Raw genomic sequence first — 141742 nt, 5'->3', positions numbered from 1 at the left:
GCGTCGATATGTAGCGGCGTTGGCTCGTTCCGATATCGGTCCAGCATGTTTTCGCGGTATATGTGCACGTGAAATGGCTCTGCACTTAGTGCATGTATGTCACCCATGGGGTCCGAGAGGAGACGTCCGCGCTTCTAGAGGCGCGCATAGTTATGAGAACGTCATGGAACGCATCAGCGCTGAAGCGTCCCACCTCTTTGGATTCTGCAGCAGCGCGGCATAGGACCTCAAGGCTTGGAGCTCCGGTGAAGTCTCCCTCTTTTAGATTTTCTTCATTTGCGTCATGCAAGAGGTCTCGTCGCACGTTGTAGGCGTCGATATTGATGGTGGCCCTGGCCGCCTCTTTCCGTGCGGTGCCGGTTAGTGTCCTTTGGGCCGGCAGGCCCCCGTGCTGTGATGATTCACGACGGAATATTTCCACTTTTAGAGCTGCCTGGTCGTCAGGGCTCCGCATGATGAACTTCAGCTGAACATCGCAGTTTTGGCGTTTGCAACTCGCGTAGGCTCGCCAATGGCAACCACTCCTCTTTGATGCTGGATGGGGGGGGGGGGGGATGTCGCTGTTGAGTGATTAAACACCCAGGTACAGTGTGACTTCCGTTCATTACAGAGTTTCCTAGCTATCTCCTCCGTCCAACCACGCCGCAGATTGCTACCTGATGGCTCCAACATCTCTCGCCATTCGTCGACTGGCATCTGGAGCATGCCTAGAATTTCCCAAGAAACTGGACTCGTGCGGTCCTCTCCAGTGGAAGCCTGGCTTGTGCACCCAGATATCGTCGACGGGGTCGCGGGGCCGGTCACATCAACGGGCTCACAGGAGCCGGGTTCACGTGCCCAGCTGTCGACGGGGTTGCGGGGTCGGTCGCGTCAGGAGGCGGGCTCATAGGAGCCAGGTTCGTGCGCCCAACTGTTGTCACCGGTAGTGGGCACGGGCTGTTGTTGTTCTAGTCTAGTTTCTTCTTGCATGCGGATGCACTACCGACGACTATTAGGTCTCGGGCCTCTTGTACTTCGCTCGCGAATGCAGGGTCGTTTACATGCTTTCGCATGATTCGGCGACGTAGAAGTTTTAGGCGCTTCTGTCGTTTGCCACCCCTCGACGACAGGATGTCTTGCAAAGCGTCCATCCAGACGGTAACGGTTGACGGCGCAGCCTCAAAACGCCTCAAGACAAAACAGTACGTCTGAAACAAACAGACTCTCTTGTAGTTACATTCCACGCCACTTGTTGCAGATATTTTCCGATGATGATGAAACCGGAACGTAAATAGGTGGGTAATGCTTCTTGACAGTACCCATATTTTCGATGCTCTATCTGATGGAGTTGTTAGTATATGATAGTGATAGCTTGACTTGTTGTTCGGCAGACCGCTAGCCCACAGTTGAACAGCAGCAAGACGTTGACGGAACGTCCATGGAATAGCTCGTCGACACCGGCCTAAATGGCAGTGCCGATGGTCGTTCATCGTGATCATCGCCGTGGGCTAGTGGTGTTACATTGGTGTTAACTTAAGTAAAACTTGACGGTCTGGTTACTATTTTTTACATTCTACCGGGCATCTTACAAAATTGAGTATGCCGGTGTAGCGCCAGATGGCTGCACTCATCGTGAGGCTGAGACATTCAGATTAGGTCCCAGTATGGCAAGTATGTCACCCAAAGTACCTTTGTATTTTAGCAGCTCCTCACGCTCCACAGCAGCTCCTCACGGTGCCTCTACCCTCCCTGCTCTCCGCACGGTGACTGCCGACCGTCGGGGGCCGCGAGCCGGGGTCGGACCGCGAACCCTGCCGACCGCCGGGGGCCACGAGCCGTGGCCGCCCCGCGAACCCGACACCCACCACCGCGGCGGCGGCGCGCCCTCGCCACACCCCCGCCCCAGCAGAGGCGCAGGACACAAAGCACAACTGTGCCACAAACACCCCCCCTGATCCTAATGATCAACAAGTACACAATCGCACGGTCTTCGCTCTCGTTCGCTCCGACGCGGCAACACTCGCTCGTCACCGTCGCTTGTCACACCATCACCACCATCAGCAGCCGTACCGGCACTGTCATCAGCATTAGTAGCATCTGAAAAGTGATCAGCATCAGCAACCTCTCCGGCTACAGGCACCCTCACAAACAATCATTGTCATCCGCGCCTCCGTCACCGGCTTCGCCTGTCTCGACAGCACTATCGCCCCTACGACGCAAAATTCGTACGTGCCACGGTACGCCGTCAATTTCCACCACTTGGTCCAAAATAATTCCTGACACCACTCCTGACTGTGACGTCTCCGAACACCGCATCCCCCGACGACGAACCCAGACAGTATCCCCAACAGCATAACGAGCGGTGTCACATGATTCTCGCGGCTCGACAATCACCGGCTGAACAGCAACGGCCCGCATGCGATCCCGCACAGGGTGCACATAGACAGCGGCCGCCGGCGCACTGGCCGCAGTCTCACCGTCACGCGGCGTCACATTCGACAGGTGCACCGCCTCGGCGACAGAGCACTGCTTTCTGGCGGCAGTGACCTTGACAGCGCGATGATTTCGCTCAACAATGCCATTGCCGCCGGGCTCATGTACGGCTCGGAACCGCATGCGAATACTCCATCGTGCCGCGAATGCCTGAAACTGCCTGCTGCGAAAGACGGTGTCATTGTCGCACAACAATTCCACAGGGGCACCTCTCTCCAGGAAAATCTGTTCCAGCAGGTCAACAGCACAGCTAGCATCTGGACGGCGAGGCAGCCGCCATTAACTGAACCGAGATGGTCCACAGTCCACTACTGAGAGGTAGTACTGCCCCCGAAAGTGAGTCACGTCGATCGCCAGCTGTGACCACACATCCTGCACGTCCAGTGATCCGGGTGACCAAGTCACCGGCGCTGAGTCAATAGAGCGACAGGTGTCGCAGCGATTCACCACACTCCTCACCTGTGACCGCGTCACTGTCGACGAAACGTCGCGCCGAGCGTAAAACTGCGTCCGTCGGATCCCTGAATGACCGGCACGAGCGTGGATGTCAGCGAACGCCATCTCAAGGTCGGCGCGGCCGTCTGTCGTCTGTCCGGTGGAACCGTCAGTGGGTCCTATGCCGACTCCGTGACCATCGGTAGTCACCCGATCTGCTACGACCGCACAGCCTCCGACCGGCGTCACACGCTCAAAGGTCGAATCGTCACGCAACCAGTCTCTCGGCACACCGCTCAGCACGTCGGCACGATTCTCGGCACTACGCACCAGCGAGACAGATAGAGTTATGCCCAGCTCACTTACAAGCTGCTGAATGACACAGACCCGGCGCTGAATCAGCATCTCTCCATGAGCTTTGGTGCGTAGACGGCTCGGCCACTCAGGGCGTCATCTATCCAGCGGTGTACAGTGGCTGAGTTCGTTCGGAGATCGACGACATGCATGTGCCACGCAATGGCCAGATTAATTCCGCGCACTGCCGCGTCTAGTTCTGCCATGTTGATGTGCGTGCAGTCGTCCTTCCGCAGCCAGCACCCGTCCTCAATGACATCACCCTCGGGCGTGGTCAGCACAACTCCTGCTACCACTGAGCTGGCATCTGTCCAAACCACGGCACGGCCACCTCGCACGCTCCAGGTGCCGCATGCCGGGTCATCCTGGGTCAGCCGGGTCGCGACATGGCTGAGTTGTTCTCGCAGTGCCTCATCATCTGTTCTGTCGTCCCAGTCACGCGTGACGGCGTTCGCACGACGCTTCAGCCACGCTGTGGCGGGGCGGAGCCAGCCGCAGACCGGCAGGTGTGCTACCAAGCGGCCACACCAGGAACATACTGCACGGCGCGTCAGTACTGCCGGCGGCGGGCCGACCGGGTTGTCGCGCTTCCACAGCATTCTCCCCTGCTCCCGTGAGACATGCAGGCCCAGCAGGCGAGCCCCAGCCGCTGCTCGCTCAGGCGGCTTACTCTGCAGCCCGTAATTTGCCAGGTGGGCCACGACGTCATCAGCGCTCATGATGTCTTCGTTCACCAGGATGCCGTCCACGTAGGCCAGAGCGGCCCGCTCCACGTCTGGGTTTTGTTCAAGAACTGTCCGGACCACTGCCCTCATCACCAGAGGGGCCACGTTCAGCCCAAAGCCAAGCCGTGTCAGACAGTATCGATGCCCGTGAATCCGCACAGTTTGGAAGGCCCACAGATGCTGGTCGATATGCACCTGCAGGTATGCATTGTGCAGATCCACAACCGCGATATTCTCTCCGCGCCGACGCCACCTCCTTAGCTGGTCGGCACACACGTCTGCCTCTGCTGTGTGCGCGGTTACATGACTATTCAGCTCGCGATAGTCCAATACTGGTCTCACTTTGTTCTTGTTTTTATGTGGACTACCATTAACGGTATCAATCCTTTCAGTGGTCCGTGTTGTTCCTCATCATATGGAACCAGCCATCCATTTTCGATCCATCGCGACAGCTCTTCGTTGAAGTCACGGCGGGCGTTCTCTGGCACGTCATACTGCGGCACTTGGTTTGTCAAACATTCAGGTCCTACAGAGTTACTCCATTTCCACTGCATACTTCATGTTCTTGTCTGCGGGTCGAAGTCGTCCGCGTAGTCCGGTGCATCTACTAACAGACGAGATGACTGATGTGGAGTGGCTGCTCCGCAGGGAACAAGAATCGCTTTTGAGCTAGGGTGGGAGTGAAAAATTTTCTCGCAAAAAACCGTGCGGGAGTGAAAAAAATTCACAAAAGATGGAGCTTATGAGCTCGTGACTGATGCTTCAGCAAACAGACATCTATTTCAAGTTGGCATGGACGTAATATCAGGAACCTGACAAAATTTTCGCTTTTTTAACATCTTAGGCCATAAAAGTGAAACAGAATACATTAACACGTGCTCGGGTGGCGGGTGGGGGTGCAAATTGACCCCCCCCCCCCGAGGGCTTTTCCCGAATGGTTGCTGAACGGCGCGGGGAAGTTGCGCCAAATTTTGCATAACTGTAGAAAATTGCATAGCAGATCGTTTGAACTACAAGTTTAAGATGTACCTTGTAAGGTCGCTGGCCTATGACAGGTCAAAGTCAGCACATGGTTTCAGCGAAGGCAACTTCTAGGGAATTGTTCAATCTGATACAACAACGGAGTGTTTGACGAAGACATTCATCTCTGAGATGCTTTCTTAGGCACCACAAATATTGAATGAGCAAATTACATTGACCTAAGGTCAGGTATGATGGTCATACCCAGGTAAAAACCAACCTGATTTATTACTCTAGGGCTTGCTGTATGGAATAGTTGTTGGTGCTAATTCCGAATTTATTGACAGCAGGAACCGCATTATACATCTTGAATTGACTTCTTAGAGGTCAGAACGGGCCATTGACCTGAGATGACCCGGGTCGAACGTTTTGTTTCAGGAACATGCTGCCTGGCGCAATCTTTGCCATGGGCTTGGGCTTATTCAAATGCAAAACGCAGAGCAGTCTTGCATCATTTTGCTCACCATGACCTTCAAAGGGTCACACAAGGTCAATTACCTGAAATGGGCTTGTGAACTTTTGCTTAGGGACAGTTGCCTAGGTTCGGGGGGCGCTTTGGAGACCAACCTTAAATTTGACCTTGTTTGACCTTATTCGACCTGGAGTTCATGACCTAGGAAGCCGGAACCTTAACCTAAGTGAGTTCACGTATAGGTCAAGACACCCTGTCAAATTGGTGTATCTAGCCTCCTTAGTTCCCGAGATCTCAGAGGGGGGGGGGTCAAATTGACCCCCCCCCCCCACCCGAGCGAAGGGTATCTAGCCGGCCAACCGGGCGCATGTTAAAACATAGTAATTTCATGACAGTATTATGAGCATAACAAATTATTAACACCAATAATTTGATGTTGCACTTTTCAATTCCCTTCACAGCACTTTTTAAAACAACAAAGCAAAGGAATTCAATAACAAAATAACAACAGAAAATGCAACAAGCATGAAATACACAAACAAGAAAACCTTAGACTCCTACACATCAGCCCATCACCAAGCCAAACACAATAGGCATACTTATGGCTTCTGTTAAGATGGGGTCAGGGAAAACAAAACTTTTGTCACTGGTTTTTTGCAAACTACCAATGATTATTCCATATAAGTAGCCCTATCCCTACCTAAAGAGGCCTTACATACCTCATCCTGTATAACCTGCCTTGCATCACAGCAAGCAGTTGTGAGTTACTGATTCTTGCACAATTCCTACTGCTCCTTGCCATTGCACTTGACCAACTTAACCTAACTTAGAGTAGCCCATATGATGAACATCATCCTCAACTCACCTATCTGTTGACAGCCAGCACTTGTGCTAAAAACATGATATTTAAAGCTAGTTTTTGGCTGCTTTCAACTTGCATTTTTATTCAGTGCATTGTGTATGCTTGTTAACATCAGACGAAGTTGACAACACACAAATCAAGACTTTAAATCACTTTAAATAACTTATTTTGATTGTCATGATTAACCTATGTCAAGGGCAATAATGGGTATGCTCGACCAAACAATCTATCTTCCTCCAAAAATAACAATAACTTCTAGATGACCATGCCAGTATCGCTGCTTGCCTTTTCAGCTGCAGCAAATACATAATTTGGGTCTTGTTTATTCATATTTTGATGGCAAAGTTTGAGAAGTTGGCCTCACATTTTAAATGGGGTGGTCTGACTATTTTTCATATATCAATATTTAACTCATGTTATAATTGCTATGCAGCTTTGAGTATCCCTGTGTCCAAAAATGTAGTTGCATATATACAGTAGTCATTTGCCGGCCAGCAAACCATGACAACTATAGAAAATGTCTGGTTTAAAGCAGCCATGAGGGACCAGGTTAAGAAATTTAGGGCAAATAACCAAGGAATATGGAACAAACAAGCTGGTGGCATCGGTAATTTGTCTTAGTGCAAAACCACATGCATTAAACAGAAAATGGCTAACTCTGGTTACCTTGCTCATGTCTACTGTCCTTGCTACCTACCGTACCTTTGCTTGCATCATGTGTTGAAAGCAGGTAAGGTAAGCGATGATTTGGTCCACAGGAGACACACAGTGAGACACTGGCTTCTTCCTGCTCCCTCCAAAACAAAAATTCCAGTACCTGTACATGGCCTGCTGACAAACAGAGTCATCTGACTCACCCCCCCCCCCCCAAATATAAATTTCAGTCATGCTTCACCGAACTTCAGGAATTTTAAAATGCGAAATAAGTAAGAGGTGTGCACGATAACACCTCCAGAGGGCAGAATTTCGCCATCAAACACTTCTGTATTAGCTGCGTCAGGTCTGTCCCAGGGCTCCGTATGGCAGCCTGCCTTGCTCTTAATAGCCTTGCCAGGTAGCCTGGTGAGTCAGACACTCGAATGCTTGGATTTGTCATTATTGAGCACCGCCATGAACCAAGAAAACGGTTCACCGAAGGATTAAGAGGGCAAAAATGGCGGTAAATATAAGTTTCATGCTTCAAGTTGTCTCCTTTATTCCCTGTGAATGTTCACGCTTGGGTGCATATCAAAATGTTTGGGCTTGCTGGCGAATTAATCAATTGATGTATGAAATATGTACAAGTTTTGCAATTGGAGCATCTTGCAGAGAGATTGGTCAAAATTTCAAGCGGAAGATGGCACCTTTAAAGACAATCGAAAAGGAAGGAAGAGTAAAGGGGTGTCACACTGGTATGACTACCGAAGCTAAATAAATATAAAGACTGGCACTTTTCTCGCAAAATTTTGTAGTCAGCTGATTTGACTTACAATCGGTTAATGTAAGTGCCCAATGAATGATATTCATCTTGTAAGTGTGAATTTGAGAAGAACATTTTCTTGAACTTCTCACTCATGCATTTCGGGAGTGATGCAATTTAGTGGTCAAGTTTCCTTGGGAAAAAAATAAATACGTGGAGTAAAATTCTCTACGAAGCCTTGCTGGTGTTTGCGCCAGGCTTGATTTCGTGGTGCTGATGGTGAGCACCAAAAAAATAGGGGATGCGTGAAAACCTTGCATATGGCGCACAGCTGCAGATTGTGATGCATTTTGCAAACAAACTAAACTTAATTACGTGCAAGCGGCTGGGTCGCTGGGGTTCTTGGCGTGGAGGTACCTGGCGCTCTTGCTCTGTGCATACATAGACATGATTCAGATGTAGGTGAGGCAGGAACATAGCCATAGGTGTCCAGGTTCTGCGGAGCCTCGTTTATGCTTTGTGGTTTTAATTGAGCTCGGTTTGGGAGGACGTCTGAGAAACCTCAGAAAGGGAAATAGGGGTTTGGCATGTGTGATTGACAACGTCAGGCAAGAGTGAAAAATTCACATAAAATACTGCGGAAGAGGAGTGAAAAATTCCTCCTCATAGGGTGTTGCTTTACACCCAAAGCCGGGCAATTCTAGGACACTGCTGCTGCGTGCAGCGATGGTGGCGGTTGACGGCGATCTGACACCGTCGGCCGACTGTCTGGCCATCGGCATACCAGTGTCCATTCGAGTCAGAGACGAGCAGCGCTGACCTCCGTCCTCAGCACCCACCGGCCGGCTCGGCTGACACGACGGCGGCTGCGCTCGCATCACGCGCCGCTGCCTCTACCGGAGACGCCGACCCAGCCGGCATTGCATCGACCCCCGAACTGCACTGCATTCGACGTACTGACGGACACGCCCCGAAGCACCCTCACGCCGTTCATTCCCAGAATGAACCCGAAGTTCAGCGGCCCTACTGACAGCTTACAAGCACCTCTATTCGGGCCCGCACCCGACACTGTACTCACAGTCACTTGTCCGGTATCCCTCGCACGTGTATCTGTCCTCCATCCAGGGTCACCATATTAACCGGCTGCCTTCTCCAGCGGCGCCGAGCAGAGACGTGAGCAATGGACACAGAGCAGTCCTATCCACCAGCGCCTGACACCAGGTGCCGTCCATTGTCAGCCGCGCGGTGGGTAGAGTGCCGTCTACTGCAGAAGCCGGAGAGGAGGCTGGCGCTGAAGCCGCCCTCCCCAGCGTCGTTTCCCGGACAGCACGCGGCCACGTGACCTATCCGGTCACACCGGAAGCAGCGTCCTCCTCCTCCCCGGCGTCCATCAGCACCGCGTCGTCCACGCCCACGGCCTCGACCCAGACCGCTGAGACAGTCTCTGGCCAGGTGGTTGGCCTGTCCACAGGTGAAACAGGTGAAGCTTGTTACTGTCGGTTGCCCCCGCTGAACTGCCGCTGCCGCGACCTCTGCTGCGCCGTTCTCCCTGGAGGACGGCCCGCGCCCTCTCCACCAGGTTCGGCAACGACAGGCACTCAGGCGAGCACCGGCGCGCAACGTGCGCCTGGTAGTGTCGGGCAGCCTAGCAACAAAGGCACAACTCATACCCTCGTCGCTGAGGCCCGCCGAACACCGACGCTAACTGCTGCAGGTCGGCCAGATAGACGTCGACCGTCTCACCTGCCCTTGGCCGGCGTGCGTGAACAGCTCGTAGGCCACGAACTTGTCCGACGCCGAATGCCGTCCTCAGGGCGTCCTTGACCTTCTTCGCGTCCTGCCGGTCCTCAGTTGGCAGCTGCCTGTACACGGCTGAGGCGCCGCCCGTCAGCCGCAGGGCAATCACTGACGCCTCGCACGCTGGAGGCTTTTGCAGTCCACAAATCAGCTCCACTTTTTCAAGCCAGTCCACCACATCTGCATCACTCGCACCGCTGAACTCTGGTGTCAGTCTCACATGAACTCCGGTTGCCATTTCGCGCCGAAATAGCTTGTAAGGAGACGCCAAGTTTGTCACCCAAAGCTTCTCTGTATTTTAGCAGCTCCTCACGTTCCACAGCAGCTCCTCACCATGCCTATCCCCTCCCTGCTCTCCGCACGGCGACTGTCGACCGCCGGGGGCCGCGAGCCGGGGGCCGGCCCGCGAACCCCGCCGACAGCCGGGGGCCACGAGCCGGGGCCGCTCCGCGAACCCGACACCTACCACCGCGGCGGCGGCCCGCCCCGCCGCACCCCCGCCCCAGCGGGGGGCGCAGGACACAAAGCACAACTGCGCCACAAGCACAGCACAAGGAATGTCGCCTTTGGTACAGTAATGGTCTCGAAGACGATGCTTCGCCGATTATGTAAACTTAAGGAAACGGTAGATCTGTAGGCTTTAGAGGAACAAAAGGTATTCAAGGCAGGTTTCGAAATGTGTATATCCACAACACACTCCTGCTCAGGCAGTAAATCATATCTGTTGTGAGGTAAGTGGCTGTCCTGTCATGTGCATATGCCAAAAGTTATGGTGTTTGCCAACAGGTGGTGCCTGCCTCCGGTGACTACGTCGTTTGCCAAGAGCCTGTATCATACGAAGAATGAATAGATTGATTGAAAACTCTTCAAATATGAAAAAGACATATTATCCACCACGTGACACCAACCTTCATGAAAGACATACTGTCCTTGACATGGCCTCCGAAGGTTGCAAAAGTACATGGAAGCATTTTCTCAGCTTCCTCAGCTGTAACACAGCAGCCCATGCCTGATGGTGTTCTCTCAGCTTCCTCAGCTGTAACATGGTGGCTGATACTGGATGGCTGCTGGATCAATGTCATCCTGTACAACAGGCTGACATCAATAATTTGTAGAGAGCAACAGCTCAATATCATCCCCTAAAACAGGGTCACATTAACAGCCTCGTAGTGTGAAATGACTCAACACCATCCTGTAAAATTGCCTCACATTGATGTCTTGAACTGAGCGATGACTTGACATCATCCTGTTACACAGACTCGCATAAACATCTCGTAGTGACCAATGTTGAAACATGCAGCTACAAACCAATATCAGAAATGTTGTGCTTCTTGAAAACATTGAAATGACCATTCTACTCATCACTTGGCAGATCACTTAACTACTCCATTGAGCAGTCACATAAGTGGTTGGCTTAGTATTTAGTACATACACTTATTTGACATGACCCCTATGATGACATGCCACCAATGGCAAAAGGCTTGCGGGTCAACAGAAATGAAATTCAACCTGTCAGTAGGCAATACACAAAATAAACATATTTTTTCAGTTTTAAATGATGCAGGATACATTTTAAACTTTGTCATTGTTATACTCTTGTAACTAAAAATGTGAATATTTAGTAACTTTACCACTGTAAAAAGTGTGATAGTACAAAGTGTAGTTATGTAACATTTTGGAAGTGTATAGCCAGAAATAACATCCACAAAATCATACTTGCTTGATATACTGACTTGATACTTGCTGCAATTGGTGCCAACAGCACCCTAAACTCTGAACTCTCAGGTTTATGGCACACAAGCACTGAAGCTCAAGCAGTAACATCACTGCTACACTGTGGACATTCAACATGTCCCACATTTCTAGCAGTAACAATTAATCCATTTCTGTGCACTTTCACAGCTGATAACTTCTGCATACCAAAGAATACATCATTCACTGATGATTCCCTCATAAGCTGTAATTATTTAGAAAATGTGCATAAGCCTTGCATACAGTCAAGACCTGGTAAATATCTGGCATGGGCTGCAAAATGGTTGCTTGTAGGCAGTATCCTCGAATTGCCGACTTTGGGTGTAAAGCAGCACCCTATGAGGACGATTTTTTCGCTCCTTTTCCCCATATTTTATGTGAATTTTTCACCCCTGCCTGACGTTGTCTAATCACACATGCCAAACCCCTATTTCCCTTTCTGAGGTTTTCAGATGTCATCCAAAGCCGAGCTCACTTGAAACCACCAAGCATAAACGAGGCTCCGCAGAACCTGGACACCTATGGCTATGTCCTGCCTCACCTACATCTGAATCATGTCTATGTACGCACAGAGCAGGAGCGCCAGGTACCTCCACGCCCAAGAACCCCAGCAACCCCAGCCGCTTGCACGCAGTTACGTTTGGTTTGTTTACAAAGTGCATCACAATCTGCAGCTGTGCGCCATATGCAAGGTTTTCACGCATCCCCTACTTTTTTGGTCTCACCGCCACGCCACGAGAAGCAGAGCCTGGTGCAAACCCCAGCAAGGCCTCGTAGAGAATTTTACTCCACGTATGTATTTTTTCCCAAGGAAACTTGAGCGCTAAATTACATCACTTCTGAAATGCATGAGTGAAAAGTTCAAGAAATGTCTTCTAATTTATACTTGCAAGATGAATATCACCATTTGAGCACTTACATTAACCGATTGTAAGTCAAATCAGCTGATTACAAAATTTTGCGAGAAAAGTGCCAGTCTTTATATTTATTTAGCTTCGGTATCATACCAGTGTGATACCACTTTATTTTTCCTTCCTTTTCGATTGTCTTTAGAGGTATCATCTGCTGCTTAAAATGTTGACCAATTTCCCTGCAAGATGCTTCAACTGTTAACTTGTACGTATTTCATACCTAACTTGGATTAATTCGCCAGCAGCCCAAACATGTTTGATATGCACCCAAGCGTGAACAATGCACAGGGAATGAAAGATACAATTTTAGGTACGGAGCTTACTTTTACCGCTATCTTTGCTCTCTTAAACCTTCGGTGAACCGTTTTCTTGGTTCATGGCGGTGCTCAATAATGGTAAATCCGAGCCTTTCGAGTGTCCAACTTACCAGGCTACCTGGCAAGGCTGTTCCAATGCTGCCATATAGAGCCTTGGGACAGACCGGACACAGCTAATACAGAAGCGTTTGATGGCAAAATTCTGCCCTCTGGAGATGTTTATCATGCACACCTCTTTCTTGTTTCGCATTTTAGTCTCGAAGGTCGGTGGGCATGATTTATTTTTATATTTGGGGGGGGGGGGGTGAGTCGGATGACTGTCTGCCAGCAGACGATGCAAAAGGCACTGAATTTTTGTTTTCGGGGGAGCAAGAAGAAGCTAGTAAGTCTCTGGTGGATCAAGTAATTGCTTACCTTACCTGCTTTCAACACATGATTGGTAGCCAGAGTTAGTCATTTTCTGTTTTAATACATCGAGTTTTGTCATAAGACAAATTTTGATGCCACAAGGCATGCGATGGGCTTATTTTGTTCCTTGTTCTTGATTATTTGCCCCTAATTTGTTAAAGTGGTCCCTCATGGATGTTTTAACCAGATGTTTTTATAGTTGTCATGGTTTGCTGACTGGCAAATGACTGCACTGTATATATGCCCTATATTTTTAACACAGAGATACTCTAAGCTGCATAGCAAGCATAAGATGAGTTAAATATTAGTATGTAACAAATTGTCAGACCATCCCATTTGAAATGTGAAGCCAATATCTCAAACTTTGTCATGTAATATGAAAAAAAACAAGTCTAAATGGATACCTTTGTTGCAGCTGAAAAGGCAAGCAGCAATACTGACATGGTCGTCTAAAGTTATGTTACTTTTGGAGAAGAGAGATTGTTTTGTGGAGCATACCTATTAGTGCCCTTGACATAGGTTAACCATGGCAATCAAAATAAGTTGTTCGAAGTGATTTAAAGTGTTTTGATTTGTGTATCGCCAACTTTGTCTGATGTCAACAAGCATACACAAATGAACTGAAGAAAAATACAAGTTGAACCCAGCCAAAAACTAGCTTAAGGTATCATGTTTTTATCACAAGTGCTGCTGTCAGCAGATAGGTGAGTTAAGATGATGTTCATCACATGGGCTACTCTAAGTTAGGTTAAGTCGGTCCAGTGCATGGCAAGTGGCAATAGGAATTGTGCAAGAATCAGTAACTCACAACTGCTGCTGTGATGCAAGCAGGTTATACAGGATTAGATGATGTAAGGCCTCTTAAGGTTAGGCACAGGCTACTTTCATGAAAATAAGCATTGGTATTTTGCAAGAAACAGTGACAAAATGTTCGTTTTCCCTGACCCCATCTTAATAGAAGCCAGAAGTATGTATATTGTCTTTGACTTGTTGATGGGCTGATGTGTAGGAGTCCAAGGTTTTTTTGTTTGAGTGCTTTTTGCTTGTTGAATTTTCTGTTGTTATTTTGCTATTGAGTTCCTTTACTTTGTTTTGTTTTAAAAGTGCTGTGGAAGGGAATTGGAAAGTGCAGCATCAAATTATTGGAGTTAATAATTTGTTATGCTCATAATACTGTCATGAAATTATTATGTTTTAACACGAGCCCGGTTGGCCGGCTAGATACCCTTCGCTCGGGTGGGGAAGAGGGTCAATTTGACCTCCCCCTCTGAGATCTCGGGAACTAAGAAAGCTAGGGACACCAAATTGACAGGGTGTCATGGCCTATACGTGAACTCACTTAGGTTAAGGTTTCAGCTTCCTAGGTCATGACCTCTAGGTCAAATAAGGTCAAACAAGGTCAAATTCCAGTTTGGTTTCCAAAGCGCCCCAGAACCCAGGCAACTGTCCCGCTAGACAGTTTACGCTAGGCAGTATGTTCCTAAAACAAGAAGTTCGACCCGGGTCATCTTAGGTCAATGGCCTATTCTGACCTCTAAGAAGTCAACTGAAGATGCATAATGCGGTTCCTGCTGTCAATAAATTCGAAATGAGCACCAAAAACTATCCCATACAATAAGCTCTAGAGCAATAAATCAGTTGGTTCTGATCTTGGTCTGACCTTTATACCGTACCTTAGGTCAACGTAATTTTCTCATTCAATATTTGTGGTGCCTAAGAAAGCATCTCAGAGTTGTATCTTCATCTTCGTCAAAACACTCCGTTGTTGTATCATATTGAACGATTCCCTAGAAATTGCCTTTGCTGAAACCATGGGCTGACTTTGACCTGTCATAGGTCAACGACCTCACAAGGAAAATCTAAAATTTCATGTCAAACGATCTGCTGTGCAATTTTCTACAGCCATGCAAAATTTGGCGCGGCTACGCCGCGCCGTTCAGAGACCATTCGGAAAAGCCCTCGAGGGGGGTCAATTTGCCCCCCCCCCCCACCCGAGCGGGTGTTGATGTATTCTGTTTCACTTTAATGGCCTACGATGTTAAAAACGAAAACTTTTTGTCAGGTTCCTGATTTTACGTTCATGCCAACTTGAAATAGATGTCTTTGTTTGCTGAAGCATCAGTCACGAGCTCATAAGCTCCATCTTCTGCGAATTGATTTTTTCACTCCCGCACGGTCTTTTTGCGATGGAATATTTCACTCCCACCCTAGTTCAAAAGCGATCCTAGCTCCCTGCTTGTACGTTTAACAACACATCAGAAAAGTCCATTTTTGGTAAATTTGCAAGCATTCAGGAAATTAATGCATACCTTTCACTCCAATTCACCCACTTAAGCTCGAACACAAGCATCCATACCAATGTTGGTTTTCGCTCGCATGAACACATCTGGAAAAAACCTAAAGCATTCAAAATGAGCAACGAAAAAAATCCGCATAATGTGAATAAAACCGAAGCTGCGCTGCGCAACTTATGAGAAGAAAAGCAAAGTAATCCTAACGCCTACGCCACAGCCCAAGCCAATGCCCCATAAAACAATTCAATGACATGTTCGAGAAACATTTGAAAGTATCAACTAACCGCGCCTCATTCGCAAAAGGCACCCTAAAAGACAGCTACAATAACTTTACAAGGCATTTTCGCTGTTCTACAGAAGTTAACCTTCCCTTCCCAAGTAAAAGATAAACGCAAACAAAATATCTACCGCCAAAATCCCGTCCCCTGAAAAAGCAGCCTCTCTACCTCAAACTTCTTGGGTGATATGGAGTTGCCTGTCCTTTGAGCCTGCATTTGACCCTGAAGGGTAACCTTGAGAGGTCAGGACTTTTTGACGGACACTAGTTCTTTCTATGGTGAATGTTCTGATGTCTGTCAGTTAAAAATCGGCCGGTAAGTTTTGGGTGATATTGAGTTCCCCGTCCTTTGAGCCCGCGTTTGACCTTGAAGGGTGGCCCTGAAAGGTCAGGACTATTGGACGGACGCTAGTTCTTTCTGTGTTGAATATTGTGGCATTTGCAAGTTGAAAATCGGCCGCAAATTTTTGGGTGATATCGAGTTCCTTGTCCCTTGACCCAGCTTTTGACCTGGAAGGTCACATGATATTGCAAAATAAGGGTCATTTTTGGTGTTTTCATGCTACAATTGACCTTGAAACCGTTTTTCAGGTAAATCGGAATCCGGCGCTGTAAAAATCGTTGAATAGATCGCTAACTTCACGGACATCTGGCGGGGGAGGGGGGAGGAAGCACAGGGGACATATCCTCCCTGGGTGACTTTCGGGACTATCGGCACAAAATATTAAGGGCCCGATTGAAGGGACCGAAGGGCTGGCCAGAGGACGACCCCGGGCAAAGGCTTCGCTCTCAAAGGTCAGCTGAAGGGACTCGTCGCTCCTGAGGGAGGGGGGGGGGATGACAAAAACGTCTATGTAGGTCCAAGATCACCAATGTTGAACAGTCGGCTCTGAGTCGGCTTGGGCCCTGGGGTTCCATTTATGAAGCAGGAACAAGGCCACTGTCCGCCAATGTTACTGCACTCCTCCTGCGTGGATCGATGCCCTTGAAATAAGGTGGCTCCCTATATCAAGGCACATAGTGATTTATAGCAGACCCTGTGTAAGCAAGGGGCTCCTAGTCGACCAAAGGCACGCTTTGCTGAAAAAGAACAAGACGCGAATCTGAATGTCAGAGAGCCACTCGCGTTGGTCGAGATACTCGTTGCCGGACATGCAATGGAAATAGGAACAAATTCAATGAAATGGTCCACGATAAGACAATAGAAGTATTTGGCCAGTCACGGTCTCTATGACCGAAAAAGAGCTCTGCAGGGCCCTTGAATTTCATTAACTTTGGCGATTGTTGCTTTGCTTATGTCCGTGCCCCTGCCCTTGATCTCTCCCTTGCCCTTGTCAATACCTTTCCACCCGTAATCGGTGGTTTTAGCCCTGCTGTTCGGTCGGTTTACTATACCAGATTTTAGCTGGCACCAATGGCGATGACTCAGCTTTCTAGTGATAATCTGGCCGATTCGGCTTGCTTCTTCAGTTGGTGATCAGGGTGTGTATTTTGGTGACAGAAGTGGCCATCCTGGTCGTCCAATTAATTTTGTCCCATTTTCACGCCTTCCGGAATGAAAACGCACGCTGTTGGCGAAGTGCATTCAACCACGTCAACGCCCTCCCCCCCCCCCCCCCCCCCGGAGAATGAAACAAGTAATCGAACTTTCTTCTTATTAGTAGTATTAGTATTAGTAGTAGGCATAAGATGCAAGGTTTGTTAAACAGGTGAGCTATTATAAAAAAATAATGAAGCCTGAGCTTTCCGAGACTGGTCTCACCTCTGTCGATGAGTTGTTCCTTAACAAACCTTGTCGGTGTATTTTGCATATAGATTCCGACATTGTTTACCGCTCAGCTCCCAAGTCATTTGGAGAAGATGCGCTCCTCCCCTGCGATTCTCTATCAACGCCATTTATACGCGTTGATATGTGTTCCTTTGGTATTGATTCAATGTGTTATGCTTTATGTCAGCAAAATGGTACTACCTCTTTCCTGACAGGGAAGGCAGTGGTTAAGGACAGTGCTTATCGCTCTTACAAAAAAGTAATGACGCCGTTGTATAGCCACCGGTTAAAATATGCCACGCCCGATTTTCATCGTGTCTACACTGAAAAGCCTCGTGCGAGCACAACTCCGCGATACGAGCTCGTGTCAAATCGTAATGAATAAAAAAAATAGATCTGCTGCATGCGTGTTTTGCAGAGTTGCCCGGACGGCCTCGCCACAATCGTCTCCAGGGCGTTTGGCGATGCTAGAAGGAAGCGTGCTGACACGCCCACGAGCATCCGGACGACTCTGTCTGGACTGCGTACGAAAACTCCGCTGTCAGTTTCAATGGATCTGTATTGCGCGGTGCCATCCCTCCAGATGCACTCAGCAGTTTTTGCAACGCCGATATACAATAGATTGACCGACCTGAAAATCTCATGAATGAAGCGGAAGACGAAACCGTTCTGAAACATGTCATATAAGGGGACACAAAACCATTCGTAACCTAGACCTTGGGGTAGGAGGCCTGGGTGGCGATACCGCACTGGTTACTCTTGTTGCGTGTCATCTTGATGTAGCCCTCCTCGCCCCAGGAGCCGCCCCAGGAGTTCTTCACCAGCCAGTAGTCGTCGCCGCCCTCGCTGCCGTAGCCGACGGCGAGCACACCATGGTCAAGACGCGAGCTGGAGCAGCGCCTCTCGTTGTAGACACCGCCGCTGTACAGCTGGAACGAAATATGCGAGGCGTCGATGGCCACCGAGATGGGGCCGACGTTGCTGACGGCGTCCTCCAGGCTTGACTCGGAGCCCGAGGGTACGTCCACGTACGACGAGAGCGACGCGACGAACTTGCTCTTGTCCGCCTCGCAGTGGCCGTTCCTGGCTTTGTACGGGTACGACGACTCGGACTCGATGCCGCCCTTGGCCTTGATATAATCGAAGGCCGAGTCCATGAGGCCGCCGTTGCAGCCCAGGTTGCCGTAGTTACCCGAGCAGTCGACCAGCTGCTGCTCGCTGAACGAGGCCAGTTGGTTACCGGCCAACTTCCATGCGCCCTCCAGTGAGCCGGTGGCGGAGAAGGCCCAGCACGAGCCGCACTGGCCCTGGTCCTTGACGGGTGTGACGGCGCCCTGGTCGCGCCAGTCGACGGTGGCGGCCGTCGCCTTGCCAGTCAGCTGGTGAGTGGCGTGCGGACGGCTAGTCTGCGCCACGTAGCCCTTGTACATGGAACTGAACTCCTCGGAGGTCAGGTCGGCGAACTTGTTGAGTGCCACGGTGAAGGTGTGTTTGCCCTCGGCGTATTCGGCCATGTGCTTGTCGACGAACGCCTTGTTGTCGGCATACACCTTCATGCGGTGAAACTCCTCGATGATGTTGGAGTAGGTCTTGCTGTGGGTGGACTTGAAAGCCTCCCACTCGGCGCGCTCCACGAATGCGGAGGCGGCCCCCACCAGCGCGACGATCAGGAGGAGCTTCATGGCTGCTGCGGTCTCGGAGGAGGAGGCAGGTGCCCCAGTAACGGAGCGCTCCCTTTTTATACGGAAGCCTTATCAAGCTCAGGAGAGGAGGAGCACCCGAACTTCTCGTATGGTGGGAGAGCAGACCTGCTTGCAGTCCGGCAGATGTTCTCAAAGGCTTGAATACCCACGCACTGAGCGAAGTCTATGTAGTGCAGTGACAATCGATTCAGCAAAGCAAACACAGGCCGGGTATAAGTGCAGGTGGTGACCCATGCCTTTGTTTCTGACCGATAGCGTGGCCAACAGGGATGCGTGACTTGACAGCTGTACTCGACTCAAACGCAGGGGTCAGCTGGTCAGTCAGACGGTCCTCGTAAACGGTCCAGGGCCGCACAACAAAGAAGGGAAGCCTCTGCCATCTCTGAAGTGCAAGGATGCACAGAAATCATGGACGACTCCATAGAGACAGCCAGAGGCTCCACAAGTGGTCAATCATCATTGCCAGAAATGCCCAGCACTTCTGAGATGTTCGGTAACAACCACCAATACATTAACGTGTCAAGGCCGTGTCCAATATGAGTTGAAGTAAAGAAAAACCGAAGCAGCGAATTAACTCGATTGTCTGTCGGAACTATCGAGTGTGTGCGGTCATGTGTCGGCTAGTGGCCTCGAGCCGGCCTGGGGCTTTGTTTGAGGAGGTCCGAAAAGGGATCGAAGCGCCCCTCGGCACCAAAGATCAAGGGCCCGATTGAATGGCCTCTTGTCCTCTTGATTGGAGGTCACTGGCACGAAGGGCTGGTCGTAGGTCACATCAAGGATGCCCTCCTACCCGTAAGGCCGTGACCTCAAATGTCAGTCAGAGGGTCCCTTGCATCGATTGAGGACCCCTGAGACATCGCCGGACTCAATTTCGGCCAGAGACCACCAACAGCGAACAGCCGGATACGTGCCGGTCTGAGCCCTGGGGTCCATTTCCCAGCCACGAGCAAGGTCGGGTCCGCGATTTGCATTAGTCAGGTTCACTGAAACCATGATGATGCCGTTCAGGGGTCTACAGTGCCTAACAGGGGATCCTGTGTCGGCAAGTGTCCCGACCCGCCAGGAGCCGTATTTGCGGGAGTCCGAAGAGGACCCATAAAGAGGCCTCTTGCCTTTCGGGAACAGGGAGCCCCGTAAGTAGAACACTAGGGGGGAGGGGGGCACTGCTTTTCCCGATCAGGGAACGAAGGGAATTGCTGTTCTAACTCTTCAACCGGGGTACTTGCCGGATACTTTTCTGGGGACACGGCGGCCGGGGCACCTTAGTCGATCAAGAGGGCCACAGAGAGATGCATCATGCATCGGTCCCCTCCCTGACGCGAAAGGCCCTTAGACCGGTGCAGTTGGTCTCGGATCAACGCACAGGGCCTCCTTGACGCCAAAGGATTGCTTATCGACACAGGTGTTCTAATAATTGGCAGATAGTCGTAGTTCGGCTTATCGGACCTCTGACCGAAATAGGGTGGAGGTCAGGGGGCACGTTCGTTACTGGGCCTGTGCATGACACGAAACTCCTTCACTGTCTCCTTATGAACCCTTTCATTGTCATTTTTCTCATCGTCTTTCATTATCAGCGGACCCGGTCAACTTAACAGGCTCTCTGACATTCGGGGTTACGTTCCTGTTCCTATTCAGAAAACGGAACCATGGCCGACTCGGGGCCCTTGCCGACATAGGTTTCCCTGTTAGGCGTGCTGTGGCCCCCTGACCAACGCATCAGTCCCTCATTGCCTCAGGGACCCCGAACAATGCAAATGATCCTCTGACTGGCAATCGCAGGCTTCGGGATGGTGTCGGCTTTGGAAATGAGCTCTAGGCCACCTCGGAGCAGGCTGTTTGAAAGTTGTGGTCGCAGATCGACTGGAGGGCATTCATCGCCCACAGGGGCCCCCAATCGACACAAGGGGCTCTCTGATGGACATCTGCGGGCCGGGGTACCTGTCCGGGATTGGACACGGGCCGGGTGTCTCTGTCCAACTCTTCGGGCCTGCTAGTCGGACCATTGATCGTCGGTCCCGTGGAGCCCTAACGGCCCGTCTGGACCAAAGCGGAGACATATGTGCATCTTTGCCCCCCCCCCCCCTCCCTTCTACCTGTTCTCCGCCTTCAGCTTATAACGGGCTTGTCTCAGGTCTGAAAAGAGCCCATTCCCAGATAAGAAACGCCGATGCAAGTTTAGGCCCAGGGAATGGCCCATCTCCGATCAGGAAAGGCCAATGGAAGGCTCAGAAAGGATCCGTGTTCGGTTAGGAACGGGCCATGGTAGGTTCAGCAAAAGCCCTCTGATGTCTGGAGAGGGCCATAGTAGACTCAAAATGTCCCTCATTCTTCAAGTGGCCGTCCACTTCAGGTTGAGAAAATAAGCACCTCATGTGCCGAACAGGCACCTCTCATCTTTTAGGCCCGGAATGGGCCCACGTCTGGTTGAATTCAGAAATGGGCCACGTTAGGTCTGTAAAGTGTCATTTTATCAGCTGTCAAAGGAGAGCAGGCTGCGAATCGGAAAGCCTACCCTGAAGTAATCTGTGGGCTGCAGGGCCTGGCTCGGGTCGGCATGACTTTCCGGGACATTCTGACAACGATGGTAACTTGAAGAGGCTCCTCCAAGAACGCAGTGTCACTGGTCCCGAGATGAGCTCGCGGCTTAATCGCAAGACAGGTTCTTTGACTCACGAGATTCAGAATGAACTTCTGGGCGTCATGGCGGAGATGATAACCGCGAGAATTACTCCAAAGCGGGGAGACGATAACCGCGAGAATTACTCCGAAGCAGGGAGGTGATAACCGCGATAATTACTCCAAAGCGGGGAGATAATAACCGTGAGAATTACTCCAAAGCGGGGAGATAATAACCGCGAGAACTGCTCCGAAACGGGGAGGTGATAACCGCGAGAATTACTCCGAAACGGGGAGGTGATAACCGCGAGAATTACTCCGAAACGGGAGGTGATAACCGCGAGAATTACTCCGAAACGGGAGGTGATAACCGCGAGAATTACTCCGAAACGGGGAGGTGATAACCGCGAGAATTACTCCGAAACGGGGAGGTGATAACCGCGAGAATTACTCCGAAACGGGGAGGTGATAACCGCGAGAAGTTACTCCGAAACGGGGAGGTGATAACCGCGAGAGTTAGCTCCAAAACGGGGAGAGTGATAACCGCGAGAATTACTCCGAAACGGGGGGGGTGATAACCGCGAGAATTATTCCGAAACGGGGGGGTGATAACCGCGAGAATTATTCCGAAACGGGGAGGTGATAACCGCGAGAATTACTCCAAAAGCGGCGCCTGTCTTTTCACTGAACGCGAACGGCACCATCGACGTATCAGCTGCCGAGCAGCTGCCCGTGTGCTTCAGGTATGCAGATGACTCGATGAAGCCACATGAAGTCTTCATCGGGTTGTGTGAGTGTCCCGACGCTGGCCGCGCGTCTTTGTGTGGTGTTGTGGAGGTCTGGCAGAGTGTCTGGAGTGCAGGCAAGGCTTTTCCAGAAGCAGCCCAAGTCCATCTTCGTGCACTGTGCCAGCCATGCTCTAGACCTAACGCTTATTGAGGAAGCAAAAGAAGTGCCGCTGGTGGCCGAAACAATGAACCTGGCGGGGAGCGTATCGGCATGCCGGAACACTGCACTGCAAAGAGGAAGAACATGTTCAAGAAGCACATTTGGAGCCAGGATGACGCAAATGGCGTTGTCGGTGGAGCCAGAGCGCACTGTCCACAGAAACTTCCGGCTTCGTGCCCTTCGTGGTGAACTGTGAGTTGTGAAGCATTCCGGTGCTTCTACAACTTTGATGCGAAGGTTGAGACACTCGATGACCTGTTTAAAGACAGATGAATGCACCCAAATGCACGAAACCAGATGAGAGGGATCCTAGCTTAGCTGCGGCGGTTTAACATCGTATCTGCACTGTCCATGTGCGTCCAGCTTTTCTCACCATGTGAGCTCTTCGCCACGAAGCTGCAGAGGCCTTCCATGACTGTTGGGGAAGTGCTCCTCGGTGCGCAGGCACTGATCAAGATCATGCAATGCATGTGAGAGGAGAAAACCTTCACAGACCTCTTCAATACAGTCATGGAAGTAAAGGCTCATGTCAACCCTCTAGCAGCCCCGAGACTGACCAGGCCTCCGAAACGTCTGGAGCAGTACACAGATGCTGTGGGTGACACAGAGCTTGACGGCCGGATCTCCCTCCGTCGCCAATGCTACGAGGCGGTGAACCTGATCACCGTCAAGCTGTATGGTCGCTTCGACCAGGCTGGGCTCCTCTGGAGCTGCTGGCTGCGGAGCGGAGGCCTGTCGCACCCGGTGTCGACCCAAAGCTGTTCTCGGCGCAACTGAAAGTACTTCGCAGTGCCGGTCTCATGACGCCAGACATAAAGACTGGCCGATCTGCGTCTGGTGCTCAAGTCAAAGGAAACGTCGTCAGAGGGATGCCGAGTGAAGTGGTGCGCCTGTGTCGCCTCATGATGACCGTACCTGTGTCGGCAGCCTCAGCATGGCGTTCCTTCTCCGCCCTGAGGCTGGTGAAAACGTGCCTCCGTGCCACGAGGTGCCAAAAGCGGCTGTCGCACCTGATGATGCTCCATGTCCATCAGGCACGCACCTTTAGGCACAGCCTGATAAGATTTTGCGTGAGTTCGTCCTCAGGCACACCGATAAGCCAATCTCGGCGTTTGGGCGGCAGAAGTGTGACGTCACGGACGTCCCGGCGTGACGCGGTCTCTTCGGGGTTTCCCGTGTCCGACTGGGAAAGTTTAAGTTTCAAAGTGTCCTGGCGAGGTCCGTGAAATGTTTCTGAATGTGAGTTGTAAACACCAGATAGCAATGACGTCAACTGATGTAGCCATAGCGCTATGCGACAACTGACAAGAACCGACAGGCGCTCTTGACGTAGGTGAACGTGTTTTAATCGTACCTTCCAAGCTCTGACGGTTGGTTCACGCTAGCAGGCTACCACATCGGATGTTTTGTTTTTTGTTTTCTACTCGATCCTTATGAGATGTTTTGAGATAGCAATGCCGTTAATGCAGCCGTGGGGATGTTAGGTCTAAACGCATTCAAGGTCTGCCATAGTAAGCTCAGAGGACCTCGGCAAATGTTTTACCCACTAACGGCATTGGCGACTCAGCGCCCCAGGGGAAAGATGACTCATTTGGATCCGGTGGCGCTAGGTTAGGTTCTCGGGAAAAAAGTTTTTGCTTTCTTATTAGTCTTCTGGCTGGGGACCAGAGAGCCAACCTGGCATGGGGCAGCTGTCTCGTAGCTTCGCACGACATAACGTCCTTCCGATTTGCCTCGCGTGAGTAAATGACCCCGAGCGAACTTATACGTTAAACCGGAATTACACTATTGAGCTGCCGGTTCCGGATACAGGCGGCAAGCTATTGTTCACATATGGTTGGTCTGAGGACAAAACCAATGCAAACCTTTCGGGTTAATTTTTTTATATATGAATATAATATACAGAATGCGGCTGAAATGGGTTGATTCCCTAGGTCAGCGCCTGCGCTAGGCAGTACCTTGCTGTGTGAACCTTGGCCGGCCGACCATCCGACTGCAAAATTCCAGCTCATCGTCAGAGCTTTGTGGTAGAAGTGTAACGTGTCGTAATGTTCGGCTTGGTCCACCCTGCTGACCTTGGGCGGTCAATGGCCCCAGCCGCAGCCTTCCCAGGGGCCAACACCGAACCGGCTCGAGCTTTTAATCTAACCACCCTGGTGCAGCTGAGTTGAGGCAGACATTGTAGCTCATAGAGATAGCCAGTCGCTGATTCTACGACTGAATATATAGCCTCACTGAAATGTGGGGGCCCGTTGGTTTGGGGCCCCTTTGTCAAGTATTTGCCCCCCACTCCCATCTACGATTCGGATACGCCGCCCCTGCCTGCACCACTTCGCGGTGCTGCAACGGCCAATGCGTTCTTATTTTCAATCTAAAAATCGCACGGGTGAAATATGCGCATTGACTACCTAGAACATGACTCAGCCGTGTTCATATAAATTGTCGACCCGTTTCGGTCTTCATTCTATATTCACGGGATCCCTATAATCTCTGCAGAACCCAAACAAAAATTATCGCGAACCTTTTGAGTTCCAGGGGCTTAGAAAGAATCCAATGAATTATTGTAAAGTGAAGAGCGCCGGCGAGTTATTTCATGCAATCGCTCAACGCAAGATGTCTTGTGTACCGCACTTAAAAATTCAGGCAAGATTTATTTAACGTGGCCTTCTGGTTTCTGCTCCTGTTAAAGAAGGAAAAAAGGAATACAATTCAAAGAAAAATATTCCCTCATTAGCAAATGGGCCATATCCAGCGATTTTCCTTGGGAGGAGACTTTTACTATAAGGGATCCCTTTTCACGCCTGTGCCCCTCTCTGCTAAGACTCTGGTTGCGCGCCTGCCTACGCCTATGCTACTCACGAACTTTGCACACGCCCCTACTTTCGTCGAACCAACTTAATCCGTTACGAGCATTAGTGAATGTTTAGTTGGTTACGAACAAGTGTGCGTGTTCTTAATGCATGCGAACTTTACTTTGGCATCTGTGTCTGACGAGCTTTTGCCAATACAAAGATTTTCCATACGTACTTAATACCGTACAACATTTGCTTACGAACTTTCGCGTAGGTTTTGCGTAGGTACTTCTGCCATACGAGCTTTTTACCTCACGTACCTTTGCTTAAGGGCAATTTCGTTCATACCTTATCCATAGAAAGGGGAGAATGGGATGAGTTGCATCATGTCCAAGCAGTATCAGGGCGATTTATTCCAAATCTATACGACGCATGACAGTTTAAAGTCCCTTAACTGACGCGCAGCAGCTCGTTCGACCTGCCAGTGTACCCCTGGTCGCGTACGTGCACGCGTCTGAGTGTGAGCGCCAGAAATCTGTCTTTTGCACATTGTTGAAAACTGGAGCGATCGGTGTTAATGTGCGTTGAAAGGCCTGCGGCACAACTAGACAAATCTGAATGCTATGCTGAGTGGTGGAGAATTGCACGAGTCGTACATTTTGAAAAGCATTTGGCATCTGCTAGCCAAGGAAAGGTGGTGCAAATTTTCTCCCAAGTTGTCGGGTAGCACATATTGTATCAGCTGCCCATGGGGCATGCTATATCGCTGATGCAATGTAGCAGCAATATGTTATTGAATGACTTACTGCCTATCATTGACTGACATGATTGCCAAGCCGCATTGGCACCTAGACAACAAGTCGACATGCACATTGGCTATGTAGATGCATGACTTCTACATGAGCAGCCGAAACCGAGGTGGCAGTAAAAACGACACAAGTTTATCGTATCGAAATCACGAGAACTTTGAAACAGCACAGACGAGAGCATTTGGTCTACACATCAAACGCATTCATCTTGCTTACGATGCAACGTACTCTATGAAAAACACATTAGCACAGCTTCCCCACTATGTGACATATTTTACCCCGGGGTGGGGTAAGTTATGTCATTTGAGAGGTGTTCATTTACAAGTCATTTACCAAAAGAAAACAAACTAAGACGTGCTATCGAAAACGTTACCGCTGCATATGAAGCTGAAGATCATGGCTGTCTGCAGTTATATCTTAGTCCCAGTCCACGATAAGTCGACAAGTGCTCTACACTCTCATCCCTCAGATTTTGATGAAATTGCGTCATTTAAGGCTGTGATCAGCGCTGAAGTCGCTAAACGCATTTCAGATTTCTAGTTGCACCGTTCGGAGTCTAAGCCTTTGGCAATTTCGCGCCGCGTGGATGCAGAGCCACTTTCTATGACAACTTTGTCCACTTGCTTAAAAAATGGGTTGGCAAACCTGGACGTTAAGATAATAAAACATTTCTCTGGATATTTGTATGACCCTTTTGAAATGATTATTGCACAATGAATAGTAATCAGGGCATTATAGATTCTTGCAAGGCACGAAGAACAGTTTTTTTCCCATGTGATGTTGATCTTTTTCTCATTTGCTTATGAAGGAGCGTGGTTTGGGTCTCCGAGAATTCAAGATGGGAAAGGTGGTAATCTTCTTGGGCAGACATAGTCAATGCACTGAGGAATCATGCGTAGGGCACGGAGACTGGGCGCGTGGCGCACCGCCGCAGCCGGCTGCCCCCCCCCCCCCCCCCCCCCCTTCTCATGTGTCCTGTCTTGGCCGGGGTAATTGGAGCAGGGAACGTGGGTGCGCGCTATGAGGACCGCGTCGCATCTTGTTCATGTGTGGCGACTCAGAGGTCAGACCAAGGCCCATTCACAGGTCTTTGGGCTTGTGACTGTTGTTCGGCTAGAGCGCGCGGTCCTACCGACAGTGTCTTGCGACAATGAAACGCCCAAACAACCCCGGTCGTACCGGTCCATTTCGGAAGCACGAAACGAGAGCAACGAGAGCACGGCGAGGCTTTAAGAGAGTATGCTACCTTTTTGTACTTTCTCTCATTGTTGGATCTGACACGTCCAGGGGCGCAGCCAGAGCCTTGCAAGGGTGGGTACAGGGTTGACAACGGACTCCCCGACAGTAAGAGAGCCCCCACCCCCACCCCCACCCCCAAATCGCTGGATATGACCATTTCGGTTCTGAAGACATATTCCTAGATATCATATATATATATATATATATATATATATATATATATATATAAGTGTATATATTTGCTACGCGCTTCTACGTTCTATAACTGAAATATGAGCTAGACGCTACCTCGATACCAAGTCTGCCGACGTTAATAGTAAATCAGCTAAGAAAACCATGCGTTCAACGACTGCATGAGAAAATCACCGGCACACCCCACTTTACAATGGTCCAGTGGACTCTTTTAGAACCGAAAGAACTCAGAAAATTTGTCAGAACTTTTATCTGGGTTGCATAGAGATGGCAAGGATTTCGCGAAGGTAGATTGAAGATCAAAATGGGTCAACACTTTGTATCAACATGACCAAACCATGTTTGTCTGGATATGTTCAACACTCAACCAGAATGTGTCAGTGGTAACAGTTATGTAACGCAGTTTTGAGCATGCGCGCTCACATAGCTTAGTAACAAAAACTCGATGTCGGGCGTTGCAGTCTCCTTAAGTCGCGCAAGGTCGGCCCGTAGCTAATACGAGGTTGTGGTCAGCGGGTGGACGAAAGTGGTGACGCATCTGAAAGAAGCACTTTTTAACGCTTTTGGACACCAAATCATGCTACTAGAAATATTACGGGCGCATATTTCATCTGTGTGGTTTTTAGTTTGATGACAATAACGCTTTGGTCTTTGTAGAGCCGCGAAGTGGTGCTGGAATATGGCAGTGGAACTAGAAGAGTAAAGGTAAAGTCTCTATTTTGCGTGCTGCTGTAACTGTTAATCTGCCCAGGAACAACCTCAAAGTTGTAAAAATCGCCCTGTGTAATCTTTGAATTGTTTGAATAAATTTTGAAAGACACTTCTAAACATTATTATACGATGGTCATTGTTGTGCGCTCGGCGCCCGCCCCCCGGCCTTACTCGCAGTGGCCAACGACGTTCGTTTTCGCCGAAACTGCCACCCAAGCCACCGCCGTCCATGCTCCCCGAGATTATCGGTGCAAGAAATCATCTTACTGGCATTTGAGATCACGGTCCTGTGGGCGGGGAATCTTATCGTGACTTACAGCCAGCTCTTCGAAGTCTTCAGCTATCCCATCGAGCCCTTGACCTTTGGTCCCGAGAGACCATTTGGTCCGTCTTCGGGCCCCCTCAAACACCGCTCCGACTCGGGGCCACTTGCCGGCACAGGACCCCTGTGAGGCGCTGTGGCCTCTGACCGGCACAGGAGCCCCTCACTGTGTCAGGGACCCCAAACATTGCAAAGCGCGGACCCCGGCCTCGTTTCTGCTTGGGAAATGGGTTTTAAAGGCGCAAACGAACATGAGCAAGACTGTTGGGTGTTCGCGGCCTCTGGCCGACTTAGAAACCCGCATTGTCTCAGGGGTTCATCAAACTGTGCAAGAGGACTTCTGACTGATATTTCAGGCCACGACCCTGGCTATGATTTTTTGTGTGACTTACAGCCAGTCCTTTGGGCTCTTGTGCTCTCCAACTGGGCCTTTGAGCGTCAGTTCCGGTGGTCCGCCCGGGCCCATCTTCGAGCCTCATCGAACACCTCCCTTGATCGGCTCGGGGTCCCTTGCGAGCACAGGGCCCTGCGTTATGCGCTGTGGGCCCCTAACAGATGCAAGGTCCCGACCAGTGCAAATCACTGGCCCCGGCTTTACAGCTGATTGGGAAGTGGGTTCTCAGGCAGATACTAACACGAAGCCAACTATGTGGTACGGTGATACCCTACCAACAGATAGGCCCATATTGACTCAGGGATCACCGATTGGCGCAAAGGGTCCTATGTCCGTTATTTGAGGGTGCGTCTTCGCAGGTCGGGGCCCCTGAATAAGACTCCGATCAGGTCTTTATGCTCTTAGACCCTCCAATCGGGCCCTTGATCGTCGGTCCCGGTGGGCCCCCAGGCTTTTCGGGCCTCCTTGAACATTGCCTCTGGCAGACTCGAGGCCCCTTGATAACACAGTGTCCCTACTAGATGCTGTGAGCCCCCGAGCAATGTAAATCGCTGGCTTCGGCTTTGTCCCTTTCTGGAAATGTGCCCTTAGGTCCATGCCGCCACAGAGCCGACTGTGCGTTGCTGGTGGCGTCTGACCGAAAAAAGGTCCTTACCGACCCGGAGGGCCCTGATCAGCGTGTAGGGCCCTCTGGCTGGCACTGGAGTGCCGGCCCTGCGGGCCGAGACCCCTGAATTAGACCTCCGTCTGACCTTTTGGGCCCTTCGCACCCTCAAATAGGCCTTTTAATCGTGGGCGACCGAAGGGTCCTTCGGGCCTCTCTGAACCAAGGGGGATGTACGTGACCCCTGTGCCCCTAACCTTGCCTGCGCTACTGGGTACGTCTGATTTGATCGGTAATGCCGGCCTTTTCTCAAAATCCTGAACAGTTTAGAATTTTGTTTTGAAGTAGCTGCTCCTGGCGGACAAATGTCATATGAAAAAATCACATTTGACACCCTGCTCACCACTATGAAAATAATCTTTTATTTGCCCTGATTTTCCAACGGATATGATGTGTAATGTTTGCGGCACAAAATTGGCATAATGCTTGCGTGAAAGACATTACAAAAGCGTGAAACACCGTTAGGGGAAAAATGAATGTAATAATGAGTTTTTTTATCTGGCAAGCACTGCGTCCTGATGAGTAGCAGCGGCGCTCGCGCGGTTTGCGTGTGGTGCTATCACCAGAACGTGCAGCTGGTGGTTGGATCTCTTGGTCTGTGAGATGTCCCTTAAAAGGAAATACTGAGTCACGTCGTGTGCAGTGTGCATAGGGAATACTGCACGATGCAGGAGTGTGAGAAATGTCTGCGCTTAGGATGGTGTGCGACCGTTTTTAATTGGCGCAATAAATGCGCAAACAGAGAACAGTTTGGATTCGGCCAATGAAATCAGATTAAGCCAGTGGTGAGCACCAAGTTTACGGCCCAGCAGCAACGTAAATGTTTCGATGGCCTTTAATTAAAACGACTGCCCGAGGACGGAAACTGTTGATTGAAGGATGATATTAGACTTTTCAGATAACTTTTGTTATTGAGAAGTCTAAGATGACCAAAACTTTAATTTAAAGAAAGCTTTCTTCATCTAAGACCGAGCTCAGCAGTTTCATTGCGATGCACCATAATTCACGCTGCATTCATTCCTTCGTGGTAATGTAACCAGAACCTGGGCAGGTAACGCATGAAAGTTATTACGTGCCGTCAGACGCGATGAAGCACGATACTATTGCAACCCATGCATTTCTACAGTAAGGTGCCTTTTACAGGAAGCGAAAAGCCTCATGTCAAATATGGACAGGGTGTGTTATTTTTCAGAGCGATCAGCTGCACAGTACAGCAGGTTCAAGCATCTGAACACTTATTTTATGGGGAGGACTTGGGCGTGGAGTGCAAGGGGCATCGCGATTGTCATATCCCGTGGGCAGAACTCTTACGGCGGGATTGGGGACCTTGGAAAGAACTCTTAGCGGATGGAGACCTTGGAAAGAAACTCTACGGCGGGATGGGGGACCTTGGAAAGAACTCTTACGGCGGGATTGGGGACCTTGGAAAGAACTCTTACGGCGGGATTGGGGACTTCGCGGCTAGTGCCAGCCTGTCGCGCCTCCATTCCGAGCATGTTCTCTCTACTGAGAAGCTGCGCCAGTTACCGCGAGGCAAGGCTAATTTGCGGGCGGTGCGTTTCTTCGTACCAAATGGGAAGTCCTGCGAGAGGGGAATGAGCGTACCATCAGCTTGGCCACGCCCAAGACCGTCAAAGGAACTCACAGATTCACAGAGTAACCCCAGTGAGTGCTCAGACTGTCATTGTCTGTGAGTTAGATTCAGGCGTTGGGAGGGAAGTAGCAGTCGCTTGATTTCAATAGTTTTGATCAGTTAGAGTAAGTTAGACTGGGTCAATGGCGCACTGAGTCGACTTCCACGTGTATTCGAACCATCGTGTTCTTAAGCTTAGTGCTTTCTCACAATGCGCTCATTTTCCGCCGCCTGTGCGGTGAGACGCGTGAGAGATACTTCACCGGCAGCCGACGGCGGATAGCGCGAGTGAAGCGGAGTCCCTCTTAGGTACATTGCTCCAACGTTTCCGTGCTGATTACTACCTCTTGTGTGAGGGCTTATGGGTTCAAACTACGCTTTTCACGTGCAAATGAGAAAAGGCTGAAAATCGCGCAGGAAAATAGTTCTGCATGCTTTGCAAAGGCTCATGATACCAGAGCAAGTATCTGTTGTGCAATGATGATTCTGACCACGACACACACGTAGTTTAGAAGGTTTCGTTCATAGTTTTGATGTACAGGTTTCTGTGGTTTTCTCTCACCGTAGTGAACAAATCGCTGTCGGACGTAGCTCCTCGAACACACAATAGGAAAATGCCGGAAGTTGAGACCCCGAAACCGCTCATTTGGGTTAAAAAAAGTGTTACGGACTGCTTAAACGCCGCTGACAACCCCTGTAATCCATTTTTATCCAAATCTGAGAGATGAGAGCGCAAAATTAACGTTTCGACCTGTCGATCCTTTGTGGAATGTCCCTCCTATCCTCGATAGTTTTAGCAGGAGGGGCTCAGAGTAAAAACTGATACTTCTCTCCCTCCTTCCACTTGCGCACTTTTTCAACACACACGTTTGAAGAAAATCGTAAAACCATAACCACAGCTTGCATCCATGCCTCAAAACTGTTGGTGAAACAGGCTCCAAATGCAGATGCCCCTGCCACCTAGGGTAAAGCAAATGTTCTACAGCTGTTAATTCTGTACAGAGATGTCCCTAAAATCGATATGGAGCTGCCATCTACCGGAAAAGTGTTAATGGTCTGGCCAGCGGGGCCGAGCACGGGCCAGCACGGCCAGCATCACAGGTCACGTGACTAGAGGCGGCAGTGGCGGTGGAGACGTGGGTAGGACGCTGGAGACGTGGAGATTGTTTCGGTTCGAGTGTGGGCCGTCGGCGCGCGTGCGTGGCAGTCGTGGAGCGGCGGTGCGAGGGCGCAGGGGCCGGGAGCTGCCGGAAGGCGTGCTGGTGACGCCACTGTACTGGGAGCGCGTTTCGTCTGGGCCCGGGGCTGGTGAACAGTTCAGTGTGTCAACGAAACAAGCTGAAGTGCTTGTTCAAATTTTCACGGCATTCAAGCACTGAGTAGTTCTAGGCATCGAGTATGGGCTGTAAGTATCTGTGCGTCGTGAATTCGTGATATTCAGCCTGCGTTTGGAATGAAGTTTTGTTTGGTGTTTAGTGGCAGAAGGTATCCACCTGAACATCATAATTATTTGAACACCTAAACCTGACAGAAATGGTAGCAAATATGCCCCCACTGTGGTGCCTACACCTCAGCATTCCTAGCTGATGGAAGGGTTTTGCTTGATAGTTATGCTTGAAGTACCAAGTTTTGGGTTGATTGAAAGAAATAAATATTCCAGTCATCCACCCAAGTCAAGTTTGACATGAGTAAATGCATTTTGATGAGCAGGGATAATGTGGTTCAACTGACTATTTAGACATCTAATTGAGCTTGATGGGATCAAAGGCAAGCATGCTGTGATAGCTGTAAAGTGTGCTTCATGGATTTTATGGAATGTATGACTGGACAGCTGCACTTGGGTAAAACAGCCTTACCTGTGTGATGTTTAAAACCATAGTCATAAAAGCTATCCTGGGTATTTTTTGTGGGTTCCACCACTCAAGCACCTTCACATCATATCCATTTAAGGTACAATATCTACTTGCCTAATTCATATAAAATACAGGTTGGTAACTTTCTGATGATCATTCAGGCATTACCTATACTCATTCTGTGTCATGCTGCACATATGAGAATGAACTAATGTGCATGTTTACCTTTTATGTGGCTTGAATACAACTATATGATGTTTACTTATGGTATGTTTCAGTCAAATTTCTGGATGTCATTAAGCCATTTTGTGGCATACTGCCTGAAATTGCCAAACCAGAGAGGAAGATTCAGTTTCGAGAAAAGGTGCTTTGGACAGCAGTTACACTCTTCATCTTCTTAGTATGCTGCCAGGTATGTGTCTCCACTGTTTCTCTCATTGACATCAGAAAGCTTACTTTCAGCACTTTTCATAGTCATCATTTTGCTGTTGTGTTTGGTGTGAATCATGTGCTGTGGATATATGTTGCATTATTCCATTTTAACATAGACCTTTTTAGCACAGATCCTTACTAATTGCATGAATGATTTGCATGGAGCATGAAACAGGAGTGCATTTTTATTAATGTTGTTCACATGATGCATTGGTTTTGCTAGAAGTATGTAAGTTTTAAAAAGGTCTTGAAGTGATGCTTTCTAAAGCCTTCAGGTGATCCAGATATCTTCCTTTGGGAAACTGTGTGGGCTGACTTAATAAGACAAGTGACATAAAAGGTGACTGCCAGGTAATAAGGTGTGGCATAGGACATGACATGGAGACCTGGTAGAACATGACATATGGGATGGCCCATGAGGTTAAAGGACAGCATGATTGAGATAACTTAGTTGCTGATATGGGTGACACGCAGGTGACCTTTAAGCTGGAAGACATGTCATGTGGGGAAACCTGGGAGCTGACATGTCATGATGATGGGATAAAGCTTCAGCTGATGGAACATGTCATATAAGGTGACTTGGTAACCAAACAGGCATTGCATATCATGTGGTTGTGCAGGTGTCGGCTGATATGGATATGGTATATGGGCCGGGGCACGCTCTTACAGGATATGACACATGGGTTGAACCTGTGAGGTGGCCTGTCGGACAATGCATGCCACCACCTGCCACAGATCCCTCTGTTCGGCATCATGTCGTCGGACTCTGCCGACCCGTTCTACTGGATCCGCGTGATCCTGGCCAGTAACCGCGGCACGCTCATGGAGCTGGGCATCTCGCCCATCGTCACGTCCGGCCTCATCATGCAGCTGCTGGCCGGCGCCAAGATCATCGAGGTCGGCGACTCGCCCAAGGACCGCGCTCTATTCAACGGCGCCCAGAAACGTGCGTGGTGGCTCTGCTGTTGGCCCTCTCAGTGAGATAACATTGGGGTGTAGTGCTTATGTGATATTTTTCGTTGTTAGCAAATGATGATACCGATTCAAAGATGGTGGTGGTTCGTAACTTTTTCATGCCTACCTCTAATCAGTGCGCCAGAGGGCTGCTCCTCACGAACCACTCCTCAGACCATACCCCAGAAGGCTGTGTGCTGTAGCCCAGTCTTCAGGTGGTACCCCAGATGGTTATACCTTGTAGACTGCTGGTCAGACTGTACCCCAGACAGTCACAGGTCTTAGCTCTGCCTCCAAGTAGTACCACAAACGGCGATGCCTGGCAGCCCGGTCCACAGGCGTATCACGAGTGGGCGGTGTCCATGCCCTCCCGGCCGCGGTGTGACCTGTGCTCCGTCTCCGCCGCCCGGCAGTGTTCGGCATGGTGATCACGGTCGGCCAGGCGATCGTGTACGTGCTGACGGGCATGTACGGCGACCCGTACGACATCGGCGCCGGCGTCTGCCTGCTCATCATCCTGCAGCTGTTCGTGGCCGGCCTCATCGTGCTCCTGCTGGACGAGCTGCTGCAGAAGGGCTACGGCCTCGGCTCGGGCATCACGCTCTTCATCGCCACCAACATCTGCGAGACGATCGTCTGGAAGTCTCTAAGCCCGGCCACCGTTAACACGGGTGCGTGCGGTGCCGGCGGCGGCGGCGAGCTGGGCGGCCTCTCTCGCTGGAGGGGGGAGGGGAAGTGGGCGGGCGGCGCGAGCATCGGCCGCCGCGTCACGGGTGCTTCGGAAGCGAGGGAGAAGCCGGTATACCGTGCCGGCCGCGATGGTGTGCGTTGGGGCAGCCGGTCGGTGAGCTGCCGCCTCCGGCGCTGTACGTTGCGGGGCGGCGTGGGTTCACAGGGGCCATGACAGGAGGCCGGGCGGGATGGCCTGCTGGGAGCCGTCGGAGGATAGCCAGCTTTGCGGGCAACTGGACTGTATGGGCAGGATGGCGGTGGAGGCTTCCAGGTGTTATGTAGCCAGCCATCGGCGCTCGATGCCCGATATGGTCGAGGTACGCCCTGACAGCATAGCGTCTGTATCATGTGCCTTTCCTTCCGTGAGCAAGACACGCTGTGTCGAGTCCGCGAGCTTCGCCATCGGCCATGTCTTCCCTCTTGTGGTGACGCTGCGGCCCAGTCACCTGACTTGACCCGACATGGTGCACGTACGCAGGTCGTGGCACGGAGTTCGAGGGCGCCGTGATCGCGTTGTTCCACCTGCTGGCCACGCGCCAGGACAAGGTGCGCGCACTTCGCGAGGCTTTCTACCGCCAGAACCTGCCCAACCTCATGAACCTCATGTCCACGCTGCTCATCTTCGCCGTCGTCATCTACTTCCAGGTACGACGCGCAGCGCAATGCGGTAGTGGTTGTCGCCAAAACCGCAGATAACGAGATGTACACTATTGTTAACTCGATTATTTAAAGGTTTTTTTTCGCCGTGTATCTGTAACGCGGCTGGTGAATTGCGTTTACGCATCAAGCTTCTTTGGCAGAAGTCGCTTCATGTGGTTCAACATGACTGTGTGCCTGGCTGGCGGGTGACTGACAGGTGTTCGTCGTTATGGAGTGACGGCATGCGCCGTGGTGCCGCCGGGTGCCCGTGTAGCCCCCGTGGCCTGCTCGGCGCCCTGTCTGACCGCGTGGCCGTCGGTGCCGCAGGGCTTCCGTGTGGACCTGCCCATCAAGTCGGCCCGCTACCGCGGCCAGTACAGCAGCTACCCCATCAAGCTGTTCTACACGTCCAACATCCCCATCATTCTGCAGTCGGCGCTCGTCTCCAACCTCTACATCATCTCCCAGGTGCGTTCGGCGGTGGTGGCCGGCGTCCTGACGGAGCGGATCCCAGCGCTGAATATGCATGTGCCCGGTAGTGCGCTGCTGGAGAGCTCCCTTCCAACCCCCACATAAACATACATGCACGCGGCGCGAGTGCGCGCTTTTGATACCACCGGGACAGCTGGAGCGCGCGCTCGTGTACTGTCGGATCCCCGCCGTCCTGTTTCCTCTCGGGGATGGGTGGCCATTGCGGGCGGTACGGCGCTGTTTGCCATACATTGCCCATACCGTTCACTGCAGAAGGCAGGGAGGCCCGATCAGCTGCCGCCGGCTTCTCTTTCCCCCTTGTGGCCGTACTGGCGTCGTCGCCTGTCGTGGACGTTGCGTATGGGTCAGGTGTCCCAATCACTCAGTGGGCGTTGCCTCGCGCACAACCCAGCTTTGAGCGCCCAACGTCTGGTGGAAATTAGAGCTGCGTATGGTGACGAAACATTTTGCGTTGTGTTTTGCTTGATTGACGTTTGGTAGCGTGGCCCGGTTGCCTCTTTCACAAGCAAAGAAAACTGTTGCTGCAAGAAACTGTTCCATAACATTGTGTATCAGGGTCGAACCGCGCAGTCCCGCAAGATGAATGTGTGCGTGTGTAGGGGGAGGGGGCAGTGGGAACGATGTAGCCTACCCCAGAATACGTCAACAAACAAGCTTCTCCCCGAATTTTTTACAATTCTCAAAGTTGGTCGGGGGTAGTGAGGCTTAAGTGCAAGTTAGGAGCTCGAGCCCCTCCAGAGGACTAGGAAACTGCACGCCTGTACGGAGTCCTTCGTAACTCATTTTCACTCGAGGTGATTCCATGCGATGCGAGCTGGGTTTTGCTATAAATGTTGTGACCGCCGGCCATCGTCGAGATATTTTCGAGTTAATCGGATGACTGCCCTGATGACGATGCTTTTTCGTGCGCTTCATCCCCACGTTACTGCAGACGGATCTCAATTATTAACGATTTTCAGCAGTGGCGACACACATGTACAGCATTACCACGAACACACAATTACCATATTTATTAATGAAACGGACCGCCTGTGTACAGGACCGTACAGTAGATGAGATTGAGCGCGAACAGACGTCGTGTCTCCTGTGGACAGACTGTCGAAGCATATTATAGAGTCGTTTAGTAGAACATCTCGAAATACAAACCTGTCGTGGATCACATGCCGACCAATCTGAGAGGTCGCTTGTCAGGAGAAGCAGCTGCCAGAGTTTTGGTTCGCGCTGTGTATTACGATGCCTTCAGACAATTGCCTACTTGGTAATGCCCTCAGCGAATGGAACGAGTCAGTGTGGTAGCAGCGCTGCGTAAAAACCTGCTTTGAATTGTTTCGTTGGATGTAGCTTGTGAGACCTTGAATCTGTTTCAAACTGTCCACCGCGAGCTGCTCCCATGCTGAAGTGACGCAGTGCGGTGGCTGGTAGACAGTCGACTTGGAATCTGGTTGACTACCATCGTCCACCGACTTACCGCGCCACGTTACTTCAGTAGCGCAGCTGTCGGCGGTGAGCGTTTTGAAACCAGCCACAATCCCACAACAACAGCACCGTTGTGTGCGGATGTGCACTGGTATCAGAGACCACACCTGGCGGCCCCGTCCCTGTGCGGGCGGCCTTGCGCACACCATCCCTGAGTCGGCGCTCCGTTCCCAGATGATGGCCGTCAAGTTCCACGGCAACTTCTTCGTGAACCTGCTGGGCGTGTGGGGCGACGTGGGCGGCGGCGGCCCGGCGCGCGCTTACCCGATCGGCGGCCTCTGCTACTACTTCTCGCCGCCCGAGTCGCTCGGCCACATCGCCGAGGACCCCGTGCATGCCGTGCTGTACGTCATCTTCATGCTCGGCTCGTGCGCCTTCTTCAGCAAGACGTGGATCGACGTGTCCGGCTCGTCGGCCAAGGACGTGGCCAAGCAGCTGCGCGAGCAGCAGATGGTGATGCGCGGTCACCGCGAGAAGTCGATGATCCACGAGCTGAACCGTTACATCCCGACGGCGGCGGCGTTCGGCGGCCTCTGCATCGGCGCCCTCTCCGTCATCGCCGACTTCATGGGCGCCATCGGCTTCCGGCACGGGCATCCTGCTGGCCGTCACCATCATCTATCAGTATTTCGAGATCTTCGTCAAGGAGCAGAGCGAGATGGGCGGTATGAGTACGCTGCTGTTCTGAGAGCGCCCACATCAGAAGGGTGGACACATAGCTGTCGTTTGGTGTCACATCTTCCTGCGGGGAGGGGGGGGGGGGTAGGTACAATGTTTTTGTGAGCGGTACGTATCCTCAGGGTGGGAATTCTCAACTGTTTTGAGCTGCGCGTGCTGTCGAGGGAGGGGGACGCTGTGCCCTTCCAAGCGGTCCGGGCTCTGGGTGGGAACACCCAGCCGTTCTGAACGGCTCTTGGAACACACTGTCGTGCTGAGCGGTTCTTGGAACACACTGCCGTGCTGAGCGGCTCGTATTATCAGGATGGCGACAGCCGACTGCTCTGGACCGCTCAGAACGGCACGTGTTTCCTGCCCGGGAAACTCAACTGGACGTACTTCAGGCCGGGGCACGTGATGCTGTTTGGCTTATGTTGTCTGTGTCACACCGTCGATATTTTATGTCCGAAACGTATGACCTCGATGGTTCCGCGCGAGTGTGAGCGGTGAGGTGTATGCTGCCGTCCGTACCACAGGCCGGCCCGGCTGGTTGGGACGCATCGTGATCGTTTCTCTACGGAGACTAGTCAATACGTCACCATGCGTTTTGTACGCAGGCGACATTTGCGTACGCGACATTGATTCTAGAAATACAAAGAGCTGGACGTTTGTGTCGCGTTCCGTCGCTTGTAACGCAAGCGTTATGTCATCGAACACCAATCGTACTCTTCATGCCTATATTGGCCCGCTATTGTCGAAATCAAAAGGAATGCAAAACCCTTAATATGGATTTGCAATGGTGGGTGTCTCTACTGGAAACAGATAATGGAGCGTATGGCAGATCATGCTTTAGATCCTCGCTCGTGCCTTCGGCGAGTAAAGCCAAGAATCGCTTCGCTAGCAGACTGCGGAGGCATGTACCGAGACTACAGTTATGCGCATGAGGACATGAGGCTGGGGAGGGAAGAAGTTTCCTCTGGAAACATCGATAACCTTACACTTCGACGCGCTAGTGGATGACATAGTTTGAAGATGGGAAAAAAGTAAACAAGAAACAGTCACGTTTGATCGCTTATTACGTGGTCAGCAGCTGTTGCCGTGCCCGATCTTGGTATACGCCATATTTTTCATGTTGTAGCTTAGCATTAAAAGCGAAGCAAACATGGAGGGTAAATTATCTTGAAATATCGACTGCGTTATGTGGGGAACGTCTCTACGGATGTTGACACGGTAATGTATGTATGTAATGTAGGTAATGTCAAATGTCCTTACCTAAAAAAAAAGTTTTCATGAATGCGCATCTGCACACGCAGTAATACGCAATTGCACCACACTTCAGCCAGGTGCTAAAACACAAAGTTGCATGCTTTTTCAATTAGGTGAATTTCTTTAACAATGAATTACTTTGGTCAATCACACGTGTCATGTATTTCGAATAATGGGCATGCCAAACATCAATGCACCTCGGTATGCTATTCGTAGCAAGATACCACCGCCATCGCAGCGTTTTAGTTGGCTTTGGCGTCAAATTCAAATTGCTGCGCCGAACTTCGCCGAGATAATCGCCCAATATTTTCAGACGGGTGGTGGATCTTGGCGCTCGGGTATTCGTTGAGCTCGCATCTAATTTGTGTTCTTATCTTGCTGGTTTCTGTGCTCCAGCTCTGATGGAGACCCTTTGAAAAAGACAACCGGGTTCTTGGGTGAACAATTCCAGGTGAGGTATTACCCACAGATGTGACTACCAGATCGCGAGAGTAGATGCACGTTACTGAGAATGCAAAAACTTGTTATACTGAACAGGGAGATGTCCTGTGTGGCGGCGATATCCGAGGAAGATCTTTATTGCATGCACGCCATAAATCAGATAGCCTGAGCTTGGTGCATGGTTACCATCATTTAAGCAGTTAAAGGCCTCAATGTACCAACACATTGTGATAATGATAAATGTCTGGCAACCATATTCCTAGAACCTGGTTACAAGTGAATTATTTTAAATTCGATGTAATTTGGTCTGGCCCAAGTTCAGTGCATGCATGCTCCAGGTTCAGCACACTGGCACAACAATGGTGTAGACAGTCTTCATGTCCAGATGGCGTAGCTACATCATAATTTTTTCAGTTTGTTGAAGCAGAGTGTCAGTTTGAAGAGAATGTTAGATAGTATTGGCTTTACCAGAATGAAGCATTGATTAATTATGCTAATACCTTAATCTGCTGTTGCCTGATGATATTGTGGACATAAGTTGTGATGCATGCAGGTTTGAGTGAGTGCACAATTCTTCTTTTATGCTGTTTCATTGGAGCCTGCTTGGCTGTTTAAGTATGCATAATGGGGATGTTTGTAGGTCACACTTTCATCTCTGAATATGCTCCAATATGTATATTCCAAGTGTTTGTGAGAGGGTACAAAGCTTGCATTTTAATAAAACACAAGGTGTGCCTTCCTAAAAAGCAACACGTCTTGAGATGCCCGTTGGTGTCTTTGGATGCACAGCAAGAAAGAAAGCTACAACAAATTAAGTTTGATCTTTCATTCCCACTGTCAAAATGATTTCAGCTCAGGTAATTTGTGTGCAGATTTTAAAAAAATGTGTGTGCAAATTGTGTGTGCCAAAGGTTTTGATTGATAACTTTAAGAGCAGAGCACAAAGGCCTTAAGGCCTTTAACAAAGGCCTTAAGAGCCTTAGCACAAAGGCCCTTGATGCCCCAATAAATATCTTAAAGTTTCTTAAAGCTCAGTAGGAACATGTTTCAAGTGGTTTGCACACATTTTATTTCAGCTGTCAGTTTACCCTAAAGTCTTAGCAAACAACTCCACTTGAACTGGTAGCTGGTGTTGCAGGTGCAGCACAGAAGGGCCAGAGCAATCCATTGATGACTGCCTGCTGTAATGGAGTGTCATCCCCACCTCCTCAGTGCCATTAACCTCGTCCTGACCCACTGGCGGCAGCGCGATCATGGCGGAGGACACGATCGTGGCGCGTGCGGCGCGGCTGGAGCAGCTGGTCAGTCAGCGGCGGCCGGCGGCGGCGGCGCGTGCCGGCAAGACGTCCGGCAGCGGCTGCCTGCGCCAGCTGCAGGCGCTGGCCGGTCGTGACGCCCTGCTGGACGCGCTCGTAGCTCTCTATGAGGAGTGCAACAAGGACGGCCTGAAGCAGAACCCCCTGGTGGCCGGCTTTGTCAGCAAGTGTGAGTGCGGCTCGGCATGGAGCGGTCGGAACGGGCTGATGACTTTGTCTCTGGAGCTTTTGTCGCACATTGCGGTGCGTTGAAATTATCTTCTGCTTGGCCTCTATAATTGTTCTGCTCTTGTGTTACTTGTTGGTTGTGGATCACTGCGTTGTCTTCATCGTGCTGGTCATAGATCACTGTGTGCGCTCTGTAATGTGTGGTCGTCGGAGACGGCAGTGACGGGTCGTGTCACGCCCCTGTCTACCACACCGCGGCCGCTGACCGACCGTGCCGCGCCCGTGGCCCGCTCGCTCGTGACGGGCGGCGCCACCCGGCCGCGCCGACCCTGACCGGCCGCGCCCCGGCCGCCAGTCCGCGGCACCGTGACCGAGCTGCGGCGTCTGCGCGTCGGCCCGGCCGACTTCGAGGTGCGCAAGACGATCGGCCGCGGCCACTTCGGCCAGGTGCACGTGGTGCGCGAGCGCCGCTCGGGTGACGTGTTCGCCATGAAGACGCTCCGCAAGCAGGACACGCTGGCGCAGACCGGGGTGAGGCGCGCGCTGCCGTTGGCTGGTGGGGGCATGGGCGAGGGTACGGCTGGGTGGACGCAAGCAGGACACGCTGGCGCAGACCGGGGTGAGGCACGCGCTGCCGTTGGCTGGTGGTGGCATGGGCGGGTGATGACTGGGTGGAGTCCTGGAGGAGGGAAGGTGCTGGCGTGCTGGATGAGGGCGTTCGGAATGATACGAGGTTCGTGGTGCGTGTTGGAGCGGAATCAAGCCATGTTTTGTTTGTTAAGGTCAGTGTATGTGGTGTGCGCTGTTCCGGTCGTGCCTGTGGTGTGAGTTTTCGGTGACCGGTTGAGTCCGTTTCCAGGTGATGTTTTATGAAGAGGAACGGGATATCATGACTGAGGCCGTGTCGCCGTGGATCACGGCTCTTCACTACGCATTCCAGGTAAGAAATATTACCTGAGGCGCCCCGCTTGCTGCACCATGTACACACTGTTAAGTTTGTTTTCACATGCTCGCGATATTAATTTATTTGCACACTGATTAGGTTGTAGTTTGAGCCATGCTCTTTCCTCATTCGTTTCTGCGCTTGTTGCGTGTTGATTTCGCTAACCAAATATGTTGCATGTGTGCCACCTAGAGAAGACGCGTGTCTGATGTAGCTCTTCGGGTGTGAACCGCCAGCAATGACCAGCCGCCATCAAAGCCCGTACTCGGTAAGTCTGGCTGTCCGTGCCGCGTCCAGAGGCTGAGGCTGGCGACGCACCACCACCACGCCTGCCCACTGTCCGTGCTCAGGACTCGCAGCTGCTGTACCTGGTGATGGACTTCCACCCGGGCGGCGACCTGATGACGCTGCTGGACCGCTTCGACGGCGTGCTGGAGGAAGAGACGGCGCGCTTCTACCTGGCCGAGATTGCGCTGGCGCTGCACGATCTGCACGCCATGGGATACGTGCACAGGTTAGGCGCGTGTGCGGGAGTCGGGAAGGGGAGGGGGGCTACGCAGACAGGTCGATGCAGAGGGCCATTTTGGTCCAGTCAGTTGCCAAGTCATTGTGTCGAATGCGTATGTGTAGGAGGTCCACAAGATGCATCATTGCGTGGATAGTGATGATGTGATATTTGTCGACCATATGTAAGTTTTCTGTGCTTCTTTTTCCCTCGGCTCGCAATTTACTGGCTTTGAGATTAACCAGTTCATGTTAAAGTGTGGACGCGAACGGACGTGAATTCTGCCTGCTTCTGGCCGCCGCGTAGCTATGTTGTTGGCTGCCGTGGCTCCCGCCCGTCGGTGCGGTCCGCCGGCCGCGGCCCCTCTGACGCCGCCGGCCGCCGCCCCGCTCCCAGAGATGTCAAGCCGGAGAACGTGCTGCTGGACCGGTGCGGCCACGTGAAGCTGGCCGACTTCGGCTCGGCGGCGCGGCTCGGCGCCGGCGGGCTGGTGTCGGCCGCCATGCCGGTCGGCACGCCCGACTACCTGGCGCCCGAGGTGCTGCGCGCCGTCAACACGGCCGGCGCGCGCCAGCCGGCCAGCCCAGCCTACGGCGTCAGTCAGGGCAGGGGCTGGCGGACGGGGGCGGGCTGGTGTCGCACTGCGGTGTGCGGTTTGTTCCCGGGCGGTGTGGTGGCCGAGTGGAGAAGATCTTTGGTGATCCCCGTCATGTGATGACTGGTGAATGAGGATGATCTTGAGGTTGAGAGACGTGAGCTTGGTCCCCGCCGCAGGAAACTTTCGCTGGCCTTGTTTCTGTCAAGGCGTGGCAACGACACTGACCTCAGTAATTTCAATATGCGTAGTGAGTCACTTAACTATGAGCGCTTTGTCGGTATCTCCAGGTTTGCATTGTAGGACTGAATCTGTTGCGTTCTATTTCATGCACGCTGAACCACTGTTCAATTTTGACCGATGCGTTCGGCTGCGATGCCAAGTTATGACTGTGACAGTGACGTGTGTTAGACGGTAACAGAACAAGCGATGTCATCTTTAGATTTGCTTCCGTTGACGACAGCGGGTGTCCCCCTCCGGCATACCCTCATCGACGTGTAACCTTTACGCGTGCAGAAGGACTGCGACTACTGGTCCCTCGGGGTGGTCGCCTTCGAGATGCTCACTGGAAGAACACCGTTCAGTGATGACAAGCTGGGCTCGACCTACAACAACATCCAGCAGCACAAGGTAGGTGAAAGCGTTCTTGCATCTTGATGGACTCCAGGAGACCGTGCGCACAATGCCTCTCGTGGCCTGAGTAGGTTCGTTAGTAAGGTTGTGAAGTAAGGTTACTTCGCACGGCCCGCCCGACGCTGACTCGTGTTCAGTAGCCTGAGTAGGTTCGTCAGTAAGGTTGTGAAGTAGGGTTGTTTCGCACGGCCCGCCCGACGCTGACTCGTGTTCAGTAGCCTGAGTAGGTTCGTCAATAAGGTTGTGAAGTAGAGTTATTTTGCACGGTCCGCCCGACGCTGACTCGTGTTCAGTAGCGATGCTGCGAGCCGTCCGGTGGGTGATGAGCGGACGGCGCCGCGCGAGCCCTGCCGATCGTGCCCCGTACCTGCCGTCGGGGCGGCGCCGGACGTGGCGCTCACACCGCCACCCTCCGGCGACAGAAGCACCTGGTGCGGCCCAGCGAGCCGGCGCTGAGCGACGCCGCCTGGAGCCTGATCGCCGGCCTGCTGACCGACAACAACCGGCGCCTGGCGCACGCCGACGTGCTGCAGCATGCCTTCTTCACCAGCGTCGACTGGAACAACATCGCCAACAGTGAGGAGCGCGCGCGGTCCGACAGCTGTGGGCCGCTGGTTCCACGGCCCTGTGGCCGAACGGCGGCCACCACGCGGCAGCCCGTGCTGTTTACTGTGCTTGTTGTTCCAACGCGATGGGTCGGCGGACTTGTGAGGAGGCCCGTGTGAGCCATGACTTCGAATCAACCGTTTGGGTGTTGGGACAGTGATTGCGTTGCACGCATTGCTCTCCGAATAGCTGGCGCACTGGGCTGATAGCCGCATGCGGAGCTCTAGTGCGGCCGCGTCTGACCGTCTCGTCGTCACTCGTGGCTGACCTGTCACGCTAAGTCTGACCCCCGTCCCGCCGCAGCGGTGCCGCCGTTCATCCCGACCGTGAACGGCGTGGACGACACGTCCAACTTCGACGAGGTGTCGCCCGAGCCGCCGTCGCCCAGCCTGGACTCGCTGCTCTCGCAGCAGAAGTTCTCCGGCCGCGAGCTGCCCTTCATCGGCTTCACGTTCACCAAGCCGCTCGGCGAGACGCGTCCACTCAAGGACCGGTCAGTGGTGATGCGGGCCCGCTGCTGGGGAGTGCGGCGGGGTGGGGCGAGGGGGTGGTCCGGTTACGGAGGTGCCAAGGGTGACTGGTCTGGGCTGCTCAGCTGGTAGTGGGTTGCCCGCTGGGTGGACGAACTCGTAGCAAAGTCGGGTATTCGGACGAAGCCGTTGGCGAGTACTGGCGTGCATTCACTTGACACGTTCAGTGGCAGTCTGTCCTTTTATGTTCTCTCTCTTCTTATCCTGCATCCTCGCGACGTCCCGCTTGTCCGGGGCAGGCTGCACGCGCCAGCCATGAGTGAGTCGAAGCGCCACCCTGCGGCTCCCCGTCCGAGCGTCGAGTCACACACCCCGCAAAGGGGTCTCTGTGGGGACAAAACCTCGGTGGATGGGCCGTATCCATTCTCCTTCGTCCCATGGCCCTGAAATGGCCGTGACTGGCGGAAAGGGCTCTAATCCAGACAGCAAACCAACCAACAGTGTTGGACCCGCGGCCCAGGTTTGCTCGCTCCCGCCGGACCTATCGTAAAAATGTACGGCGACCGCAATTGTCGATGGGTCGCCCTGTCGCGCGTCCCTGCACGTTTCCACTTGTGCGGCGGGGTCGCTCGCTGCCGCCTGGCACCATATGATAGCCGCGGCCGACGCTGTCCGCAGGCAGCGCAGCAGCTCGCTGCTGCCGGCGGCCGACGCAGAGCCATCTAGCGAGCTGGAACGGAAGGTGTGCGCCCAGCGACGCCAGCTGCACACGCTGCGCGAGCGGCTGGACGAGTACGAGCGCGGCGAGGGTCGGCAGCCAGCTCAAGCAGGTACCGACGCTCGTTCCCGGCCAGCTGGAGGGTGCCACCCCCGGGGGATGATGGGAGGTGTTGTGCTCGGCACCGCTTTGCGAGCTGGCAGCGCCGAATAAATCGGCTGGAAGAAGGGGAGGAGTGCTTGTGCTTTATGATTTATGTTGCAGTCCCGCGAGACCGGTGGATGTGCTAGTGAAGACATTGTGCACAGGGAATGCGTCATGTAAAGTGCCGTATATATATATATATATATATATATATATATATATATATATATATATATATATATATATAGCGGGGTATTTGGATCGGATGTTATCTCGACCGGCGCGTGCACTACTATTCTCCTTCCTCCCCAGCTGAGCGCGAAGGTGGATGAGAAGAGCGAGCGTCTACAGAAGATTGAGGAGGAGCGGAACCGGCTGGAGGCGGCTCTGGCCCGGGCCGAGGACAAGTCCGCTGTGAGTCTGCATATTCTCCCCCATGTGCAGCACCGGGCTGTGTCGGAACCCGCGGCGCCTCGAGTGTGGGCCCAGCACTCGTGTTCAGCTGGTGGTCGTCCCCTCGCACATGATGACAAACACTGCGCAAATCTGAGCGTGCGGGTGGAGCGGTCGGCCGCGGCCGGACCCTCCCCGCTCGCGCTGATCTGACCCAGGTCCTGAGCCCCTGCGTGTGGCGCCGCCGCCGCCGCCGCCGCTGCGCCGCCGCGCCTGACTCCCCTCCCGCCGCTAGGGCTACGTTCGCCTGCTGGAGGTAGAGAAGAAGGACCGCATGTCGACCGAGAAGCGCGCGCTCGAGCTGCTGCAGGACATCAAGCGCAAGTGGAAGCGCGACGAGGAGGAGCGGCTCAAGGTCATCCAGGACGAGGTCAAGGTGAGCTGACGGGATCAGCCGGCCGCCACACGGGTTATGTGGAGTTCGTGGAGCAGCGTGGGTTTTGCCATTGTCTGCGCGGCAGCGTGTGTGTGTGTGTGTGTGCGCGCGCGTGTGTGCGTGCGTGCGTCGGTGCTCCACGACGCACCCAGGTGCTGTGGCGATATAGCGTCGCATGTCTCACCCTGGCAGTATGGGCGGGCACCGCTGAGAATCGGACGCCGCACCTCTGGTTTCCCAGACGCGCTGCGTAACCACTGCACCATCGGTATCCTTGCATGGATGTGACGTTGCATGTGCCTGGCAGTAATATGAATGACGTCACCAAGCTGTCTGAGGCCCGAGCTTTACTATGACTGTCGTGGAACGGGAGAGCGTTCGTTGAACCGCCATCTGTCCGCAGCGGTACCAGGCCGAGTGCAAGTCGATGGAGGAGAAGTACCACTTCTCGCTGGAGAACCTGCAGCGCTGCCAGAGCCAGCTGAATGCCGCCGAGGAGGCCAGGAAGACGGCCGAGGAGGCCGCCAAACAGAACCAGCACAAGGTCAAGGAGGTACGTCTTGTCGTGGGCGACCGGAGCGCCGCCTCGTTCGGATCGGAGGGCACGACTAAGTCACTGGGATAATAGGCGGCCGAAATGAAAATTGAAGCGCCAACGTGTTGGGATGCCAGTTAGACCGCTCCATTTTGCCTGTCAATCCGCATTTTTTTGTGCGTGCTGGTTCTGCTGAAGTGCGACCAGTGTGAGTGCTGCTTCCACGGAAGTTGCAGTATTTTGAGTGTTTGGAAGGCGTCACACCGCGCCGCGCGACCTTCCCAACACGGTTGTATGGTGACTAAGACCAAAAGACCAACCAAGACTTCGAGCCAAGAAGTCTGACTGAATGACTGAGCTGGTGAGCGACTCTGGACTGTTGGGTGAGCGCGTGTGCCGCTCAGATAGTGGGTATGTCTCCGGGCAAATGGCACGAGACTGGATTGCTGGGCGTGCGTGTGTGCCCCTCGGATAATGGGTGTTTCTCCGGGTAAATGGCACGAGACTTGACTGCTGGGCGTGCGCGTATGCCCCTCAGATAATGGGTGTGTCCCCGGGTAAATGGCACGAGACTGGATTGCTGGGCGTGCGTGTATGCCCCTCGGATAATGGGTGTGTCTCCGGGTAAATGGCACGAGACGCGCGAGCAAGGGCTCCCGTTGTGGACCGTTTCGGTGACCGGCTGGGCCCGTTCGCTAGGTACTGGACAGCAGCCGAGTGGACTCGGCCGGACTGCAGCAGCGGCTGGAGCAGACGACGGCCGCCTCGCAGCAGCAGCTGCTCCAGCTGCAGCAGCAGCTCGCCGCCGGCCAGCGCGACCGCGACCAGCTGCAGGCGCAGCTGCAGCAGGCGGCGCGCGACCAGCGACGGCTCGAGCGACAGGTGAGGAGGGGGTCAGTCGGACGCCCCGGGGCGTGACTGAGCTGCCCACGGCTCCACGTGGTGTCTGGCTCTAGCGGCGTTCGGGCCCAAGTTGTCTAAAGGCGTCATATGCGTTACGTGCTGTCCGACCGTCTTTCCCTGGCGCTAACACCGTGCTTCGCTCTCTTCCGGGAAATGGCATGTGTTTACCTTTGACATATTCATGCCAAGCGCATTCCTGGCGTGTCTACGAAGGTTGTGTATCTGTCCAGCACGCTCAGGTTTTCCGTACGCCAACGCGCTCACGTGACCGTGTTGGAGTGTCCCCGCCCGTCGTGACGCCGCCTGACCGTCGGCAGCTGGAACAGACGACGGCCGACGCGGCGCAGCTGGCAGAGCTGCGCGCCGAGCGGGACCGGCTGCGTGCCGAGGCCGAGCGGCTGGCGCGCGCGCGCGGCGACGCCGAGGCGCGCGCCGATCGGTGCCAGCAAGGCGGCTCGGCGGCCGCCGCCCAGCTGGAGCGCCAGCTGGCCGAGCAGCGCCGCCAGACGGCCGAGCTCGCCGAGCAACTGCAGGTGGGCAGCCGGTACCGGGCACCGGGTGCGGGACTGTCCAGCGGTGGCCAAGCATGAACTGGGGATGGGTTTAAACGCTGGGTGCACGGCGTTCTGGGGTTTGTTCGATACTGAATCTGTTTTGTTCTCTTGCGCGATGGCCGTAGGACGTCGTTCAGCCTTATCGGTGGGCGGTGTTGATAGAGTTGTTTGTGTCTCTAGCTGTACTGCCGCGTCCGCAGCAGTGTGACAGCCACGGCGACGTGGTGTCTGTGGCTGTTTCTGCTGCTGACGTTGCCAACTTAGGAACTGCTGTCATCATCCGCCGTCGCCTGCCTTGAGTCCCACCGCCGTGTCCCTCTCTCAGGTCTCATGTTGTGCCTCTCCCTTTGTATCACGCCGCCTGTGCTTCCGCCACCGTGTCGCGCCATACCCGCCGCCGCCGACACTCCGCTCCGCCGCCGACACCCCGCTCTGCCGACAGTCGGCGCGCGCCCGCCGGGAGCAGTCGGCTGCTGCGCTGTCGGCGCGCGAGGCCGAGCTGGCCGGTCTGCGGGACGCGCACCTGGCCGAGGCGGCCGAGCTGCGGGCCCAGCTGGAGGCGGCGCACCAGGAGCGCGACGCCATGCTGCAGGACCTGCGCATCACCCAGGACAAGGAGGGTACGGCACGCACGCACGCGCGCGCGGCGCGGCGCTTCGCGGCCCCGCTTGTGCGCTCCGGACGGCTGGCGATGGCCGGTTACATGGCGGCGTCGGGTAGCTGGGCCACTGGTTGTGTTCGGAAGGCTGGCGATGACCGGCTACCCTGCGGTATTGAGTGGCTGGGCCGCTGGTCGTGTTTAGAGACTTGCGGCTGTAGTTCGGGAGGTGGATTTCAAAGGGCAGTTCAGCTACAGGGGCCGTCCATCCACCGCCCGGGGAGGTCGGGGCACGCCCCGTATTTGCCGTACTGCGGACGTCTGGGGGTGGTGCCGTGCGGGGCGTCTGACCCGGGCGTGGTTACAGAGGATCACCAGCAGCGCATCTGTGAGCTGGAGACCACCCTCCTGGGCCTGGAGGAGTCGCTCAACAAGCTGGAGCACTGCAACGAGACGCTGCAGCACCAGTTGGCCAACGCCAGCGCCGCCGAGCCGCACGACAGGTGGATGGGCCTACACCCCGTCGGGCGCCCCCCCCCCCCCCCCCTCACATTTCACGGAGTCCCTCTTTCACAGTGCTGACCAAGCATGTTTCTGTCCTACTCTCGTGTTGCTTAATCCACATCTGCCTACCTTCTTGCTCTGCTGTTCTATGATTTGCTTGCATACCGGCTTATTGACTCTCATGCTTTGTTTTTGGCTGCCATCTGGCCCTCCTGTTGTCATGTTATTGTGTTGTCTTCAGGAGTGTAGTTTTCTTTCAATTTGGGGGGGGGGGGGCGACACTGATATGCCCCCAACCTTTGGACAAAGTGGGCAAAATCCTGGGAGAAGCCTGTTTGTTGGCATATTTTGGGTGTAGGTTGGGTCATTTTCACTGTTCAGCAACCCCTCCACCTCCAACTCATTTTGTGAAACAACGCTCCTGCGTGTCTTATTCTCTTTGGTCTCCCGCCATTCTGTCCCTTTTTTTCGTGCAATGACATGCTCATTATTTGTCTTTCCGTCCTGTTTGTGTATTCTCCCGGCTACCGCCTCTGGACAAATCAGTGTCCGTCGCGCCTGGTAAACACCGCCCGTCTGCCGGCAGTGAGGAGCTGGCCAAGCTGAAGCAGTCGCAGCTGGTGCTGGAGACGCAGCTGGAGCGGACCGAGAAGCAGCTGGAGTCGGCGCGGGAGCGCGGCGCCGTGGACCGGCACAAGGTGGCCGAGCTGCAGGACCAGATCAGACTGGTACGTGTCGTCGCCCGGCCGGCCGCGTTCGCCGACCTTTCATCTCGCTGTCGGGCACGTCACATCAAATGTGATATGATGACTTGTAATGGTCCAGTACGCATCCTGTCGTAGTCATGTCCAGCTCGAATCTGACGTAGCTGTCTGTAAACCAACCTTAACTTTGTACCGCGAAGAAGATTTCTTGTCCACTCACTCACCAAACGCCAGCGTAATACGTAAGCCCGTCTCTGTGAGCCGTTCCGCCGCCCGCGCCGCAGAAGGACAAGCAGGTCGCCGACTGGAAGATCGACGTGCGCATCGCCAACCGGGAGGCGCGAGCGGCCGAGGCGGCGCTGGCCGAGCTGCGCCAGGCCGAGGCTGGCTGGGTGGCGGAGCGGACCGAGCTGACGCAGCGCGCCGGCCGGCTCGAGCAGCAGCTGGCCGAGCGGCAGGCCGGCCTCGAGCGCGCCGAACGCGACGTGGAGCGGCACGGTCGCGAGGCGCACGAGCTGAAGGAGGCGCACGAGGTGAGTCAGTCGGTCGGCGAGGCGCGCCGGGGGCGTCTGGAAACAGGAGGGATGCACGCATCAATGACGGGGGAGGCGAAGCACAGGGAGAAAATTGGAAGCGGTCGCGTAAACGGAACTGGACTTAGGTTGTTGCTCAAGCAAGACGGAATGGGGTACTCGTAGATAAGACAGGATACAAGTTTGTGCACCAGCAAGTACGGTGTTTCATTTGTAGACCAAAGGAACTTGTAAAAAAGCAACAAATCCAGGTGTGTGTGTAAATGCATATGCAAATGCACAGAATCCACTCACGTTCATGCGCTACTCTACGTTTACAAGTATTGTTTCTAAGATAGGCTTTGAAAGATCGTTGTCACGATGATCGTCCTCATAAATCCTGGACTTTTGAAGATGTTTGTTAAAGTGGACTTGACGCTTAAGATTCGGACCATGTGCCGAGCGATTCGGACCGTCCCATCGTTCTGTCTGTGTGCTGATTTGGAAGTCAGTCGTCCCCAGCGAAGAGAGCCGTTCTCAGCCGGAATGTTGAATGAAGCCGTTCTCAGCCGGAATGAAGTACCGACCGCTCGCATCGGTGGGCCCGACGGCCTTCCCTTGCCGCGTCCGAGCCGGGCCCTTCTGACCAGCCACGTGCCCGTCCGCACACAGACGGAGGTGGGGCCGCTGGGTGGAACAGGTGCGCGCGCTGGAGCGGGAGCTGGCCGAGGGCGCGGCGGCCGCCGGCCAGCGCGAGCAGGCCGAGCGTGCCGCCCAGCGCCTGCAGGAGCGGCTTGACGACCAGCAGGCGGCCGCCCAGCAGCAGACCGAGCGCACGCACCGCCTCCAGGAGACGGAGGAGGCGCTGCGCCGCGAGCTGGCCGACGCTCAGAAGAAGGCCGACCAGCAGGAGGCGGTGAGGACCGGGCGGCGCCGCTGGGTGGCGGGCTGGGCGAGTGGTACGCGAGTTTTGAGACTGGGATGCCAGCTTCGCTTCAAATGTGTTTATTTCCCTTTTTGCGGCCCTGGTACAGCATACTACCCTGACTTATTACCAATGTTTAGCACGTGAGCGAAGTTCAGCGATGTCACTTAAAGTACGCCGTATAACCCAAATAAGTTGATGTAACGCCAGAAAAGCTCTTGAATGTCGGGTGTTGAGCACGTCCCCAATGCAACGGAGCTCTCACTACTCTTCGGCTGTTACTAGAGCCTGACCGCTGTAGTTTATGGAGCCGTGGTTTACCTCGCATCTGAGCTGACGCGTCGCTGCCGACCATAGACGATCTCGTCCCTGAAGGACCTCTGCTCCACGCTGGACACGCAGCTGACCGACATGGAGCAGCTGCTGAAGAAGCAGGAGGCCGACACAGATAAGCAGGAGCAGAACAAGTCAGTGTGTAGCGCAACCCACCGGCTGCGGACTTGGCCACAGCCTGCCGGGGTGTAGCCGATGCTTATGGTGTCACATAACACGATTAGGCGAACGAGAACAACGTATCGTCGAGCGGGCACAAAAGATCCCTTGTGTTAAGCTGATGTTTCAGACCCTAAATCCCTTAAAGTTCCTCTTCGCCAGACTTCAGTTCAAACATTGTTCGCACGCACCACTCGGACCACTTAGCTGGCCAAGGACCGCGACCACGGAGCCAGCTGGTAGCTTAGAACGTTCTTGTTTTGACCGCACTGACTCTGGCCTCATCTCTGACGACACCCTGCGTGTGCACCCCTCCGGATCAAGTTAGCCCTGTCTGCCGAGGTCTGCCTTTTGTCTCGCCCTGTTCTTGTGACTCGAGCCTAATGGTCCGTTGTGTGTCCCTCCCGCCAGGTCTCACGGCCTGTTGTTTGCCCCCGCCCTCCAGGTCCCTAACAGCCCGTTGTGTGCCCCTTCCCGTCAGGTCTCTAACGGCCCCTTTTTGTGCCCCTCCCCGCCAGGTCTCTCATGGTCTTGTGTACCTCTCCCCCGCCAGGTCTCTCACGGCCCGTTGTGTGCCCCTCCCCGCCAGGTCTCTCATGGTCTTGTGTACCCCTCCTCGCCAGGTCTCTCACGGCCCGTTGTGTGCCCCTCCCCGCCAGGTCTCATGGTCTTGTGTACCCCTCCTCGCCAGGTCTCTCACGGCCCGTTGTGTGCCCCTCCCCGCCAGGTCTCATGGTCTTGTGTACCCCTCCTCGCCAGGTCTCTCACGGCCCGTTGTGTGCCCCTTCCCGTCAGGTCTCTAACGGCCCCTTTGTGTACTCCTCCCCGCCAGGTCTCTCACGGCCCGATGTGTGCCCCTCCCCGCCAGGTTTCTCATGGTCTTGTGTACCCCTCCCCGCCAGGTCTTTCACGGCCCGTTGTGTGCCCCTCCCCGCCAGGTCGGCCCTGTCGGACGAGATCGCGCGCCTGCAGACCGAGCTTCGCTCCGCCAAGGCGGGCGCCAACGAGGAGAAGTCGCTGAAGCTGTTCCAGGAGCGGCGCGTCCAGGACCTGGAGCGCCGCCTGCAGGAGCAGGAGGCCGACGTCGAGACCGAGCGTGACATCCTGAAGAAGGACCTGGACGAGTACCGCGAGCTGTCACACGGTCTCACCAACCAGGTGAGCCGAGGGCTGCACTCGTGGGACGCTGAAACGTTTGGTGGTTCGCCAAGCACGCTAACAAGCGGCAAGAATGCTGATGAGTGTTGGATATCCCAGTAATTACCAGTGTTTGGGGAGCGCGGGAGAAAAACGTCCATGCCCGTCAGTCTGTGCGCGTTCCCAGATTTTCTTTGTCGCTGCGCTGCGGTTCCGTTCCTGTGCCCTTTTCCACGCCCATGTCGGCGACATCTTGTGCGCACGTGACGGCGGCGCCGCGCTCCGCTGGTCTGACGGCTGGGTGTCGGCGCAGCTGTCGCAGCACGACCAGCAGCTGTCGGAGGCGCAGACGCAGCTGCGCCAGCTGGAGCGGCGCGAGGAGCAGACGCTGCGCGAGATGGCCCGGCTCAAGGAGGAGACGTCCGGCCTGCTCACGCAGATCCACTCGCTCAAGGACTCCAACTTCCAGCTGACCGAGGCGCTCGAGAAGGCCGTCGACCGCGCCGAGGCCTTCAAGGAGAGGTCAGCCGGGGTCGCCGCGCGCTGCGTCCGCCGACTGGGCCGGGCGGTTGGTAGCAGGAAGCGCCATTGGTTTTGGCGGTGAATTCTCGGACCGCATGGTCCTCACCTGCTGCTTCTTATGCGTGCTGACTGCTACCAACTGGCAACCATCAGCATCAGCAAGCTCATGCCCGATCTAGCCTGGCTCGAAACATCGTAACCTAGGGTGCCGGGGCCTGCCCTGTGCTGACCATTGCCCGGCCCGGCCAGCCTTAGCCCGCGCCGCCGTAAGCCAATGCTGACCGTTGGCGTTGACCTGCCGTGGCCGGGCAGGATCGCCGAGCTGGAGGGCGTCATCTCGGAGATGCAGCTGAGCTACGACGAGAAGGAGCAGCGGCTGGAGGGCACGCTCGGTCAGCAGACCAAGCTGATCGACTTCCTGCAGGCCAAGTCGGAGGCGCCGCCGCGCAAGAAGGTGGGTCTGTCGTCGGTGCTGGGACGGGCCCGGGAGCCGCGGCTGGACTCCGGGGCGGGCCGGGAGCCGCGGCTGGACTCTGGGGCGGCCCGGGAGCCCTGGCTGGGCTCTGGGGCGGGCCGGGTAGCCGCGACTGGACGCAGGGACGGGCCCGGCAGCCGCGGCTGGACTCCGGGGCGGGCCGGGAGCCGCGGCTGGCGGTGTGGGCCACCGCAGCCGGGCTCGGCTCTGGTACCGGTGGCGGGTGGTGTTGGTAGGCCGCCGGACGGCCCCAGGGTGGGATTTAGGTTGAGCTTTGGTCCTGGATCTTGAGTGTGGAATTTGGAAGGATGTCTTGTGGGTTTTGAATGGCCCAGAAACGGCAAGAACACTATATCCATATGTATATGATACGTGACAATATATGATATATATTGCCATATATCATAAGCCATTGCAATTGCATTTATTTTGGTAGTGCTTTGCATCATTCACAACGTAATACGGAACGATGCTCTCTATCCCCAGTCAACTCATTTCCTTGCCCGGGCTCTCTCGAGGCCCGGACAAGCCGGAGGGCGCTCTTGTCCCGCTGTCGCCGCGGCGTCGGAGCAGCGGCCGTCCATCAACACGCCACGGCCGCTGCCCGGCCTGCCTCTCAGCCACAGTCTCTGGACGCCGCCCGGCCCGTCCATCACCACGCCACGGCCGCTGCCCGGCCTGCCTCTCAGCCACAGTCCCTGACGCCGCCCGGCCCGTCCATCAGCGCACCACGGCCGCTGCCCGGTCTGCCTGTCAGCCGCAGTCCCTGACGCCGCCCGGCCCGTCCATCACCGCGCCACGGCCGCTGCCCGGCCTGCCTGTCAGCAGCAGTCCCTGACGCCGCCCGGCCCGTCCATCACCGCGCCACGGCCGCTGCCCGGCCTGCCTGTCAGCAGCAGTCCCCGACGCCGCCCGGCCCGTCCATCACCACGCCACGGCCGCTGCCCGGCCTGCCTCTCAGCCACAGTCCCTGACGCCGCCCGGCCCGTCCGCAGACGCTGGCCGACCGGCTGTTCGGTGAGAAACAGAAGGAGAACTGCACGCCCGTGCCGCTGAAATACCGTGACCTGGAGCGGCTGTTGGAGCGAGAGCGCATGCGCACCAAACAGGCCAACGACCAGCTGAACCGGGCCAGGGCCGAGATCGTGTCCCTTACCAACAAAGGTGAGCCGGCGGCGGCTGAGGAATGGTGCGGGGCACGGAGCGCTGGAGGGCCCGGACAGTAACTTGAGAAGACGACAGGCCGCTGGCAGGGGGTTTGTGGGGCTGCGACTTGTGTTGTATGTTTGGAGTGTCTTGACTGGTGTCATGGTTGCTTGGTGTGTTCTTTATTTTTCTTGCATGAATTTGGTCATGTAAAGAGAATGAGTGTGGGCGGAGTATGCTCATTGGCTCAGTCGCAGTGCCGATGAAAAAAGCAACACCATAAGGAGCAATGTGTAGATGTTTAAATGTCGTAATCGGTCTGGGTTTGAAGCCAGGTGTCTTGCCTCCAGCTGCAGTCACAGGGGAACATCGGGAACATCAAACAATTAATTTATATTTTAATGGCTGCAAGGTGATAGATGGTCGCCGTCACACACGTTTGGTGTCTTGCTTTTTGTACGGGAATAACCGTGCGGAGATGGCAACAGGACATACGTTGTTCATCTCAACAATGACCGTTCGGTAAAATGCTCCGGCTAGTCAGCGACGCAAGGTATCTTCACAAGTCGCACACGAACCGCACACGACCGCCATCGTGAACTCGGCCGTGGCGTGAGACCGGCACGTGACCTGGCGCCCCGCCCGTGCGCCGGCAGTGCCCACCTGTCCGGACACGCCGTGCCTGGGCGGCACGCCGCAGTCGCGCCAGGCGCTCCGTCTGCTGGCGCAGTCGCCGGGGGTGCAGAGCACGCCGGCGGCGCGCGGCGCCCGCGCCGGCGCGCCGCCGCCGCCAGCCACGCCCACGCCCACGCCGCAGCGCATGCACCATAACATCCCGCACCGGTTCGACACGGGCCTGATGACGCGGGCCGCTAAGTGCGCCGCCTGCCTGGGCCCGGTGCGCTTCGGACGCACGGCCGCCCGCTGCGCCGAGTGTCACATCACTGCCCACCCCAAGGTACGGGCGCTGTGCCGAGTGTCACATCACCGCACCCCAAGGTACGGCTGCTGTGCCGAGTGTCACATCACTGCCCACCCCAAGGTACGGGCGCTGTGCCGAGTGCCACATCACCGCACCCCAAGGTATGGGCACTGTGGCGGGTGGCACGTGGCCACCGCTCTCCCCCCGGTGCAGTCGGGTGATAGGCCTGCGGCCGGCGATCAGCAGCGGGGCTGGCGTCCTTGATCGGATGGAGAGGATCTCAGTTTGGTTGTCGTGATGCATCAGCTTGATGTGTCTCCATGAGCTCTGCAGTCAAGCTGGAAATCGCACAGCATTGCCGACTGTTCTCGGTGTGTCGGTGGACCTCCAAGTCGGCAGTTTTGAAAGCTGAAGCTCTTAAGACTCCCTCATCAGTATGGCCGTCGGTGCCCCGGCCGGGTGCGCGTGCGTCTCCTCCGCCGTGCGCCGGGTGCCGCTGACGCCGCCTCCTGCTGCAGTGCGCCGGCGAGCTGCCGCGCACCTGCGGCCTGCCGGCGGCGCTGGCGCGGCACTTCTCCGACTCGTGGCAGCAGTCGGACGCCTCGCCGGCCGTGCGCCGTGTCGCCGGGCCGCCCAAGCCGCCCCGACAGCCCTCCGAGGACACGCCCACCGCCGGCCGCGGCTGGATCCGGGTGCCCAGGTGTGTGACGGGGTCCGGGGCGCCAGGTGCGTGGTGGGGTCAGGGGCGCCAGGTGCGTGGTGGGGTCCGAGGCGCCAGGTGCGTGGCGGGGTCAGGGGCGCCAGGTGCGTGGTGGGGTCCGAGGCGCCAGGTGCGTGGCGGGGTCAGGGGCGCCAGGTGCGTGGCGGGGTCAGGGGCACCGGGTTCGTAGTGGGATCAGTGTGTGCAGGTGCAGGGCTGGGTCGTTGTACCCAGATGGGCATGTGGATCGCTGTGCTTGTTACGGTACGACAGCTGAATTAGGGCTCATAGGTGCTCCGAAGAGGGATAAATTGGGCGTTTGTATGGTTCACTATTCATTCCCGTGCCACCAATACCAATACCAACAAAGGCAATGGGCGACATGCGAACAGGAAGTCCCAGGATTCAGACCCCAATGATGGCCCAGCGGGGCCATCATTACAGCGGCGGGCGGTGACCAGTCCGTGACGGACATGATGACCCAGCGGCGGGCGGTGACCGGCCCGTGACGGACATGATGACCCAGCGGCGGGCGGTGACCGGCCCGTGACGGACATGATGACCCAGCGGCGGGCGGTGACCGGCCCGTGACGGACATGACCCAGCGGCGGGCGGTGACCGGCCCGTGACGGACATGATGACCCAACGGCGGGCAGTGACCAGTCCGTGACGGATATGATGACCCAGCGGCGGACGGTGACCGGCCCGTGCGCCCCGCGTCCGGCAGGCCCGGAAAGGCCGGCTGGGAGCGTCGCTTCCTGCGCGTGGAGGAGGGCCAGCTGACGCTGTACGCCGAGGAGCCGTCGCCGGGCGGGCTGGCGCCGGCGCCGCTGCAGACCATCGACCTCCGCTCGGGCCACGTGCACGTGGACGCCGACGTGGCGTACTCCGAGGTGCCGCAGCTGGCCCGCCGCGACCTGCCTTACGTGTTCAAGGTACGGCCTCCGGTATCGGCGTGTGGCGCGGGTGGCGGGCCGGTCGGGGCAGGCCGGCCCGTCTCCTGGTGGCGATCGAGGCGGGATGGCGGAGTACGCAGCGGGCAGCGGTAGGTTGTCAGTTACCGCGGTGCGTTCTGTGGCAGCTGTGGTGGATGTGTCATCCGACGAAGGGATCGAGGGGCTGGCCATCGGTAGTGAGTCATCGCTTGGTCTAAGTCGTCGAAATGCTGAGCGCATTCTAGGTTTGGCCCCACTTGTCCTGGGAGTGTTTGCGTAAAGTGTAAATGTAACCAGAGAAATACCGTATACGACGCCCGAATGCAGCAGCTGAATACGGCCGCTCCGTGTTACAGCTGTGCGCCGGGCCCAGACGACCGTTAGCCCTTGGGGCCTCTGTTGACGTGGCGGAGGGGGATGTTGAGGGATGCCCCGCTGTCGTGTCCCTCGTAACGCCGCGCGCCGCCGCCCCACACACAGGTGGGCATCGTGCAGGAGACGACCTGCTGGCCGGCCAAGTCGTACCAGTTCCTGTGCAGCAGCCTGCCGGAGAAGCAGCAGTGGGTGGGCCTGCTGGAGTCGCTGGTGCCGCCGCCGGCCGCCGCCGGGCCGGCCGACGGCCGCGGCTCAGCCCGCGCCAGCCTCGTGTACGCCGCCGACGGCGCCGACTGCATCGACATCAACTGCGCGCACCTCGTCACCGACCAGGTGGGACGGCGGACGGCCGGCCGCGCCGGGCGTCGGCGCTCCGGGTTTGCCGCGTCCAGCGTGGCCGGCGTGATCACCAGTGCGACGGCATTGTGACTGAGATATTATGTTTTTACTGAGGCGTTTGTGCAGGTGTGATGCGCAGATGACACCCGCGAATCTGTGTCGTGACTCATTGCATGTGACGTAACCGCAAGCTGAGCTGCAGTGCAATGTGGAGCGACATGCAACCCGACGCTGCCGTGGCCTGTTCTGACACCCGTGGCCTGTTCTGACACCCGTGACCTGTGCTGACACTCGTGACCTGTGCTGACACACGTGACTTGTGCTGACACCGTGACCTGTGCTAACACTCGTGACCTGTGCTGACACCGTGACCTGTGTGACATCCGTGACTTGTGCTGACACCGTGACCTGTGTTGACACCCGTGACCTGTGCTAACACCCGTGACCTGTGCTGACCCCGTGACCGCCTCCGGCCGCCAGCTGATGCTACTCGGCACGGAGGACGGCCTGTACTCGCTGTCGCTCACCGACGGCCGCACGGAGCGACGCATCAAGGTGGACGGCTTCCCGCCTGTGCTCATGATGAGGGCCGTGCCCGAGGTTGACCAGCTGGTCTTCATCGCAGGTGGGCCTCTGCTGCTGGCCAGGCTGGCCTGCCCGGACCAAGGTGCCGCGCTGGTGCAGCCACAAACCGATATACATACCACCACATCGGCAACACCTGTCTTAGCTGGCTAGCATACGTGTCCAAATAGAAAGAGGGGTATCAGCTGTAACATGGCATAGACTCGCAGGTACACTGGTCAACTAAGATATACCAGGCGAGTTATGGGCAACTCGACCCGCTGGCTTTCTTTTGTGAAATGTACGCGTTGGCCAGCCGAAATCAACGCTGCATTTGCTTGTGTCGTATGTGTTATAGCTAAGGCATACCCCACCCGTTCACACACGTGGGTTTGGTTTAATGCGATGCGCTAGCCCCTCTTTGCCGACCGCACACTCTGGTCATATAGCCATCTAGCCGTTCTCGGTTTAGTGGTATTAGATATACATACATACATCATATATATATATATATATATATATATATATATATATATATATATATATATATATATATATATGTATATACACACAGTCACGTGACTGTTGGCTTATCTAGTGCACGCTTCTACATTGCAAGGCAACGTGGGATTCCGCTTTTGTGACGCATACGTGCCGTGCAAAGTTTTGCTGAATTCGAAAGCGTCCTCTGCTTGGGACTATAGCAAAGAGATTTGGAGTGAGGCATGCGTCACGGTTTCTTCCATGGTAACTCGGTGTCTTCGTGAGCATGTCGCACGTACCCTCACAGCCAGCTTTCCCGTCCCTTTAAAGGCTAGCAGTGCGTGCTCATTGTCTTAAGGTTTCGACTGAAGCGCTCCAGTCTAGACGCCAACATATCTGTCAGCCTCTTTAGTCTGCAGCATCGCGCCGTGCTGCGGGTGGTGGGGGGGGAGGGGGGGGGGGGGCTCCGGGCGCGCTCACAGCCGACCGCGGCCGCCGACAGGCAAGGAGCACGAGCTGCGTGTGGCGCCGCTGAACGCGGTGCGCGCCTGCGCCGAAGCGGCCTCGGTGTCGGCCGCCCGACTGGACGCCTGGCGACTGGAGGGCCTGCAGAGCTGCCACCTACTGGCCGCCGGCGCCACCGGCGACAAGCAGGCGTTCGTGTGCGCCGCCTCCTCCAACCGCGTCTGGTGAGCCGCTGACGACGCCTCAAACCGAACGCACTAGGCCACTGTCCTGTCTAAGCGGGCCTGGTGAGGCAGACCTCGCCTCAAACACGTTACATGAGTACCAAAATAAGCGTCATTTGTATTTCCAGCTGTATACCTGATAGGCTACGCGGGCCGCCCGTCGCCTCACTGGCGATCCGTATTCACCAGGGTCGCCTGGCGCGGTGGGCTGCCTTCCAGTGCCTGTTGCCGGGGTGGTGGTGACCGTTGACCGAGCTTTGGTCCGCCGTTCTTTAGCCTATTCCGCTGGAGTTACGACCTGACCACCTACCAGCTGGTGAAGCAGTTCAGCACGCAGGAACCAGCCACCTGCCTGCACTTCACCTCCAGCTCCATCATCATCGGCACCGACCGCTTCTTTGAGGTCGACCTCTGCAACTTTGCCATTGAAGGTCGGTCAAGGCAGTGGTTGCCTCCAGCGTTCTGGCGGAGTCAAGTGTGGATCGCACGTCAGCGCCAGTGCTGAGCACTTGGAGCGATGTTCGGACACACTGGTACTCGACCGGTGACAGCATTTGGTTCGCTCCGGAGGCCGGGGAGATGCTCGGACACACTGGTACCCAGCCCGTGACATCATTGGTTCGCAGTGGCCCCGGGGGGCAAGCAGCAGGCGGCGATGCACGCTGGTCAGTCTGTAAATGTCCAGATGTCCAGATCCGGATGGCGCGATGGCTTGGTCTGGTGTGCTGGATCCGCGGCACGGTCTGCTGAGGCGTGTGCACACCCCGCGAGGACGGGAGACGGCGGTGACGCGGGCGTCGCCGTCGAGCCCCGCCGCTGTCTGCTGTGTTTAACGCCGCGGGTCTGACCGCGCGTTGGGCAGAGTTCCTGGACTCGTCGGACGCCAGCCTGGCGTACATCGTGTACGGCACCAGCCAGATGCGCTCGTTCCCGGTGGCGATCCTGGCCGTCTCCGAGAAGGAGTACCTGCTCTGCTACCACGAGCTGGGCGTGTTCGTCGACCAGTTCGGCTCGCGCTCACGCAAGCAGGACATCAAGTGGACCCGCCTGCCGTTGGCCTTCGGTGAGCTCACGGGCGATGGCTCCGCTGGAGCAGACAGCTGAGAGTCCCTTTGGAACCCAGTGGTATAGACAGGGAAATTATAAAGAAGATACTAAGGTTTGTGCGAGTGGGTGTGTACTTTTTGACCCAGATGTATTGACACATCAAGCCCTTATCACGATCTGTAGTGTTCGTGGTGTGTGGAACATTCTGAATCGGTGTAACGAGCAGTCAAAGGAGGTTAAACCGCGGGTACGTTCAGAGCAACGCCAAAAATGTGTGGCATGTTGTGCCCTCGCTTCACGCTCATCTCTCGCCCTCACCGCAGCGTACCAGGCGCCGTTCCTCTTCATCTTCCACTTCCACGCGGTGGAGGTGGTGGAGGTGGCGCGCGGCTCGTTCCGTGACGCGGACGCGGTGCCGCCGGCCGTCAGCCAGCTGGAGCTGGCCGGCGCGCGCTTCCTGGCGCCGGCCGGCGCCGCCGGCGGCGTGTACCTGGCCACCTCCCTGCCGGCGCGGACCGAGCTGCACCGGCTGGCCGTGCTCAGCGAGGCCGTGGAGGACGCCGCCAGCGTCAGCAGCTGGGCCGACACGGACAGGTGGGCGTGCCGGCCGGGCGGCGGCGGCAGTAGCGGCGGTGTGAGGTCTGGACGGCGGCACCGCGGGGTGGGATGTGCTTGGGATGAGTCGCTTCTGGCTGGCGGTCCTGCTGAGGGATGTGTATTGTTGGCCTTCGCTGGCAGGTGCGGAGTGCTTGAACACGCCCCTGGGCGCCGTGTCGCTCTGTGGCGCACCTGGCCCCGCCCTTGACGGACTGCGGTCCCGCGTGACGCTCGTAACACCCGGCGGACCTCTTCTGCGCGTGACGTGGCGTGACGCGCGGCCGACAGCGCGACGGCTACGGAGCAGACGGCCGAGCCGGACGCCGGCTCGCTGGAGTTCAGCTTCACGCCGTCGGTGATGGAGTCGCTGGAGGAGGCCAGCGGCGACACGCTCTCCATCGGCTCCGACCTCAGCAGCATGTCATCTGGCAGCCAGCCGTCGCGACACGTCAGTGGGGACCGACTCCGGGGCGTCGGTGCGGTGGGAGTGCACTGTCCGACACGTCAGTAGTGACCGGCTCCGCGGCGTCAGTACGGCAGTAGTGCACTGTCACATGTCAGGAATTACCGGCTCCGGGGGCGTCGGTGTGGCGGTAGTGCACTGTCCGACACGTCAGTAACGCCGGCAGTCGCGTCAGTGGTGGCGTGCAGTGGTGTCAGTGGTACTGCGCCGTCCCGGCACGTCATTACCATCAGTGATGTGATCGGTGGTATCCGTCATGGGTACTGTAGCGTTTCTTCAGTAGTTCACCGACCTGCGTGGGAGATCTGTCGTCAGGGCGGGGGGTTCAGAGCGTTCTTGAGCACGAAGTATCATGCTGCATATGAGCCTCTCAGACTTGTGAAATCTGGCAGGGTCCCCTGCACTACAAGCGAGCTGGCCTGAACGACACTGACTCGATCACTGCGGGCTGGCTCTGTTACATCACGCCACCCGCCCATGGACTGTCGGATGGTGATTCGTTGAAGCCGACATGCCGACGATTCGGGTCAGAGAGCGCTGCTGACCTGCTGCTTCCTTCCGCCCGGCAGGTGCGCTTCAATGAGACCGTGCGGGTTCGCCAGCACAACCGACCTGCTGAGGCGCCCACTAGCGACGCCAAGCGGCGCAAACGCTAAACAGACGCGCTCCGACCGGCCAAGATATTAATCCAGCGCGCGTGGAGTAACGCGCCGTGCATGGCAAGTCGAGGACGTCGGGTAGTTTAATGGCGCCTCGGCCGTGTACTTAAATAGTCGTGTGTTTAGTTGTGAAGTGGACCAGGGAATACAGGCCCCGTGAATGTGTCGCTGGCCTGGGCCGAGTGCGACGCCGCAGAGTGAGGACCGCTTCCGGTTGTGATGGCGGACCGCTGAGTTTATCCGCCTTCGCCTGCCACCTCTTGCCCTTCTGTCTTTCTGTCCCGCCCGCTTCCCGCTTCCTGTTCTGTTCAGCTGTGTTCAATGGTGGCATTATGGTGAGCTTGCTTGCTCCACACGGGCTGTGTGCCTTCCCTTGCCTCTGTGCGCTGACCAGACCGAAATACACACATACGAGTTTCTGTTGAGACTTTCGTCGGACTGAAGCTGGAGACCGCGGCCATTTTCTGGCGAGCTCATGATAGACCGTCGTCAGTCGGTGTGCGCGTCGACTGACAGGGACATCATCGTCATTCGTGGGCCGATTTGTGATGAAGCGGAACATGGCGTGTGCCTACTGCTACCCATATCAATCTCCATCCGTACAAATTGCGTGTGCGTGCGGAGCGCGGCCCTGTCGCATGGTAAAGGGAGGGGGAAGGGGCGAAGCTGTCTAAGTCTGACGCTTCCACCGCGCTGTAGAAGTCGGGAGGGTATGCCGCACCCGGGCTCCCTCCGAAGTCGCGCTGACTATCGCACAGGGCGCCGCCGCAGCGCAGCGGGAGGCGCGGCGTTCCCAGCACGGCACGCCGCCTCTGGAGGGCGGCTGCCGGCGGAGCGACCGGCCGGGGTGGCGCCGACGCTGCGCCGGCCCGTCCGGGGCTGAACGGGCCGGAACGGCCGGCAGCACTTCACTCCCATAGCGTGGCAGTAACCGGACAGTAGCGGAAGGCCTAGGCCGCGCTCTCAGTCATCAGGAGACATGACATCGCGCAATCCGTCAACGGACCGCGCGATGTCGAGGCTGTCGCCCACCTCCTCCAGCACTTGCGTCCTGCCTGGCGACTCTCTGCGTCGGTGAGACGGCCAGAGAGCAGAACCGCTCACTGTACCAAAACAGCACACACATTTTCACCTGTATTTGGCAAAATAAATAGTACATTAATGTGCAGAAACAGCTAAATGACATCAAAATACGGAGATTTCTGCTACGGGCCGACGTGGGACCGGAGAGTGAGTTAACAATTGAAAATAGATGCCTACGGTGGCAGTTTGTGGTGGCGTGGCCAGCGGCTAGACCTGACTAGGGTGCAGACCGGCGCCTCACCCTCCGCCCACCGACACGAGCCCCATCACAGGAGGTGGACGTCCGTCCCGTCCGCCGGCGGCCGCGCGGCTAAAACCGCGCCGCGGGCCACGACCGCACGCGCCTCCCGGAGCCTGCCGGCTAACGCGGGCGGCGCCAGAGACACATCCGACTACACAACATAGCCTACAGAAACGCGATGACTGGACATGGTGCGAGGCGCCGGGCGCGCGCGTGTACGATCTACAGTGTGCTGTATATACATTATACATCTATAGGTGGGTGGGTGGGCGGAGCAGCGGCGGCCAGCGCGCGCCGGCCGGCCGCACGTGTCGCGGTAGCAGCATCGCGGTGGGCCACGGGCACGCGCGCAACGAGAACACTGACGGCAGAGCAGCTGTGGCGCGGCCGGTGGCGCCGCGCCACGGGAAAACACCGCAGTTGTAACTTATCTGGTGGCCAGGAGATGGCAGCCCGAGACAGTCAGGTACCGGCAAAATGGGGCGGGTCGACCGCTACCCACAAGAGATCCGTAGACACATCGAAGCACCAAATACAATTGCTCCACATTTAGAACGGGTTCTGAAGACAAACTGAAATAAGAGAAGTCGTGTTAGAGGAGGCAATGCGCCACCGCTCCATTCAATGTTAATCGCAATCAAACATTAAACCCACCGTGCAGGGCCTCGTCGGATCAGCACCAACACACAGACAAACTGTCACTGTTATACTTGCAGCCAAGATGTGGTGCCACTGCGTCACTTGTCCCGCTTGGACTCAAAGTTACACACCAGCATGGCCCTTCCCCACCAACACCCACTAACCAGTTTGTCTGTGACGGTGCAGCGCCAGTCTCTCCCAGTGCAGCGACCAGCGCCCCGCTTCCCCGGCAAGGGCGCGGTGTGGGTGCGTGGCGTCCCCTTCCCAGCACCCAGTGCGGCACCCCCTCCCCGTTCCCAGCATCAGCATCAGCATCGAGCCCGGTACCTCTTCCCAGAACCGAGTGAGGTACCCACCTTCCCAGCACCGAGCACGGCACATCCCCCCCCCCCTTCCTAGTATCACGCGCAGTACTGGGGATATATTCCCAGCACCGAACGTGGTACCCCTTCCCAGCACCGAGCCCGGTACCTCCTTCCCAGCACCAAGCCCAGCACCCCTTTCCCAGCACCGAGCGCGGTACCCACCTTTCTCGGTGGGCGAGCCGACGGTGGGGCTGGAGAGCGAGCTGGACGCGTTGACCGTGGACGACACGGACAGCAGCGACGGACAGGCGGGCAGCTGGTCCGGCTCGTGGTCGCCAGCCGACCAGCACGTCTCCACCATCGCCTCCAGACAGTTGCGGAACAGCTCGGCGTTCACGCCCGTGCTGGTCGACTGTCGGCGGGGAGGCGCGCCGCGTCAGGAGCCGGCACAGCTGTCACGTGGCTGAGAGGCGGCGGGGTGCGGCACACCTTCTGATGGCCGCCGCGCCGTCACACGCCGCTCGTGATCACGGACACGCTCAGAGCGACCACACATCCCGCGCGAGCGAGATCGGCCCGCCCGACTGAGGCCGGCAACGCGTGAGCTCGGCTCGCAGTCCAGCGTTACGCCGTGGCGCGTGCGGCCAGCGCAGAGTACGCCACTGCACACTGCTGCCCCTCCCCCGGTCGGCGGTCCGGCAGAGCCGCGCGGCCGCGGCGTCCATCGACGGCGCGCCGCCCCGGCCCCGGCGGCTGGCCGCTCACCTTGGTGAAGGGCCCGGCGAAGCGCCACAGGCCGCCGAAGCCGTACGCCTGGATCGAGTGCAGCTGCTGCGACACCGTCTCGTGTTCGGTGGCGATCATGTTCTGGATGATGCACTGCACGCAGGTCAGGATCACCTTGTCGTAGCAGTTGGACAGCACCTGGTTGATCTTGGCGTCCAGCAGACAGTGGCTGCGGACGGTGCCGGTCTAGTCAGCAGGATGCTCCGAACCTCCACCGGAACAGTCCAGGAGCATCTGCCTCACGGCGTCCGGGCGGGAGGAGCCTCATGGCGGCTGCTGACCGCTCCTTATCGAAGGTGACCATGGTAGCAATGGTGGTGAGCGACAACGGCCAACGGTCCGCTAACCACATGCCAGGGCATATCGTGATACACGACGACAGACAGTCTAAACTGCCGGCTATCTCGACGGCATTTATGACTTGACACGGGAACACGCTCGCTGTATTATTCAGGCTGCCGGACCTTTCCTCAAGCCATCTTGGGTACAGCATGCTATATCACTGCAAAGACGGCGGAAACTGCTCCCACAGCGAGCCCACCTCGAGCCACGAGCCCGTCCACCGGCCACCCGCTCTCGGCGCCCCTACCGCCGCTCAACTCACATGACGGGGAACACCTTGGGGAAGACGACGGACGCCTCCGCCAGGTACTCGTAGAGCACGCGCGTCTCGGCGCCGTCCGTCGAGTGCTTCACCAGCGTGGCCAGCACGGTCAGCGCCAGCACCTGGATCTGCGGGTCGGTCAGCACCTCCGGCTCCAGCAGCAGGTTGTTCTCGTTGCTGACCGAGACGCGCGCCGATCGCTCCTTACTCGGCATGGACGCCGTCTCCAGCTGCCCGCACGACAGTAACGTCAGGGGCGGAAGTGACGTCGAGCCGGCGGGGGTGACACGAAGGGCGGGGGTGACGTCAAGGTCGGGAGTGACGTCACGCGCCGGCTCCAGCCGGAACGGCGGACGCTGTCGGCGGGGCGGAGACGACTACACACAACACACGGCGGCAACGGCAGGTCAGTGACCATCCGCATACCGGCGGCCCCCGCAGCGACAGCGAGGGGGTGAGCGGGACGCGAGTACAATCGCCGCACGACTTTCCCCGGCCGCTATACTGCAGCTGTTTCCTACCACTCACCACCGCGCTCAGCTCCAACCCCAGAACCGGACCCTGATCTGCACCATTCCATCTGCAAAACAGTAGTCTACGCCAGCGACGGGCGACAGCTGGACACAGCGCAGCTGTCGCCGGGCGGACGCACCTTGTGCAGAGCTGCCTGCAGGTGCACCTCCTTCTTGACAGATGGCGTGGGCACGGACGAGGAGCGCTGCGTCTTGAAGACGGGCCGGTGCGGCTGGCACAGCTGCTGCGACTCCAGGTCCAGGCTGCGCCAGGCCTTGCCCTCGTCGCCGCTATCCCGAGCTGCCTTCAGGCCCGCCTGAGCAGCAGGCGCGGGAGTGACGCACGGGGGCGGAGCGGACACGGTTGTGGCGGACGCGGACATGGCACGGACCCAGCACGGCAGACACTGCCAAAGCGGACATGGCAGAGAGGCAGATAGACGTCACGGCAGATGCGGACGAGGACGAGGCGTCGACCGGTCAGACTCCCGACGGGTCGGCGCATGGTGCATGCATGACGTGCACTGATCTGAAGTGACCCGCCTCGCAGCGACACCCCGATACCCAGCATGACAGCAGCCTGGCCCAACGTCAAGACCTCTAGCCGTTCCAGTGGCCGCGCGTGCCGTTCGTGATTCTCTCCCGTGACCGCCCCACCGGCCGCCCGAACTGCGCTTCGGCCCCGCAGACAGGCCGCTCCCCAGCCCCGCCTCACCTGCAGCGCCGGGGGCGGGCCGGCGCGCGGCGGTGCCGGCCGCGCCGCTAGCGCCGCCTCCAGGCCCGTCTCGAGCCGGTCCCAGGCGGCGCGCTGGGCGGCGGCGGCGCGCGGCTGGCCGGCCGGCGTGCCGTCCTCGCGCAGCGCCGGGCTCGAGCCGCCCGACGAGCCCGGCGTCACGTGGTTGGGCGAGGCCGAGCTGCTCGACTGCTTGGCGTCCGAGGCGCCCTGCCCAGCGACGACGGGTTACGTCGCAGGCGGTGACGGTCACGGTGTGACGGCGGAACAGTCGGAGGCAGATGCCCACGGAACATCACCATTAACGACACGCCGGGCTGAAGGCGAGGCGCAGCAGTTGGTCACAGACCAAGGAAATCGATGTGCAGTACACTTCCGCAACCAACACGAGCACTGCACATGCAAACGCGGCCCGGACCTTTTGATGGTGATGATTGGTGTTTTTCGAGCGCGCTAATCTTTCATAGTACGGAAGTAAGGCAGGAATTGCGTGCCTTGCGAAAGCCATGGTGCCCCACGGGTGACCACGCGCTATTCTGCAGGATCCAAATACCCCCGGCCCGCCCTCTGACCGCCTCATCCCTGCCACCGCACTGCCATCCACAGCGTTCCGAGCCACGTCAGGCCGTCGCAGAACTCAGCGGGACTCGAGGAGGCTGGCGTCAGGGCGACGAGCGCGGTGCGCCCTCTCACCTGCTGCTGGAGGAGGCTCAGGTTCAGGTGCAGGTCAACGGCGAAGCTCTCCACCGAGCTGGCCTTGGAGAGCACCCGGTCCACGGAGAACTTGAGGTGGCAGCGTGAGCGCACCTCCTCCGACACGGACACCAGCGCTGCGGGTCAGATGAGGGACGGCCGCCGTAAGCGCGGCTGACAGACTGACAGACACCCCCAGCGCTGCGGGTCACATGAGGGAAGGCCGCCGTGACCGCGGCTGACAGACTGACAGACACCACCAGCGCTGCGGGCGTCACGGCGCGGCCGACGGCGCAGGCCGCCGCCACCAGCGAACACGACCGCCACACCACATACAGAGACCACCCACCGACAAAACAGAACTGCCATCACCAGACAACCAACAACCGACCCGCCGGCCTGGCGATCAGACAACAGCCAAGCTGGTGGCTACATCACAAGACCAACCAATCCAACCACCAACCACCTGACCAACCAACGCAGCGACGCCTGCTCCCGGAGTCGTGCTGGGAGGCGTCGCGTAGCCATACCGCGAGGCTACGACATGGGACGATGCCCGCTTGTATACGGTCCGTTCACAGGACCCGACCAGGTGGCCCCGCGAGATATGGTGTCACAGAGTAACCGGACAACACAAAGGGTCTCCCCACGAGTCCTTCCCTCAGCCCTGTCACAAAACACGCCCCACCGGCACAGGGACTGGTCGCTCTATGCCAGCCGCGCATCGAAAATGACCTTGCGAGTGACCCCTGCGTGACCCGCCATGTGGGCGAGGCTGACTTGAGGCACGTCCGTCTCGTCACGCAGGCGATGCTGTGCCGGCTGACCTCTGCCCGACCTGTCCCGTCCGCGCTGTCACCCTGGGCGACCTGACCCACCCGTCATGTAGGCGATGTTCTCCTGCGTGACCTCGAACTTGTCGCGGCCGTGGGGCTTGGCCACGATGTTGAGCAGCAGCGTCAGGATCCACGAGGTGCGCGAGACGGTCGTGCAGTCCGGATGCCGGAACCCCTTCATCAGGTGGCCCACCAGCGCGAAGTGGAAGTTGGCTGAGGGAGGAGAGGGAGGAGCCGGGCTGTTAGCCGGCCGGCCAGCAGCGCTGGGTGGTCTTCATGTCACGCCCCGTCAGAACGGCCACCTACCTGAAGCCATTTGTAGCCTCTAAAAGGCAGCAACGCAACGCCGGAAAACGGCGCAGAATGCTTGACCGCGACGGCCGTATTAAGTGCGAGACACACATCACGCATGGCGACGCATTTTCCGCCACACGCATACGGCCAGCACACCATCCATTTGACATGGCTCCGACAGTTTCGTCTCAAACCCATCGCATTATCTACGAAGTGGAAGACAGCGCTGCCCTACCTTTGAAGCTGAGTCCGACTGACTGGTCGAGCAGCTTGAAGTACCACTCCAGCGGCTCCCGAGCCGACATCATCACCTCCTCCAGGCTCTGCCGACACGGCGCCGTCACGAGGGTCAGATCGCGCCGGCCGGCGGCACGCCACACCGGGTCAGCCATATTGGGTCTGGGCACATGCACGCACAGTCACGGGGTGATGTCGAGCTACGCCAAACACGCCTGCGGCCAAACGGACGCGCGATGGCGAGGTGGTGAGTCTCGGCCGGTAGCGAGGGTTATCGCGCCTCGACGCGTCATGGATACCCGGCAACAGAGTGAGCACGACTGCCGTCGCGAGCCGATGGGGAATACGACCGTTTCCTTCCGTCCACCCGGCAGTCCGGGCCGACGCGGGAGCGGGACCACATCGGCACGACAACCTCAGTACCGCGGTGCGGTCCGCCGTGCGAGTCAACTGGCGCGCACAGCTGACGACGCCCCGTGTTACAGACGCCGCGGCTACAGGCGAACGCGGCTCCGCACACTGCGACCGCCGCGCGCGCGGGGCGAGCTGGCACACGCGGCTGACCTCCTGGTCGAAGATGCCGTGCGCGTCCAGCGTGTGCAGGTTCTGCTCGAGCAGCGCCAGGCCGCACGCGTACAGCGACTTCTCGTCCAGCTGCAGCACCGAGATGGCCACCCAGAACAACGCCTGGTGGATCGGCGACTCCTGCGGCACGCCAGCAAGCCACCGATGATGAGGCGGAACGCAACGCAACGCGGCGCGACTGCAATTTTCCACGTCACCCGCGCACGTGGTCACCCAACACCACTCGAACGCCCTTGACCTGGAGGCAAACGCGCCTAACGCAACAATCTGTTTTCTTGTAATCTGTTGATTGTGACACTAAACAAGAAGGCAGCTTGAATGCCCACCACCGGCAGAACGACCCCCGGCCCGCCCAGCGCGAGCCACCCCCGGCGGACGGCTCTGTCGACTCACCGCCCGCAGCTGGGGCTGCACGCGCGTCAGGCACATGATGATGGCCTCGATCAGCGTCATGTCGGTGAACCGCTCCAGCGCCTTCACCAGGATCCGCAGCAGCTGCTTGATGTCGTAGTCGGTGATGGAGCGGCCTGATAAAAACGCGAGGGGTCACACACAGGTGCGGCGCCGCCACCCGAACGACGCGGTCTTCGCCGAGGCGGAGACGGTATGAACTGGCTTGACGTCGTCAGCAGACAACAGACGCAGCACGTCCAGACCGGCACACAAAACGCGAGCCAGCGCAGGCAGCATCGCAGCATCACGCACCACACAAGCAGGGCATCACATTCAAGACCGGTCGGCCGGTCGCCGGGTCCTGCACAGGCGGTGCCCTACGCCGTCGTGGCCTCTGTCCGCGGCCCGACGGCGTCTGCTCACTGATGCAGCCGAAGACGATGAGCGAACGCGGCTGCAGCGCCGGGTTGTAGCGGAAGGCGAAGCTCTTGGCCAGGTCCTTCCACACATCGAGCCAGTCGCAGTCGGGGATGTCGCGCATGCAGGCCTCCATGATCTCCAGCAGCGCGTCCGTCACCGTCTCCAGCGAGGAGAGCGGCAGCGTCTCACGGTCAGCCGCCGACAGCGTTGAACGGTCCGGCGCCCTGCCGCGCAGGCGGAGGCGGTCAGCGGTGCGTCAGAGCAGTGCCGAGGGGCGGGGACCCACGTGGGGCGCGCGCACACGCACGCACGCACGCAGAATGGCGGGGCCGCCGGCCGCGACCACCCACCCGCGAGTGGACTAGCTCCAAGCCGCACGCCACCAAGCGAGAGGCTCGCCCAGGCGTTACAAGGCACCCACACTCGGACCCCGACCTGGATCAGCAGAGAAGCACACACGCCGCCGTCGGCTCGGACACGCGGCCACGCACCTCAGCCACCGCTCGCCGGGGCTCTTGAAGTTCATGCGGAAGGCGGTGACGGCCGCCGACTTGGCGTTGTGCAGCTTGATGCCGAACAGCTGGTAGAACTTGGACAGCGAGAACTCGTCCAGGCTCAGGCGCAGCACGCGCTGTGTGTCCTCTGGCGAGGCGAAGCGGGGCGGACGGCGTCACAGAGAGTCACGACACGATCAAGGGACGTTCACAGAAGACATGGCCGCAACGCCGCACATCTTCTGAAGTTGACGCGACTGATGAATGCACGTCAGAAAACAGGACGCTTCGTAAGCCCTAGACTTCGCTGAGACTATCCGGACGTTCTTGCCGGGATGCACATGACCCCACAGCGTCCGGCCCCGCAACACAGTACTCTCCGTCCAGTGAAGGAACAGCTAAAGCGACCTCGTTCACAAACCAAGACCTTGTGATAAACCGCCACAGAATCCTCACATAACCCTAAATCCCCAGAGAATTGCCGCCTCCCTCGAGCATCGAGCGGGCGCCGCTCCTCCTCACCGGAGAACACCGGCTGCGTGCAGGTACACAGCGAGTGGATGATGTTGATGACCATGCCGTGCGTGCTGGCGCGCAGACTGAGCGGGCCCATGCAGACGAGCAGCGTGGCCAGGTGCAGCAGGTACGGCAGGTGGTGCGACACGTCCAGCCGGTTGTTGAAGGACAGCATCAGCAGGTAGCGCGCCAGGATAGCGATTTCGGCCCAGTTCATGTGGTCCTCCAGTCGCGCCGTCGGCGAAGTGCACGTCTTCATCACAACCTGGCGGCACCAACCAACAAAACCGTTCCATCCACACCAGATAAGAAGTGCCGTGGCCAAAACCTGTCGTTACACTATGCTGCGGACTTAAGTCATGTTATATGTGAGATAGGTGTGAAAATACTCCGTCGACCATTGAAAAATGACAGAAGCGCACGATCCAAAGGTATAACACACACAACACGCCTGAGCAGCACAACCGACATGCCGACGCGAGCACAACCAACCTGAATAGAGGCCGGGCTACTCAACCAGCGCTCAACCACATCACCCGGTCCACAGGTAGGCGCCACATAGCTCAACGCTTGAGAATCGAAGCAATCCGTCCCCCGTCCCCCCTCCCCCTCCCCCACCCCACCTCATCTCGCGCCACCCCGAGCGCGGTCGGCCCTCCCGCCGGCCGCCGTCAACGCACCGTGCAGAGTCGTCCTATGACCTTCTTGGCCACCAGCTGGACATTGGGTGAGACGAGCGCCACGGTCGTGTCGGCCATGATCTCGGCCTGGATCGAGCCCAGACCGCCCGTCACTGAGCGCTGGATGAAGGCGTCCAGTACCATGTCGATCAGGTCGGACACCTGCGGGGGTGGGGACACGAGCGACGGAGTGTCAGCGTCCGGAGACAGCTGGCCCCTGACGGACGTCATCGATAGCACACAGGTGATGGGGTGTCAGAGCGAGATGAGCCCGTCCAGCATCATGGTGACCATGTGAGACGTCTGCGGGAGATCCCAGCCACACTGTGATAATGAGCAAGTGCTGCACAACCCGGAAAAATTTGGTCTGGATGGAGGGGTGCATGGCCTCTGCCGTACCTGTCCGATGCTGCCCCAGATCTTGGCCTGGATGGAGGGGTACATCTCCTCCTCCTCGATGGTGAGCGTGATGAGCCGGTCCAGGATCAGCGCCACCTTCTGCCGCTTGGTGTCCTCCAGCTGCCGTTTGGTGCCATCCTCTGAGGTCTTGCAGAACCTGGCGGCGCGCCGGCCCGCTGTCAGGGATCGGCGCCGCCCAGGGCTGGACTGATGAGCCGGACGAGGCCCGACACCGGCCGGTCCAGTGCCACATCAGGACAGACACCGGTCTGTCCAGCGCCACACCAAGACAGACACCGGTCTGTCCAGCGCCACATCAGGGCAGACACCGGCCGGTCCAGCGCCACATCAGGGCAGACACCGGCCCGTCCAGTGCCACATCAGGGCAGACACCGGCCGGTCCAGCGCCACATCAGGGCAGACACCGGCCCGTCCAGCGCCACATCGGGGGCAGACAACCGGCCGGTCCAGCGCCACATCAGGGCAGACACCGGCCCGTCCAGCGCCGCATCAGGGCAGACACCGGCCGGTCCAGCGCCACATCAGGGCAGACACCGGCCCGTCCAGCGCCACATCAGGGCAGACACCGGCCGGTTCAGCGCCACATCAAGGCAGACACCGGTGACGCGTCGTCCCACACTCACACGATATTGGCCATGCAGCAATCATTAGTCCACATACATGGACTGACAAGGACGCTCCCATCTCACTGTTTCGTTGCGGCCGGACTGTTATCTGCACTTGAACACCGCCGCTTTGACGGCGAGATGGACCCGACGGGTGGCGAGCTTCACCACTGGGACATCTCTGCGAGCCTCGTGCACACAACCCCACAAGTGGCGGCCTCGGCCGGTGCGGCCGACTCACTTGGTCAGGTTGGGCAGCCAGGGCGTCATATATTCCAGGCACAGGTGTTTATGCTCGATGCTCGATTGCCGGAAGCCCTGGATGCACTCGTTGAGGAACTCGAGCGTCAGGTGCGGCTCGTTTGCGCCAGCTTCTCGCTCACCGACTTGATGAAAATGGTGTTGTTGGACGGTATGCAGAGACCTGGCCGGCAGACGAGACTACGTGTGAGGTCAACTGGCAGCGAGCGGTCGTCAACCCTGGCAAGGTAACTCGAGATAATCGCCGATCTAACATACAGAACAGCCCTTCAGGTTGTGAGCAAGTGATATCTGAACATAATTGTAAACACTACGACACCACGAAGCAATTCGTTGCAGTCTGGATGAAGTCCTTCCCAAAGATGGTAACTGAAACGAGCCAGGTCAATCCTCTCAGGTCCCTCCCGAATCCTACCCGAAACACAGCACTTTCAGCACCCAGGAATACCCCGTGACATGCCCGTCACAACAGCACCAACTCGTGGTCCTTCTGCCCAGACACGCCGAGGATGCACCCACCTGAGGTCTCGAGCAGCTGGCCCTCGATCTTGAGGTCGAAATGCTGCGTGAGCGCGCAGAGCAGGTTGTAGGCGGCCGTGCGCAGGTTGGGGTCCTGCGAGCCCAGGTTCAGCAGGGCCATGTTGAGCAGCGTGCCCGGCACGTCCTTGGGCCGAATCTTCTGGTGCACCGGCGCCGACACCTGGCGGACAGGCGCGGCGGATGAGACAAGCGCGGCGGATGAAACAAGCGCGGCGGATGACACAAGTGCGACGAACGGCGGCGGGGAGCTGGCGTAGACGGTAGCCGGCAAGCGTTTGGTCTACGACGGACGAGAGGGCCGGCCCAATCTAATGACAGCGCCGCCGCTGGCTTGAAACTGCGCCAGGCTGAAACTGAGCCAGGCTGGGTTCGACTGTAGTGAGATGACCGCTCCCGCACGACTAACGCCGACACTCCCATAGATTGGCCCATGGCCACGCTAAACGTCACCGAGTCACTACTAGACTAATATTCATCAGGCCAGACGCTTCAGACCACGACCTAGGCATCGCTCCTCGGGACCGCTCCAACCCTGCTCCCGACACTGACACCGGCGACGTCGAGAACTTCGCCCTCACCAGACCGGTGCCCCGCCCTCGCTCGCGCAGCAGCGTCCCGCCGCCACTGACCGGCTGGCTGAGCTCGTATCGCTTGCGGATGTGCAGGATGGCCGACACGATGCTGTCGCAGTCGATGTGGATGAAGCTGAGCGGGCCCGACTCGTTGGCTATGGTCAGCGTGAACTGGTTGTCGTCCACCAGGCAGACCTCCTCGATCTCCGAGGCGTTGTACACGTCGTTGAGCAGCACCGAGTGCGAGAGCACCTTGTTCTTCTCGGTGGAGGTCACCTGGATGGCGTTGGGTCCCACCTGGCGGCGTGCGGGGGAGGTGAGCGGTCGCCGCTCGGTGACGCGTGGGGATGCGGATAGCAACGCTGACCAACACCGCCGCGACACGGGTCAGATGCGGACTACTGTGGCGCGCGGGGGAGACCGGCATCAGTTCACTTACCCATGACCAAGACATACGCGATCGCCATGATTGAGTGTTCAATACCGCATGCCAGGCTCGACCCGAGCTCCCCAACTGGACATCTGATGCAGACGATCCAGCATAGCTCCAACTATGACCTAGTTTTCGCCTAAGGGCACTCTCGCATCGCGTCCGTCGCACAACATGGACCCAGCCCGTAGGGCAGAAGGGCGGCCGTCGGAGCCGTACCTTGATGGCGACCTTGGTGTCCTTGTGCGAGAGCTTGAGCGCGTTGTTGAACACTTTAAGGTCGTCCTCTAGCGCCAGCGTGGTGGCCGGCAGCTTCTGCTGCTCCGGCTCGATGAAGTCGTTCAGTCGGCTCGGCGTGTCCAGGAACACGATCTTCTTGTTGTTCTGCGGAAAGAACGTCATGACATGAACACAGAGCATCAGGACCTGCGCTCCTTCCCACAAACGAGAAGAGCATAAATGACACGATCGCGTATTTCCAAGCATTGCAGAGCCGTTAGTTATTCCGGCACCATTGTCCAACAGATAAGCACGCGTCCCGACGGGCAGCTGGGCGCCTGATCAGTCCGGCGGTCCGATGCGCGCTTACCTTGAGCGGCGCCAAGATGCGGTCGTGGTACTTTGTGTACTCGCGTACCCACGAGTTGGCGTTGTAGATGTAGGCCCAGTGGATGTTCTCGTAGGCCACCTGGGGCAGCACGACGAACCACTTCTGCAGGAACTCGGTCCTGCGGCCAGGAGGGTGGGGGGCGTGTCACGGGTGTCACAGGGGGGGGGGGGAGGGGGGGGGGGGGGTCACGACGAGGCGCGTCACGTGGTCTCACAGACGATCGCCGGCGGCGAGTGGCCGGCCGCACCGCTGGCTCCACAGCTTAGCTACCGCGGCGGTGGCAGGCCCGCACACTGGAGCCGCTGACGGCCCACTGCCCACCTTGCCTATCACGGCCGCAACAGGAGCCGAGGCCATCACCACCACCCGTCAGCACAGCCGGCCGGCGCTACCATCCGGACTGCTCGCCCCGGCCGACGGTCTCAGACGGGGGCGTCGGCGGGGCGGCCCCGGGAGCGCGGCGGGAGGCCGGCGCCTCACGCACCTGAACCGGTTCTCGCTGCATATGTGCGTGAAGTCGACCACCAGCTCGAACGGCTTGTGGTAGTACGGCTTCAGCGTCAGGATCACGTGGTAGATCAGCAGGTCGCCGTTCGTCTCCCCGATCCTGGGCACCACCAGACGTGACAACAGAGCTGCTGGTGTTGACTGCTGACCGAGGCAGACGCACAAGAGGAAAACACCTGGCGTCCAGCATCCCGCATAGCCCGCACTAGCCCAAGAGCAGTTACCCTGACAAAGGCAAACACTGGAAGTCCGGAACTCTGACAAAACAAACACTCATGGCGACGACCGTTATGTTCGCGTCAACAAATCCTTTCACTGGATCGGTGACTGCATGAAGAAGTAAGTCCCCATTGTTCACTGTGGGAAAATAATCCACTCCGACGTTTGCCCCAAGGCAGGTGGCCGCTGGTGTGGTCATCGACACTGACTTGTATCGCCTGGCGATATAGTAGAAGACCGGGTTGCCGGCCTTGGACGTGCCCGCCTGGTAGAATATGCTGAGGTTCTTGATGCACTTGAACTCGTCCTTCTCGTGCATGTTGTGCTTGGACATGACCTCCTCGAACATGGTGCTCGTCATGTCCATGCTGTTCCACCTGCCGCCGTCCGCAGGCAGTTACAGCTCGTCCAGCGAACGTACGTGAACTGACAGAGGCATCGTGGATAAGCAGCCGATGCATTTACATGACGCTCTCTGGAAAGCGATGTTGCTACCGTCGAAAGGACTGATGCTTCACCATAGCACTGCTTAAAACAATTATCACGTAAACGACAAATCTTCTCATCCACAATGTGTACCCAACGCAATCCCAACGTGGCACGTGGTGAACGTTGTCCACCCTACCAGCCTTCTCACTGCCAGGGGTCCGGAGCTGGTAACCCAGGCCGCCCGTCCCCTCTGGGCCAGGCCGGAGCAGCCTCGGCCCGGCAGCGCCGCCGGACGCCGCCCCACTCACGGAAGAGGTAACCCAGGCCGCCCGTCCCCTCTGGGCCAGGCCGGAGCAGCCTCGGGCCGGCAGCGCCCGCCGGACGCCGCCCCACTCACGGAAGAGGTAACCCAGGCCGCCCGTCCCCTCTGGGCCAGGCCGGAGCAGCCTCGGGCCGGCCGCGCCGCCGGACGTCCCCCCACTCACTGCGAGTCGAGCGGCTTGTGCTCAGGCGGCCCCAGGTACGCCAGCAGGGTGGCCATCTTGTCGAACGGCCGCCGGCCCACCGCCTTGTGGTCCCGGCTGCTCGACAGGTACTCGCCTGCCGGCACCGGCGGCCGCAGGTCAGAGGCGTGCTGGACGGGCCGCATCCGGCCGCCGGGATCGGGACACTCGAGGTGCGGCGCTGGCAACGCCGCGGGGGTGCGGCGCCAGGCCACGTTCGACAATTGGGATAGAGTTGTGTGATAATTCATCCGCAGCTGCTGACATCACAACGGCGGTATTGGCAACACGCGGTATTTGAAGGGTAATTATGTGGGCTGCATACTGTGACTACCGACACAAAGCGATCCAGTTCGGGCATCCCGTTCCATCGCTGCTTCAAGGCCAGCGTCGCGTCTCTGCAGCTCTAAGGCCCGACACGACACCTCGTGCCGGACACGGACACGGGCACGGACACGGACACGGACACGGACACGGACACGGACACGGACACGGACACGGACACGGACCGGACCGGACCGCACTAAGCGCCCAACTGACCGATCTTCTCCTGATGGTTCCAGAGCAGCCGGTTGCAGCGCCAACACGTTGGCGTCGCTGATGAACGAGATGGAGTGGCTCGCCTGGTCCACCGTCTCGCAGTCGGACGCGATCTGGATGAAGAACCTGACGAAGCACATGCCGGTACCAGTCTGCCCCGCACGACATAGGCATGCCTGTAACGACAACGCCGTCCTGAGGTACACAATGTATTTATCTGCAAGTTGCACAAGTCACAACACATTGTGCACCCCTTTTTATGGCAAACTCTTCCAACGCTCCACAGCAGCCAGCAAATACGTGTTTGTACACACAACGTATAGCCGACATCACATACGCGGACCAAGCTACCACTGATTCATCCAGAGCGCTCGTCCGCCGCGCGCAAACATCACCCACCGCCTGCCGGCCTCGAAGTTGCTGCGCAGGAAGTCGTTGAAGGCGAGCATGTGCTGTTCTTTGCTGAACTCGACGTGGGTTGGCGATGCTCTGCAGGATCTTTGACATGAGCATGAGTCCGCGCTTGATCTGGGGGCCTGGCTGCCGGTCCACGATGCCCATCTCGTACGGCGTCACTGGCGACCGCGGGCAGGAGGCGCGTCAGCCGTCGGCGACGTCACCAACATGGACAGCGCGGCCAGCCCAGCAGCCCTACAGAGTGGCAGCGGCGGGCGGCGCCAGCTGGCGGCGGGACATAGCCCCTGCCAGTCAGACAACGCCGCGTCCCCCGGGCCTGTAGCCAAAGACAGCACACAGCCGACTGTTCGGATGGGGAGCGCCTCTTCCCCTCCTCCCCCCCCCCCCTCCCCACCCCCGCCACGATCACTCTGTACCGGCCGCCACTCGTCCGCCCGGAGCGCACCGCGCCCTCGGCAGCCGAGCGTCCGCAGCTCGCGCGGACGGCGACGCCGCCGGCGCCACCTACCAATGGCCGGGTTGATGAAGCGCAGGAAGATGACCGTGCCCACGGCGCCGATGTTGTTCTGCGGGAACTGCGGGAACCGCTTGCTGAGCACCTGGTACAGGCAGTGGCACATGATGCGCAGCTGCGACGGGAACCTGTCGGTCCAAACACGGATCAGCCGGCGGGTATCGGGACGGGCACACGGGACAGCCAGCGGGTACCGGGACGGGCACACGGGCCAGCCAGCGGGTACGGGGACGCCGGACATAAGGGTCAGCCAGCGGGCACCGGGACGCCGGGCACACGGGTCAGCCAGCGGGCACCGGGACGCCGGGCACAGCCACGGCGTCACTGCAGTCGTCCCATCAGGACGCAGCGCGAAAGCCAGCGGACGCCGCCAGCCGCCAGTCACGACCGCGGCACAGCCGGCGGGCCGGTCCGCACCTGTCCGCCGACGAGATGATGCCGTTGAACACCTTCTGCGTCAGCTCCATGAGGTTGCTCCTGTTGTCGTCGACCGTCTCGGCGCCCTCCAGCCGGGACGGGTCGACCTCGTACCGCTTGTTCGGTTCACTCATCAGGTCTGTCGGCGAAAACGCGGTCAAACGAACCATCCGAACGCTGTCACCAACGCGGCATCAACACGGACATGGCAGGACAACGGTGGAAGACACACACACAGGGCTGTCCCTCTCCGGTCTGTCCACTGGAGTCACACCCCTCTCCCGTCACGATACAAATAACGGAACTCTTCGCTGTTTGTATCTGTAAGTCATAAACAAGATTCACTACCAAGCGCACACCAACCATCCTTGCCGCAGATAACTTCACCAGGTAAGGCGCGTACCACAGTATGCGTGACAATATCTCACGCCCTCACAAGAGGCGCACGAGCATCAAACATCACTGCGACGTCGCAGACATACATGTTACAACGTCGCGGCGGCTCTAAGCACGCGCACGACCGGACGGGGAGCCGGACGCACCCTTGATGAGCGGCTCGAGCATGTTGTGCAGGTAGCTGGTGCCGTAGATCTTGAAGCAGAACGCCATGATCTTGGAGCCGAGCGAGTTGCCGCGCAGCAGGGTCTGCATGCAGTCGGTGATCTCCACCTCCTTGTAGAACATGTTCCACAACAGTTGCGGCAGCAGGTGTTTGGCGTCGAACAGCGTGACGAAGACGCGCGCCAGCTCGTCCTGCGATCACAGCCGGCTCGGTCAGCGTCGGCACGGTCTGCTCGGTCAGCGTCGGCACGGTCGGCTCGGTCAGCGTCGGCACGGTCGGCTCGGTTAGCGACGGTACGGCACGGCCAGATTGGTCAGCGACAGCACGACGCGGCTGCCCCTGTCAGCGACGGCACGGCACAGCACGGCTCGGCCAGCGACGGCACGACACGGCCCGCTCGGTCAGGGCTGTTCAGGGGGCCCCAGTCCGCACATGGCACACATCGATCGACAAAGAGGTCACGCAGGGTCAGCATGGCTCCCCCCGCACGGCCATAGGACGTCCGTGCGGTACTGGGGCTTTGTGTGTCATTGGGGCTTTACGACGCACTCAGCTGCTGAGGCTATATGGCGTCACCTGCCTCCCACCCTGGCAGGAAGGGCGGGCACCGCGGGGAATCGAACCCCGTACCTCTGGTTTCCCAGACGCGCAGTGGTTAGCGCAGACGCGTTAACCGCTACACTACCGGCACCCCTGGGGCTGAACGGCGTGCCTCTAAGCCTGGAAGGGAATGTGGGCACCGTGGGGAATCCGACCACGTACGTAAGGTTTCCAAAACATCCAGGGTGACAACTGAACTATCAGCACTCCGCGGAGACGACAACTGAAGGCCTAGAGGTCACACAACGTGTACACAAGACCCCAACATAGAGAAGGTACAGGGGGTCAGTCCACTGAGCTGCCGTCGATAGTCAGCAGGAGGTTACAAACATAACTCGAACGCAGCCTGACGGCGGCTCACAGGCTGACCGAGGCCCGGGCCGGTCCCGCCGAAGACCAGGCGGGCGGCAGCCGGCCGCAGCACGCCATCCGCCGGCGGCGGCCTCACCATCTGATTGGTGGTGACCACGCTGGCTAGCGCCATGGCGATCGGCAGCTCGCCCTTGTCGCCGATCATCGTCACCAGCTGCACCAGCTGCTCGAACCTGCCCGCGCCGTCACCGCACACACCGTCACGGTCGCCGGACACGGCTGCCCCGGCGTGGCCGGGGCCAGTCGGCCAGCGGCGCCGGCGGCACCGGCCGCTCGAGCCAGCCCGCCGACCACCGCACACACCGTCACGGTCGCCGGACACGGCTGCCCCGGCGTGACCCGGGGTCAGTGGGCCAGCGGCGCCGGCGGCACCGCACACACCGTCACGGTCGCCGGACACGGCTGCCCCGGCGTGACCCGGGGTCAGTGGGCCAGCGGCGCCGGCGGCACCGCACACACCGTCACGGTCGCCGGACACGGCTTGCCCCGGCGTGACCCGGGGTCAGTGGCCCAGCGGCGCCGGCGGCACCGCACACACCGTCACGGTCGCCGGACACGGCTGCCCGGCGTGGCCGGGGCCAGTCGGCCAGCGGCGCCAGGGCGGCACCGGCCGCCCGCTCCAGCCAGCCCGCCGTCACCACAACGCGTGCCTTCTGTCACGCGACATATTTTGCACACAATGCTCCTCAGTGAAAAATGTGTATGCATAGTGCATGAGCATAGTGTATGCACTCACGTAGTTATTGTTTTGGGAGGCTCGCATACAAAATGAACTAAGATAGCGTAAAAATCTAGGCAATTGTCTAAACTCAAGAAACGGTATACCACATTGGCCACATTCTCAGACATGTGACATAGGCGCCCGTGGTCTGGGTTGACGCCTTTCTCAGCGGTGACGCCGACTCGACGCGCCGGCCTGACTGACCTGTCGGCCAGCACCGTCTCCGCCAGCATGTTGAACTCGGGTTGCCCTGCTGCAGGATCTTGGTCAGCACCTCGATCACGGCCGCGCGCGTCTGCAGGTCCTTGCGGTACCCGAGCGCTGCCGACACACGCGCGCGCGGTGACGAGCCGACACACGCTGCGGCTGAGCCCCGGCCCGCCCCGCGGCTCTTGCTCCCACAGTCTGTCTGATCGCCGGCACCGGCGGCCGCGGCAGCGACGTCAGCCGACACCAGCACCGGCTGACAGGCTAACGAAGACGCCAGCGGGAGGGGACGAGAGCGGCATTTTCCGAAGCTCACAAAGCAATATAAGCCGTGCGCTAGGAACATCATGGCCACTGATCCCGAGATTAAGGATCTCAAAATAACGGGCCGCCCTGCGTCAACGTGTGTAAAAACGGTTGGCAATACTAAAAATAACTCATAATTGGGGCTTAACATCTTATCGGCTGCCAGGGTCATTTGGAGATGGGACAGTTGTAACAGATCGACGAGAAGACAAAAGGTTAACAAGACCACATGGCTGGCGTCAAGCGTATTTCCCTCGCTCTTACACACAAGAGAAGCATGACACGTTTACGGGCAGCACCGCGTAGGCACACGGCACCCATCAACCAACAAAAAATCATCCTCAGCATCAGAATCCTTCTCCACAAGCAATCGCTCAGCTCAGTCCTCTCCACCCCACCACCGCCCCGCTCCGCCAGCGCCGCGGACGCCGCCTGGCGGGCCCGGCGGGCGCGGCCTCCACTCACGCAGCGACCGCCCCGCTCCGCCAGCGCGGCAGACGCCGCCTGGCGGCTCCGGCGGGCGCGGCCTCCACTCACGCAGCGACCGCTCGCTCCGCCAGCGCGGGCAGACGCCGCCTGGCGGGCCCGGCGGGCGCGGCCTCCACTCACGCAGCGACCGCCCGCTCCGCCAGCGCGGCAGACGCCGCCTGGCGGCTCCGGCGGGCGCGGCCTCCACTCACGCAGCGAGTAGCTGAGGCCCGAGTCGATGTTGGCGCCCAGCAGGTTGGACATGGCCTGGATGGTGGCGTTACGGAGGGCGGTCGACTCCCTCCGTCTGGTAGCCGTGCTCTGACACCTCCTTCTCGCCCTGGGACTCGGTGTCGTTGAGCAGGTTCATGAACAGCGTCAGGTACCTGCGCGCAGAGGCACGGGCCGCGGCTGGAGACGCTGAGTTCGGGGCTCGCCGCAAACCGGCGCTAATAAGCGAAGTGTGCTTCAGGGTAGCTTACCATAGTCACACTAGTCAAATACTAGTCATATTTATCGCGAATATCTGTTTCGTGTAAGAACCACTTATTTGCTGACACATTACTTATATCATTACTTAATAGCTTATACTGATCAGCCCATTACTTATAAAGTTATCACTTTTACCTATTCAAGAGCCAGTACACATTGGGCATAGGCCGATCAGCGGACGTACAGCATTAGCTGCGCAATTACAATATACATTGCATAACGCTGGTCTGCCCTATGGGGATGCCTCGAACACACTTCATATAGTGCCGATGCGGGTCACACGTATGTTATGGGGAGGTCCTGATGAATACCAGCAGCAGCCATTCTGTTTTCGCTCCGGTCAGCACCAGCGTACGGACGTCACACAGGAATAAACAACACCCTGTCGTCGCGCCCCGCCTCACATGTCCCTGTCACACCCGGCTGAGTGGGACGGGCGTGACACGAGCCGCCGATGCTCACTTTGAGAAGAGATCGGACTTGGCCTCCATGAGGTCCCCCCGGTCCGACTCCTCGGCCTGCAGCGGCAGACCGCGCAGCAGCGCCGCCACCGCCTCCATGCAGGCCTGGTCCAGCATCCTGATGGAGGCCCGGCTCATCACACGGAGCGACTGCACACGAGACCGCCGCCGCACTCAAACGCGGCTGCTCTCAACATCTCGACACGGGCAGGGCTCATCACACTAAGCGGGCGGACCGGGCCTCCACCGCCTCCACACACGCCTGGTCAAACATCCTGACAACAGCAGAGGACGCACGTGGCTCGGAGACTGCTCCTTGTTATATCTCAGGACACGCGCATCGATAGCGCCGAGCGCGATCAACATCCACTGCCAACACCTCCACTGCCCCCGTGCCGGGTGGCATCACACCAGAGGCTTCAGCCAGCCAATGGCCAGCACGGGTGTACGGACAATACCTATTGTGCACGATTCCATGGTGGATTCTGAGGATTCCGCACCGAGTAGACTCGCGACATCCTTAGCACCAAGCGCGATACATATACAGTGCCGACACCACCACGACAGACCCGCAGCGCCCAGCACTCTCCCGGACGGAGGTGCCCACCTGGTGAGGCTGGTGACGTCGCCGGAGCCGGGCGGCGCCAGCTGATGACTGTTGCCCATGACCCAGTCGGTGAGGTACTCGACATCTTGTTCCTGAACTTCATCTCCTGCCGGAAGGCGAGGTCGTCGCGGTGCTGCATCATGCGCTCCACCAGCTGGCACAGCTTGGTCTTGATCTGGATCGTGTGCACGGTGATGTCCAGGTAGCGCACGTACCTGAGGACCGGCCCGGCAATGAGCGGCGCGCGGCCCGACGATAAAACACAGCCGCTCGTCCGAAAACGGGAGGAATACCTGGTAACGTCCAGCGAAATCCAGATGGTCTATCCCACTCACACCGCCTAAAACAGTGGAGATACAGACAACACAACGCAATGAACAGGAGGTTATGCGCTTCCAAACACATCCACGTCAACAAACACATCCGAACAAGTGAAGAGCGTGTTGACGTGACAGTCTATCCTTTAATCCCAACAGGGCAAACCCGTGCTACGACACCAGCCAGTCATCCCCGAGCCGGGCGGCTGACGTCCAAGCCGCCGGCCGGGAGCCGGCCGGGAACCGGCCGGGTGCCGACCGGGTGCCGACCGGGGGCCGACCGGGGGCCGACCGGGGGCCGACCGGGAGCCGACCGGGAGCCGACCAGGAGTCCACCGGGAGCCAACCGGGAGCCGACCGGGGGACGACCGACAGCCGACCGGGGACCGATCGGGAGTCAGCCAGGAGCCGACCGGGAGCCGACTGGGAGCCGACCGGGACCCGACCGGGGACCGACCGGGAGCCGTCCAGGAGCTAACTGGGAGCCCGACCAGCTGGCCGCCCCGCAAGCACCAACAGCCGACTCAGCAGACGTGTCCGGAGTCCGTCCCACCTGACGATGCAGAGCATCATGGCCTCGATCGAGCTGACGCCCAGGTGCTCGGCCGGCTGCTCCATCTCGTTCTCCAGCACGTTCTTCATGATGAAGATGATGTGTTCGATGAACTGCGTGTTGTTGTCGTTCATGATCACCTGCCGGCGGGGGCGCACCACTAGCATCGGCAAAGTGGCCAGCAGCGTCATCCCACCACCGTATTTATCCAAAATTACGCAACATCTGGCTGCATTATAAACTTAACTTACACTTCGTATACATGAATTTAGCATTATGCACCTGGCTTCGTTGCACACTGAGCCGCTGGAGTACAGATGACGTACACTCCTCAAAAGGACTGGGTCCTCAATACAGGGAACGCTTTGCGAGAGCCGGAGGGGTCACCAGCTCAGCGAGCCAGCCCGCAGTGCGGCTGGCCCCGACACCACTGCAACAGGCCGCCACAGGCGTAAACTGGACCGATAACACGTGACAGGCCCGTGACTGAAGAAGTGATCGCTGGAACACCTTTCGAAAACGTCGCACACCTGTCCCTGAGAGTCGAAGAACTTCTCCACTATGGCCTTGATCTGGTCGAAGAGTATGGGGTAGAGGAGGGGCGACATCTCGTATCCGACGAGATCCTTCACGTTCTTCTGGATGGTGGTGCCGAACTTCTCGTGGGAGCACACCAGCAAAGGGAGCAGATGGCCGATGAACCTGAAAACCATTGGCACGGTGAGTTTATGGCCTGACCGGCCTATCGTATATCAACGATCGACAATGTTGAACATAAAATATTCGCTTCAGAAATATACGTTGCACGTCCCGCACATTCACAAGGTGTATTCACTCCACATCATCTATAGCTCATACCATGCCACGCTCTGTCAGTATGTTTTGTGACACCCATTCCAAAGAAAGCTAAAACCTACACCCACCAGCTACCGCTAAATATCTAGCCAGCTCCCCATCACACATCTCAGGTACAAACAACCCAGCGATCCCCACGAAATGACGCAAGGAAGCACACCAGATACCTGACAACGGCTACTGCGTGGCGCACTCCTGCTGCGCCCAGCCTCTAAACACAGACACGGACCGCTCCCCTCCCTCCCATCGCTCACGGCAGGCACTCACTGCGTGACGGGGCAGTACTGCACGTCCTGACTGGAGCCGGAGAGAGCGTTGTACTTCTTGGCCGCGTCGGACAGGTTGCAGTTGGTGGGCGAGCGACTGGCGGCCGGCCGCGGCAGACACACGCCGCCCAGCGAGCACAGGAAGCCCGTCATGTTGGCCCACTCGTTGATCTGGTCCTGCGGGACGCCGCGCCGTCTCAGCTACAGCTGGCGCCTCAGCACAGTCGGCGCCCCAGCTACAGATGGCACCTCAGCTACAGTCGCCGCCTGAGTTACTGTTGGCGCCTCAGCTACGGTCGGCGCCTCAGCTACAGTTGGCGCCCCAGCTACGGTCGGCGCCTCAGCTACAGTCGGCGCCTCAGCCACAGTCGGGTCTCCCGTCACCATCAGCTGACTCCGCCGACGCATCCAGAGCGGCACGCTACGCCTGGCAGTGCGGAGAATGCCCGCGCCTCCACGCCCGCCCCGCCCGGGACCAGGCCACGCGTGGGTCCGCCCGGCAGACGAACCACGCCCGTCCAGCAGCGCCGGAGTCGGCGGGCGCTCCCGCCGCACGCTGGACCGCACAGCCTCCGCGAGCCGGCCGACCAGCCCTCACCTCGAGCTCGTGCTCGGACGTCTGGTGCGAGGCGCGCCGTTTGCCGGCGCTCCGGTACAGCGCCTCCGACAGCTGCGGGTCGTCCACCTTGCCCTTGTTGAGCACGTGCAGCCGCATCACGTGGTTCCACTTGTTGTAGGTGTCCTCCCAGGCGTTGAGACCGCCGGGCGTGCAGTACTCGACGCGCCGCAGCAGCGCCATGATGCGCTTCTGGAGCGCGGCGCGTCCTGCGGCGCCGGCCCGCTCCGGTCAGCTCAGTCGCCGCCGGCGCACGGCCGCCGCGCCGCTCGCCGCCGGCCGGCGTGTGGTGTCCGACCCCGACGGACGCGCGCGCCACCAGACGGCTGTGGTCGGTCAGCGACGGCCGGCGCACCAACAGTGTGGGGCGACACGGAGCCGGATCTGTCTCGACGTGTTTACGCCACGCAGATGTTATGTGAAAGTGTGGGTAACAGATACTTGTTACCGGTGAGGGCATGACGATTAAGTTCACGATGGATGCACTGGCTGGTAGGCCCAGCTCAGCCTTGATCTACGTCTAGGCTAGCGTGTGATTCTAACTCAGCAGCTGTCAACAGTCTGCTAAACTGGGTCCGCATTGCATGTTTCCCCATAGCGACCGTGAATTAACAACTCTGATCTTGTGTCACCCTGTAAGAGTTCGGGTCAGGTCAACAGAACGAGCGCCTGCGTACTACACCTACGACGACACTACGGAATCGGACAAAATAGAAAGCATGCGGTACCCGGGCAGGTGTACATACGACGGACCATGACACATGCAGCCGCTCACAGCCAACCACCGACAACACCAACGTTCAGAGGACCAGCACCACGTGACCACTGCACGGACGGGCAGCGAGGTCACGTGACCAGACTGCAGTACAGGCTAGACCGCGGGTCCGGACAGCTAGCCTAGCCACGGGAATATGGCGTGCTTCTGCCGGGCTCCGTACCGCACTGCACCGGTGCCGCACACTCCGGCGGTACCGTACAAAGGCATGGGTTACACCTACAGCCCGCATTAGCAGGGGCACTGGACATCTCTTTTTTGTCTTAAAAATGGCCACCAGACAGTAGTTAGCAGCTGGAATAGACATCACGCCAAAACAAATATAATTATCTGTTGGTGTAGCCGCATGACGATTTGCGCATGGCTGAAGGCGTAAAGGAACGCATGGATCTAGGCTACTTCTGGGCACGAGCTTGTTTCCCAATTGAATCTCGCAACGTGGAGTGGTCCGATATCGTGGTTCAGCCTGCCTCGGGTCAAAATGGCATCCGAAGCAAGGAGCGCCATTCAGTCCATCAGAATGCAGCTCACGGCCTTGCGTCAACAGACATCAATCCTGCGTCGTCAATGAAACACAATACTACAGCTGTAAAAGCGCAGACTGACGACGACAGGTAATGTGGTGCGATGGGAGTGGTGGGTAGCTGCTCAGACCATTGAGCCACTAAAATGCTCATGAGCGAGCTTACTTGCGACACCTAGGTACCCCACCGCACATCAGCGACAGGTCTTAAAACGCACGAAAATGGAGACATATTACTCGTTGACGACTTCTCCACGGGTTTTCAATGGAAGTTTCGCATTGGCGGACGTCAACCAATACTTCAACTCCGTATTTCAACGCCAAAAAACAACAACAAACCACCAGGGATGGGGGAAGCCTATCTGCTAGCTCAGTGAACACAGCGTTTGACACTCCCCGCTGCGTGACCGGCATGCGGGCTCGACTGCCGACACCGCTTGGATGTAGTTCGCCGCTGACGGCTTACTCGCACATGGTCGCACACGAGCCTGAGCTACGGGCGGCCGCGCCACGGTACTGTGGGGCAGCCTAGAGTCCGTCAGGCGACGCTGCCCGTGGAGCCAGCAGCGGTCTATCAGGGCGGTGGAGCTACGATCCTCGCACGCCAACCCGTTTGCTGGGATTATCACCCCTACACCATGCCGGCAAAGCGATCCGCCAACCTACGAAAATGAAGAAATTGAATTATATACACTTCTGGCGGATGGCTTACCCTTACCGTATGTAAGCTGATGAACACCGATGCCTGATATTCAACGCGTGATCGCGGTATGAAAAGAGAACTGAAGCACCTTACAGTGCTGAACCCCCTCCCTCCTCCCACCCCGGCCCACCCACAACGAGCTAGAACTAGATCAGGTGGCACATAGCTTGCCTTCCGCCCCCCCCCCCCGCCCCCTCCCCAGGCGATTGCGGATTTGGTGGACAGGTCGTCAGCGGCCTGCCCTTGGACAAGGCAAAACGAGACAGACGCCACAACGGAGAGCGGACCCAACGGGGAACGGCCGCACTGAGAAGATGGAGCCCTGGAGAACAGCCACACCTGAGGGTGGCCACACTGGGGAGCGGTCACAACATGGAGCAGAACGACAGGGACAGCCACACCGGGAAGTGCCAACACCGGGGAAAAGGAACACCGGGAAGCGGACCCAACGAGGAGCGGCCACACTGGTGGGAAGAAAACACTGGAGAACGGCCAAACCGGGGAGCAGCCATGCCGTGGAGCGGCCACACCGAGGAGTGGCCACACCAGGGAGCGGAGCAATGGGAGCAGCCACACCGGGGAGCGGAGCAATGGGAGCAGCCACACCGGGGAGCGGGAGCAATGGGAGCAGCCACACCGGGGAGCGGAGCAATGGGAGCACCCATACCGGGGAGCAGAGCGATGGGAGCAGCCACACCGGGGAGCGGAGCAATGGGAGCAGCCTCAACAGGGAGTGGAGCAATGGGAACAGCCACACCGGGGAGCGGAGCAATGGGAGCAGCCACACCGAGGAGCGGAGCAATGGGAGCAGCCACACCGAAGAGCAGCCACACCGGGAGACAGTCACATCGGGGAAAAGGAACGCCAGGCAGCGGACCCAGCACGGGGCGACCACGCTGAAGGAGGGGAGGAGAGGGAGGGGGCGAGGGGAGCGCAGCAGTGGGAGCGGGCACACCGACACGACGGCCTACTACGACGCAGCACGGAGAGGCGGCGCGGCGGGCCGCGGCCGGGCGGCCGGTCCCATGCCATGCGGGGCGCACGCCGACGCCGTACGTTACCGGCCAGGACGGGCTGCACCGGCGAGCGAGACTCCTTTGTGGCTGGACGAAACGTCACGCGGCGTCAGCGAGAGGCGTGAGCCACGTCAGGCCCGTCAACACGCGAGCACACTGCGCGAGACGCGCGCTGACAAGTCGCACGTGACGTCACTGGGGTGTGGTCGGCGGCACTGGCAGGCCGCGAGCGTACCTGTCGTCAGCAGCTGGGAGGCGGCCGCCAGCTCCTGGTACACACTGTAGTTGGGCAGCAGCTGGTTCACAGTCACCTCGTCCGACACGGATCTGGAGGCGGATGGCGGGCACACCCGTCAGGTAGTATAACGTGTGTGTTCACCAGATGGGGTGGAAAATACGGGATGGTTGATGTGTTGACGGTGAGCATGGCGGCAAAAAGTACCCCGACTTGTCTATGAAGTGAAAGCAAATACCACAGCGACGTACAGCGCAGAACTCGAGAGACGGATTTAGCCAAAGCCTCTGTTCCCGAACACGTCCCTATATCCGGCGCTGTCTGCCAGCGGACGTCTGAGAATGTTGCGCACCGGGTCCGCCTCAATGTTGGAGCCGGACCACTCACCTGATCTCGGCCTCCTGGCAGAGCAGCGAGAAGCAGGACATGGCCACGAGCACGGCGTCGATGTCGATGCTCCACAGGTACATGAACAGCACCACCTGGGGGCGAGCACGTTTCATTGAGCAGCGGCGCAGAGCGGGGGACGGTGCCCAGGCGTCGCAGCACAAGGCGACGCCACTGAACATCCGAACCCGGGTATGCCTGCAAATCAGCAAACCGTTATTTCCGCCAGAACATCTTCCCGCTACATTCACTACAGCATCCGGCAGCAAAACACCACTGAACCGAAACAACATCCTCACCCAAAACATCATCGCACGCACAGCCCCGCTCCGTTCCCACAACCGAGACCGTGCTGGTGGTCGCCGCAGTACGTCGGCGACACGGGCCGAGAGGCGGCCAGCGCGTCGCCGCGCCGGTAACGCGGCGCTACCTCCAGCTTGATGTGGGCGTGCTTGCAGATGGCTTGGTGGCTGCCGATGTTGGCGTGGTCGCGGTGCTTCAGCAGGAACGTGTTGCGGCAGACCAGCACCTCGCGAAGCCACTTGAGGATGTCGGTGTAGTTCATGATCTGGTGCTGGATCAGCTTCTGGGTGGTGGAGAACAGCACCTGCGAACTGCACGCGGAGGTCCGTCACCCGATGGTCCAGCAGCGGGTCCACCAACACCATTCAGCCATCCACTACAGCACACGGGGATAGCCGCGGACCGCAGAACAGCCACCGTCTGCTTACTGGCATTCCCGACTGACGGCTGATGGACGGCTGACAGTTCGCTGACTGACCTGACGTCCCAGAACGTGTTGATGACCGACTCCGGGTTCCAGTTCTCGATCTTCTCCGGCTGGTGCAGCACCAGGAGGGCCTCCATGGCCTCGGCCGCCACCTCCGGCATGGTGGCGTTGTGCACCAGCGACACCAGGCCGTTGATCAGTTCTAATGTCGACGACTGGATCTCGATACCCGTCTTGCCCTGGTTCTGCACGCGCACACGAGACACACAACTTTACACATGTGCAATGCGCACAGCGCACACATGCACTCATACTGCCGTGCGGTGCTACACGCTACGTTCGGTTTATTTTTATCTGTGGCTCAAGGCCACTGTTCTTTTGATAGATATCGGTTGCACTTCTCAGCCACAAATCCCGAACCAAGCAGCGCGAGTCCAGCCCTGGTGTTCCCGACCACGGACCGGGACGGGACCCAGGCCGGCAGCCCCCGCCAGAGGACGCGCCCGCTGCCGAGCGGCGGCCACCAGGCGCGGGCCTGTCTGGGGCGGACCGCCAGCTGCCGTACCCCAGGCGGTACCCCGGGTCACAGGACGTCGGTCAAGAGACCAGCGGCAGCGGCGGCGGCCGCAGAGCCCAGAGGCGACGCCGGCGGCGCGCCCTCCGCCGCCGTCGTCGCGACTCACATTGAGCATGAGCATGGGGTCGGCGTGGATGAGCCGGACCATCCAGAGCAGCAGGCTGCGGCAGGTCAGGCTGTCCTCGGAGGCGCGCTCCTTGAACTTCATCGGGTTCACCTTCTCCTTCAGGGCCAGGCTCTGTGAGCACGGCAGTCACGGATGAGCGGCGCTCGCGAGACGCGGCTCGAAAGTGACCGGGGACTGCAGGAGACTGGGACTGCGGGAGACTGGGACTGCGGAAGACTGGGACGGCGGGAGACTAGGACTGCGGGAGACTGGGACAGCGGGAGGCTGGGACTGCGGGAGGCTGGGATTACAGGAGACTGGGATTACGGGAGACTGGGACTACGGGAGACTGGGACTGCGAGAGACTGGGACTGCCGAGATCATGGGGCGTCACACGTGTCGGGTTTGTTATGTCGGCGCTCGCGATCGTGACAACGGCAGCACGGAGTCAGTCTGGGACCTCTGGACGACACAGGATGCTGCCACGCACCGTGAAGCGGCCCGGATCGTTCATTTTTACGTTACCAACGCTGCGAAGTCCTCAGCGGTGCGCACCCATGGCAGCGGTTAAGCGTATATCCAGCTCAAAAAGCCGCACCCATCACAAGAGAGCATCAGGCCTAAGTGCTTCACGACGTTCAGTTTGCCCGCGGCCCAAGCGCGCCGGTTCCGACCGGTCGGGTGGTGGCGGGCGGACGGGGCCGCGCCGGGGCTGACCTGGATCATCTTGAGCGGCGTGTGCGAGCCGGGCCCCGCCGACTGCGTCACCTTGTTGAGCGTCTCGAGGAACATGTGACGCAGCTGGGCCGAGCGCGAGTACATGATGTCTATCTGCGGCCACCAGCCCAGCCGCGACTGCGTGATGATCCTGGGAGCGGGGCGGCAACAGCGGGTGAGGCTGACGCTCACTGACAGGCGAGACCGGGCAAACCCACTGGTAGACAGGCAGCGACCGGCCACCGGCGTCCGCCGCCAACCACAGTTACTTGGCCGACGGAAGTTAACGTAGTTGGTAGGCCAAATGGCTACAGATCAGTTTTCGATCGGCTGAAATGACCCATTCTCGCTAGATGTTCAGTATCACATTCCGTCCCGTCGTGCCCAGCCCGTCCCATCGTGTCCCGGCCCGTCCCGTCGTCCCGGTCCGTCCCGTCGTCCCGGCCCGTCCCGTCGTGCCCGGTCCGTCCCGTCCCCGCCCGCGCGCTCACCTGTGCAGGGAGCTGACCAGCACGAAGTGGTACATCGTGGGCGACTGCAGGCTGAGGCAGACCTTGAGGATGTCGTTGTTGTGCGGGGAAATGCGGAAGAGGGCGACGAAGCCGTCGATCAGCAGGTCCACGTCCTGCAGCTGGTGCGAGGGACCGCGGGAGAAGAACGGCTTCGACGTGCTGAACAGCAGACTCTGGCGGCACGGGCAGGCGTGCGACGGTCAGCGTGGCGGGCGGGCGATGGTGCCGGGAGCTGACACAGGGGGCACGCGGGAACGGACACAGGACACGCGGGAGCTGACACAGGGCACGCGGGAGCTGACATAGAGTAGGCGAGAGCTGACACAGGGTAGGCGGGACCTGACACAGGGTAGGCGGGGGCTGACAGGGTAGGCGGAGGCTGACACAGAGCACTGGCACAGGGCATGCGGGAGCTGACACAGGGCACTGACACAGGGCACGCGGGAATGACACAGGGCACGCGGGAGCTGACACAAGGCACGCGGGAGCTGACACAGGGCACTGACACAGGGCACACGGGAGCTGACACGCGGCACGTGGGAGCTGACACGGGGCACGCGGGAGCTGACACAGGGCAGCCGGGAGCTGACACAGGGCACGAGGGAGCGAAGGGCGAGCCCGACAGAACCAGCACATACGCAGCTGTCCAGCCTACCGCGACATGCGGAGAGGCGCGCTCTCCTGACAACGTTCCGCGCGAAAGTGCAGACCTGACCGAGCCCATCAGTTCGCTCTCAACCGTGTGCCGGGTAAATCACCACGGCACCTAAAACCCTCACCAAATACCTAGTAACAGTAATGCTAAGAAGCGTGCGCTCTACCTTCAGATCGGAGATGATGCTGTGTATGAGTACAAACACGACATTGTTGGAGTCGCTGGTGCTGATGTAGGTGGCAATCTTGCAGAGCTTCACGCATGCTACCGCGGCCGCCTCTGGTGACACATCAGACGGCAGTCGGTTAGTGCCGATCCATCGCAGAGCTTCGCACTTGCGCTCAAGTGCAGCATCATGCGACGACAGCGAAGGCATATATCGGTGGGGAAACCGCACCAACGTGGAAGTGGGTGTTGATGTTCAATCCAACTAGTTTACCAGGGGGACGGACCCTGTGTAGCCCGTATCTCCCGCCCGATGCGCCGAGTCGAGGGGCACAATGAGCCCTACAACACCCTTTTCAGAAGACTAATACCAGCCTCCTGTGTACTCAATGAAAACCCCCACATAACCCCTCTGCTGTGTGACGTCAGCACAGTCACGTCCATCGACACATCCCCACCACCCCCCTCCCCCCTCCCGCCACCCCCCGTGACGGCACAGGTCGGCCTCAGCTCAACTTCCCCGCTGCCAGCCCGTACGGCGGTGCGCCTCTCACCAGTCAGATGCTTGATGGTGCTGTGCGAGCCCAGGTGCTTCTTCAGCGCGTCGATGAACTGCTTCTTCTTGGCGTGCCGCTGCGAGCATGGCGCGCCGCTGTCCGCGTTCACGATCTCCTCCAGGATTTTCTGCCGGCGCGATACCGGACGTAATTTGATGCTCATATAATTCTGATGCTCATTCAAATTTAATGCTCGGACACAACTTGGTGCTCGGATCATTGTATGCACAGGCGTGTGCTTGGTAAACGTGCACATATGCAATGACTACCAAGCGATGGAGAATGTGTATGCACTGGACCACTCGGCGCTGCATAGCAATGAACAAATTACAATTTGCCCTTTTACCATGGCCTATTTTGTGATGCACGGCCGAGAAGAGCTCAACGAACGACAGCAAAGCAGGGGTTCGCGAACACCGGGAAGTGAAATGGCTAATTCACGTAGCAGGCCAGGCCAACGACTCCCAGTGACATCATCAGTCAGACTCAAGAGTAAAAGCATAACTGACAAGAGAATTGGGATGACACGAGCTTCAGAGCTCTGAGACACACCAGTCCCCTCACACGGGCGTCCCACAGCGCAGACGGGACCAGCACATGCAAACGATCATTACCAAGCAGAGGACGGCCCACCGCCGCCGGGGAGGCACAGCTCAGTACGACAAACAACGTCAGGACCCCGGGCTGCGACCGGACAGGGCCCGGCTCACCACAGAAACTAGGGCCGGCCAGCCCACTGACCGGACACAGGACGAGCAGCATGATCTGCAGCGGCCACACAGCCGCACGCCGCTTGTTGTTGTCGGCGAACTGGTCCAGCTGCTCGAACAGCAGGTCGCAGAACTTAGCCAGGTCCTCGTTCGGCGATTTCTGGCGGGCGGAAGCGACACCGACATGTCAGGGCGCCTTCGGTCTTAACCCCGCACTCGCCCGCCTTGGAATGCCGGTGCCTGTTCGGGTTTCGGGAGATAGTCGTCCCGTCGCGGGAGTTCGAACTGAAGGTGGTACCACAGTTGTACCCTCTCGCGGGACCACACTCACAAAGTACTCCTCGTTCCATTGTATGGCGGTGAACGTAGCTGACATTCACGAGCAACCCTCGTGCAATCAAATTGAGCCATCCTCAATCCACCCCCACCCCACTACCCCACTTGCTGCCCACGACCCTGCCTCGCGCCTCGCGCCCACCGCAGCGGCCCCACCTGCAGCATCATCAGCTCCTGCGGGTACGTGTCCATCCAGTTCCAGATGGCACGCTCCGTGGCGCGCATCAGGTTCAGCTGCGAGTGCTTGTTGAGCGCCCGGAACTTGGAGGTAGTTTCGCTGAGCAGCTTGATCAGCCGTCCCACGTCCAGGTTGATGTGCTGGATGAGCTCGATGTCGGAGAAGTCGGCCGTCTCGTCGCTGCAGCTGCTCAGCTGCGTCAGGCTGCGGCGGAGCCGGGCGGAGCGTCAGGCGAGACAAGTGGCCCCCGGGTCAGACGGCGGTCACGGCCCCCCGGCCAGACAGCGGTCACGGCCCCCGAGTCAGACAGCGCCCACGGCCCCCGGTCAGACGGTGGTTAAGGTCACCAGGTCAGACGGCGGTCACGGCCCCGGGTCAGACGGCGGTCACAGTCCCCGGGTCAGACAGCGGTCACGGCCCCCGGGTCGGACAGCGGCCACGGCCCCGGGTCAGACAGCGGTCACGGTCACGGGTCAGACGGTGGTTAAGGTCACCATGTCAGACGGCGGTCATGGTCACCGGTCATACGACAGACACGGGTCACGGATCAGACGGGTGGCACAGTCCAAACATCAGACGGGACATCTGGTCACCAGGTCACGACATACGCAGTCACATGCCTGCTGATCGACGGAGGCGCGTGGGGTGAGCCAGGTTCAGGACCACTGCCAATGGAGACCCGCACTCATGACGCCCTGTCAATAAGCCCACTGACAGGACGTGATAGCTTACCTCCAGTGGATGGTAAGCACACCAACAGGGTCTGAGTTTCTACAGAATGGTCCTGCAGCAATGGCTGCAGCAATCACGAAACTGACTGCTAAACCACCGAATGGGGAGCACTTTGACACGTGTACTTCGATAAGCACACGTGCCGAAGTTGTCATCGAAGCCACCCAGCGCAAGTCGCAGACTGGGCAGACACACCACGCCATCTCCATCCGCTTGCACAGATGAAGAGGGAAACAGAGGCGTTACCTGGCGGAAATCTTGTTGAAGACGGCGTTGAAGTTGTTGAGACTGAGCGCGAACAGCACCTTGGAGGCGAGCGCGCGCAGCTGGGCCACCATCGGGTTTATCGCCGGTGGGCATGTCTGCCGGCACGTACCCGCGGCAATATTAGACACTGGGCGGAGGCGGGGTGGTCCGGATCGGACCTTATCAGTGGAGGCGAGGTGGTCGGGATCGGAACTGATGGACTGAAAGCGGAGGCGGGGTGGTCGGGATCGGACCTGATAAACGGAGGTGGGGTGGTCGGGGTCGGACCTGATAAGCGGAGGCGGGGTGGTCGGGGTCGGACCTGATAAGCGGAGGCGGGGTGGTCGGGATCGGACCTGATAAAGGGGGGGTGGTCGGGGTCGGACCTGATAAACGGGGGTGGTCGGGGTCGGACCTGATAAGCGGAGGCGGGGTGGGGGTCGGACCTGATAAGCGGAGGGGGGTGGTCGGGGTCGGACCTGATAAGCGGAGGCGGGGTGGTCGGGGTCGGACCTGATAAGCGGAGGCGGGGTGGTCGGGGTCGGACCTGATGAGCGGTGGTGGGATGGTCGGGATCGGACCTCATCAGCGGAGGCGGGGTGGTCCGGATCGGACCATGATCGGCGGCCACGTCAACAGCTGGTGAAAGAAGTTAATGATGACTGGGGGTTTTAGGGCTTTAGAATGCTCTGACTGGATGTTTGCGCATAGATAGAATAAAGCTATTGACCATCACTCTTTGTTGAAACTCGTGCATTGGTGATCTCCCTCGCGCTTCGTATTGTCCTTCCAAAACCTAACCTTGATCGTGTCTTAAGACCACGACCATTACCAAAGAGTACTAGTTGTGAGCCCCAGCAAGTGTACATCTCGAACTGTGGAACATATAGCAGCACAGGCCCCCAGGAAATGCAAAAGCAAACCGACAATAGCTGGCCAACCACTGCACACCTCAGCCTTCTGGCACGCACGCCGTCGAGTCCAGCAGCGACTGGTCACACTCACAGACAAACTGGCAGATACTTCCCTGAGCAGCAGCTTGACGTTGAGGGCCTCATCGAAGCGGGTCGTGTCCTTGGCCGGCCCGCTGAGACACTTCTCCAGCGTGTCCAGCACGATCAGCAGCGACTCGTAGTAGCTCTTCTCCATGTCCGGGTTGTGCGACTGCAGGGCCAGAACTGGCGGCACACGACACGGGCGGGTCCGTCAGCGGAGCCCGGCGGCGGTGGGCGACAGCCGCCGGCGACGGCGTGGCAGACGGCGTCCGGGACTGGCAGTTCAGAGGCGAACACAGGTCGGGTGCCTCAGCGGGTCAGGATGAGAACGCAGCAGGAAAGGAGCACAACCCCGGCGCCAATACGCGTGGAGGTGGAGGTGCGACTGAAGACCCCAACGGTTAGTCGACGTCCGGAACGTCCGCGGAAGCACCTCCTGTACCAACACAACAAGATGTTATCCTCCCCATGTAGGTAACAACAGGAAGAATGAGAAGACAGCCGTCTCGGTCCTGAGCGAGGCGAGGCGAGGGTATGGTGTGGGCATGGTCGCAGAAGGGTGGAGGCTCACTAGCTAGCCCTGTGGGAGTTTTCGTCAGGATATGGCGACTAACCGGACGATGGGATGAGCTGGAGGGACTTGGATTATGCGTTTTGCCTCTGATTTGTTGAAAAGCTGCTGCTAAGGCCTTGGGCATGGTACCGAAGAGGACCGCAGTCAGTCGGTGGGATGATATTCCGACCTCAGATGGTTGAGGGACACCAAACAGCACAATTACGCAACACGCGCCACGCCTGATGAGCACGGGCACTGCACTCACCTTCGCTGATCTTCTGCAGCCGCTTGTGTGAGCCCAGAGATCACCAGCGAGAAGCGGGTAGGTGTGATATCTGGATGAGACTCTGCTTGTTCTGCTCAATGTTGAGCCGTGTGTGAGTGGTCTGAGGCCCGGTACGATATGGCAGCTGAAATACCAGATCAAAACGTATGTCACTACTGTCACTGCTATGTCAATGGGCCGCACTCACTCAGTAAGCTAACATAGTATCTTCCATTTGATGTCTTATAACTGCATGACTTTGATGAACTGCAATGCTCCAAGCAATGAGACCAGCAAAAGGTCTCATTGTTACCAGCTGCAAGCATGGCAGGGCCATGGACTTGCTATGCTCACCAGTGGTGTCTGTCATAGCAGATACACCACTTTCATGCTGACACATATGCCAAAAATATATGAGCAGCTTCAAAAAATGTTGGCTGGAATCATGCACTACAGCACAGAAAACTGTTGCAAGGCTGTCTACTAATACCAGGCCTTGCCTTAATGATCAGCTACAAGACATCCAAGAAGACTGCAAGCTGCTGAAGGCATATTGTTCTGTTGAAGTTTTATGCCATCAAACTTTTTTGTATTCTAGACATTCCCTCAAGCCCATGTAGCTAGATGTCAATGTTCTATAATTGGTCTCACAAGGTGTATCAAGAAACAGGTGCCAAACAGCCCCAAAGCTTATTATGATTATGTGCGGCATTGAGACATGACAGGGGATCAGATCGGCCAAGGCAAGACAAGGCTGGGTACCCAATACTTCATCAATGGGCAGTCATCAATCAGATAACAATAAAAATTGCAAACTTTGGCCTGTGCTGGAGGACAACACACTTTTAAACCAATTAGCAACACAAAAATATTTGATTGAGAAGGAATGACAAACACATGGAACAGCTTTGCACACATGTGCTGTTCTTTGCAGTAAATACAGTCCTGGGAAGACCAAAGAGGCAATGATGTGCTGTCACATCCTCAGTACTGTCATTATTTGTTAAAACTCTTGGGCATTGAAGCTGTGCTGAGTGCACTTCCTAACTTGTTTTCTTTTACCAATGTAAATGTTATATAACATAAAGTGTGCCTTCATATCAATGATACAGATTAGGTGCATACTCATCTCCTCTTGAGCACAATAGCAGGAGGGGGTGCCTCTATTGAGATCTGAACATGATCAGAGCATTGCTTGGTATCTAAAGCAAGTAGAGAACATGGAAAAAGACCAGTCACATGAAGGGGCAGCAGATAACCTCCCAGGTGCGGTTAATCATCTTAAATAATAACTTGCTGAATAAACCTATAATTTACCAAGAGGTATTGTGGTGCCCATACATATTAGTATCTCTTGGCATTTTACACACTGCTGTGAGTTCCCATCCAACCACATTGCATATACATATTGGTGATTTCAGAATACAAACAAATGTATTCTTTTTTAATTTTCAATTGCACTTCATACACAAATATTGCAACAGTATCTATCATACCACAGAGACAGAAATATCTCACCTGGCTGTCAAACCTAGTGATTAGGGCATTAACCCATTCCACTGGTTTCTGTGTAGACATCCTTCACACCAGATGTCCCAGTCTTGACTCAGCTATGACCCTCTATTCACCCTTAGATTAGGCACCTCAGTCTGGCCTGACATGGAAAGTGCTTCCATGCACTGCTTCTCAGGGTGTCCATCTGCAAGAATGCCCTAACAAGGTTCTTGATGCAGGAATGTATGACTATGTCCCAATCTGAAAAGCAGGGCATTTCTCAGTGAAATTGCATTGGGCCACTTAGGAATTGAAGTGGTGTTTGGGATATATGGTGCACAACCATGACTTTAGAGGCATGACAGTGACCCACACAATGGTTAAGCATAAGCCATGACCTAAAATGTGTAGGAACTAAATATAGCCCAACTTATATTGGTACTGATGCAAAATTACTAGATTGGATTAGCATATTATGTCCCTCAGTGGCAAAAGATCATTGTTCATTAGCATGTTCAGTGTGTTGGGCAATACATACATAACCAAGAGCATTCACAGCAGCCTGCCCTGAAAAATATGCCTTGGTTAAAAGAAACTAACCGTTTTGGAACACATTCTATGATATATGTGAGAAGCATTTGGATGCTGATAGCCTCTCTAATGGCCATGTGATGAAACAAAAGTGATTTGTGCTTAAGTTTGGAAAGTTTTCTCTGACAACACCATCTGCTCAGCATATTGGCACATCTCTCCTTCCCACTGCTGTCACCAAAATGGACCCAAGTGACAACTAAACTTTGAGCTGTATGATCAAATACTGACACTTTCTTAGACAAGCAAATGACCACCCAATTGCATACATTCATGTATACTTCCATAGCCAGTGTATGGGTTATAGTCCTCTTGGAAATCCCCACTCTCCTGCAAGTAGTTAACTTCTCCTATGACCTTAAGTTAATGACAACTGAGAAAGCATGACGGCATTAGTTGAGAACTGATGATGAATTAGGTTCAATTCTTGCTTTCGTACAGCGTCGAATCACTAGTTTTTTGGCACTTCTTAATCACAACCAAACAGAAGTTCTCACAAATGCTGGAAACTCACCCAACTGGGTAACAGGTTACGAGGGATGACAAACCCACATCCAAATGAATATAATTAGTACTCTAACTCAGAGCCTCATATCAGAGGCGTTCTCCGCGCGCGCAACCATTGTCAACCATACACAGCCTACCACTGCCTACTTTAGCCTCTTGTGCTCCCTAAATAACGCAATACCTGCAAAGGTAAACACTTGTTCTTGAGCTGATTGGCTATTGGAATCTACCTGCACGTCGCGCCCTGCCATATCAGTAGCAAAGCAGCTTGTAATAGACATTGTGCAAGGGGAAGGAGAACACACAATACAAAGTACAACTAAAGACTATTTAAGATACTGAAAACTACCAAGTGAGCACCACAGCATAAGTCAGAAAGGCAGTATAACTGCAGACAAAATTAAATATGGTCTAGCATGCATCAGTATTGCTTGGCTCTCATCACTCCATGTACTTTGGTTTCAGATCAATCTTATGAAAACGCATTTGATCGCCGGTGTAAAAATATAAATTGACGCATATCAGACTTTTTGGCGCCGATGGTGTGGTGTTGCACGCAGTTGCATTTAAGCTTGCGTGCATATCTGCGTACGATGTCTGACTGGATGCTTGAGAAATGTGAGAAGCAAGGAAGTGGTATAGGAATTATGTGTAGCAAATATGTGTATATGTGTGATACGTGGGTGTGTGCGTAAGCAGAGGAGATAACATGAATGAGGTTTGAACGAGCATGGTGAAGACAGCTGAATGTGCGTGCATGCGTTAGAGTACACGGCATGGCAGATATGTGAAATTTCCATCTGGTAAATGCTTTGTTAAACGGCAATGTTGTGACTGCCGACTGACTGATGACTAACCTGCAACGTCTATCATGTGGGGAAGCTGCGGTTAAAAGAAAATGATAAAAAGAGCCTGGCAAAAAAAAACCGGACTTTTTGTTCTCTTGTTTTAGTTCACTAATCAGTTTATGTATCTGAACATTTAACACCGAGTTTTCTAGAAACTAACACAGTTTACTGCACCTCCTTGCTACACCACTATCCTGCATGAAAATTCCTGACCAGTGCGACACATTCCTTCTATCCTCTGTCGCGCTTAGTTACCACCTGTGCTACCAAACTTGCAAGACAACACTTCAACGATGGACGCCTGAGCCCAAGAGGCTATGCGCCCTTAACCAACAACAACAATAACATTGCCACGCAGTTGCACGTACGCTTGAGCCCAGGCGGCTATGCGCCCTAATCCAAGGCGGGTGTCGCACGTTGCCTGTGCTGTGTTTGGGATCATTACGGCATTGATATAACTGCTATCGAGAATAACCGCAGAAGACCAGGTATCGGCTTTTTATTCCCGGTACGTTTCTTTCACTTTCGGACATATGAATACAGTTACTGGCAGGGTTGTGGCTGTGTATTCACTCGAACTTCACTCAATGCTGCCGTGGTCCCCTCCCCCCCCCCCCCACCAGCTTCGTTTGGAAATTGGATATGGGAACGTTTGAGAGGTTATTGGGTTTTGCATGAATATGGGAATCGTTTTCAATGTTTGCCTTGCTTAGCCCCCAGCTTTGCAGTGCAGTTTTGATTCAAAGGATGCAGGGGACATGGCATGGAAAAGAAGATGAACCTTCTACCAAAATGTACCCAAAAATGGATTTCCAACCACATTTGGCCCAAGTTCTCTCTGTTTTAAGGTTGTCCCCCCTCTCAACTGAGTTGTAAGTAACACCCCTTCTCCAGGTGATTTTAAAGAACTATGACACTCAGAAGAAAAACATTATAAGATGCTCGCTCAGGTATTCTCTGGATTAGAAAAATAGATGCTGGAGGCCTTATTTCCTTGCTGTACTATATTCCTGTTACTGTTCCTGTTGCTTTATTTTTACTTGCTGTAGTGTGTGGGGGCTCCTTCCAGTCTGTGAAGTATGGGTATGTTTTGCTTTAAGTGCAGGGTGTCTTGTGTGACCACTGATGCTTGAAGTATTGTTTGGCTCTTGTGATAGCACATCCAATTCATTGGTTTCAATGCCTTGTTATGTAGATTATTGATTGTCCATTCCTTGAGCTGGTCAGCTTGGCCTCAGGCTTTAGTTCTGGTGATGCACTTGATGTGTGGAGCATGTGTAAACATGACTGGGTCATTGGGTTCTTTTGTGTCTTTATGTATGCACATTTTATACCAATAGATAGAAAAGATTATAGCATTAAGTTGAAAACATATGGTACATTTCCTCACTCTAAGATATGTTTGTGGTGTCATGCATTGATGATCACCTGTCACTTTGTTTTTTGTTTCAGATGATGGCAGGCAACTTGGGGCAAGTAACTGCTAGCTCAACAGTTTTTCTTCTCTGTGATGTGCAAGAAAAATTCAAGCCAGCCATTGCACACTTTAACTGTGTTGTGCAGTCATGTTCAAAACTTGTAAGTGCAATGCATGCTCCCATTTTTGATGTTCATTCTTCTCCTTTTTCATCAGCCAACCTTCTTTAATTAATTTAAGCCCACTTAAAACACATGATTCTGTGAAAAGAATGTGCTATCAACTAATGAAGCCTACTTTAAACACACTGATTTTTGCAAAAGGAACACTGCATACTTTTTTTGAGGGCATATCTGACTGTACCATTCACCTTAAAACTGATAAGGTTTGCAGAAAAGCTAGTGGTGATGACAGTCTCAGCACAGACCTCACTGCTTGCCCCATTTTCAGATAACAGCTGGTCGCATTCTGGGAGTTCCTCTGCTAGTCACTGAACAATACCCAAAGGGTCTGGGCAAGACTGTTCCTGAGCTGGATGTGCAACATGCAGCTGTCGTGGCTGAAAAGACCAAGTTCAGCATGGTCGTGCCTGAGGTGGACGCCGTACTGGAGCAGCTGAAGCCCCGTGTGGGCCGTCGTCATGGGACTTGAGGTACCTGATGTGAGATGCATGGGACACGCCGGAGCGTGGTGGATGCGGTGGACGAGCGCAGTCAGGGTGTGGTGACGAGCGGGTAGATGTGGTGACGAGCGGCGCGGTGTGGTGACGAGCGCGGGTAGATGTGACGAGCGCGGGCAAGGTGTGCTGACGAGCGCGGGTAGATGTGGCGAGCGCGGGCAGGGTGTGCTGACGAGCGCGGGTAGATGTGACGAGCGCGGGCAGGGTGTGGTGACGAGCGCGGGCAGGGTGTGGTGACGAGCGCGGGCAGGGTGTGGTGACGAGCGCGGGGCAGGGTGTGGTGACGAGCGCGGGCAGGGTGTGGTGACGAGCGCGGACAGGGTGTGGTGACGAGCGCGGGCAGGGTGTGGTGACGAGCGCACGTAGGGTGTGGTGACGAGCGCGGGCAGGGTGTGGTGACGAGCGCGGGCAGGGTGTGGTGACGAGCGCGGGCAGGGTGTGGTGACGAGCGCACGTAGGGTGTGGTGACGAGCGCGGGCAGGGTGTGGTGACGAGCGCGGGCAGGGTGTGCTGACGAGCCCGCGCAGTGTGTGCTGACGAGCGCGCACAGGGTGTGGTGACGTGACGAGCCTGCGCAGGGTGTGGTGACGAGCGCGCGGAGGGTTTGGTGACGAGCGCAGACGGGGTGTGACGGACAAACGGCCGCGGCAAACTATGTGCTGGTGCCTCCTCTGATTGGCCCTGACAGCGTTGTGTTGTGGACAGGCGCACGTGTGCGTGGAGCAGACGGCAGCCGACCTGCTGGCGCGCGGCCACGTGGTGCACGTGGTGGCCGACGCCGTCAGCTCACGCTCACAGGAGGACCGGCTGCTAGCGTTTGACGTGAGTGAGATTCCCTGGTGATATCGGACACTGCAAATGGTGCGAACAAGTCGCGTTACTCACTGGGATAGAGGACTGAAATACTTTCTCTTAGCACGACGTGATCAAAGTATGCAGTATCAAATGGTGAACGGCGGGGTCGAAATCAGCCTGCCTTTCGTATCTGGCAGCGGTTTACTGCAACAAGCATTCATTGCAGGGGATGACTGACACTGGCTGGTGGAAATGGCGTCATAAATACGTTACTCAATTTTGTGGATAGAGAAGCACGAGGTCGACAGCTAATTTTCCTTCAGCTTTATGAGAAGATAAAATGAAAAAGCATCCGGCGGTGGCGTGACATTTGTTTGTTTTTGGTTTTTGAATTTTGCCCAGCGTGGTATGTAGTATAACTGATGTGTGGTTCTTTATTGAGCATGCGCTATGAATTGGATTGCATTGTATTGATTACATTGTATTGAATGACGTTGCACATTGACAAGAGTTTTTGTTGAAAGCTGACATCCTCAGTATCACACAATTTTGTGCTTTGAGACTGGAGGCAATGTATTCAGAGACTCGGAGGAGAGATCCATTTCCCATCTAACGGGCATTTGTAATTACATTTCTTTGAGCACCGAGGCCTCCCAGAAAATTGTGTTCGATGTATCTGAGTGAGAGTACATGCTGTTACGCTGTGGGAGACGACTGGGAACGTTCCATTGACAACTTCCTGGAATATCACATAAATGTTCGATCGAGTCAGAATGAATGTGTGGACACGCTCAAGTCTGCTGAATTATGCCCTGACCGTTGCGCTGTTAGGGTGAGCTAACTGCCAGTGGTATTTTCAGAGAATGCGACAGATGGGCTGCTTCATCTCCACCAGTGAGTCGATCATCTTCAAGCTGCTCGGCGATAAGAACCATGAGAAGTTTGGTGAGGTCAGGGGCCTGGTGAAGGAGCCCTCGCCTGTCGACGGGGCTGGCCAAGATGTAGATTCAGATAACACGGCGCGATGCATCGCGTTTCGGGAGCAGCGAGGTCTGTCGGGCTGTATGTACACTCCTTTGGTGGTGTCAAAGGAATCAAGCGACCGAAGAGAGAGGCGCGATGCGAACGCCATCTGTCAGGTACATTTGTTGGGTGTGGAGACAAGTTGTAGGGCTCGCAATCACGTGAGGGTTGATTGAATTTGTATACTTAGATAAGGGATTTGCATGTTCTGTAAATGTCGTCATGCAGCCGAGTGTTCGACATGTCAGCCGCCGTGAGATTTCCGGCTGTGGTTGTGCGTGTCTGTGACACCAGCGGCACCAGTTGCAGTTCGGCAGCGTCAGCTGTTGATCGCTGGTGATGTGAAGTCCTGTTGCGTGATGGCCTTCGTGTTGGGCCTGGCGGAAACCAGTCATTCGCGTTGATTTTCAGTAAGATTTGAATAAGACCACGCTGTGCCGCGAAAATGCGTCGGTTTAAGTGGCGTGTATGGCTCGAAGATATCCTGCAAGTAGTGAAACGTCTCCCTGCCGTTGAGTAATGCATTTGATATAAAATACGTCATGAACGCTCCGCTGTGAAAATTAAGCTGGTTTGAGAACGTCCGCTACATACAGTCACTAGCGCAAGATAGGGAGCATGTTTCTCACTTTTGTGCAATTCGTGGGACGGCATTGATTACCGGCTGGCCTTCGCGTCTCAGCCGTAGCATGCAAGCAAACAGCGGCTTCTCTCGATTTCTCTGGATTGGTGAACAGGAAACAGGGTAACTACACCTGTGGTCCAGGGCGAGGCCATGACCTCGCAGCGTGTTAATGAGCGACAGTATATGGCTATGGCAGAGTATGACCCCGAACGTAGCGCCGCGCGCGCTGGTCGGCACAACCTTAACGTCACGGCAGGGTTATCGTTCCGCGGGTGCTGCCATCTTCTCGGCTGGAGGCTGTCGAGCAAACTCATTGGAGTCAGTCTTGGACCGGTGTCGCCCACCTGCTCGGCGTGCGCAGCAGCCGACTGTGTCACTGAATTGGTCACGTTTGTTTCCGCGATCCAGTGTTTTCTGACGTGTTCGGCGGTGGACGAGCGTGGGTGACGCCACATTGGGGGATGCGTAGGCGTCACTTCCGTCGAACCGGGGATTAGAAATTAATGTTAAGAAATGACGCGTCGAGGGTCACAAAAAGGCGCTCGCACACAGAAAGGTCACGACCTCGATGATCAGCGTGCGTGAGCGCCTCGGCAACAGTTGAACAGTCGAAGGCTGCACCTAGTCGGCAAACCCTGTGTTGATTCGGTCTGAGCCGGGCCAGCTAAGTGTCACCCGAAGGTCGGCCACGTGACGCTCGGTCATAGGTCGTCACGTAACTAACGCACGGCGTGCTTGTTTTTGTACGGATTATGACGGACGGTGATGCGGTTTGACCCCGCATCTGTGTCATTACTTTCAATATACTACACCCGCGTCATTACAATAATATCACATCTGCGCCATTACTTTCAATATGAATATCTTAGCCGTCTGGCCGGGTGGGCAGGATTTGAGGTAGGCCTGTTGCCAACAGGACAACTGTTGAGGTTCCGGCTGCGAGTGCTCACGAGATCGAGTCTCGGGGATACGCTGGTCCGAACTCGCCACTCCAACTCGCCACCTGCACCAGGGCAGGACAGGGCAGGGGCAGGGTAGGACAGGGCAGGACAGGCGAGGGCACTGGCTGATCACGCTAGCCACGGCCGCGTGGCGGTGTGGATGTATGGTGGTTTTAATTGTCTAACTCTTCGGTGCATCTTGTCTGTTTTGTGAATAGCGGTGCCTGATAAGTGTCAGGCAAGGTGGCAACGCAAGATGCACAAGTGCCGAGACAAAACGCGATCTTATTTCTGAGACGACTTATGTGGTGCGTGTTGGTTCCGACACAATTGAAAATAGTGGAGAGGGCATGGTTGTACTGCTTAGAATTTTGAGAACGTTAACGGCACCAATGTAGACGAGTCTCACATGTGCGACGAATGCAAAGAAACGCGTTGCTTTTGATCCGTGGGATAGTCCCACACATATGCCCAAAAGAAGATGTTTTGAACACGCAGTGATATTAAGCCCGTAGTACGGTTAGTTGTTTAGGACGGATGAACTCTCGAAGTGTTCCCAAAGCTCTGGGTGCCCTCTCGATCTGCTGGGCGATATATTGTACCGATTCGTTGTGAAATTCGGTTTCGTGCGATTCATTTAAGTTGATAATGCCTTCCAAGATGTTGATGCTCAGGTCGGATAAGCTCGTTACTTGTACTGCCTTCGGTGCAGCCCCCCCCCCCCCCCCCCCCCTGCACGGTAAATGTAAAGTTTGCTCACAAAACTTGCGGTGTTGTCAAACGTTAACAACTGGAAAAGGCTTCAGCGGATTATTTGAGCCCCCATATGTATCAGGAACAGGAGTTTCGGTTTCGGTCCCGAGCAGAAGGCCGGTTGCGATGGGGAAAACACTATCGTTCGTCGTGCTCCTAATATAGTAATATACTAATAAATAAATAAATAATATAATGTGCTTCTGTGCCATGTGCTGGTCGGCCACATTTACTTCCGCCGACATTCTTGCGCAGCGCATCCTTGCGAAGCACCATCGCAGCATTGGAGCATAAGCGTCCACCTGTGCGCACACATGCACGTGCCGCAACGGGAGCCCAAGCAGCGGGAAGTCCACGTGTTTCCCTGGGGTAACACGGCCACGTGCCTGGCGCCATCCCGCCTGCAGACGCTCCACGGCGCCGTGACTCGGGGTACTCGGTCGTGAGCGGGACGTTACCTGCTGATTGGTCAATTTGGGCTCGCCATAAATGACAGCGGTGATCGAACAGATACCGGACGGCCACCTCAATCATGCAATTACGCAGATGACCAAGCACGTAGACTCCCGAAATATCCACACTAATGGCCTCGAGCGGACGTCCAGCGCGCGGTACCGAAGCTGCCGTCACGGTCTCGGCGGACGCATACGTGATTCCCGTTAGCCGCCACGAGCTGGGGAGACGGAGGCCCTCCAAGCAGGTACGATATCATGTATTTCTGACAGCGCGGCTACTGTCACGGTTGGCGCGCACTTCCTGTGGATGGCGCGGCCGGCATCACCGCGCCTCCCACACTTCACGGCCCTGCGAAGCCGGCCGATGCCAGCGCCGCCGGCAGCGCCGCCGCAGTCGGACGCCAGCGCGCTGCGTCATCGTGGATGCCGCGTGAGCTTCCCGGCTGGCCGAACGCTGCTGGATGTGACGACGCTGACGAATATTTCCTCATGACGTCATCACCAGCATGTTTGAAGCCTCACCCCAGGTGACTCGATGTCCGGTGTCCTTTCCAGCTGGCCTTACCTCTCTCTTCGACTGACCCGATGCCCTTTCTGCCGAACTGACGTGGCGCTCCATCTCAGGTGGTGTGGGTTCCAGCTGAGGTGACCTGGAACCCACCTCAGGTGACCTGGCATCCCTCTCCAGCTAACCTGACGTTCTTCCCAGCTGACCTGGCGTTCAACCCCAGCTGACCTGACATCCGTCCCCAGCTGACCTGACGCTTCTCTCCAGACGACCTGACATCCCTCTTCGGCTGACCTGACATCCCTCTCAGCCGACCTGACGCGTCTCTCAGCTGACCTGACGTCCCTCTCAGCCGACCTGACGCCCCTCTCAGCTGACCTGACGCCTCTCTCAGCTGACCTGACGCCTCTCTCAGCTGACCTGACGGCTCTCTCAGCTGACATGACGTCCCTTTCTAACCGACTTGACACCAATCTTCTCAGCATTTCCCTGCCGAAGTATGCCCCCCGTCGGCTGGATAATACCCTCATGTCTGTCATATGCGAAGCAGAGCATTCCACAGAATGCACGAGAGAGCCTCGCGTTTACCAGCTGTCCGGACATCGTGAGCCATCGGGCGGCTGTTGCCGCGTTACCTACCACCGATAACTCGTCGGCGCGCTCCGTCTCATCTCTCGTCCGTCTCGGACCGCGGCCGGCCTCAGCCTCTCATTCCACCGTCCGTTCTCGTCGGGCGCCCCTCGTCGTCGCGGCTCTCGTGCGAGCGCCGCGCCTCGCGACCCTTTACAATCGAACGGTACGCACGCGCGGTGAGCTGGGGAGAGGAGGTCGCCGCGGCGCGCTCATGCACAACGCGAGCCGTGCTGCCGCTGACCGGGCCGAGGGGACGGTCTTGCAGGCAGCGGCGGTACTGACTGGGCCGGGGGGGGGGGGCGGTCCTGAGGGCAGCGGCGGTGCTGACTGAGCCGTAGAGACGGTGGTGAGGGCGGCGGCGGTGCTGACTGGGGGGTGGGGACGGTCCTGCGGGCAGCGGCGGTGCTGAATGGGCCGTGGGGACGGTCCTGAGGGCAGTGGCGGTGCTGACTGGACCGGGGGGACGGTCCTGAGGGCAGCGGCGGTGCTGACTGAGCCGTGGGGACGGTCCTGCGGGCAGCGGCGGTTCTGACCGGGCCGTGGGACGTACCTGAGGGCGGCGGTGCTGACTGGACCGGGGAGACGGTTCTGCGGGCGGCGACGACCCTGTACGGCAGTGGTGGCTGACCGCCTTGGGTTGGCACCGCGCGCAGTGGTTAAATTCCCGGCGACTGGCCTGACCCGCGACCGGTCCGGCCGGGTCAGCTGAGTGGGGCGATGGGTGACGGTTTCAACTCGGTTTGAAGCGTCTCCTACAAGTGTATGCATATTTTGGAACGGTTATTCGAATGCATTTTGGTCCGGCCTTCCTGCCAAGGATAGATTGCTGCAGGTTCTTCGAGTTCACCACATGTATTCGATCCCGTACAAAGGGCGCGGCGTCATTTCAGCGGACAGATTGCTTCGACTTCCGTGCCCGTACAGAACAGCGGGGTGCAGCATCTTTTCTGTGCCGCAGAATGTTTAACGACACGGCCACCGTCCGATGCTGGCGGGCAGTGTCCGGCGATCAGTCTGCCGCAGTAACCAGCACTGACTCGTTGTCACTTCTGTCATTTGCCTTCCAACATTAACCTTTGGCCATGGGCATTCAAATTTGTTTAGGATCTCGCCAACGGCTGCTCACCAAGACCCGTCACCAGCTTCAAAGTAACGCATTTGTCATGCTGCGAGGTGCTCTTTAACGCTGCCGACGGCCTATGTCAGACAAATTTCATTCAAAATGGCACTGCCAACAGAGGATATCCATCATCTGGTCATTCGCATAAGGATTTATGACTTGACGCGTGGAATACCACACGCTAATGGCTTGCTGATTTGGGTATGGTGGGGCAGCCGGGCATGAAAGTAATGCCTGGCAGGCAAGGGCAGGTACAAGATTACGTCCATACAAAGAGCAGCACCCTCTATTTATCAGGACGCTTAACAGGGCATAGACCGCGCCGGGTATGTGCTGGTGCAGATAGGGATAATGGAAAACAGCTTTTCCACAGTGTTGTGAGTTTGTTACACTTTGAGTCATTGAGGCAATTTACATTGCCATTCAGGGCCTGATGTAATGTTTGTTACGGGATCTATCACAATTACAGGTGACAGCCGGCGAACTTGATCGAGCGCCGCCAGACCGCATATATTTCTGCCGTATGCTCAACATTTTGTTATTCCACGCGTCGTGCCGGCTGCTTAGCTCCCGAGCATGGTGTGGACGCAGAACTCGACCTAGCAGCGGCAAGAGGACATTCACGCCTGTTCATACATTGTGTGACAGCCGTTATCGTGTTGTATGGTCACTGCACGTGACTGCTTTATCCCACACAGTATGAGGATCATTGCTCAGCAACGCCGGTGCTCTCCTTGCCGTCAAATCTGGAATACTTAGCATCGCTCCTCTTCGAATGTCTTGCGACAGAGCCAGCACCATGTGCACCTCGCAGACCTTCGTGGTGCTGACGCCGCCCTCCGACCATTGCTCCACGCCGCCGCCGTTGAGCGTCGACAGTCCCGGCGCGCGCGCCAGCCTCCTCCGCGGCGTCCGCAGCGCCGCGCCAAGGTGCGGCAGCCCGGTACGGCGCGCGGCCGGCGGCGGCAGCCGGCCGACCGTCCAGATGGCGTGGAAATAATTACATTGCCGGCGACAGATGGTATCACGGCCGCGCGCCGAACTCGACAAATAGTGCGCGGCTGCGGCGGCGGTGGCGCACCGGCTCGCCGGACGCCGTTGAGGGCGGCTGGGGCTGGGGCTGGAGGGGGCGTCGAAAGGTCGCGGGCCGTGGAGGACATGGGTCCAGAATGTGGGAGATAATTCTTAAGGCTAGCAGGGGAAGTAGTTCTTAGTTTAAATGGTTGTTGAAGTAAAAATAGCGATGGTAGATCGAAGGCAATAGGAAGAAACAGAATGTGATGATTGGGAGCGAGTCGCTAGTGGTGCGCGAAGCGAATGCGAAATTTAAGTGCATTTCCAGTATGAATGAGCGGACCGCCCCAACCCTCCCCAACCTGCCTCAAGCTTGCGGGGGTTGCACAAGGCCGCATTCAGAAGCTTCAGTTTCGTAACTCACAAGCATCGAGAAAGGGCGTCTTTGAATGAATGTATGATCGGGTCAAGGTAGATGGTTAGAGTGAGAGACAGTTTTAGACACTGGTCATCTATGCATTTACAAATGCTCTCGGTGCACTAGCTCCTGGGCTATAGACGGCTTGCTATAAAGATCTACCAATTTTTCATTTAGCGTGTCACAAGGAAGTTATTGCTGGATGAAAGCGATAGGCTTTCCGCGCCGAAAATGTCAAGATACGGCTTCTGCGTTAGTTCATGCTGCTCGCTTTTTGTGGGACCCTAGACGCCTTGTTGATGTCCGGTGTGCAGGTGGGGGAGAGTGGGGTGAGCTGTGTCGTGACCAAGTAATATCAAGGTGATTGATCCCAAATATTTGCGATGGATGGCAGTCTTGAGTCACTCAGTTTACGCACAGCAGCTCCATCTGTCTTTCAGTGTAATTCCGGCTTCATACGTACACGAATCTTGGGATGAGCGAGAGAAACACCATTTTTGCATATCGTTGAAAATTAAAGCGGTCGATGTAAATGTGTGTCTGAGGGCTTGTGGCATAACTGGACCTATCTGAATGCTGTATTGAGTTGTGGGGCAGTACATGTGTGGTACATGATGTGAAACATTTGGCGTCTGCCTGCCAAGAATTTGGGGTTGACGCGCGAAAAAGAATCACAACCATCTTGTCATATCGCAGTCACGACGAATTGCACAAAAGCACAGACGAACGTATTTGGTTAACATGTTGTAATGCATTCAGCTTGCTTGCGATGCAGTCTATTCCGGGACAAAAACAAAAGAAAACATAAACACTACTTTCCCACCATGTGATAACAATTTATCCCAAAATGGGGCAAGTTAACTTATTTGGAGGAAGGTCATTCGGAATTCATTTACCAAAAAACGAAGACGTGTCCTCCAAAGTCTGACTGCTACATATGAGGCCGAAGGTTATGTCTATCTGCCGGCATACGAATCTTTGTCCTATCCTCGCTAGTTATAGCAGGAGGAGCTCAGAGTAAGCGTGGCTACAGCTCTCCCTTCCTCTACTTATGGGTGTCGAGCGTGTCGCGGAAATATTTTGGCAAAGGCAAAGACCATACGCGGGAGAAGGTGAGATATATTTGGTTAAGTTGTTTAGGTTGCAGAGAATAGGTAATGACCTATGCGTACTTGTTCGTGCATTTGTTCTTGTGGAGGCCTTTTGTGATAACATTTATAAAAGGGAAATATACAAATATATCCTTTTCTACGAGCGCAGACGGACTGGTGTCGGATTGGTTCCGTCTGTTGAAGACTGACATCTGACAGAATGTGGTCCCGCCTGACACAGACTGAAAGACTAACGCCCCTCTGCGACGGGCGCTGGGCTGCGGTCCCGTCTGCTACAGACGACTGGACGTCAGACTGTGATCTGTCTGCCGCAGACTGACGGGCCGCGTGACTGTGGTCCGTCTGCTACAGACGACTGGACGTCAGACTGTGATCTGTCTGCAGCAGACTGACGGGCTGCGTGACTGTGGTCCGTCTGCTACAGACGACTGGACGTCAGACTGTGATCTGTCTGCCGCAGACTGACGGGCTGCGTGACTGTGGTCCGTCTGCCACAGACGACTGGACGTCAGACTGTGATCTGTCTGCCGCAGACTGACGGGCTGCGTGACTGTGGTCCGTCTGCCACAGAGGCCCCGGGGTGGACAGCCGCCAGACGGCCAGCCAGCCGGCCCACATGTAAATGTGGGAACCTGGCGGCCGCCAGAACATATGATACTCCGAGAACCGCCCGTTGTCGGTCAGTGTCAGGTACACTGGACGCGTGTCGACGACAGGCGCACGGCAGTTGTGGGATTCAATGACGTACAGCGATGTACCCTGGCAGTGGCGCGTGCTAAAATGCTCTGTCCCGGCTTGTGTCTGCGAGATGGTAGAGTCAATCAGAGGCTGGAAAGGAAAAGACCACTTGGCAAGCATAAGACCCTGCGTGAGAAGTGTGTGATGTCCGAATTGGCCCTAGACCCTGGGTGTCAAAATGGGCTCCAAGATTCTGATCACATATTTCTGCGAAAAGTGTGTTCAAACGATACAAAACATCGTAAGTGTCATAAAGTCTCGCTATGCACCCAATAGAGGGGAAATAATATTTGCAGGTGGCGTCCAATTCAGTGCGCGAAAACTTTCAGAACAGTCATTTTTGTCGTGTTTTCTCTCACTTCTTAAAAGTCATCAGCCTATGCCACTGATTGCCTAATACGACGTTGTGTTGGAACGCCCAAATGGCGGTGTTCAATTTCATAAATAAAAAAACAATCTAAATCATGTGAAAAATTCATCAGTCTCCATATGTTCCGGATGCATTCCTAATCAAATGGGACCTCGTCGTTTGTGATTATCAATTATCCGCATTTGTCATTTTGGGGCCTGTCTTACATTTTAAGACTGAATGTTCTCGGCCTTAGGCTCGCACCGTGCTTTACTTAAATAAGCCTTGATCTTTCCCATGTGTTTTGAGCACGTTGTCCACAGAATGCCGTTGCAAAATCTCAATAACGAAACTAAAAAACAAAAGTGCTGCAGGAATGTCTCCACCTGACACGTGTCCACTTGTTTTCCCCATTCCATAACAACCAAATGGTCTGCAACCGCAAGCCCGCAGTGCCTGTCAACATTACTCACCTTTTTTCGAGCGAAAACACATGCTGCATGGTCTTGCGTAGAAACGAATGCTGGAGTATGCGTCAGACACGTGTACCACACTGGCATGGCTTGGTCTGCTTCGACTGGACCGCAGCCCTTCTGATCGTATGGTTTTGGTCTCTTCTCAGATGGCTTCACCTGCGCTCACCACCGGCCGTCACACGGGGCGGCCATTTCATTCCGCGCGGCTGCCAAATCGTTCCCTTGCCACACCACGCAAATCGAATTGGCTCAGCGGCGTTGGTGATTCCACTCTGGGCCCGTCTGCGCCGTTTTGCAAGTCACTGCTTTTCGCGAGCTGACGAAACGGAAACCGGTCATTCCACCGATGCGGTCGCGCAAACGTCATGCCGATGAAATGAATGGGGCAAGGTTGCGGTTGGTCACTCGATGCTGCCGCCACGGCACGCCGGCCATTTAACCGCGCTCCCTGTCGGCGGCCGGTGTCACTGGTTTGGACTGTCGCTTTTGACCCGATCAGGCGGCGCATTCTGCAGTCCACCGAGAGTTGTCTGCGGTATAGGGAGTCGCTGATGCGCGAAGGCCATTAACCCAGCGCTGAATCGCGTGTCACTTCGTGGAGAGTCGGCCGCGGTCGGTGCGATGCTGCGCTGCCGCCCCGCCCCTGTGCCAGCGGAGGTCAGCACACCAGGAGCCGCGCGCGGCGCGACCTCCGCGGGCCGAACCCGCCGACCTCGGTCCGGGAGATATTCAGCACACGGCGTCACAGCCGTGTGACTGGGTGGTATGCCTCGTCGAGTGCGGAAGGGCGCCGCTGCTGCCGCCTGGAGACGGTACCACCTTGATCATGTCACGGGTGGACAGACCGGGTCATTGTCTGCGGAGGGGACCGAGCTGTTCCGCGGGGACAGCCTGGTGCCTGGCAGCCACAGTCACACTACCGAAATAAACTGGACTCATTCGCCGGGGATGAATTGGAGCAATTTCCCGGGAGCAGGCTAGAGGCATGCTCTGGCCAAAGCTCGGAGCCGCTGTCCAGCGAGCAGACCAGACATTCCCGTGGACCTGCTAAGATCAGACCACACAGCAGCAGGCGTGTAAGACTCTCTCCCTGCCCTCCGAGTACTCGTGAGCCGCGTGACCCGGCTGAAGTCTGGTCCAGTCCCGGTCGGAGCCCTGCAGACCCAGACACCAGCGGCCCCGCTCCCAGCAGCACCCGGCGAGCCGGCCATCCCGCGCGGCCGCGGCGAGGGACGAGCAGGCGCGCGGGCGGCCGTCAGGTGGACGCGGCGCCGCCGGACGCTCGGCCGCGCAGATGGCCGCGGCTCTTACTAGGACCGTCCGGGTGTGACGTCCGGAGAGCGTGTTACTCTCGAGTACGCGCCGTCGCACGCCGCGGCTGCCCGCTGGCCGGCGCGCCGGTCAGCCGACGCTGGCGCCGGAGGGGGCGACACGGATCGGACGGAGAAAACGGCCCGACGAAGTGCAGACATGCAGATAGACAGGAGGGAAAACAACACGTGTTCGACTATGCAATAGCGTGTTGTGATTGACTGGACAGGTCAGACGACCATGCTAAGTGACCGGAACGGCCCAAGACATCGGGTGCAATGTCTCGATCTTAACACACGGAAAGAGACGAGGGGTGAAGCAGCGCCAAGCTCACTTAACTAAACAATGGCTTATCAGATAAGGAAAGCGCCTGCTTCACTTCAGAGGACATTTGGGCGTAACCCTCCGCTTCTTGTTCAAACATATGTACGGATATGTATGTGCATGCATGCACACTATGCATATAATAGTCCGCCGATGTCATGCCAATGCCAACATCGCCTAGTCAAGCAGCTTTGCTGTTTTGCTTGCGGTAGTGCTGCTCGTGATAATCTGGCTGGCTCCGACTTGAAGGTTTCTGTCCATATGCCGCAGGAGAAAAGTCGGACGAAAGCACCAATGTTTTCAGGAAGCTCGGATTGATAGAAAACATAAGCGGCGGTTGCGTTATACTTTGGTGTGCAGCTCGGACATCCCTCTACAAGACTCTCTGCGGCACAAATGTTGAACTGGCTGCACCACTTCAGCTCCCTCTCGCTCAAGGAAGCAACGCACCCCATCCGTCAACAAGAGCCGCAGCTTCAGCGTGAGCCCGCCCTGCAGCGGCCCGCCGCGGCCGGTCCTCCCCGCGACGCCCGGGAAAGCCGCGGTCACGGCCGAACGGTCAGCGGTGGCTCATTAGCGTAATAAAGGAAACCACCGACCGAACTCACGAGCCGCCGCCGACCGGCTCGTGGTGGCCCGCCGTCATCGAAGCGGGCGAGGAATGTCATGAAACAGTCACAGCTCAGAGTGGGTATTTCTATAACCGCCCGTCGTTGTTGAAGGAAGTTTACACCAGGTGACCGGTCACGCTTGCTCTAAGATGAGCCACAACAAAAACGCAGCCAGCGGCGGTTTTGAAGGCTTCAGGGCTCAGTAATTGCCTATGTCGCTGTCGACAGATCACATACCGCTTCGAGACCATTCAAAGAGCGTCGGGCATCCCGAACCTTTAATGCATCGGTTTCGTTGAAATACACTTCACCCAGCTTCTATCCACACAACATGATCTCAGCGCCAATAAAGTGAGCGGCTCGGTATGTCATCAACGTCTCCCTGCGCACGCAGGACGCGTGTTAGTTGGGCCGGCAAAGATCATAAAGGGGTCATAAAATGGCCATGCCATGCCATGCAAATCTAATCACCACGGACGGCGCCGGGCAGTAGCCATGATGCATGCACATCGTCCGCCGTCCGTTATACTGCACCGATGAGGCCATCACGCATGACCATTAACTGATAGCCGCCGCACAAGCGGTGTGTAAGTGCGCTGCCGCCGCCAAGGTGCACAGTGCCCACAATATCGTAATCACCAGGTGCACTGCGAGCACAACAGCGCAGCAGCTCCTGGACCGACGCTCCACCGCGCGAGCCGGCACTTTTCTGCTCATCAGCCGGCCCATCGGCGCCGCAGCCAGCCCAGACGTGTTCCGAGAGGGCCGCTGCCCTGTGCCGCCGCGACCGCCCCCCCCCCCCCCGCACCCCGCCGACGAGGAACGTCGGCTGGCCGGGGCCGACCGAGTTCCTTGCCCCCTGTCAGAGGCACGCTGCAGCGCGGGCCGCCACCGCCGCGTGTCACGGGTCACTTCACACGGATCGACCGTAAACTCGCCCGTGCACACGGTGTTGGGCCGCCCTCTGAAATGAGTCGGCTAAACATTTGCATAGCGGCGGCCGGCGCTGGGCGCACTCGACCGTGCAGGGGGAATGGGTCCCGGCGGGAGGGGGCGGCGGGGCGGCACGCGGCGCACCTGAGCAAGGCGCGCTCGCCGGCCCGTGTCGGACGTCCCAGGCGGTGCCCGACACGGCCGACCGGCTGTGGTGTGGGCGGGTGCTGCTGAACGGCTGGGATGAGTCGGTCAGCAGCTGCATGGGTCGAAAAGCCTAAGAGCTACATGCGGACTGAAAGGGCCGTGGCAATAAGTGTCATGATCCTTGGCTGCGTTACACGCAACGGTTTCTGGGCTGCTGGTTTTTGTGCTCCGCATTTGGATTTGCAGTGCGCTCAAGGAGCCCAATCAGGCAATACTATCATCAACCGATAAACGCACTTACCTGAACTAGGGCCGAGGACCGTGGAACCAGTTTCAGCACGCCTTTGCAAAATCCGTCTCAACGATGACGAACGGAACTCGTTTGGATGGTATGGTGTGGCATGTGGTTCTTTCGAATGACACATCAGATGCAGCTTGCAAGGGCATGTTGCCTCTGGCTGCATCGGATATGATTGGCATATCGTTAAGCCCTTGAACGGCTTAACCCCTGAACATAACATTTTATTCGGTTCTTTGCATTTGGTTAGACGGCTACCCCGAAGACTATTAAATGCAAATGCCCCTCCGAAATGCTTTGGATCGTAGACAAATATCACTTCCCTGTCAGACTCGTGTGTCCTCACGCCAAACATAAAATACGAACAATATGATGTCTGAGCTGTGTTCAGCGGGGCGTGAAAACGTTAGCTGGGCGGCCGGCCAGTGTGTGGAAGGCGCAGTTACCAGGTGTAATTTCCTCTGATGGATTCACGCGAGACCGTTTCATCTTGATCGGCACAAAAACACGAGGGGGTTAAATTATACGCCTTCCTTGGTCTGTATCACGTATATCTTGTAGCTCGAGGCTGTTATGTTCCGTCACCCACCCGGCCCGCCCCGCCCTCAAACGGAGCCTCAGCTATGACGGATTCATCTGCGCGCATAAACTCCAACAAACGGTTTCGCCGTACAGACCTGAACAAAGTGCAAACACTGGTTAGGCAAAAATAAATACAGTGTTCCGTATAGTTTTGTCTGTAAATCTCTGGCTTTTTTTTGGGAGGAGGAGGGGTAATCCGTGGTCTTGTTTTGCAGTACGCGGTCACTTTCATTTTGTTAAGGCTATATGCTGCCTTACCACTGAATGTGTCAGAACATGGGTTATGAGCCTGATAGCCGAGCCAGCCGACAGACACCGAGCAAGCGAAATGAACGAGTAAGCCGAGACGAGACGCTGAGCGAGCGAAAGACTCGTCAACGCTCGATACATCGACTCCTGTTCCGGATGATCTGGATACGGTCAGTCCTCACTGCACGTGGAACTTAAGCAGTTTCCGCCCCTGATGATCGGAACTCAAGCAGTTTCCGCCCCTGCTGATCGGAACTCAAGCAGCTTTTGTCCCTGCTGATCGGAACACAAGCGGTTTCCGCCCCTGCTGATCGGAACTCAAGCAGTTTCCGCCCCTGCTATCGAAACTCAAGCAGTTTTCGTCACTGTTCATGGCGACCCTCTACAAGTCCCTGTCCAGGGTCCGTCAGCCACAGTCCTGGTGACCCGTCCCCTATAGCTGAGGACGGGGGCTCAGGCAGGGGGTACAGGGACACCAGACTCCCTGTATCCCGAGGGGCTCCAAGGACCGGTCTGGACCGACGATCAAGGGTCGTAAGGATGGGCTAGAAGTCGTATTAGTGTGCCCCGGTCCACAGGGCAGGGTCCCCGAATGTCTGTCAGAAATCCGTTTGCGTCGATCGGGAGCCCCCCGTAATGATGGGGGCTTCCATGTATGTCGTTCAGGGATAGCCAGTACCGAGCACTCGGCTCCGCGTCGGTATATGGGCGCATTTTCCAGGGAAGCACAAGGCTGTGGCCCACAAATGTCACTCAGAAGACCTCTCGTATTGGTCGAGGCCCCTGACGCAACTACGAGCCTATGTGTCGGCCAGGGACCACAATGCTTAACAGAGAATCCTGCGCCGGCAAAGGGCCCTGAGTCGACTAGGGGCACATTCGTCGGAAAGGGACAAATACGGGACCCCAAATGTCAGGGGGCCTTTTACCTCATTTGGGTCCCCTTTGACTGACAATGAAAGAAGACATGAGGCATGACAGCGAAAGAGTCAACAAAAAGGAAAAAATGTTTCGTGTTAGTCAAGAGCTCCAGAACTGAACGGGGCGGGGGGGGGGGGAAGGGGGCTACGCCTCGTTTCAGCCAGGTTCAAAAAGGTAATCTGGGGCCCTGTGTCAATTATTGGATTCTTTGCGCCGGTGAGGGATCCTTCAACGTCAGTAAGGATACTTGCACACTTGCACTAACTCGTTCAGAGGGTTTCCAGCATCAGGGCGGGCATCAAGCTCTGCTGTATCTATCTGAAGACCTCCGGACCCACCAGAGGGCTCTGGTCCTCGTGTTATCAGAATGGCTGCGCGTAGGTACCCGAACTGGGATGGAAATGTTCTTCAGCTTCTGTCCGGGAAAGGTAATGCTTCTCTTTAGTGCCCAAGAGGGTTCGATACGGTGCGATTTTTATAAACATTGCCAACTCATGTTTGCCTGAGGTGCTCATTCTTTTTTCTAAATGGCGCAATGAAACAAATTATGTTAAGCTGGCTTGAACATGCGTGCAGTCTAAAGCAGCAAAAAAACGGCGCCCGGCGTCGCAGTCTCCACGTAGTCGCGCGGTATTAGCCGCCGCCGTTAACACCAGGCGACGGGCGGTGGGCGCACGAGAACGACCGACTGCCGGCAAAATCTCATCTCAAAGCCCTTCAAAATAATCTCATACCGTTCAAAGGTTGAGCTGGGGCGTCAGGTTCACCTCAGTTAGGCTGCGGCCTCAATTTGGCAGATGCAATTTTGAGATAAATAATCTGAGCCGATTGGCAGTTGCAGTAACACGAACAATAGACATTTCACCGCTGCGTTAGATGTTTGAGATGCTGCAGATTATTTGATATAATTTTAAGCAATGGATTCTTGAGAGTGGGCGAACATTGCAAGGAGAGCGTGAGATGGCGATAAGAATGCTGTATAAGGGCGCAAATGTTGAAACCTGTTTTGATTTAACGTGGGGTGTTTAATCCACAGGCCAGTCAATATATATCAAGATCTATCAAGAACTGGAAACAAATTCCGGCATCGCCTCTTACTGCAATCGGTGCAGGAAGGCCGAATTAATGAACGCAGAATGAACAATTATAACATGAATGTCACCGATGGGTTGTTCGATGCAGACATTCAATATCTGCTTTGTTCATTGCATTGAATTCCACAACACCCTCTGATGGTCTCTGGCTTCCTGGTTTAATAAAAAGGGGAAATAAAAAACATGAGGCCACCTCGGCATAAAGTCGCTGAAATCCAGCAAACCATGTATTTTCGGGACTCCTTCATCGAGGGCTCCCTCATGAGCCACGGTACGCCCCTCACGAGCAGCCCGGCCGCGTCCCTGTCCGCGGCCGGCCCCCGTGATACGCGGCCGGCGGTCGGCCGCGGTGGTCGGCCGTCTTCACGGTCGAGTGGCGCCGCGAGAGAGCCGCCGCCGCCGTCCGTCACAGTCGGCCGTCGGTGGGGAGGCGCGCCTCCTCCGCCCGGCACCGTTGGCTTTTACGGCCCGCGGGCGGAGCCGTCCGCCGGCCGCGGGCGGCGCGGGACGCTTCGGGAGGCTGCCACCGTCGCGTTCGGATGCTGCGCTTGATGGAGGGCCTGGTGGACGGTCCTCCACGCTCGGGCGCGTCTGGCGAGCGCTCGTTGTTGCTTTTAACGAGGAGATAATCGGAAACGCCTGCCGTAGAACCATGCATTTGGGTCAGATGAAGTTTTATGGGTCTTACAACTTGGGCGAGAGTTAAAGTACGGCTTGTTTTGCCCGACCCGATCTGCTTGCCAGAACGGTATTTGAGGGGCAGTGTAATTACGTTTTCTTGTAGGATTCATCTCACAGAGGTGGTACCAGATGAAAGTACTGCAAACAACCTGTGGAGGCGTTAATTTTTATGTTTTCCATAAGCGCGCTGACATGCAGAACATGTTAGCCTATCAGCGATATGCATTTTTACTTGCTCGACGGCATTATCACCGGCAACTGGCAGACTTGCGCTTAGTTTGATTGAGATCCAAGATCTAATCAATATTCACCAAATTCTCCATGCAATTTTGTGATACTGCGCCAATCTTGATTGATTCAAATCCATACCCTCTGAAATGATTCTGAATTGGATTTGATTCGATTGTAGTAAAATGAAATCGGCTGAATCAGTGACGAATCAATTTGGATTGGCAAAGGCGCGAACATAATGTTTAAGATGCACAAATGAACAACTTGGACAGTGTCATGGCAATGAATAACGGCACAATTTAACATATGTTCCATATGTATGCATACACAAGTACACACACACACACACACACACACACACACACACACACACACACACACACACACACACACACACACACACACACACACACACACACACACACACACACACACACACACACACACACACACACACACACATATATATATATATATATATATATGTTGTTGGTTGCATACCACAGCAAATTCTGTGGTTATTTGCTGCCATGTGCGATGAATAATGCATTAGAGAAAACCCGCTCTAGAAATACTGCAATATGTAAACATATATATATATATATATATATATATATATATATATATATATATATATGTGTGTGTGTGTGTGTGTGTGTGTGTGTGTGTGTTATGGCTGTGCAAGGCTTTTAAAAACAGAATAGCCGCGGAGTTTCACAGATAGTAAAACGGTCCTTGTTTTCATCCACTGAATGACGAACGCGTGATGTTTCAGAATGCGTAAATATTTCTTTCACGTGTGAACAGAGCCCGAAATGTGTTTTTTTATCGTACAGTGGTGCAGGTAATTTACATTTATTTTGAAACTTCCAACAGTTCAGCCATTGAAGATCACTAGCATCTGAAATCCGGGTGGTATCTACTGTTGTACCTTTGTTCTAGCATCGCAAATTTGTATTCGTTTTGTTTCGAACACACCAATTCGAAAAAGGATTCTTACTCTTTTTCGTTCGATTGAGAGTCAAAGTACGCATCAGTGTTTCCCATGTCAGTGCTTGAACCAACAACTGGTTCGAATCATTATTTGAAAAACAGGCTTGATTGGAATCTTACTCTGCCTCCCAATCACGTTGAGTAAGCATCGATTTCATCCTTGCGGAGTCGAATCGAGCACAAGCCTACCAGCTAACGTAGACGACTTCGTGTACGTCCTGCCTCATGAAGTGTCAGGCCCTCCTCCTGTGAGCACCTCCAATACTGTGCGAACGGTAAGAACGTGCAGAAGCAAACGCAACGTATTTTGATTCGTTCTGACCATCCAGATTGAAAGATAGTAGTCATTCATAAAACAAGTTCATGTTTGTAAAATGTGATTTTGCCGTCAAATTATGGCAGTGGATGCACGCTTGTAATATTTGGTACTTCCTTCGTGCTTTTGTTTTAATTATGCTCGGCATTAGGCCCTGGTCCGTCATAAAATTGATGGTTTCTATCTTCACCGCAGCATGTAACTTGACGCAACAGCTATTTAAAGCCCAACTGGAAGGGAATAAAATACATGATTATATCAAATATGCAGAAGTTAGACTGCGCAAATGGTCGTCTGCCGGCTTGATGGCAAATTCCAGTAAAGTCCACCGCAACATGACATAAACAACGCACCCCACGTCACAGCTCATATCCTTAACCGCGAGACGTTCAACGCTCGGTGAATGATGTAAATATCCGAGGAATAAAAACTCAGCGGCTGTGAACGTCAGCATAGCTGGACCACTGCATGAGGCACAAACACGGAAAATGCAGCGCGGGTTCTTTCGGCATGGAAATGCTCGGCAAAACAGTTACACGCATATGCCTAGTTACCGGCATACGGCATTGACAATAGACCACTGCCATCACAATTTTTAAAAAAATATTGCGATAATTCTTAGGCGCATCTCATAAAAACTGCACACAGAACCAGCTTGTTTCTTTAAAACACAATGATACCGTTTTACGTCGACTTGCTTCGCGAATGACTTGGGATTCAAGACTGCTGCATACAGCTACCATTCGTGAGAATAGATACACTTGACACTTCCCTCTCCCGTGACGCATGGGTCATGGGTAGTTAAATGCGTGTTTGCATTGATCTCCTGCATGTATTCGAACAGCGTGAGCTGGTGCAAAAGCGGAAATTCAGTGAGGAGACAAAAGCTGCGATACAGTGAACGCCAGTGTAACTACATTGCTTCGTGAAAAGGTACCACTATTCAATACGCATTGCTCGAGAACATTTGACACGACAGGTCAGCTGTGCAATTGCACATCTTTCGCTAATCTTCTCCTGTGAGCTGGTGATCTGGTCACTCGTGTGAAGCACGCGTTTCGAACGACACATCAGCGGTGTTATCTTTTATAGCGGTGTTATCTCTCAGTTCCTGAGTAATAACAATCCGGCCAATCTGACCAAAAAGAATGCATGTATGCATGTATGTATGTCATAAGAATCCCCAGAACGTTGCTTGACCAATTTTCGTGGCCTGTGCTGACAGTGCAAAATAACTACTTGATCGCACGTAACACGACACATTTCGTGTCCCTTGGAACCCAGAATCTGACAGCAGTCCACTCAACAACGGGATGTCATACGTTCCACATCTGTCGGCGTGCGGTTTCATACGGTGGTAGCTTTCGGCGGCAGCTCCTGTGTGGGCGGCAGCTCTACATGCATGGGATCGTTGGTGAGGCTCCGTGTGGACACGAGAAGTCGACGCTAACAGACTGAGAATGTAAGCGACTCGGACCGAGAACTGTGCACGCCACATGTCGGGAGCACTCTATGATATTAGCAGTTGGTTCAGAACGGGCAAATCGCGTTCGATTATCAGTGAGCCATTCCAGGTGTTTTCCGCGGTTTTCTTTGAGGTGTTTATAGGTGCTTTGAAAACTTGTGAGATATTTCCTGGCCTCGCACTTCAGTTGATAATTCGGGCACACAAATTCGGTGCTTCATGCATCTGTTTTTGTGTTCTGTAGCAACGGTCCCTAGATGGGCGTAATGCGTAATGTGACAAGTACCTCAGTTAGCAACATGTTGGCTTCGGCAGGGCTAATGTATGGCTAAACTTTACCAGGCCGGCTAGAATGGCACAATAAAAGTGCTGACATTGGACGCTTGGGCTGGAATGTACAATAACCCTAACAACATAACATAACAACAACATAACAAGGTCGCTGCTACTGAAGGTTTACTCTCTGCTGGCCCAAATGAAATTCGACATTGTTTTCAGGTTATTCCGATAGACCTAACGACTAAAGCATCTGTTTTGCCTGGATTGATTTCGGAGCAATTCTGAGCGAACCAAGTGAGAGCCAAGCTCGGTCCTGTCTTCACTTTAGCGATAAAATCACCAACATTAGCTGAGACACTTGTCGAAAACTGTGTCAAATACGTCGAAAACCTTTGCGTCACACGCCGCGTCCAATACCAGTGACGGTAGCATGTGGGTCCACATGGGAGACTTGGCAGCCTACAGTCCCGTGGCGTGCCGGGCCAGCCCACTTTCGGCTCGGCTGGCCCCTCATCCTCGCCGACAAAGAAGGCATCACAGCATCTGTTATGCACTGACGGCCATGTGCGTTAACAGCAAGACGTCCTCCGCATAAAAAGCCTCCGCCGTGAGAGACTACTAGCGGGGCCTGCCAAAGATCCCACCGCCGCAGCACGCCGCGCTATCGCACCGCCGCTACCCCACAGAACCACCGCTAACGCTCCTCCGCTTCCTCATCACGATCGTCACCCCGGTGCCCCCCGCCCGCGCGCGCCGCCAACATAGAAGCGCGCCAAAGCGGCGCCGGCCGCGCAGCATCTGCCGCGATCCGTGACCGGCGTGTCTGCGGCGAGCACGCCGCAGAAGTGCCGTCAGTTGGTGGCTGCCGGGCGGCGGGCGAGGCGCGCGTGTGTGAGCGGTGCGTGGGACGACACCGTCCCGGACCGGGGAGCAGCGGCAGACGTGCAGGTCAGTGCGGCGGATCTTGGGGGCGATCCCACGCGTCGCGGCCGAAGTACCCCCGATTGGCTGCATTTGTGGTATTTCACTTACGTCACTTGTTTACTTGCCTTGCAGGCGATCATGTCTGGGCGATGTGTGTGTTATCTGCGCGTCGTGTTTGGTTCCATGTTAAGTACCACGGTGGCCTGTTCTCGGCACGGCGGCCGCCGGTACACGAAGGGGTAGTGCGCACTACGCATGCCTAATTGCAGTTTCCTGAGGTTGATGCCAAAATCGGGGTCTTTACCCGTTCTTTGCAGCCCGCGCGCTCCTGTAGTATCAAATACGGCTTCAGGCATCACTGCGAATTCATACGCACAAATGCCGGTAATGATACCAATTCGGCGCCTTTATGTACGCACCTGATCGCTTCGCCGGCGCAAGCAAAATATTGCCGTTGCTATCGTTCTTGATCCAGCGGTTGTCGTGTGGCCGTGTCTGAGCACCAGATGCAGCCAAACGGCTGATAATTCACCCCTTGGAATCAGCGTAATTGCGCCGGAACCTGGCGTGGCGTGCCGTCGCGCCCACGTTAATTATAATTTTACAGCAGTCTGCTCCTTCTGGGTTTTTCTTTGACTTTCAATAGCCCATGGCTAATAGGCCGGTGCCACTGTGCGCCCGGACAATGGCGCGGAGCGGCGTCCGGGCCGGACGACTGAGCGCGACATACCCGGTGGACGGCGGCTCGGTTGGTGCACGTGCCTCCACTCAGTGCCGCCAGACGCGCGCCCGGAGGCCCGGTGAGCAGGAGCTCGCGCGGTTCGGGTGCCTCCACTTAGAGCCCCAGGCGCACAGACAGGGGCTTGGTGGACAGAAGGCCGGGCCTCGTGCACGTGCGTCCACTTAGAGCCCGTCAAGTGCACGGACAGAGGCCCGGTGGACGGGGGCTATGTGCCGCTGCTCGTCCCTCAATTACACTGCAAAGACAGACCGACAAAACGGTGAGCCACGCACTCAACAGGGGGCCCTCATCCTGGTTGTCAATGGACATGGGGTGCGGCGTATGCACGTTACGTAATCGTCGCTACGAAAGATTGGTGCTCAGAAGCAATATCTCAAGCGGTCCACACCATGTGAAAACATGTAAACTGCTCCGGAAACGGCGCTAAATCGCGTCATCTATCAAACAGGGCATTGCTCTTTCTCGAGTGTGCAGCTAAAGATGAAATCTCTGATATCGGTAGCGAATGTCTCGATCGTTTCTTTTACATCACCTGGATCGCGTCATTTCGGAGCGACCATTATCCCACCATGAAAGCCGTCCATTACAGTGGCGTATCCAGGATTTTGCCAGGAGGGAACAAATCGGCCCATATGGGACTTCCAGTTCCCTTTGTCGCTTGGGGACCCTGTTTTGGATTCAGGCTACCTGTATGGGTTCGGGATCTCAGTTTGGCTCATCGGATACCCGTTTCGATGTTTAAAAGCCCTATACTTAAACCCCCCCCCCCAAAAAAAAAACACTGCCCTTCGATCACAGGGCCCAGTCAAATCTACGGGCGGGGCATAGCCCCAAAAGCCTTTTGGCTACGCCACTGGCCCAAAAAGGGCGGAACATGTGAGCTGAAACTACCGGTCAGCTTCCCCCATCTCCGTCCTGGTCGGCAGCTGTAAAGTCCCCTATAGCACCGATTAGAGGTTCAATTGTAAAACGCTTCTTTAATGGGTTCATCGTTACGACGGGCTCGTAACCCGACGTCCGGTGCGTCGGCGCGATAGGTTACGAGCGTGTCGTACCGCCGCGGCGTTACGCTGGCTGGCCGGTCGGTGGGAAGGACGGGACGGTTCGCGGCGTCTAGTGCAGGTGTGGGCCGGCGCTCTGGCGCGGGTGTGGGCCGGCGCTTTGTCGCGGGTGTGGGTCGGTGCTCTGGCTCGGGTGTGGGCCGGCGCTCTGGCGCAGGAGGGAGTCGGCGCTCTGGCGCGGGTGTGGGCCGGCGCTCTGGCGCAGGCGTGGGCCGGCGCTCTGGCGCGGGTGTGGGCCGGCGCTCTGGGGCAGGTGTGGGCCGGCGCTCTGGCGCGGGCGGGAGCCGGCGCTCTGGCGCGGGTGTGGGCCGGCGCTCTGGCGCGGGCGGAAACCAGGCGCTCTGTCGCGGGTGTGGGCCGGCGCTCTGGCGCGGGCGGGAGCCGGCGCTCTGGCGCAGGTGTGGGCCGGCGCTCTGGCGCGGGCGGGAGCCGGCGCTCTGGCGCAGGTGTGGGCCGGCGCTCTGGCGCGGGCGGGAGCGGGCGCTCTGGCGCGGGTGGGAGCCGGCGCTTCGGCGCGGCGCATCGGACACACGGACCGACGGCCCGGTGGACTGGAACTTAGCGGGCACACGTGCGGATGCACCCAGTGACGGCAAACAGAGCAGAGGCCCGAGGGAGAGAAGCTCGGTGAGCACCGCACGCGCCTCCACTGAGGCCCGTTGGACAGGAAATCGGGTGATGCACGTGCCTCGACCCGAGGCTCCAGGTGCATGGGTGGGTGCATGATGGACGGGATGCATGAGGTGTTGCGCACTCCTCAATTTCAGTGCACGAAGGCAGGCGGACAAACTGCGCGTTACGCCCTAAACTTAAGTCCATCAGGCAGATTGTGATAACGAATGTACACGGGGACATGGATGTCCGGACATGCACGTTTGAGCGCGCCGGTTATATTGGACGCCATGGAATGACCAATGCCCTAGTAGCAAGATCTTGAGCTGCCCACACGGTGTCGGAACTGACTTATGCTGTCCTAACAACAACGGTATCAATAGTTGTCATCTCCCAGAATAGTGATCATCTCTCAAAAACGTCATTGTTCTTCCGCGAGTGTGCAGTTAAAGATGAAACCTCTGGTATCCATAGCAAAGATCTCAATCGCTCTCTTATTTCCGCTCAGCCGCATAGCTGCAACGCAGCCGACCCTTGCTCCGCGATGGAAGACATCCAATCGCGCTCAACGAAGGGCTGAACGTGTGAACTGAAACGGCCGGCCGTCTTTCTTCACCTTTGCCCCGGTCGGCCGCTGTGAAGCCATCTGTAGAGCCGATAGGAAGCGCGGCGTCGTAAAACGCTCCGGTGATCGTCTCCTTACCTGTCGGCCTGCGTTACGCCGGCGACCCAGCCAGTGGGGCGGTCAGGCGGCTGGCACGTCAGCGTCCGCAGCGGGCAGGAGCGGACGAGCGCGAGGCGTCCGGCGCACACGCCACCTGAGCGCTCCGCAGTCGGCACCGACCGCCGCGACGCATTGTTCGCGCGCCTTCGTGCGCCAAGCGCAGCTTCAGCCCCACGGAGACCGCCAGATTCAGCGCCGCAACAGGCGTTCGCGCAATTGGGTCACCCAGTTGTATCGGCTGTCGTGGCTTTCTCGCACGGCAGTGCACGTCAACGGGCCGGCGGACCTCTCAATAGCACGGGGCCGACAGGCGGCGGCGGCGGGCGGGGCGGGCCGCACCGATCGCGCCGCTTTCGCCGCCGGCGCGGCCATCTGCCGCGGCCGGCTGGCGGACCGCTGACCGGCGCGGGCCGCGCGCGAACGTGCGACGTGTGGCTGCGTCGCCGGTCGGTCACGGGTCAACGGCGCGCCGGCGAATGCCGCGCTCGCGCCGGATTTGTCCCGGCGCGGCGGCGGTGCGGCTCGGCGCGGCTTCACCGAACTGGGCTAATGGGATGCCGGGCGGACGCGGCCTGGCCGACCCCGGCACGTGCGCGAGGTCGGCGGACCGAGTGCCACGCGCGTCCCGGGAGGCCGACCTGGCCCGCCGGACCGCGGTATAACGCAGCATTCCTTTCAAGAAGGGCAGGATGGCGTCAGGGTTGTAGGTTTACTGGTCATGGTGTGTGGGCGCCAGTGTAAGAATATCTATAGAATATCTATAAGGCATGCACGTGTCTTGGCTAAAGGTGGCTGCTAGCTGTTTTTGGGCGGAAGGGGGGTGTGCCATAAGCTCCCGGGTGTTTGCGTCCTTCTCCATCGCTGAGCGGTGAGACGGTGAGATCGATGCCAATCAACACCATGCACTTCTGCTTCAGCCGGATTGGGCGCAGGACGCCTACGATATTTTCATACCCTGTTCCCTGAACATTTATTGGTGTTCATCCAGCGGAAGAGGTTGTGTGAAATATTTGTGTACTTCTCCGTTTCGTAGTTGGCTTCGTCGTATTTTGGGACTCTGCTAATTTTCTTCAAAATAATGTGATGGACGTGGGGGACTCGTTCGACGGTAGTGACCGAATGCCGCGAGTGTCTGCCGGGGGACGGTGGTGGTGTGGAACTTCTCAATGGGTCCTGAGATATTCATGTATAGACCAAAGAAAAGTATCACTTCCCATAGTATCTCCTCGCGTCTCCCACCCACCCTGAGAGACGGCGTCAGACGGGAAAGTCAGTGGACTCAGCGGGCTGGACCGGCTGAGAACGGCTTACGTAAACATCAGAGAAGCTGGCGCGTCCGCGCTACCACCCGTTGCCACGAGCGGCGCTGGGCCTGGTGTCTCACAGTTCTAGGGTGGCCTACCGTGTTATGTCTTTATGGGTGGCTGAAACACAAGCCCGTCAAACTGTCATGGGAACATCGAGTTACTGAGTCCACCTGCAGGGCCTTCGTAACATCCCGAGCAGCGTGCAACGTCGTCGTTTCTGTAAGCACGCGATGAAGTCGCTGAGTCACTGGTTGTGCACTTCGTCGAATCACCGGGCGAACGCCGTTTAATTAAGCCCACTACCTCTGTGTTCCTGCCCACCACCTCCCTGTTCCTGCCCACTCACCATGAAAATATCTTCCTGCCCGCTCAGCGCCCGCTTCGTATTTCCTTCAGGGCACGCCCCACATTCTGTCTTGATATTCATTGGCTTAACGCCGAAAGTGCAATCAACTGCCCCGACGTCCGGTGTCACTTGCCGCTCCACTGACCCGCGCGTTCCTCGGCGTCCGCTGGTCTTGCCAACCCGCCTTCCCGCGGCACCTTCTCCCCGCGCATCCCCCCCCCCTGCCCCCTCCCGCCCCCTCAGCCGCGCCGCTCGGCCACCGGGACCCGAGCCCGGTGAGCGGAGCAGTCGGGCCGCTCCCCGCGACACCGTTACCGTGCCCCGAGGGCGCGCGTCCGGTCACGCGCGGTCGCACCACGAGCGCCGCCTAATTACCCTGTTTATCCCATGATCCGGCGCTGGTGACGCCTCCGCGCGCGGGGCGGCCTCACTTCCGGTCCGGCCGGGCTCACGTGTAATGACCAGTGAGCGCGCATAACTGTCCGGCGCGGCCACAGCCCGGCCGATTACAGGCTTCGGGGAGCTCAGGTGTGGCGCATCTTCGGCTCCGGAGACGGCATCGCTTAAACGGCTTCACACGCTTAGTGAGCGATTGCTCGCCGGCCATCGTGTGTTATGACCCACTAAAAGGCTGACGACCAGCCGTTGTAGCTGGAATAAAGCGCTGCCGTCGAGGTTGTTACCCCAGGCTGTCGTCGGATGTCAGGCGGCGAGACGCCCGTGACGGTCGCTGAGCGCACGTCGGCCATCTGGCTGAAGCTTGAGCACGCGTGCTGGCTGTTTGATATGCAAGAGTGAGTGCATTTGTACATTCTTGCCTGATGATGGAAGGGTTTTGCTTAGACGCAGAGTCAGAGAGCATGCGCCACCCACGGCCTTGCCACTTACAGGCCTTGCAGGCCAATGCTATAAGCCACGGGTAGTTCGTGACACTAATAAGGCATCAGATTGAGGTTGACTGACGACATTATGATCAGCGGTGAGCAGAGTATCCTCCAAATGGATCAGCTTACTTCACCTTTGCTTGCTCACGTTTGCATGCTGTGTATATGCCCTCTTAAACGTCAAACGAAACGTACAACGTACTACAATCTTTACGCTCTCCGACATTTACCACCACTCACCGGTGGCTGATCCGGCGTGCTATAATTCTCTTGGCTGCTATGCTAATGTCGGAATTGACTGTGATGTGTGGTGACGCACTCCTGCTCCGGGGCTCTTACTCGTGCCCTTCTGTAAACACATTTGATTTATTTTGTTTGCCAACGATCTATATGGATACGATCTATATGAAATTCCATTGCATTGCCCAGGCTCGAGGCCATGGTGGCGCAACGCGACGTGATTTAAGTGTTTAGGGCGCCGAAGAAGGTAGGCGCGCCTCACAGGGTCCGCGCGCTTTTTGTCCTACGCGCCACTGTTTCGACCCGTGAAACGTGCGCCTCGGACAAAGGTGGTCTGCTCCTGCGCAGACACCGATTGACTGCTATACTGAGGGCGTGTTCGCATCGGGGCGCAGCTACCTGAGGCCATCTGCCATCGTACGCCTGCAATGCCACAACACTGAGCGCGTTGAAGACTTGCAGACGTGATGTAGTTTTGACCACTGACCACTGACAGCTAATCTGATCCGGCTACAGTGCATAGATAGATCTGTTTTAACTCTTTGGCCATTGCCCGTATCATTTTATTATTACTTTTAGTGTATGCCTCTTATGCTGCACCCGTAGGTACTTTGAAACATGGCAATGACCTGAAACCATGTGGATTGTTTCCAGCATACTGGTACATTTAACTGATGGCTGGCCATATCGTGGTACTTCAGCAGCAGTCATGATATGCGTTATCAGCGGCAGTAATATTGTACTCCGTCGGCGACAGGCAAAGTGTTAGATCTGTCATGATCTGTCGGCGGCGATCATATCATTACACGTCGACATCAGTTGTATCATTTCACGTCGGCAGCAGTCATATCATGACACGCCGACAGCAATAATATCATGACACGTCGGCAGCACTCACATCACGATATGTCGGCAGCAGTTATATCATGACACATCGGCAGCAGACACTGTCAGCCAGCCGGCGATTCCATATGTTCACCGCGGGCTCGGCGATCCACCCAGTCGCGGTCCGGACGACATGTGCATTGTACGCCCAATCAGAACACAGCTGCCGCCATGTCAGCACCGGTCCAGTTATGCGCTCGGCGCATGGGATGGTTCGTCGTGTCCCAAATAACAACAACGTTGATGCGTTCTTTGCACGCAACAGTACCGCGTATTGACGAGCTGACTGTGATTGCCATCTCTACTTCGCATGACATTCACATTCCACTTCGGACGGAAGTGCCATTCAGCGGTCGAAAACCACCTTCTGTAGCGGATCGTGCGACACTTGAAGCACACCAAGTGAAAACTCACATCAACTGAGCGAGACAGGTTAAATAGCCGCGATAGCGCCGGCGAGTGGACTCGTCGCAGGCCGCAGTCGTTCATCAGAGCACCATCAATAACGGGCCGTTTGGCCGGGCCGCGGCGGACCACCCGGGCGCAGCGGTGCGCCGTGACTTCAGATAAAGGCGTCTCGGCGGGACCCGGCCGGGTTCCGCACGGCCGACCACGCCGCTCGAGTGCCCCTCACGGGCCGCGCCGGGCTCGTACTGCGCCTCGCGTCCGACCTCAGGGGTAGTCCAGCGCTCGAGCGCCCCTCACTGGCCGCGCCGGGCTCGTACTGCGCCTCGCGTCCGACCTCAGGGGTAGTCCAGCGCTCGAGCGCCCCTCACGGGCCGCGTCGGGCTCGAACCGCGCATCGCGTCCGACCTCAGGGGCAGACCGGCGCTGGGATGCCCCTTACGATGCCGCGTCGGGCTCGAACCACGCCTCGCGTCCGACCTCAGGGGCAGACCGGTGCTCGAGCGTCCCTTACGAGGCCGCGCCGCGTTCGTACCGCGCCTCGCGTCCGACCTCAGGGCGGAGCGGCGCAGGACCAGCGCTCGCGGCGGGCCTGAGGCCGCCGATCGCGGTGGCTTGGGGCCGCTTGGAGCACATGGCCAGTCGAGAGCGGGCATTTCCGGCCGGAGGATGCTCGAGGAAACGTTAACAGCCGACCGCCCGTCAGCAAACCGACTGAATGTCCTAAAGCCGTTGTAATGTGGTCGATGTCGTCAGATAACTGGGAGTGCTAACAACGTTCCATCACAACATTACGAAAAATGTTAAATGCCAGGGAGCACAAATAGTATTAACGGGGCATCCAAATCAAGAAAATACCGAAGATTGAGCGGGCAACGCGCTATAGAATGAACGGCGTGGTAAGGAAAGCATCGCTTAAAAATACCATATTTGGGATACTGCAACGTACCGCAAATATTTGGTAGCAGTTACAATCGTCAGTGCCCACATGTATATGCCAGTTCGCAAAATGATGCTGCAAACTTTTGTATAGAAACGTTATTCGCGCCTTTATGTCATGCTCTTCTCTCTGATACTCTGCTATGTGTGATAGCTCAGTTTCGGGTATCCCAAAGAAACTAAACAATGAACGCTTCGCCGTTTCTCGTTCCGATATGCTTTTCCTCGATTGTGGTGCCGCGGCCCGTTTGCATCTAGACCCGTTCCTTTCACATTGGTTCATTCAGGCCTCAACCACCACATTTGCGCTCGACTTCGCTTATAGGGGAATAATTTATGAAATCGACGTCGGAGTTAGAATCAGAGTCAATGTCGGCCGACTTCATCACCCTGAGTCACCGATTGGCCTAGTTGAATAGATGTGCAAATAATATGAAGCAAACACTCGTTTTAACAGCTTTCGTTTGTGCAGCAAAGGTCACGCTTTTGGCAACATATAGATCTTGTAACCGGAACTGACCACATTAGGACCAACGCTGGACTCAAACCACATCTTGTTTAGTCCGAATGGGAAGCAGACTAGAAGGATCATGTAACCTTCGAAGCCAGGACTGAAAGCGACCAAATGCGTTATGACTCCCTCCTGGAATGGATTCCATCGAAGCGGAGTCGAGCACAGGTCCTCCACTATCTTACCCCGCAGTCCGCTGCGACTGTCATCGAAGAACATGTCATAACAACGACGGTGAACGACTTCACTTCCGATGGCAACAAAAGCCATCGGACCACGCGACACTTCCCCTCACACAGGACCGCTACCAGCCCGGATTCCCAGACGCGCGCAGGCACGCATATCATCAGCAAGTAAACGGCATTTAAACTACCGCCCCTGACCGGTCTGGGAACGCGAGGCGCGGCCGGACACGCACTCTCGCACAGACATTCTCTGGGCGGATCAATCACTCCCGGTGGACACATCCGGAAATTATCATTAACTGCGGCAATCCAGCCGCCGAGGCCGAGCGCTTCGGCGACGGGCGGCCGTGTTTGGATCCGTGACATTGTGTGGTCACGTGGGAGGCGGCGGCCAGCTCCGACGGAACGGTGTGGCGCGCCGCCGCCGGCTGGCTCCGCGGCGAGGGTCGCCCGGCCTCCGAAGTCGTCGCCTGACCGCCGTCCGGCAGACGAGGTCGCCGACGCCGGGCGGGCGCCACGGGCCCAGCCCCGCGCGCTCGGGGCCGACCGTCTGATGGACTCGCTCACGAACGGCGGGCGTCTGCCACGGGCGTTGGACTTCATGCTCTCGGGCGTGGACTGGTGTCGTGTCACTGTGCTGGTGCTGGTGTCGTGTCACGGTGCGCTCGGTCCTGAGTGGATAGCTGTGCAACATCGTCGACAGCAGCCGGAACTATGGGATGTGACTGACCTGCGCCAAGAGCGTGAAGGCCCAACCGTGCCGGATCGAGTCTAGCCGTGTGACAACGGGACGCGTCCGTGTAAACGCCAGCGCTTCTTCCGTGACAGCTTGAATGTCTGTCGTGACTGCCTGTCACGGCGGTTGCGGTCGTGAATGAAAAGTAGAGAGAATATACATACGTGGAGAGAATATGAATACATAACCTAGAGTAGGGGGTTGATCTCCAAAGCTCTCGGCTCGATAAAAACACATCAGCTTTGCTTCCATCCCGGTCAGCGCGCTGCACGCGCCGTGAGATTCCAGGGCCGATGGCATCTGAAGGGGTCCATACGCCACCTGCCTCGGGCAGCCAGCTGACTGCTGGCACATCTGATCGGGCCTCGTTTGAATGGAGACAGCGTCATCTGAGCGATGCGCAGCAGAGGCTCGGTAGCAGCGCCCGGTTCTGCTGACTCTCTCCCCAATGATGCGCCGTTTTGTGCTCCCAATCCGCAACCAGGCACCACATGCCACGTGTGCCAACTCGGCCGCCTCGGAACGCGGCGCCAGGATGAATCCGAGGAAATTATGTCTACAGCTCATCCAGTGACCATCTGACAGCGGCGGACAGTTATTTCCCACCTAGCCTAATTCAGCGTTTGCCCAGAGTCTGAATGGCCGAGCGGTGATAAATCCTGGGACGCCATACGGCATGCGCCGGCCGGTCGGCCGCCGCCGCTTCCCACGTCGGCCCGGCCGCCGAGCCGCGGCCCGCTCTCGGCCCGGACGTGCCGACAGCGGCGCACGCCTCCTCAGCGGGCCGTGCATGCGGGTGCGGTGGTGAGTGTGGCGACGGCGCCTTCGCTCCCGGCGCGTCTGGCGTGACCGAGATTCGGGCCGGCCTCGCCGACCGCGACCCGGGCGACTGAGGTCCGGCGGGGCGCTGCAGGGGTCGCCGCCGGACCGGCGACCGGCTCCTCGGCGGCAGGACGACCACCTCCAGGGCGGCCGTCGGCGTCTGCGCCGGCGGGCCGGGCTGTCGGGTCGTGGCGGGCGGGTCAGCTGACGCCTGGCCAGCCGGCGGCCGCCGACCTCGCGCGCCATCTGTCGTGACCATCTGCCGCCAAAAGCAGCCGCCAGGTTAACAGGCAGAGCGGACCCGAGCGGCGGCCGCCGCCGCCGTCCGTGACCGCGGACGCCGCAGACCCGCTGCTCAGGTCGAGCCGGTGACACCCGCCCGCGGGGCGACCACCCGACGGAGCACGGAGCACGCCTCTGCTGGTGCGGCCGCTCGGCTGAGAGGAGCGGGTCGCCGGCGCCCGCCCGCGGCCCCCGGCGGGCAGATTCCAGTGCCTCGGACAAGCGGGCCTCTGAAGGATGTCCATTGTACACGGTGGAGGTGTGTTACGGGCGCCATAGGCATGCGGAAATGATAGCACGTTCTGTGTCTGGTGTGGGGTGTAAACTTCCTCACACAAAAGGTTTCGGGAGCTAATGGGCATGACGAACTAGTAATTTAGAATAGAGTTTTTATCGCGCGCGGCGTCGTTATGTTAAATGATTCTGAGTCGCGGGTGCTCCGACATCCATTAACATCAACGCCTGCTCCCGATTTAAAGATGCTTCGAAAAGAAAGCTTTTAGTTTTTATCAGCAAGCTACGTGCATGCCATAACTGTTGTTTTCTGCGAGGTGTTGAGCATGGCGGGTGCTAGGGATGGCCGGAACTGGCCGCGTGTACATATTGTTCTAAACCCAACCTGTCATGCCTAGTGACTAAAACAGATCAACACATGCACTGCGTTAACTAGCTGGTCGGCTTTTTGCGTTTATCGACGCGGCATTTCCAGTACGCGCAGGGCTTTCTTAATTCGAGCAATCCGACCAGCCGCATCTCTTAACAATAATGCTCACGAGTGCATCACAGGTCGCATGTCCGTTGGCTGGCTGCTGCCGCCTCGGTGTTTATGTGGGCACATTAAATGTGCCCCCGCTATGCGTGGCCACAATGATGGTCTAATTGAGCTTCCTTCTCCACTTACCTACATCGCATCTCCAAAGGCATCGTCACGACCCCAGTAGTGTCGGGGTCCATCGAGTCCCCCGTCAGGTTCCGGCAGCGCATTACTGTTTATGGACTGTGTTTATGTTGATGGCAGAGCCGCCCATGAAGATGAAGACACCCGCTGAGACCATTCGGGCTCCCGAGCCGCTGCTGTAGTGGAGGCCGTTTGGCACCGGGCCGCGGGAGAGTTAAACGGACAGCCAACTTCAACGACGCCCCTCACTCGCGGGGAGCCCGCCAGCCGACGTGAATCGCGTCTGGACGAGCCTTGTTTTGAATCGGCGAAGCGTTTCGTCGGAGGTGGTGTACTCGTACCGCGCAAAATGTGCATCGACTGCTGTACAAACGCGGGCTCCCACTTGGCTCAAGTGGTTGTTGCGTGGGTCTTTACTAGTGACACGTCTGCTAGAAACATCAGTAATAGGTTGGCGACGTAATTCGTTGAAACGAAATGCGTTACAGAAAAATATTCTTATGCCTTTCCACCATGGTTTTTCTATACATATCCCCAGAGCCCAACAGTTAAGGCCTACCCACTCTGAGAAGCGAGCTTACCGGTCCGGAGTTCGCTATGCAATGTGGCTAATTTCACGCGTCAAGTCCAGTGGTGAAGATTGTCTGCGATTACCATAAATGATTTGGTCCAGTTATGGTAGACGTGCAACTGTCGCTTATTCACATGCGCTTCTATTGACTTGCGTAAGGCTTGCATAACGTATAGCAGTCGGGAAATATTCATTCCGTCTCACTCGCCCGCACGGACCCGAAGCGCGTCGTACCGCATCGATGGATAACAAGCCAAGCCCCGCTTGCTGGGGACTTGGGAACTCTTATTCGGAGCTTGCACTTAGCACCCGGACGGAATCCTCAGCAGGCGGCACTCAGCGAAAGATATACACCTAGCCTCTTGTCAAGATCCCTAGTCCACTCGGCGTCCTGCTGACAGATCGCTTAAGATACCCGACCCCAGCCGGCGCTTGCTCCGTTTGGCCAGTGAGTTGATTTCGTTGTTTGGATTGGAGCCTTTGGACCAGTCGTGACCATTTCAGGGCTGGAGACGAATGAGAGTGGATAACCGTGGGGCAGAACTGTGCGCACCTCGGGTCCATCTGCAGAGAGGCCGCACAGGGGCTCCTCCTCTGAGTATGTGCTCAGCACTCGAACGAGGCCCCCTCCAGGCGGTACCCGGCCCACCCACGGACGGTGCGTGTAGGTTGTCCCGGATGAACGGGGTGTCGCGAGATGCAGGATGGAGCAAGAATAAGCAGGGCGGACGGTGAGCTGGTTGGGGCGGCAGCCGCGCATCGCACGTCCTGTAGACGTCGTGTCTGTGTAGACGTCCTGTAGACGTCGTGTGTGCTGACCAAGTGGAGATGGAGCAAGAATAAGGATAGCAGGGCGGACGGTGAGCTGGTTGGGGCGGCAGCCGCGCATCGCACGTCCTGTAGACGTCGTGTCTAGTTTTCAGAAGTGAAAGCGTGATGTCAACCAATGACCGGGCTGTAGTTAGGAGGAAACGGACCCACAGAATCCCGTTATCTGCTCCCCAAATCATTGTTCACGGCAGAGGCCTATTAATGAGTGGTGATATTACCATGCATGAGACGCCCCTAACTTATTATAATCATTATGCATGTGCAGGGACTGATATCAACTAGCCTGACTGTAAGTAAGACCTAGTGCGATTAAGAGTCTGAAGTGGCATGCGGCTGCACCCTGGCACAAACTCATGGGCGTGTGGAGCCGTTGCACTTGCCTCGAGAGTGCTGACCAAGTGTTCTCGCCTTTCGAGTCACGCTTGCATGCTCACTCGGAAACCACGGGGAATACCGTCCATTGGTGAGAGCTCATCACCACAAGAAACTGATGTCTATGTTGCAATGATGGTGAATTCCAGGTCAGCTATGAACAGCGCTCCATCTGGTTTAACGTAGACACGTTTGAAGGATCGGGCCTGCCGAAAATTTGTTTTGAGTAAGGTGGATAGACTTTCGCACCATACGGGTAGGGCATCAGTGTGGCGTAATCCATTGCCTGACCACTAATATATATATATATATATATATATATATATATATATATATATATATATATATATATATATATATATATATATATATATAATATATATATATGTCATTAAGAGTTTTCCGTTTACGCTGTGATGCCTTAGTAATTTTTTTCGGCAAGCTAGTATTAGGTATTAGTTTTATTATTTTTGCCTGAACGTGGCCCATTGGAAGACGGGCACCATGTCGCACTTCAGTCATGTCATCGTTTTAGTCCATAGCTT

General features: G+C 56.6%; 3 protein-coding genes, 3 long non-coding RNA genes and 2 pseudogenes across 8 annotated transcripts; 6 read left to right on the top strand and 2 right to left on the bottom strand.

Moving 5' to 3' along the window:
* Positions 1 to 17750: 17750 nt before the first annotated feature.
* LOC119112481 (procathepsin L-like) lies at positions 17751 to 18902 on the bottom strand. Its single transcript, XM_037236680.1, has one exon. It carries the CDS (start codon positions 18883 to 18885, stop codon positions 17914 to 17916), a length of 972 nt encoding a protein of 323 aa, XP_037092575.1. The 5' UTR covers positions 18886 to 18902; the 3' UTR covers positions 17751 to 17913.
* A 13468-nt stretch (positions 18903 to 32370) lies between these two features.
* On the top strand, positions 32371 to 38546 carry LOC119112851 (protein transport protein Sec61 subunit alpha-like; annotated as a pseudogene).
* A 3123-nt stretch (positions 38547 to 41669) lies between these two features.
* LOC119111734 (citron Rho-interacting kinase) lies at positions 41670 to 48038 on the top strand. Its single transcript, XM_037235537.1, has 14 exons — positions 41670 to 41727; positions 42008 to 42183; positions 42512 to 42592; positions 42946 to 43109; positions 43497 to 43695; positions 44212 to 44325; positions 44751 to 44904; positions 45238 to 45427; positions 45704 to 45723; positions 46121 to 46230; positions 46579 to 46680; positions 46955 to 47095; positions 47499 to 47557; positions 48035 to 48038. The coding sequence occupies exons 1-14, from the start codon at positions 41670 to 41672 to the stop codon at positions 48036 to 48038; spliced, it is 1572 nt and encodes a 523-aa protein (XP_037091432.1).
* A 1625-nt stretch (positions 48039 to 49663) lies between these two features.
* On the top strand, positions 49664 to 50813 carry LOC119111809 (uncharacterized). The gene is made up of 3 exons (XR_005095622.1): positions 49664 to 49707; positions 50053 to 50188; positions 50776 to 50813. It is a non-coding gene; the product is annotated as an uncharacterized LOC119111809 (long non-coding RNA).
* Positions 50814 to 52220: 1407 nt separating this feature from the next.
* Positions 52221 to 62213, top strand: LOC119111733 (citron Rho-interacting kinase-like). Its single transcript, XM_037235536.1, has 15 exons — positions 52221 to 52321; positions 52688 to 52797; positions 53761 to 53980; positions 54273 to 54481; positions 54794 to 54935; positions 55952 to 56120; positions 56759 to 56841; positions 56920 to 57060; positions 57615 to 57724; positions 58452 to 58659; positions 59140 to 59244; positions 59854 to 59998; positions 60980 to 61109; positions 61386 to 61540; positions 61972 to 62213. The coding sequence occupies exons 2-15, from the start codon at positions 52742 to 52744 to the stop codon at positions 62211 to 62213; spliced, it is 2115 nt and encodes a 704-aa protein (XP_037091431.1). The 5' UTR covers positions 52221 to 52321; positions 52688 to 52741.
* A 501-nt stretch (positions 62214 to 62714) lies between these two features.
* LOC119112954 (uncharacterized) lies at positions 62715 to 64294 on the top strand. The gene is made up of 3 exons (XR_005095807.1): positions 62715 to 62750; positions 63042 to 63201; positions 63786 to 64294. It is a non-coding gene; the product is annotated as an uncharacterized LOC119112954 (long non-coding RNA).
* Positions 64295 to 64996: 702 nt separating this feature from the next.
* LOC119111732 (neurofibromin-like) lies at positions 64997 to 102684 on the bottom strand (annotated as a pseudogene). Its single transcript, XR_005095597.1, has 55 exons — positions 102650 to 102684; positions 101508 to 101744; positions 100038 to 100134; positions 99173 to 99351; positions 98174 to 98289; positions 97174 to 97399; positions 96713 to 96841; positions 95969 to 96098; positions 95416 to 95528; positions 94574 to 94767; positions 94083 to 94233; positions 93366 to 93497; positions 92734 to 92927; positions 92383 to 92566; positions 91953 to 92047; positions 91566 to 91657; positions 91376 to 91417; positions 88296 to 88522; positions 87699 to 87874; positions 87107 to 87278; positions 86577 to 86716; positions 85707 to 85921; positions 85101 to 85217; positions 84359 to 84532; positions 83370 to 83486; positions 82521 to 82617; positions 81453 to 81663; positions 80911 to 81049; positions 80488 to 80621; positions 79962 to 80137; positions 79563 to 79688; positions 79005 to 79119; positions 78300 to 78467; positions 77849 to 77971; positions 77344 to 77482; positions 76974 to 77138; positions 76382 to 76621; positions 75732 to 75912; positions 75193 to 75375; positions 74326 to 74482; positions 73927 to 74088; positions 73253 to 73511; positions 72728 to 72878; positions 72240 to 72460; positions 71817 to 71950; positions 71403 to 71543; positions 70837 to 70924; positions 70350 to 70520; positions 69472 to 69608; positions 68875 to 68988; positions 68186 to 68362; positions 67534 to 67763; positions 66909 to 67098; positions 66366 to 66555; positions 64997 to 65771 (listed from the first exon to the last, which is right to left on the bottom strand). The product of XR_005095597.1 is annotated as a neurofibromin-like (transcript).
* A 441-nt stretch (positions 102685 to 103125) lies between these two features.
* On the top strand, positions 103126 to 107566 carry LOC119112645 (uncharacterized). Of its 2 annotated transcripts, none has more exons than XR_005095757.1 (5): positions 103126 to 103199; positions 104882 to 105007; positions 105297 to 105498; positions 106231 to 106347; positions 107181 to 107566. It is a non-coding gene; the product is annotated as an uncharacterized LOC119112645 (long non-coding RNA). The 2 variants fall into 2 exon arrangements; XR_005095756.1 differs by lacking the exon at positions 103126 to 103199 and adding an exon at positions 103800 to 103937.
* The last annotated feature ends 34176 nt before the right edge of the window (positions 107567 to 141742 follow it).

The sequence above is a fragment of the Pollicipes pollicipes genome, unplaced genomic scaffold, assembly GCF_011947565.3.
Source record: "Pollicipes pollicipes isolate AB1234 unplaced genomic scaffold, Ppol_2.1 Scaffold_7261;HRSCAF=8764_pilon_pilon_pilon, whole genome shotgun sequence".
Taxonomy (NCBI): Eukaryota; Metazoa; Arthropoda; class Thecostraca; order Pollicipedomorpha; family Pollicipedidae; genus Pollicipes; species Pollicipes pollicipes.
The sequence above is the reverse complement of the archived record's forward strand: the minus strand, read 5'-3'. Positions and strand labels throughout refer to the sequence as shown.

Coding starts and splice junctions, on each gene's coding strand:
- LOC119112481 (XM_037236680.1), bottom strand. CDS start 18,885: ATGAAGCTCCTCCTGATCGTCGCGCTGGTGGGGGCCGCCTCCGCATTC.
- LOC119111733 (XM_037235536.1), top strand. CDS start 52,742: ATGGAGCAGCTGCTGAAGAAGCAGGAGGCCGACACAGATAAGCAGGAG. Junction 52,798..53,760: donor GATAAGCAGGAGCAGAACAA/GTCAGTGTGTAG, acceptor CCTCCCCGCCAG/GTCGGCCCTGTCGGACGAGA. Junction 54,936..55,951: donor AGGCGCCGCCGCGCAAGAAG/GTGGGTCTGTCG, acceptor GCCCGTCCGCAG/ACGCTGGCCGACCGGCTGTT.
- LOC119111734 (XM_037235537.1), top strand. CDS start 41,670: ATGGAGCGGTCGGAACGGGCTGATGACTTTGTCTCTGGAGCTTTTGTC. Junction 43,110..43,496: donor GCCATGGGATACGTGCACAG/GTTAGGCGCGTG, acceptor CCCCGCTCCCAG/AGATGTCAAGCCGGAGAACG. Junction 46,231..46,578: donor AGGGTCGGCAGCCAGCTCAA/GCAGGTACCGAC, acceptor CTTCCTCCCCAG/CTGAGCGCGAAGGTGGATGA.